General features: G+C 41.9%; 3 protein-coding genes across 3 annotated transcripts; all 3 read left to right on the top strand.

The window, feature by feature from the left end:
• The first annotated feature begins 12,371 nt into the window (after positions 1–12,371).
• LPGAT1 (lysophosphatidylglycerol acyltransferase 1) lies at positions 12,372–72,580 on the top strand. Its single transcript, XM_058800939.1, has 8 exons — positions 12,372–12,539; positions 13,216–13,474; positions 40,815–40,933; positions 46,056–46,151; positions 48,273–48,546; positions 57,045–57,171; positions 64,425–64,531; positions 67,985–72,580. Exons 2-8 carry the CDS (start codon positions 13,237–13,239, stop codon positions 68,134–68,136), a joined length of 1,113 nt encoding a protein of 370 aa, XP_058656922.1. The 5' UTR covers positions 12,372–12,539; positions 13,216–13,236; the 3' UTR covers positions 68,137–72,580.
• A 30,347-nt stretch (positions 72,581–102,927) lies between these two features.
• Positions 102,928–111,132, top strand: NEK2 (NIMA related kinase 2). The gene is made up of 9 exons (XM_058802187.1): positions 102,928–103,075; positions 103,230–103,447; positions 104,470–104,707; positions 105,399–105,481; positions 105,740–105,866; positions 106,652–106,871; positions 107,827–107,881; positions 107,964–108,037; positions 110,476–111,132. The coding sequence occupies exons 1-9, from the start codon at positions 102,980–102,982 to the stop codon at positions 110,697–110,699; spliced, it is 1,335 nt and encodes a 444-aa protein (XP_058658170.1). The 5' UTR covers positions 102,928–102,979; the 3' UTR covers positions 110,700–111,132.
• An 18,019-nt stretch (positions 111,133–129,151) lies between these two features.
• SLC30A1 (solute carrier family 30 member 1) lies at positions 129,152–134,394 on the top strand. The gene is made up of 2 exons (XM_058801919.1): positions 129,152–129,893; positions 133,302–134,394. Exons 1-2 carry the CDS (start codon positions 129,260–129,262, stop codon positions 134,210–134,212), a joined length of 1,545 nt encoding a protein of 514 aa, XP_058657902.1. The 5' UTR covers positions 129,152–129,259; the 3' UTR covers positions 134,213–134,394.
• Positions 134,395–144,179: the final 9,785 nt, after the last annotated feature.

Raw genomic sequence — 144,179 nt, forward strand, 5'->3', positions numbered from 1 at the left:
GTGCACTGAAAAATCTGAGTGTTCCAGCTCATGTTTCCCTGCATAATGAAGTCACTGACTAGCATGATCAGATTATAAAAAGTCATCTTTGGTGTTTATATAATTCCTAGGTTCAGCTGAACTATTTTTAATCAGGAATTCAATTGTTTATCTTGTATGTTCTTTTATATCCTTTCATCCTGCATTTGCATACATTGTGATGACCTTTTGTGGAAACCCTGCAGGATTTTTATAACAGTTCAGCTGAAATTCAATGTGAACTCCATCAGCTGTTCCAGGCCGGGTAGGATCTCAGCAACACAGCTCACAGGGTGAAGAGCTTCTGTGAACAAGGGTACAGAGAGTTTTTCTGTGATACTCATTGCTTTTCTACTGGAACAGAATGTTCATCCATTTCTTTTGGAAGGATATTTCATTTTTCATCTGTTTTTAAAGATGCTGACCAGAGACTGTAGGGTTTTGGCAGCTGCTGATCTCTGAGCTGCAGCATTGCAAAACTAAAATTGCAAGATTTATCTTTCTGTTTTGAACATAAAGTCAAGTAGTGTTTTCTAAGGCCTCTGGCAAGTACTGTTGTGGAATGACTGCTCCTGGGTGTGTTGGTTACAGCAGCGGTTTGCAAATCTTCCTGATGTTCTGCAATGATTGAGGCTTCTGCAGAGTGTATTTGAGCAAGCTTGATCAACTTTTCCCCCTGCAATCTATTGCCTTGATTTTGCAAATTCACCAGTGGATTCTACTCAGTTGTGTCTTCACTCAGCTGCTAGCTTGCACTTTTTCATCCATATCCTCAAGACATAATCCACAGCTAACAGGTCATCCTGCACAGCAGTGCTTGCACCCAGTCCTTCCAAACACACCCTTGGATTCTTTCTTTAACTCCCTGAAGTTACCTTTGCAAAAGCTGTGATGGTTTGAGTTTCTGTCAGAGGAAGAGGAGCAGAATGAGCTGGGCAGTGCTGTTCATATGTCCAGTACAGATCACCCTGGCTGCTTTACACTCAGAGGCAGCCTCAGCCTGACCATGTGTCAGGGCTGTTCCCTTCCCTCCTCACCTCTCACATGGAAAACTTAGTGGCCAGGAGCAAGTGTGAAGGTGTCTGGCAGCATAATGAGTGGCAGAGATTCCTCACCTGCAGTGAGCCTTTCTGCTGTAGATTTGGACACGTGTAATTAATGTTTGCTCACAGCCCCAGCTGCTGCCATCTAGGAGAGGGAGCCCAGGGAATGTTTTTGTGCACTCCTCTAACGACTGATGTTGGTCTAGGTTTGGGATTGGTTGGCTGGGGGTGTTGTTTGTTTGTTTTTTATGTGCACCACATCCTTAGGGGAGAGATGATCAATATTTGAGGAATGTAACAACTCCTATATTACCTCCAGTTGGAGACAGAAGTTACCACAATGAGAGTGTGTGTTGTAGGGAGTGGAATGTGCAATATAATTTACATAGTCCAAATTACTGGCCTCCACCCCAACCTGAGACAGCAATAGCTGCTGTGGAACAAGAAGGTGTCAAGCCTCTGTTTCCATTCCTCCCTGCCTTCAGGAACAGAAAGAGCTTATCACTGGGCATGGTAGATACTCCTGGAATATCGGAGACATTGCCCTGGCCAGGGCTGCTCCCTGCCAAGTTGGCAGCTGGTAATCTCAGGCACCAAGATAGTCTGGAATTCAAGTACCACCCCATGGTATGTCCTGTTTCTTCACCAGTCAGGCCTGAGAACCCTTACTAACAAGCTCTCACAAATGCAACATAATTTGTTCTTCAACTGTTGTTTATTTTTGTGTTCATCTCTGGTAGCTTTGCCTTGAAAGAAAGAATCTAACTCAGTCATCACTAAGTATTAACAGTGAAAAAGACGATGCAAGGCTGGGTTTGGAAGCAAATTCCTTGGAATACACAAGTACAGAGAAGACACCATGAAAGAGTAGGTTAAATACTCAAGCCTACACTCTGCTGTATTGAGCTCTTTCTCCAGCATATCACTGCTTTGATCCACACTTACAGTTTGCCAATCAAGACACATTTTATGACAAGATAACGTTTTGCTTACTTTTGCACATTCTTGTTCTGGCTGGGACTTTCTGCTTCTCTGTAAATGTTTGGCCTAAAAGGTTTGAATTAATGTCTTCACTTTAGACAGATGCTGCCATTTAGAAGTGTTATCTGAAAGACATGCAATTAATTCTTGACCTCAATTAACTCAGTACACCATTCTCAGAGCTGTGTGTGATAAGCAGTTATGGTCCTATGATACTGAATTTGCTGTGATGTATCATTCAGCACTACCACAAGGCACATCTTGTTTGATAATTTTTCACAGCCTCAACACATCAGCCTGTTCTTCATTCTCCTTCCTCCTGCCTTCCAAAACTTGTAGTGGCTTCCACTGATGTCTCAGTCTTGACAATTTGAAGTGGAAGCAAGTGGAAAGATCTGAGTTCTGCCAATAATGAGACTTCATTTATCAATCTCACAGCTGAATTTAATGCCATTTTTCAAGCCCCAAAGCTGGGGATGGATCCCCACCTGAACAACGTGGTGAGTGTCTTGCTCAGGGCCTCCAGTTGCCCTTGGAAACCTTGGGGCTGGAGAGCAGGGAGGTGACAGCTGGGACTTAAGAGAAACTGGCATTTCAGACAGTGTGAGATGAGGCACAAAACATTCAGCCTCAGCCTGGGCCACACTGGATTGACAAGGGGGTGCAGGGCTCCAGAGGAGCTCAGTGGAACTGGGACTACTGATACTTCCATATGGAGAAAAAGGGGTAAGAGTCGAGCAGATAGTTGAAAGGGTTTTTATCTTCCACTTGCATCACTTCTGTTTGACAAAGGGAGTTTCTGTTATGCTTTTACTTTCCTCAATATTTTTTTTTAAATACATAGCCTTACAAAAATAGTATTACAGTTATAGCTATCATTAGGAAACTGTAGGATTTTGAAACCTTACTTTAGTTTCTTTGTTCCTTTTTGTTGACTTAGGCTGAACAAATCAAACTATGTAATCCCTAGTGGATTCATCCATGCCATTAGGATTGCTTTTCTTAGCCACAGTTAAAAATGGTGTAATGGGTTTTACAACATTTTATTAAGTTGAAATGCATCAATAACACTAATGATAAACATTTGTGGTATTTCAGGAAGAACGATTTCCAGCTCTTACTGCACATGCCAACCTATGGAGCTTTTGGGCAGCACATGACTGTGTGGCATGAAAATAGGAAGTAATTGTCCCTTACAAACATGTTAGTGCTGTGGCACAGATTAAGGGAACTGGTCTTGGATGTCTGTGGTAAAAAATACATAACAGCATTTCTATCATCTAGATAAGAGCTCCTCTTTGACTGTTGACTGTTGCCCAAGTCTGTGCTGCTGGCTGGTGTAAATCAGGATAAAGTGGTTTGGATTGGCTGTAGGGAGGACAGGAATGGGCTTTATTGTTGATGCCAGTCATAGGACAGGGTGTGGTGCCTCCTCCCTTCCTCTCCTGCTGAGCACATTGGGCCTGGCCAAGGCTTAGGGTGAAAAACTTAATATGAAACTACAGCCAAGGTGTATAAGGGTTTTCTGGAATCCAGCCTTCTCCTGCATCCATGGAAAAAAGGAGGCTTCAGTTAGGACCTAACTGTGGCCTTGCAGTACCTGAAGGGAGCCTGTGAGAAAGATGGAGAGGGACTCTTCACAAGGGCATGCAGTGACAGGACAAGAGGGAATGGATTCAAACTAAAGACAGCAGGTTTAGATTGGATATTAGGAGGAAATTCTTTCCTGTGAGGGTGCTGAGGCTCTGGCACAGGCTGCCCAGAGAAGCTGGGGATGCCCCATACCTGGGAGTGCTCAAGGCCAGGTTGGATGGGGCTCTGAGCAACCTGGTCTAGTGGGAGGTGTCTCTGCACAGAGCAGAGGGGTTGGACTAAATGGTCTTTAAGGTCCCTTCCAACCCCGGCCATTCTGTGGTTCTGTGATCTTTCCCTGTAGGGAAAAAAAAACACACAAAAACCCCCCAAACAGGATACCTTTTAATGCTTAACTGATAGTGTTGTCTACCTTAATTAATGATTACTCATTAACCAGTGCCAAGAGTATCTTTAACTGAAGTTTTCCCAAAGAAATGATTAATTGCTGTTAACAGTGGACATCAGTATTCTGCATTCAGCAGAGAGTCTGCAACTGTGTTTTTCAGGCAGGTAGCAAGGCTGCAGAGGATGTGGGCAGCTTGGATGCAAATCATGGTGTGACTTCTCCTTTTGGATTTCCTTGAGCTTGTGCAAAAACTGTATAAACAGCTTGCACCATGGAAGTGTTCATGACCTTCTTTGGGTAACCAAGTTAAACATAGTCTTGAGGAAGCTCAGCAAAACAGTTGCAAAGCTGCATATGGCATCATAAGACAAGGAGGTTGCATGCTGTGCTAAACTGGGAGAGGGAAGATGAGGAGTATTTCAATAGATCTCTGTCCTAATCAGATTTCAGAGATGGTATTTATTTTACAATACTGGCTTCCTGTAAATGTACAGTGGACTTTGGATCAGACCTATTAGTTTGTCCCCAGGTCTTCAGTCTGCTCAAATAGGATGGATCTTTGAACTTTGACCAGTGCTGTTTGAAATCACTGGAATTCAGCACTTGGACAAACAGACTCCCCCACAAAGGCAGCTGTTGTTGTTACATTGGACTCCCTACTTTCTTTTTCAACTCAAAAATCACCACTTCCTGAAACATCAATATTAATTTTAGATTGTACTGATATAGAATTCAACAAACACAAGAAGGATAAAGTAGTGTGAATAACTCTTTTATTTTGTAACAAGCTGTTCACTAGGGATTGAAGTGTGATAATCACATTTAATAACAGCGATAAGTATTTATTTAGTTCTCTTGTATTTATGGTTTGATCTACAAACACTGACATTGTATTAAGAGTTTACCAAACCCAAGTAGGTCAGTCTGGTAAATGCTGACTTGAAGTGAACTTGAGTGAAAATAAGAGCTTCATCTGATCTTTATGCAACATATGAACTTCATGATCAGGACCATACAGCATAGTGCTTAATTTGCCAGTACAGATGGAGAGAAATATTAGAGATTAATTCAGGGCTGTCAAATTCCTGTTTTTCCTATATATATTTTTTAAAAATGGCTAATCACAAAACAGTGTGATAACTAGAAAATGTTAGGAGTCCCATCTGCCTAAAACCAGGTTGGCTTCATCTCTGTGTTTGTAGCAGGCTTCCTTATGCAAACTTAATGGGTTTACAAAAAAATCTTGCAAAGTGCAAGCTTATATATAATCAGCATGTTATCATTGCCTGAAGTAGTGAGATTCTGTAGATGGGATTGAATTAAATCCATGTTATGGACAAAAGATTTCATAACCAAGCAAACAAAGAGGTAAAAGATTAATTAGCTGGAGTAACTCTAGAGCTCCTTTCTTTCAAAAATGCCAACAAACCAACACAAAACAAGATGCCACAAAAATCAAAAGCAAACCCTCAGCTCAAACCTACCTTGGTGACAGCAGTGTCAATGGGGTGAAGAAAACACCCATGGAACTGAGATGAGGACCCAGCTTTGTTGTCAAAGCTGCCCACTGACTGACACACACGGAGCAAGGTTAAAAACATTCCACAGAGCAGCAAAGGGAGTGCTGCTTACTGACCACCTGGCTGCATTGTGCTGTATCTGTTACCCATCTTTAATAAGAGGCCTCTGTCAAAGTCTTCAGTTTTGCTTTAATGTGAAATCATACACCTCAAAACACCTGAATTATTCAGCTCACAATTACAGGGGCTGCTATGGAGACTTTATTACAGTATGAAAAGGCATTGCAATAGCAGGAACAGCCTCTCTGGTTTTTAAGATTATATTGATTTGGCCAACTGTGAAATACATTGAGTAACCTTACCAGGTCTGCATATGAGTTACAGAACACGTAGCTGCAATATGAGGCCCTATATTAATCATATGCTGGACCAAGAGTAACCCCAAAAATGATAAATATGATGTGTACATCTTATGTAAAACAGATTGAAATGGAAAATCCAAGAGTAGCATTGTGTGAAGGTTAACAAGCTCTGCCTAAGAGAAAAATTATGAAATTTGCACAGAGCTGGTAGAAGAAAGGGAGCAATGGCTAAATCTGCCTCACCTTCTGCTAGTCTTGACTAGCTGGCAAGTTGTTCCAATGGGATATATTCTGGGTTTTGCTGTCTTACAAATGGTGAAGGTTATGAACAAGATGACTGCACTGTTCTTAACAGCTCCAAAATTCCTTGATTTGCTCCTGTTCTACTGCAGAAAGAATAAGTACATTCAGATATTAATGTGCCCAAATTCTTTTGGGAGATCAAGATAGCCTTCACTGAAACATCATCTGGCTTTGTCCCCCTCAGCAGCTTATCCTTAGAGCATCTTTAGACCCTCTGTGGTGGCAGTAGTACAGATGCTGGTTATCACACACAAAGGAAATAAATGCATCCAAACCCAGTTAAAAACAAACCCTTGACAAACATCCTAAATAACAGAGTACTTTTAAATATTAGAACATAATCTACACCTGAAAAGTTTATGAACTATCACTTTTTTATGTGTCCATACCCAGTAAATCTATTTTGACACTGCCTTGGACTCAGCAAACAATTAGAAAGCACGTGATAAATAAAAGTTAGGTATTAAATGGGACAAAAATACCTTCCCATAGAGAACGCCCAACTATGCTGGCCAATTAAATTGAGCAGCAGTAATCCACCAGATGAGCTCCATCTGAAATGCAGAGCAGGGAGGATGCAGTCCACGTTCTTGACAATCTCACTATATAAAGACCCAGTTTGACGCAGGGCTCAGTAGATGGAGTGATGGGACCACAGCCAGCCCCAGCATTAGACACAGCAGTCTCTTCTCTTCCCCAGCATTTTTGTACACTGGTATTTTTATATCCTGATTTTGTGTAGCTGTGTCTTCCATGTTGCATGGCCTCCTTGGCTTGGTTTGCTCTGAGAACACCCCAGAAGCTGTGTGTCAAACTTTAATTTTTACTTTATGTTGGACAGAGCTTCAAGCATTGCACTGGAGTTGCCTCACTGGAGCCAGAGTTTCTTCTTCTGTCTGTGTCTAACTGTATAAAATTCCCTTGGGCAAAATTACAAATGCAATAATGCCTGGTTATAAAATGTTTACTTGGTCTCATTTAGGCTTACAAAAATTTTGGAATGAAATATTAACTTAAAGAGCTATGTAACAATCCAACTTGCATCATATTTAATGATTCCTGGTTAAAAAAACAAACAGCCAAACAAACAACATCCAAAACCCATTTCAGGTCAAATGCTGCTACTTCAATGCTTCAACTTTTTATTCACTCAGGAAAAAATACATTTTGTTTAGTCTGTCTTACACTAGAGATAAAAAATGGCCTTAAAACAACTCAAGACCTTAACCTGGCATCCTGCAGTCTTGTTAAATGAGCACTGTCTAAGATCTGATGTCAGCTGAAGCTAGTAGAAGGGAGAAGAAAAGTGTGCATTTATCAGGAGCCTGGAAGTTTTGGTCATGTTTGTGATGTTTCCTCTGAGGCCTATAATTTTTTTAACACGAAAAACTTAGCCTTTCATCCAAAGGTTTAAGTATTAGAGAAAATGAGCAAAAATGACAACTCTGTGTGCTAGAGCCAGGGGAACTGGCAAGGCTGCAGCTGGCTCATCTTGGTGCAGGGATCTGGAAGTGCAAGCAAGGGAAGGGAACTTATCAGGGGGCTGAGGTTCAGTTAAAGCCTTTTTGCATAAATTCAGGAATGTGAAATGTGGTAAAGTCAATGCCACAATTTACTTCCTTTTTAACTGCTGCTTCGTGTTACCCTGAAGTGTCCTTAAAAGAATTAGAGTACAAACAAAAGCATCTTTGACCAAAAGGTCAAATACGCTGATAACATTTACTTCCTGGAGAGAAATGACAAAAGGCAAGTGGCCTGGGTTTTATGTTTGTGTGTGATAAATGAAAGTGAGCCTTCAAAGGAACTTGTGTGTCTGAAAGATTGCTGAAAATAGATCTTGTAAGAAGCATGGCTGCTGTTGGGTGACTGCAGGAAAGAACATGGGATTCTCTTGCCACTGAAGTTCAAGGGACTTGGACAAGCAGGGCTCCTCCTGAGGTGCAGCTGGTGGAGATGGAGTAACTGATACTGCCCTTTAAATCTGAGAATCTCCTTGGAGAATGGAAGGATCTTGCCTTTCTCACAGAGGTTGCAGTAGAAACTACTGTTACAGAGTATTTTGGAAGGTTTAACTGTTGTAATGAAAATGTTAAATGTTTTGAAGACAGTAATGCTAAAAATCCTTCACACTGGGGTATTTGACACTGCAAAGCAGCTCAGAATTGAAGGTTAAATGTAATTTTTTTTTTTCCATATCCTAAAACTTCCTCCCTTTTGTGCTTTTGTGTGGCTTTATCTTTTTTCCCCTTTGTTCATTGCAGATTATAGAAAACATAGGTTCTTGATGCTTCTTTAAACCGTGACTTTTCCAAACCTAATGCTAACTACTTATTTCACTTGAGATACTTTCTGTATTTATGTTCCCTTGAGAATATTCCATATTTCATATTATGCATCTTCCAGCAGCCTGTGCCCTGCATGTTCCCATCTCTGTAGTTCCTCATGGCAATTTAGTCTTCTTCCATGTTTTCTATCATGCTCTCTTTTTAAAATAAAATTTTAGCTAATTCCCCAAGTAGCCAGCTGTTTTTTTCTGAGAGGCTGGAAGCAGTAGCTGTTTTCTGCTCTGTAGAATTTCTGAGATTTCTCAGAAAATTTATTTTTTTGTCCTTGCTGTCTGTATGACAGAGATTATGATTTGTAAAAGGCCATTTTGTTTTTACAGTTGTCAGCATGTGAGTGCATGCTCCTAACCCTTTCTGCTCCAACCACATGGCATCTGCAGCTTCAGTTTGCTGCAAGGAGAGCCAGCAGGGAGAGCTGATTGAATTTGGTCGTGACAAATGAGCAGCTTTTGATTTGCTCAGTCACTTCTGGAAGGGCACCCAGACATGAGACATGTTACCTTCTTCAAAGGCCTCTGAGGAGTTTGTGGCTGGCACCTGACTGGAATCAGAGCCAGAGCTCAGGTCCAGCCTGTGCAGTAAGCTGAGTGCTCCTCTGGACAATTGTTAAAGCAGCCAAACACAACAGATGTTTGTTTGTTTGTTACTGTGTCACATCCACACCTCTAACATGTGCTCAAGCCCAGCCTTCTTCTGTGTTTGTGGCCTGTGGGTTTTTTAGAAAGGTAAGTGGGACACAACTCCAATATTTATTTATTTGCTCCAGCAATTGTTGACATTGGTTAATGACCTAGTTTAACCAATGTTCATATCCGTAGCACATTAAAATGTATTTTTACAATGATCAATAGTGACATCCCTGTCAGTATTTCTGTGAGGCTGAAAAGAGACGTTATAGGCAGGGTATTCAGTCAAAAAACATGTAAACTTTAGAGAAATTATTAAAAAGGCCATAAAGTGAGAGCTGCTTATATTAATACTTTGCCCTTTTTTTTGCATTTATAGTAGTAAAAAGACAAACTATATATAATGAAAGCTCAGAGATTGAGGAATGACTTCCAGAAAATAGAATTTATTTTTCTTAAAATCGAAACCAAAAATCACTTGTGATACTTCTGGGCTTCAGAGTTACTGACCAAATAAAAATTTGCTGCTTTTAGTTGTCTCCTTCTTTTTGTTTGCAGTAATGGCACACATGTAACTTGGTAACTGGAGAAAGGATTCTCCAGAGGCTCAGACTGGGTGGCGCAGCTGCTTGTCCAGAGCAGTGGGGTTATTTCACACTTCCTAGGACTGGGCTGTCCATGGGAAGGCCAGGAAATGAGGAATAGGGGTGGGTCTTTGCTAGGAGCTCATTCAGCAGAATGCTAAACCACAGCTTCCTAAGCTCCAAGGCAGTCACTGACAAAGAATGAATGCTTTGTACAGCTGCTTCCCCATGTGCAATTCCTTTCTGCAGGATAAATTGCCTAATTCATTACTTGTCTAACATCATTTCTGCAGTCCCTCATTGGATGCATCAGGCTTCAGAATAGTGTTCCAAACTGTGCAGTGGGAATAAAATTAAGAGACTTTAAATTTTCTAAAAAATTATTATCATAAATATTTTTAATCTTGGAATGATACATAATCTAAGCTTCATTTTGCTGTTTGATGTAAGAAACCTAAAATGTATCCTTAATAAAAGCCTAAAAATTGTCCTTTTTTCTATCTGAGAATTTTGGAGCAAAATTTTGCTGAGAATAACCTCAAGTGTATGCCCAGAGTTGTTTGTATGAGATATATGGAAAAAAAACCCCAAACCAACATAAAACTCAAGTTCTACTGATGCTGGTAGCACTTCAGAACAGCTCAAGCCGACTGCATAATGATTACTGAGCACAACTGTCAGGTTTAACCTAGGAATAAAAATAACACAGGCAAAAAAATGCCCAGACTTGGAAACACTTATGCAAGATGTGTTCTTTTTGTCAAAAAGGTCAGAAGTTTAGTGTTGTTTTGTTTTTCTCAAATAGAATATGATGGTATTATTTGGTTATTTGCATTTTTAAGTTCTCAAATTAAATTTATCTGCAATAACAACTTTGTTTGCTTCCTGGAATAGAGGTTGGGATTTAATTTTGTTGATGGTACAGTCATCTCTGAAGCCTCATTGTCTAGGAAACAGTAGACTAGCTTTACACATAGTATGGGAAACTGATATGTTTTTCAGTCCACATATTACAATTTGAACTTTTTTTTCTTTTTTCAGCACAAGAGACCTTCTAACATATCTCCTTGTTAAGGTGTTTTCAGCTGCTGCTCTTCCTTAGCAACGCAAGCAGAGTTAAAATCACTTGCAAAGCCATTCTGCTCAGTGTTTTAACAGCTCAAGGAAGCAGGGGGAGCAGCCTGGTCAGGCCAGAGAGCTGATGGAAGTCTGTGCTCTTCCATGGCCTCTTCAGGGGTTACAGAGAGGACAGGAGCAGAGCTGTGTCTGACAGGCACAGCGAACAGACAAGAGGCAACAGTCCTGTATCACCACAAGGGAAGATGCAGTTACACAGAAGGCAAAACAGCCTCACCCTGGAGTGGTTTTGTAAAGGTGCAGGTTCTCTGCATGGGGCTGTCAAGTCTCTGCCCTCAGCTGCTTCTGTGCTGGCATCAGGTGTCTCTGTAGGCTGGAGACCATCACAGAGTTGCTTTGGAGGTAGATAATGTTTGTGGCTGCTGGGCAGGGATGAGAGAGAAGGAAGAAGACTGGAGAAGTAGAGCTATAAAAAGCACACACAAGGCACTCAGGACAAGACAAAATGCACTGTTGCTGTCTGGGCCCAAAGGGCTTTTCTGGTGGTGCTGAGGGAACCTGTGGAGCATCCTCTCCTACCTTCCCCGATTGCCCAACTTTAACCAAACATCAAGGGTGGGGGGGAGTGGTGGGGCCCAGCCATGCTGCTGCCTGCTCACAGAACCACAGTTATCCGGGATGCACAGCACTGGTTATCCCATCCAGCTCCCTGCCCTGCCCAGGACACCGCCGGGAGTCACCCCGTGTGCCTGCCTGGGAGTGTGCTCCGAACTCGGCTTGAGCTCTGCCAGGCTGGGTGCGGTGATCACTGCCCTGGGGAGCTGTTCCAGTGCCCAAACACCCTCTGGGTGCAGAGCCTTGTCCTGACATCCATCCTAAACCTGCCCTGACACAGCTTCAGGCCATTCCCCGGCTCGTCCCGGTGTCTCCCCGCCCGGCCCGGGACGGGCGCTGAGGGCAGCCGCTGCCTGTGCCCCCTCCGCGGAGCGCGGGCCGGCCCGGGATGCGCTGCGGCATCCGTCCCGATGTCTGTGTGTCTGTCTGTCTGTGTGTGTGTCTGTGTGCGCGTCGGTGTGTGAGTGAGAGCGGGACGGCGCGGGGGCTGTGCGCTGCCCGGCGGGGGCGGCGCTCGCTGCAGCGCCAGCCCCGCTCCCGGGCGGTCAGGGCGGACGCGGCGGGGGCGGGGAGCGCGGCCCCAGCGCCCGGCATGAGCCCGCGGCGGGGGCTCGGAGGCGGCGGCGGTGCCGAGGTACGAACCCCCGCCCCCGGCAGGTGCAGGGTCCTCCCCCCGCCCGCGGCACCGCCTGCCCTTGCGGGGCCGGGGCTCGGCGCGGTCCCGCCCGCGGAGCGCCGAGCCGGCAGGGAGGGGAAGGGTAAGCGAGGGGAGGGGAAGGGAACGCAAAGCGAAGCAGAGCGAAGCGTGCCAGGCCCGGCCGCGGGCGCGGGAGAACCGAGGTGAACCCGCGGTCTGCGCCTGCCCGCCCGGCCCGGCGCTCCCGCCTCCCCCGCGCTCACGCCGCCCGCCCCCCTCTCCCTCCGCAGGGAGCCGCAGGGCGAGCAGCGCTGCCGCGGCCGGGCCAGCCTCCGCCGGGTCCATGAGCCGCCGCCAGCCGCCGCCGCCAGCCCACACCGCCGCCGCCGCCGGGCCCAGCTCCCCCAGCCCCGCCGCTTCCGCCGCCGCTCCGCCGCCCCGCCGGAGGTGAGTCCCGGGGCCGGGCCGCCGCCTCCCCGCCCCGCGGGCCCGGGCTCCTGTCAGCCGCGCCGGGGCGGGGGAGAGGCCGCCGGAGCGCCCGCCGCCTTTGCGGGGAGGGGGAGCTGGAGGGCGGCCGGGAGCACGCGTGAGTGCCCCGGGCCGGGAGTGCGGGCTGGGCTGCCCCGGAGCCCGGGCACGGAGGCGGCGCCGGCCGGAGGTCGCGCCGGAGCGTCCGTGCCTACCCCCGGGCGGGGGTCGCTGCCTGCCCGGGGACCCACGGCCGGAGCGGGAGCGGGTTAGGGCCGGGGCCGGGCCGGGGACACCCGCGCCTCGCCCCCTCGGGCTCCGCTCCCCTGGCACCCTGTTGTGCTGTCCCCACTCAGAGAGAGCTCCCTGTGCCACCGTGGTTTTGCTGTCCCCTCTCAGGGAGAGCTCCCTGTGCCACCGTGGATTTGCTGTCCTCACTCGGGCAGCCCTCCCTGTGCCACCGTGTTTTTGCTGTCCCCTCTCAGGGAGAGCTCCCTGTGCCACCGTGGATTTGCTGTCCTCACTCGGGCAGCCCTCCCTGTGCCACCGTGTTTTTGCTGTCTCCACTCGAGGAGCGCTCCCCGTGCCACCTTGGTTTTGGTGTCACCACTCGAGGAGCTCTCCTGGTGCCACCTTGCTGTCCCTCTCTCCGCAGGACGGTCCCGCTGTGAAGAGCATGGCCGTGACTGTAGAGAAGGCCCAGAAGTTGGGCTACACCTGCCTGAAAGCACTCCTCAGGTTCGCTTTTATGGTCGCCAATAACCTGGTTGCTATTCCGTCCTACGTCTTGTATTTAATTGTGCTGCAGCCTCTCCGAATATTGGACAGCAAAAGCTTCTGGTATATCGAAGGAGTGTTATTTAAATGGCTTTTAGCTATGGTGGCTTCCTGGGGCTGGTGGGCAGGATACACAGGTAAGAATGTCTTTTTAATTTAAAACATACTAATGTGTTAAAAGACTGTTTTGATAAGGGGATGTATAGGGGAATATCTGAATGTAGTAAATATACAGGATGTTCTTCTTTCAATTGTCTTACAGATGTGTTTCTGGGTTGAGATGCTGTGTACTGAAACATTTTTTAAGTCATAGCTAGAAACTATATATGTTTTAAGAGGTTTGCAGTCAGTATTTTGTGCTAGTGAAATGGGAAATATGCCTTCTCCTTAGTATCTTGATCACATTATTTTAGTGTTTCACGAAAAAGATACATCTCCTCAGAAGAGAGTTGGTTCGTACTATGCATGTAGCTAGTAGAACTAAACTTTTCTTATATTAAGTGGGTGCATCTCTAAATCATCTCCCCTTAGAAGGATCAGGAGCCAAGGCTGAGAAGTTTGACACAAAGCTCGTGTCAGAAGAGTAGGTCTTCTGCTCCTTGCAGCAGCGACTGTCTTTTGTGCCGTCTCAGAAGGGAGGGAAGCAGAGGGAACCTCTTTCATTCGAGTAGTGATACGGAATATTTCCCAACCCTACGACTCTTCATTTACTGTTAGCAGAGCTAATTACAGTATCTGTAGGGGTTTTCCCTCTGCATGCTTGCTTTGTGGTTATTTCTGAACTTGTTTTTGCTCGTTTAGTATTCATAGGCTCATCAAGGTGATGGACTGAACTGAAATATTAAGGAAGGCTCTGGTCTTGTCCTCGAATGCACTGATTTTCATCCTGGCTACTGCACTTCATGAAAAAACCAGCCATCAGTTCTTTGTACGAGCTTTGGAAAGGGAAGAAATTAATCTATTGAGTGCAAAGTGTGAGCAGCCCTCCTAAAATTCTTTCCTTCTCTTCTGCCCAGGCTGCATCTGCAGGTCTTGTGTAAACAAGAAAAACAAGGAATGGCAGCAGCCAGCTCTGGAGTCTGGTCAGACTCCTGATTAGTCAGAAAGTCAGTGCTGGCCCAGACGGAGGCTTGTTAGGCAACGAGAGCTGACGCCTCAGTGCCAGTGTGGCTTTTGGTGCCCTGTCCTGTGCCTTTCCAAGATGCACAGAGGTTCTGTGGATACTCTAGGTGAGCTTTCCATGCTTTTTAAGGACATGGTGGCAGCAGCAGCAAGCTGGACTCTGATCTGTCGGGCCAGAGCTGTTGCAGCATTGCACTGCTTCAAAATGCCTTGCCTGGTACGGCTCAAGCTTATCCAGAGATGCTGTTTAAAGGCCTTTTTATATGTTTGCTCATTAAAAGAAGTCCACATGGTGTTTGCAGTGGCAGGTACACTTGTAAAAGTCTGCTTTATGTCATAAAGCACACAGGCCTTCCAGCAGGAAGGAGTGACTTTCAAGGTGTCTTGTGTACTATTAATTGGAAATGGGAAAGTTTATGGCCATAATGGTGATGTTAAAGTCATGCAGCTCCTGACCTCGAGGATCCACTATGTGTACTGAAGGTGCTGGTTAAAATTCATTGTCCCATGACAATTTTTGAAAGCCATTTCCTCAGGGTAGTTTCACTGCTGACTGCAGAACTGTGTGGTTTCTTTTGCCTTTTGCTTGGAAGGTGGTCTTAGCATGACTTGCATATCCTAGAATCTTCTGAAGCATCTGTTGGTTGGTGTTACGGATTTGAAATCACTTATTTTACGGTCTTGAAATGTCTTAGTATATTTGTTTGAAGTATTTACAGACTGCTATGCAGAAGTGTTTTAAGGGATGGTGTACGGGTAAGGAGGCCCTTCTTTTTGCTTTTCACTATGAAGCATGGCTTTTGGGGAGGATTTTGAGCAAATGCTTGTATGAGAGTTTAGTTTAAATGCATTTTATTTGACATTAAGTCATTAGTGTGTTTTATACTGAAATTATATGAATTAGCAAGAACAGCTTATTTCTTTGTCCTTTCTTTCACCTCATCAGTGCTCTCTACCACTTGCAGAACCGGCCTGGAAAGTGTATCTTTCTGGCTTCAAAATATGCAGACAGAGTAATCTGTGTCTTTTTCCAGATTAATAGTTTCATAAAAACCTGCCACTAGGTCCCCTGTTATTTATACAGTATGACATAACTAACTCAGAACTGAAATACTGTTTTATTGGAGTTGGTGTCCAAGACTTGCAGTGGTGCATCTGAAAGGGATATTGCTCCAGAATTCTTCTGTTCTAAATTCCAAAAAACTAAGTGAAAGGTAGGCTTCAGTATGTCCTATCTTTGCAAAAGTAAATACAAGACAATAGATATGCATGGGTTCATTGAAAAGATTGAAGTTTTTGTCTTTTAGTAGTTGGTGAACATTTTTTGTTGGTTTGTTTGTCTTTAATAGGGTAACCAGATAAATAAGTTTACTTGTCTTTTAGTTGGAGGGCGTAGTCTGCTTCAGTTGTGTTGCAAGTATATTTTAGTTCTTTTGTTTTATTTATTTTTTCCCTTTCCAAGCTTGGGTAATCTCTTGGGTAAGAAGCGACATAAATAATTTGTAATTAAGGACTTAAACTGAGCCTGCAGAATAGATTCAGGGCAGACTTTTTTTGCTCCCGTAATTTGTGTGTAATGTGTAGGAGAAAGCTCGACACCAAATTAAGAGAATATGGTGAGTGCTGCTTACCCTTCTAGGCTTTGCTGCTGTTGCATAATTGTTGGTATATTTTATTGAATATAGCTGGAAGAGCTGAGAAAGAACTCCTGAATCATGTCTGCCCTTCTCTTTCTCTGTCTAAACCTGGGGGTTTCTGTTAGGAACATAGAGGATTTATGATCACAGAAATTACCTGATCTGTGTCTGTATCAGTAGCTCTAATCTGTGCTTTTTGATAAAGGTAGGTGTTTCTGTTTGCAGATGCACTTGGTATTATGTAAAGAAATAGCATATGACTGGACAAGCAAATTAAAGAAGGGACTGGAAAAGAAATTGTAAAGGTCACTGTCATCTCCCTGATCTTTTTCTTCTTAAGATGCAAGTATGAGAGAGAACTTGTGCATAATTGCTTTACTTTGATTTTTAAAGGGCAGAGTATGATAAATATCTCTGTTGTTCTCTTGAGCTCCATAGGGTTTCTTACAAAAATGAGAACTGGATATCTTTTTATGAAGAGTGTACCGACAGTCTAGCAATGTTATTTTATTTTTATATTATTTCATAAGGGCCTTCTTATAACTCTTCTAAATCTCCTTTTTAAAGGCATTTTTAATAAATGTATTGCTCTTGTAGGAGCTGTTCAGCCAGGGCACTTGGAATCTGCATATTAGTGTGATTTGAAAGGCACCTTTGAATAATACTTCTAAATATTTTCCTGCATTTGTTGGAAGATGCATTCTATAAAAAGCAAACTCAAGAGTGCTTGATCCTTTGTTGGCAAGTACCTTTTTCCCCTGTACTATAATTTGTCATTTAATATATGAGTACACCAGATAGCACTAAATAGTGTGGTAGATGGGAGGGAGATGGAGCATATCTGTGGCGGTGAATTCTGGCGATCTCTTGCTCGCCTACAAAACTAGTTTTAAAGCAGTCATCTTAGAGATTTCATCTTCATTGGTCAAGTATTGCAGACTAAGTGTAATATCCATGCACTTAATTGAATCACCAAAAATAGGACTGCCAGAGAGAAGCTTGCTCAATTAATTACACACAGAGGAACTGTGTTGTTGCCTCTGTGCAGTCGGAATGCAGGAGTCGGTCAGAGCCCGTGATGGTGGTGTTGCAGTGTTGCAGTGAGGAGTCTCTGGGACTCAGAGCACTCAGCTGGCAGTGCAGCCCTGGCACTGGGGATGCTGATGTTCTGCTCCAGTGTGCTCCACGCAGCTCATCCCACCGTGGGAGCGGGGCTGCTGCCTCTGGCTGTGGCTGGGGAGGGGCTGCCAGGGTGAGTTGTAGCTATGATATCTTCTGAAAAATCTTTTCTTTAAGATTTTTTTCTCTTGAGAAGCTGAGAAGCCTCAAGAACAAAATGTAAACAATGATTATCTGCTGCTGTGGAATGCAACAGGTGGATCTATGGTTGGTCTCATGTGGTTGTTTCTAACTATTGGCCAGTCACAGTCCAACTGTCCGGACTGTCTCAGTCAGTGACAAGCTTTTGTTATCATTCTTTTTCTATCCTGATGAAATCTTTTCTTCTATTCTTTTAGTATAGTTTGAATATAATATATATCATAAAATAATAAATCAAGCCTTCTGAAGCATAAAATCAACATTCTCGTCTCTTCCCTCACCCTAAGACTCCTGTGAACACCATCACAGTGAGTGTCCTCTGGCTGCAGCAATCATCAGCTCTTCTGTCAGCACCAGGGGAGAGAAGCTGTGGGCTCTGCAGGCTTGTGTGCACCTGGGCAGGGGGTTTCTTCAGAACTGTGCCTGGGGTATTTCATACTCCAGCAGCAAAGAGGAGACCTTGACAAAACCTTGTGTTTCGGCCTCTCAGTGACACACAGAGCAGTATTGGATTGGTCAGTGCTGTGGGCAGGGGGAAGGGAGTAATACACCTGTTAATTCACACTAAAAACTATGAGTGCAGTGACTGTCCTTGCTGGTATAATGATGCAGTGCTTAATTAAAAGTGGACCCATCCTGTGGTGTTACTGTTCTGTGTCAGCCAGGATGGTGACTAATTTTAAAGAGTGTCTGTAAGAATTGCCAGGTTTTGTCAAGTGAGGAGAATTTCTCTTTCTGTCTCTGTTCAGACAAGTAAAGAAAAGCTGAGATTGAGATTTTGTTTTTTAGTTGTCCCCATCTCTTCTCCTCCCAAGAGATTTAGCTTTTATTGGCTGATTTATACATGTGATTAGAATGAGACCACTCTATAATTTTTTCAGCAGTCATACTTTTTTTTTTTCCTTCTAATGCAAAATCTTGTTTCCGTTTTATCAGCCAACAGCCTTAATTCCTCTAATCGTCTAAGAATGCAAATATTTTTGTCTTCCAGAGCTGTAAAAGACACAGGTGGAGTTGCTGTGACAACACTTCCTTGGTGCAGACAACATGTGCTGTCTGTGCTGCTTGTTGTGACAGGTTGGCCCCTCTCCTCGGGCAGGAAGTGCAGCAGAAGCTGAAGGACAGCAGATGAGATAAAGTAAATTTTTTGTCCCATACAAGGCAGGCAGTGTTATTTCAGGAGACCTGCCTCTAACCCTGCCATTGGTTCTGCTCTCCTCAGTTCCTAGGGTGTGATTTTTCACTGGCAGTGTTTTGCTTTTGGGTCTGGTCACTACTCTGAGGACTGGGCAGGGAGAGGCACAGGGGAACAACTTCTGGTTTGAGGTCAGGCAGTGTGAGAAATGGAGAAGGAAAATGGTTCTTGATAACATTTTCATAGAATGTGCAGAAGTACCTGATTTGACTCAGTAGATTTGGGTAGCAGAGTACTGCGCATAAACTTCTGGTTTATGCTGGGGGTGTGTGTTGAGTTTCTAGGCAATCTCTGACTTAAATTAAGCTTTTCCTTGATGTGTAGGTTATGCTGAGATCAAGCAGGAGGTTTTGCATTCATTTTGCTGTTTGTAAGAGGAAGTTTGTGTTTACCTTTGGAGCTGACTGGATAAGAAAAGGTCAGAGTTGGATGAGCTGGGGACATTGGAGCTGTTTCCACTGTGGCCTCGGAGCAAAGGCCCGTCCCAAAGGCGGCTTTGCGTAAGCGGAGGGAAGGTGTGCACTGAGCTTGGTGTCATCTTCTTTGGGCTTGTCATGTGTCTGTGCAGAGTGCTGCACAAAGGCCCTTGTCCTTTTCTAATGGCATGAGAAATCACATCAGAAACTCCCCATATCTCCTTCTGGGGACATGTGTTACAGTTACCATACTTCTTTGTACTTCATCTAATGCCAGCAAATGTAATCTAGTGTGTCAGAAGCAGTAAAGCTTGTAATTCATTTTTCTGTTGTATCATTTCACTGTAAAGGGTCATTCCAAAAGATTAGATAATGAAATATTCTCTGAGTTGATTTTTTTTTTTTCAGGAAGCTGCTGCCTCCTGGCACAAAGCTTAGAGTAAAAGCTCTCACTATTGTTTTTGTAGTTTGTTACTATTTAAGTACTTTTAAAATGTCTTGTTTGTCTGGGGTTTTTTTTCCTTTTTTTCCCCTTTTTTATAGCAGGTTAGTTTCTGTTCCTGTTTCACCTACTGTGGATAATACAAGAACTATTGCAAGCATACCAAAGCATAGTAAAGATGAAATTATTGATGAATACATACACAAAAAGGTATGATTCTATAATTTCAAGTCCAGCAATGGCTGTGGAATGCTTCTAAATTAGCTCATATGCTCACAGCCAAAGGAAAGTGAAGTTTTAGCAATTCTGGCTTCCATTCCTCCTTATAGCTGAGTTTGCTTTTTTTAGCATCTGTTTTTATCCCCCCTAGTTCATCTGGGCCTTTGTTTTTAGCATATCTATTCACATTAGTCTTCTTATTTCTCCCTTCATTACTGAAGGGGTATGACTAAGAATACCTGAGAGATGTGTCTCTGTTCTCTTTACCTTTTGCTGTTCTTTTCCTTGATGGTAGGCTTTTAGGAATCATGTGAAATAATTACAGGAAAGCTTTTGTCCAGCTCTGATTTGGATAATCTTAGAGAGTTAAATATTTTGTCCACAAATTCTTTGCAGTGAATTTTTTTTTTGCACTTGAACAGTGTCATCATGTGTATTGAAACATGTGAGAAATGATGCCTTTATGTCAAAGATGCAATTTCTCACTCTCATTTAATGTAACTAAAGCATGGAAGTTTTGGAGATTTTCAAGAAAGCTGGAGGAAAATAAAATTGAATTTTTCATGTGGAGAAGAAAACTCTTTTTCTCTAAAGTTTTGTTCTGGGAAATTACTTTTTTAGAATGAGTAGCAGAATACATCACTTTCCCTTTTTCTGTCATGTGTGTGAGAGGGACAGAAAAGTCTTGCCAAAGGTTAGTTTGGCAAGGTTTGAAGGTGCTGAAAAATGGAAGAGTTGTGCAACTCTAATTAGACAGGGTAGTTAGTAAATCCTTTATGGGATATAATCATACTGCTGTAACTCCGCAGGGTGAGCTGAGCCCAAGTACAGCTCCAAGATATGCAATCTGCTGTGTGTGTTGGAGTGGGACATCAGCGCTGCTGCTGGGGATGGCACGTCAGATGTGGGCTTGTGTAGGCACAGAACTGCCCTGCTCTTGCAGCCACACAGCTCAGTCCAGCCACTTGTGGGTGCACTCACTGAGATAAATAAAGCTAGTATGTTTGCATTCCCCAAAATGTTCCATGACACCAGTGAGGGGTTCTGTGTATGAGGCTGTTCTGGGTTTTTCCTCTCCCTCCACAAAGCATTTCGAGCAGGGAGTGCCACAGAAGAAGGGCAGTCCCAGCCTTTCAGACTCATCCAACCACTGCTTCAGTTGTATTGGCCAAATATTTAATGATGTGTGGTGGTCTGGATCACAGCCAGCTCTGGCCTGTGCTAACACTACACATCCTCCCCTTTTTTTGCTGGGTGACATAGAAGACACAGGCCCTAACCCAGTTCCTTTTGTGGGTGTGGTGAGAGAAAGTAGGTACAAACAGCAGAGAGAAAGGGGAAGGAAATGCATCTTTTGGTGGCAGCAGCAGCTGTAGTGTATTTTTTAAACTAGTGCTTATGGCCTCAATTCAAGAGAGCAGTCCCATGCAGGTCAGGGCTTTAGTATGTGAATGTCACTGAAGTAGATTTCTTCATATTTTCTTACTCTTTTCTTAACTGGTTGATGTTGTTTAGACTGGAAGAGTGCCTTCTGCCAAATTCTTTTAGAGAAGAAAACTAAGCCTAGGGTGAGAACAAAGGGCTAGGATAAACTGAAAACTAGTTCATAAAGAAATAAGTTCTGGTGGTGGTTCTGGTGCAAACAGCAAGGGGGTTTCTCTAACGTTTTGTATGTGTACTATTTGAATTTGTCAGCTACAGAGACAGTTGTAGAAAACTTTAAAAGTACTTAAGCTGCATGAATAGCCAACACAATGCAGAAGTTGTTTGGTGTTGAACAATATAAAGAAATAAACATTTAAGTAAAGTAGCAGTTTAGGAAATAGATGAGTATCATGGTGGAGAGCTTAGGGAAACTTTTATCCCAGTGAACAACTATACCTTCTGTTACAAAACTTGTACAGAGCAGAATGGAGAATAATACTAAAAAAATATCAGTGGTTCACCTTCACAGTTAAGTAGTTTCATCTCAGTTGTTCTAAAGGTATCGAAGAATTAAGACCTCTGTAAGAGGGTCACCAGCCTCATTAGTGCAGGCTGAAATCAAACCAGAACCATTTCACTCACAGCTGAACTCAAGGCAGAACCAAATTGGACAACTCAGTGATTCTGCTTCCTGGGCAGAATGGAAAAGATTCAGTCTCCTTGACTCTGTGTAAAGGAGAAGGTAATTTTTAGTGTCCTCATTAAAAGGTAGAACATTGCAAGTCTATGAGATTTAATAAGATAGCAGTACCTGGAGCTTATGTTTAATTTTTTCCTTAAATACTTCCATTATACCTTTTCATAAATGCTTTGCCAGGTAATGCCAGTGGTGTTACTTCTTTTGATTTGTACAACATAACCGTAAAACTACTTGTTCAAATGTTACAGTTCTAAAAGTAAGGAATTGTCCTTTTTTAAGGAGTGTAATAGTTCATAGCTTAGAGACTCACCTCAGTTTTGTAATTTAAGTAAAGGAGGAGAGGAAAGATTAATAGCTTTATTACTGCTTCTTACTTGTGTGGAACTAAAAATAGAAGTGGTGTGCTAAGAGCAAGGAGCAGAGCTGCTGCTGTTTGGGAGGACATGGCTTCAGGAAAATTGACTCTTTAGGACAGTGGCATGAGTGCTTGTGGATTTGGGGCTTTTTTGGTGGCAAAAGGGAGGACTTTGTCTGACTTCTCTTAAAATTTAGTTTAATTTGTTTTCTAGCATCCCATAGTTACAAGCATGTGGAGTTTCTGTGGAAGTCCATAGTGTCTATATATGTTTTCCAGAAATGGGGGAGAAAAAACCCCATCAATATTAAGAACACATACTTTTGGTTAATTTAAGCACCAGTTATGTTTGAGTGTGGTGTTTAAGGTGGGCCATCAAACACCATTTTAATGTAATTTTCTGACTTGGGTGTTTATTACCCATGTAGATAAATGTGACCATGTTTAAGTATAGTTTCCTGATGAGATTCAGCTACTTGTTTAACAGCTATCCTTTGTCTCAGCTCTCCCACACTTCTGATTTGCTTCCTTCCAAATCTGTCTGCAATTGACCAGATGGTTCGGATTTCAGGCATAATTGTGTTCGCATGAGTTTTGTGAAAATTGACAGCTGAGCAGAGGAGAGAGACCCAAGTTTGTGCCTCAGCTGAGGGTGCTGCAGGCAGACTCAGCCACTGTATGTCTTGTTTGACATCTGCTGCTTGTTCAAACAGTGCATCAGTGATTCAGGGTCTGCCACAGTGCCAGCATATCTTGTCCACCCTGTTGGGAGAAGCAGGTTAGACAGTGGGTTTTTGGGAAATCAGCATTTGTTACTTCTGCTTCTGGAGCAACACATGAACCTGGCAGTGGCAGATGGTGCTGGGAGCAGCATCCTTTCCTGTGGGACCTTGCTTATCATAGTATTTTAGATCCAAAAGGCATATGCAGAAAACTCTTTACTCCTAATATTAGGAAAAAGGCTAACTGGTAAAAGAACTTAATATATTGAGATTTTAATAGCTTGTACTCTGTATAAAACAGAAGTTCATGTAGCCTCCTAAAAAGAGGACTGGAAGGACATCAACCTCACTGAAACTCCATCCTGATTTTGGCTAGGATGGTGTTAATTTTCCTCTTAAAACCACATCAAGCTCTCAAGAAAGAGCAGTGATGCTCAGATTCCTGTAGGCAGGTCAGAGTCAAAGAGAAAGTCAGTTGTGAATCTGACCCAGGGACATGTAGAAACATGAAGGTCAAGGCATATTTGAGTATATTTGGGAAAACCAGGGAGAGAGCAATGGTGTGGGTTGTAAGGAGCATGAGAGTCTGTCAGGACGGGTTCTGTGCCGCTGTTGCACCACTCTTGAAGGCATCACATTAAAAGTGTGGCCTCTTGAGTTATGTACCTGAGCCTGTCCTATTTTGATATGCATAAATATATATAGATGGCCTGGCAAATCTCCAACTCCAGTAGCTGCCAGTTTGCTTTCCAAATGCATTCTTCTTTCTTACCCATTTTTATTTCCTGTGGTTGTCTCTGGCATGAAATTCAGTTGTTGTTGCTCCTGTCAACAGCATTACTTGGAAATAAATAGAACCATCGTCTGTGTATACATTAATAGAGAATGAAGGACCTGTGAGGTTCAGTTTACATTTGTAAAAATGTTTCCAGATGCAGGCATGGTTAATATAAATGTCTGTTAAACCTCTTGCATGGAGTGGGTGATGTGAAAATGAACAGATGATTTTTTGTGTTTGGAACTCTTCTGTTTGTATTATCAGACCTAATACTTTGCTCTTCTAATGTAGTAACAGAGGAAGGGAATGGGACAGCAGCAAGGCCTTTGCCCAGATAATTCTGTTGTCTTGGTTAACACATCTCAAAACTCTCAAGATCATTTGATGCCTATCTTGGGCTTCTCCAGTTTGGCGAGATTTTTGCAAGCTGGAGGAGCACTTCTGTTCCTCCTCTCCTTCAAAGGGAGCAAATACTGAAACATACCTTTTGTTTTCCTTTGTTGCTCACCTTCTCTGATTTGTTCTAACATCCTACTGAACTTTAAAAGCTAAAATGCACTACTGAGTTCATGTAACCATGAGTGGTGTCACTGTAGGAAGGCAAAGGGTTACCTTGGGTGGCTGCCGTGGGAAGGAACCCCTAGCAGGTGGCCTCCTCCCTTCTTTTCCAGTCCCATTCCCACCCTTTCCTGATACTTTGCAAGAACTGTCTGGTAAATGCAAATCTGGCTGTCTGGTCACTCACTGGGTTTGATCTGAGACATTTTTTTTGAGCAGAGTATGGAGGATTTGGTTGGGTAGGTAGAAATCTGTGTTTGAGTGGTACTGACCAAAGTTCTTACTCTGTGGGAGTGCTAGACTTGTGTAGCCTAATTTTTTTTTTAATTTTTTTTCCTAGCTTTCTTTTTGTTTGAAGAAAAAGTCATTTGTAAGACTTCTGGCAAGAGTTTCAGGAGTAGGATAAGCCAAGGCACTAGTAGCCACATGTCATAAAAAGGTGCATTTAAAGTGCTTACAGTGCCCATTGCTACCCACAGACTTAAAAATATTCACATTAATAATTTAATTGTAAAGCAGAAGTTTGAGAGTCCTCATATCTTCTTTCATTTGTGGCACCCTTCTATATTTGAAATGGAAAAGCTTATTTCCACAGTCTCTTTCACAGCTCTGTTGTTCAACCCCTTTATGGGTGCCCTCCAGAGAAACTGCTCTGCACTAAAGTAGTTTTTAACTGAACTACTCTAAAGTCTGTTCTTTTTCTTTTTTTGTTCCCTAACATTTTTTTCTGCTGTCATTTCCACCATTTGTTCTAAATCTATTGAAACTTTTTTTTTATTTGAGCTGTGAATTCTTCTTTAATGTGAGGAGTGAAAAGAGAGGAGAAGCCTCAATTACTGTCATTGCAGTAGCATATTTCACAATTTGAGCCTGAGTATTTCATTGAAAGGTGCATTCAGTACTGATCTGTGCACCAAGCATGAAGGTTAGGTGTTGGAATCATCCACTCAGAATGTTTCAATAAATTTGTTTCTAGGGATTGACCATTTCATGTTAGTAAAAAGTATTGCTGAAGTACTTCCAAGTAGTGGCCACAAATCCAAGGTACTTCTTGCAGTTGTCAGCAGGTGTAAGAGGATTATTTGTTTTGTAATAGTAACATATGCCAGAGAGCCAAACTTTTTGTAAAATTAGGAGCAGTAAACTTTCTGCTGCTGCTTTGATGTACATCAGCTAGAATAATATAATGAGTGAGGCTGTTTTTTCCTGCTCATTGCTTAATTTGTGATAGCCTGACTATGCCATCAAAGGTATTACTTCTGATGTTATGGTGGGTTTCTGCTTACACTTAATTCTTAAAAGTCACTGAACTGGTATAGGATAACCTGGGGCAAATTTATTAAGAGGTTTTGTTCTCTTGAATCATTTGTTGTGTCATACCAACAAAAGTAATACTTAAGTTCCCAGCTAGAATTGGTATCATACACATTCCAGCATGCTTTTCAAACTTACTGTGGCCTCTTGCTTTAACAATGGGATTTGCATAAACAGAAACATAAAACTAAATATAGGAATTTGCTATTATATTCATTTGCATCATTAGCTTCTAATTGGTTTGTGATCAAATTATTTCATTAAATTTGTGGTAACTGAGCATAATTTACCGCAGCCTTTATAAAATCTATTTTTTGGAAAAAATTACCCTGGTATCTAACAGGTCCAAGGAACAGTGTTTTCACAGTTCATGTTACAACTTCCTGGTTGTATTTTTAGATGAGAAGTTTTTTTAATGTTCTTGAAACATAATGATGGAAACATTTAACACTTCTCTTGAAAGGTTTATCCTTTTTTCTTGCATTTGAATCTAGTTATTTTGTGATTCTTTGCAGGCCTTTCATTTTGAAGTGTGCCCCTCCGTGCTGCAGGCTGAGCATGTCCAGTGCCTGGCTGTGTTCTGTGGCACATGGCCACACTGTCCTGGTGGGGCTGGAGGGTGGCACAGAGGTGTGTGGGTGGAGAGGAGAGTAATGCTGCAGCTGCTGATTAGCAGCCAGTTTTATGGCTTGGGGATATTGATTTTCAGATTATGCTACGTCTGCATTCTCAGTGTTCTTGTGCTCATTCAGGTGCTCAGTAGCCATTTTTATTGTCCAGACAAAGTTGAAAAGATTTAAATGGTCAATGTCCTTCAAGTGGAGACAAGCTCCTCAGTTCTGAGGTCACTGTAAGGAGACAACACATAAATGCAGATAAGGGCCTTTTGCCTTTCACATGTAGGCTGTTTGACCAAAGTAATCTAAAAGTACAGGATTTTCCTGGCACTGCTTTTGTGTGGTGATTATTTGTACTGGACAGTGAGCTGGGCTGAAAAACATTGGCTGTATAACAAGACATCATCATGTCTTGTTGTGGTAACTCAGGCAAGAACTGAAGAATATGAAGAGGTAACTGCAAGGTGTCGGCTTGGTTTAGGCAAACAGAAGGTAATGATCAGAGCTGGGATATAGGGTGGGCTTACCTCAGGTAGAATCTTGACTTCCACTAATAGTATTGTTCTCTTGACTTGAACCTTCAGCCAGTGATTAAAGTCATGCAATTTGCTTCACTGAGGAAATGGTTTCCTTTCTTAGTAGTGTAATTAGATTTTTTTTAATGTAGTTTATATTTTGAAAAGCACAGTCCTTAGCTGTTGTCACTCTGGCAGCTTTTCTTGCTGTAACCCTTGCCTGCCCCTGGTCCCAGTGGTGCAGTTCAGAGCTAAGCAGTTGAATGCTTGGGGCTGATCAGGCCTTTTCACCATGCTGTTAATTAGGGTTTCTATGTAGGGAGAGATTAATGCAAACTCTCACTTGGACTTCAGGCAAGTTGCACATCTTGTATAAAGAAAAAGCAATGTTTGCTCACTTCCAGTCTGATGGCAGTTTTCTGGTTCCTGTGTTTCATAAACCTCAAGGCACTTCAGAGATTTTCATGTCTACCAGAAAACCCTTGATGAGTTACCTCTCTAACTATTATGTAAGTGCTCTAGAATAGCTGTGTTTTATCAGTTTCCTGTGAGAAACTGGGTTGCAAGAAAGGAGAAAGCAATGACAGCTTCCTGCATTCTGCATGCCTTTTACCTCAAAGAGCCTCTTGGGTAGTGCTCTGAAAAGTTTGTAGTCCCACTCATACAGTAACTTAAAACTTCCAGTGAAAAATGTGAATGAGACTTACAACAAGTGTCTTTTCATTGCTGGCCACCCTCTTCAGTCCCCATGCAGGATGGAATAACTAAATTTGGCTGAGTTCTTCTGCTGTCCCCAGAAAGACTTGGTATAGCATGGCCTTGGGATATTTGTTGGAAAATTGCTGCATATGTCATGTCATTTCTACAGCTGTGTTTTTTGGGAAAAACATCTGAAAAGCTTCAAGATGCCCTGGTTTCCTTGTTATTTTATTGGAAGCTTGCAATCTGCAAATCTGAAAAGGAGAGGAAGTGGCCATCTCTTCCTGGGCAGGTTCATTGCTATCTGCCACCAGTTACTTGTTCTTTAAAGCCCTACTTTTAACTGGGCTTACTGGAGGATCTGGACTAAGTGAGAGCAGAGTTTTCTGTATGGCTGGAACTGTGGCTTTCAAAATACCTCAACACTTTTTTTTTTATCCCCCTGAAGAGTAAAACAGCAATTTTTGCAGGACTGTGCAGTGGTAAAGCTTGCTTCTTCTTAAGTAACAATGAAAATCTTGTGCAGTCTTTATCAGGATTTGTTTTGAGCACCTCAGCAGTTATCAGCAGAATATACTTAAATTTCTGTAATAAATTCTTTCAAGTCTTATGTATTGCTCTCAGAATCAACCAGGACTTGAATCTGTCCACTTCAAAAGCAGAAAAATCAAGTGTGGATTGCATCCACCTATTTACCTATCTATGATAATAGATGATTCTTATCTTTATTTCTTTATAGCCATCAGACTTTATAGCCATAAAACAGCTCATGTTTTATTTTCTTCTTGGAACAGCATTACAGATTTTTTTCCCAATTATTTATTTAAAGCCTTGTTTTTGCCTTGCCAAGTGCATTTTATTTCAATGAGTCTTTATCCAGTTTCCCCGTTATTTACATTATTCTGGACTACACAGTGCAGGCCCTGTTCTGTCATATAAAGAAGAGAATTTGATCCCAAACAGCATGCACCTCTGGAGATGCAGCTGAACAGCTGAATGGGAGCAGTGGGAGTGCTGTCTTCCTGTACAGTGACTTGTTGGTTATTAGTTTTGGCCAGCTTGTTCTAGGCTGGCCAGTTTACATCAGGATTCCCAGAGTGAACAGCTGAGGTTGCAAAGCAGGTTTCAGCCTTTCCCCCACTTTGAAAGAGAGAGTTCTCTGTCTGGAGGAGACAGGCCTGCAATTTCACAAATTGTTTGTTGTGCATAGACCATTTTTCACACAGATTTTTTGCACGTTTGGGTTAGATACACTGTTTTTTGGTGTTGATGGCACAATCTGAGGTGTATTCCTTTGCTCTAGGGCCAAAAACCTTGGCTCTCTTTTCTGGGCATTGTCTCCCCAGGCCCTGACTGGGTTTTGTCTGACGGCTTTATCCCTTATCTATTACCTTGTTAAGGCTGTATGATGTGTGGGCTGTGCTTTCTGAGCCACCTCAGCAGCTGAGGCAAGTGCAGTACCTTATGAATGAGTCTTTTTGGCATCAGGGGAGTTTCACATCTGGAAAGACAAGCAGCAGGATCAGATTAGTAATGCATACCATTGCTAGTGACTCAAAAGGAAACCGTAGTAATGGTGCTGTGGTTTTTGGTACTGCCTCTGGGTGATTTCTGCTGCCTAGTCTTTGCTGCTGCAAAGACAGCTCAGGTTATTGCTGGGATGCAGTGCTTTAACTGTGACAGAGGGTGTGCTTTCAGACTGCTCTCTTTGGGAGAAATTTTTTTCTTTGTTTTGCTTTCCCCAAACAAATCCAAAGCCCACTAAAAATTAAGCAGCTATCACCCTGTCCCTGCCTTCTAAGTAGTGGCTCTGTATCTCTGTGACATATGGCTACAAAAATTTTGTGCCAAGGATGTTTAACATTACCTTGTACATCAGCCTACAAAAAAGAGTGGGGAGGATGCAGGTTTTCAGCATGTTCTTTAAAAGAACAAAACTCTACACTTGCTATGCTTTAGAGACCACAACATGCCTAACAAGTTTGTTTCAGAAGGAAATTCACAGCAATTTTGAAGGTAACCTGGGTGACTCGTCCTGATTGTGCTTTTCTTGTTGGGCCAACCAGACTTGCCCAGCAGGTCTTCCAGCGTGGCAAACCACAGTTCTGTAAGGATTCATCCTGGTTCAACAGGTGCTTGCTGCCCCATCATGCCATCTTCTGATAGCCCTGATTGTGCTGGCTTGCCCCTTCTGGTTTTGTTTATTTTTCCACCAGCACAGATTGTCCTGTGATGTTGCAGTGACTCTCTTCTGCTTCTCAAGTATAAGAGCAGCTTAGGTAACTATTTTAGATAAATATCTTGGATAAAGATAATGTGGGAAGTAATTGGGGCCTTTCTCACTTTACATGTCGGGGTTTTTTGTTTACTTTTTATTACTCTTAAGTTTTGTGTTTGAGTAGGTGTCACTAGCTGTATCTGAGTATTAACTAGTAATTTGAGTATCTTTAAGTTCAAGTAACTTAAAGTAGTCCAGTTTCAGTCTCTCTGCTTTCATGTGTAATGTTTGTCGTGCAGACAAAACAGTCTCCATAGAGGAGTTCACTTTTCCATAGTATAGCTAAAGAGAAAAATACCTAAATGAAGATCTTCAGATGAAATTATCAAGACTTCCTAGCAGTGAACACAATAGCTTATTCTGAATGGCTAAAATGCATTGTTGCCTCCAGCTCCTGGGGTTGGTCCCACCTTTTTTCCTGAGTTTGATGATCCCAGATGAATAATATTCTGCTTCTTTCATATTAAGATTTCCACTATCTTTCAGATTTATATTTGCTGCAGTTCTGCAGCAGTAAGACAGAAAAATGCTACTAGTTTTTATTTGCAATATGTGCTTTGTGATTGTAAAGGCTGTTCCTTCTCATGCTGCAGGATGAAGCTGTAGGTTTTGTTGTAGCTGTGCATATCCACTAAGAGAGAGTTCTCTTAACACTGTGTTTTCCTCCTGGTATCAGGCTGTTAGAACTGTTTAGGTTGGAAAGGACTTCTGAGGATCATACAGCTCAAAGCCAGGTTAGTTGCAGAGGTTGCACAGGTTCATGTCCTGTCAGGGTTTGAACAGCTCCAAGGATGGACGTTTCACAACCTCACTGTGCAACCTGGAAATGTACTATAGTAAAGATGCTTTGGTGGTGTGGTTGTTGTGGGGTTTTTTTTTGCTTTGTGTTGAAGTGGGGTATCCTTTATTTTTTTATTTGTCCCTGTTACCTCTCAGCCTGTCACTGGACACTGCAGGGAAGAGTCTGGATAAGCCATCTTTCTTCTCTCTAGGCCTGTGTCAGGTACTGACACATGGGTACAATTTTCCCTCTGAAGCCTTTTCTTCTTCAGGCTGAACAGTCCCAGCTCCCTCAGTCTCTTCTCCTGTGAAGATGCTCTGGTCCCTTCATCATCTCAGTGGCTCTTTGTTGTGGTTTAACCCCAGCCAGCCCCCAGGCCCCACACAGCTGCTGGGTCACTCCCCTGCTAGCAGGATCTGCAGAGAATTGAAAGTAAAAGTGAGAAAACCCATGGGTTGGAACCAAGTTTAATGGGGAAAGCAAAAGCTGGGCACACAAGTGAAGTAAAGCAAGGAAGTCTTTCTGCAGTTCCCATGGCAGGCAGGTGTTCAGCCATCCCTGGGAAAGCAGGGCTCCATCACACAAGTGTTTGCTGGGGAAGACAAGCACCATCCCTGCAAACATCCTGCTTCTTCCCTCTTCCCCCCACTTCATCTACTGAGCACGAAGTCATAGGGTATTTTCTGACTTGAACCCAGGAGGGAACAAGTTCTCCACTCATGCAGCAGATGGGTATTTTTTATAAGATAGCAGTAGTTTTTAAAGGGAAAATAGAGACCAGTGCCATAGCACTTACATTCCTGTCGGTGTTTGCTGAGTCAGAGCCTGTTTGTCAGCTCTGTTCCTGCTTGCTTAGTGGCACAGCAGTGATGGGGCAGATGAGCATGGGTAAAGTACTATGGCAACCTGCTGGGTTCGGGTCATTAAAAATACAGAGCCTCAGCCAACTGCTATTTGCTTGAAAGGGTGATAAGGGTAACAATAATACTTTGTATTTGTAGCATATTTTCCTTACCCAGCAGCACTGGTATGTTGTTTTACCAGAGAAGACCAACACTGTTTTCTTCTCTCTTGCTCCTCTGTAGTACTTAACCTTTTGCAAAAAAGTGTGCTGGGAATGTTGTAGTGGTGTTGTATTCCAGAATTGCTGCTTTCAAGGTAACTTTTTTTCTTAATTCTAGAAAAGCCAGGCTGTTCTTCATAAAGCAGCTTTACAGATAGAGTTTTCTTTGCAATTAGGATATGGTTTGCATTGTAACCATAGTTAAATTACTGTCATTTCAATATACAGTACATTGAAAAGGACTTCTAAGGTATCCACTTAGGGTAGTCCAGCATCAGATTTGCCTCTTGTTAAAAGCAGACATCAGTGTTGCAGGTGAAACCCTGGAATGTTGACTCTTGCATTTTAAAACAATGGATAGTGCCCAGGTGGAAAGGGACCTGGGGGTGCTGGTTGACAGTCGATTGAATATGAGCCAGCAGTGTGCCCAGGTAGCCAAGAGGGCCAATGCCATCCTGGCCAGTATCAGAAATGGTATGGCCAGCAGGAACAGAGAGGTCATTCTTCCCCTGTACTCGGCACTGGTGAGGCCTCACTTGGAGTACTGTATCCAGTTCTGGGCCCACTTTAAGAGGGACGTTGAGTTACTTGAGCGTGTCCAGAGGAGAGCAATGAAACTAATAAGGGGCTTGGAACACAAGCCATATGAAGAGCGACTGAGGGAGCTGGGGTTGTTCAGCCTGGAGAAAAGGAGACTAAGGGGTGACCTCATCGCTCTCTACAACTTCCTGAAGGGTGGCTGTAGTGAGCTGGGGGTCGGCCTCTTTCTCCGGGCGACAACGGATAGAACAAGAGGACACAGTCTCAAGTTGCGTCAAGCTAGATGTAAGTTAGAAGTAAGAAGGAAATACTTCACAGAAAGAGTGGTCAGAAACTGGAATCATTTACCCAGTGAGGTGGTAGAGGCATCATCCCTTGAAGAATTTAAAAAAAGACTGGATGTGGCACTTGCTGCCATGATCTAGCTGAACAGTCAGAACATCGGCTGGACTAGATGATCTTATAGGTCTCTTCCAGTCTTGAAAATTCTGTGATTCTGTGATTCTGTGAAAAGTATTATATGGATTCAGTATTTAAACCCATGTGCTTAATTGGTGAGAATCCTTTTTCACTTGTAAAAATTATTCCTGTGGATAAAGAGACCAACACACAGGACCCACAGCCTTGTCTGACAACCAGGTCTAGTTAAGTAAGTGCTGACCTGTGTGATGGGAGGTAGTCTGTGCTGTTTCCATCATCTTCTCTGACCTTGGACTTGAATCACAAAGTGCTGAGTGGTAAAAAAAATTGTATGTCTTGACTGTCTCTTAAAATTTTCAAATCCATACTCTCTGTTTAAGGAGGAGTAAAACATCTCTGGACCGAAATTCCATGGGACCTTTTTTTCATAAGATAGGTCTTGTGATTAGTGATTGTCAAATGAGGTTACTTCCATTGTGCAGTCTTAGTAAGCTGCAAATCTTATCTTTGCACTGTGTAACAACTTAGCTGAGATCCTTCTATTCAGAACCTCTTGATATTTGTTTTTTTAAATGTGATTCTTTGCTTCCATCACTTACAGCATTACAGCTTTTTGGTCATCCCCAGTATTTAGAGGCTTTTGACCAGGAAAAGGCAAAAGTTATTCTTTAGCTTACATCCTTTTTTTGTTTTATGGTAATCTTAAAGACAGTCCTGTAAATTTAGTCTTTATTTCATGTTGGAAATAGGTTTTGAACATAGGTTGACCTTATTTCTTTCCACACGGTAACTGGGAATGACCAGAATGGTGCAGGATTTCAGCTTTGCACATAAACTGAAGTGGTGGCAGTTAATCTAAACTGTGTTTACTCTTGGCTCAGGTTCGTCTGCCTTTTTAGGGTCTTGGTGACAGCGTGCTTCTAACTAGGTAATTTTTGTATGTGTACTTTAAAACTTGTCAGGATCATTTTCAACTTTAAGGCCTAATCATTTGATTGCAGTATCCCTTAATAACCTTTACTTGTACTGATTTTTTATTTTGAAATATTCTTTAATGGTGAGAAAACTTGCTAGACTACCCCACTGTTTCGCTTCTCCTTCTAGACTTCAAACAAAACTAATTTTTTTCTCCTGGCCATTAAACCATCTGCAGTATGTAAGGTATTAAAGCTTTAGGATATTAGTTCATGAATGCATTGACGTTCTTGTGAGTGGTTAATGTATTTTATCTGTCACTGGGGAGGAATGTGCTGCTCAGCTCGCTCCTTGTGCGAGTGCTGTGACTCATGAGCGCGAGGTGCTTCAAAAGGATTTCAGCACTCCATCTCCTTCTTCAGTCTTGCAGTTGCTTTTCTAAGAATAGAAGCAGCAAAACAGACAGCGGGGTTCCTTCTCAGCTGCTACAGTTCATTACTGCTGTAGTCATGAAAGCTGACATTCCATCTTCACATCTCACAGTTCCTGTTTACCTGAGGGGCTGCAAACACTGTGACTTGTACTGCTCCTTGGGAGCAGACACCACATCTACAGCTGGGCTTCCTGGGCTTCCAGTGTGGATGATCAAAACTATGAGATACAGGAATTGGGTGCCTCTACGTGTCAGGCAGTTTTATGGGAGCAGCGTGAGACCTCCAGAAAATGTGGGGGGTATGTCCAGTGCAAGACGTGTTCTTGTAATACTTAAGATAGATTGGAAATCTTCCTTAGATATCTGCTGTGGTCATAGCTTGTGTATTCTGACAGGATTTTTAATTTTAAAAGTTTTCTCATCATGTAAACTGCTTGTCTAATACAACTGCAAAGTGCTGAAGCTCTTGAAATGGTATTGGCAGAATTTAAGTCAGTGGAAGGTTTGCTTCCTTGAAGGTGAGCTCAGGTTTTGCTGTTTATTGATTCTCATTCACATATGGGTAAAAGGAGCCCTCTCTTCAGCCACAAGCGTCATCTCTTGTGCCAGTGAATTACAGAACTCAAATAAACTGTACCCTTGAGGTCTTGAATGTGCACTCCAGGAAAATTAAGTCAATCTTCAAAAGCAGTCATTGCTAGAGCCTGTTTCCAAAAGGAGCTGCTGTGCTTTAGGAAAAACCTGGTTCTTGGCTTGGTTAGAAAGGTGACAGAGCCAGGGAATCTCTGTTGTAATTGTCTCCTGTTTTTAACCCTTTGGATTGTTGGTTAATTGAAGTAAGAGGGCGGGATGACTTAGGGTGACTACTGAAGTGTTCTTGTCCACAAAGCACATCTGACTTTAAACTGCAGGAGGGGGAGCGGAACAGAAGCTAAGAAGAACTGAGAACAAAAAGAAATTTGTGTTGTTTCATACAATGAAGCATAGAGGTGTGCAAAATGGTTGGTCACAAAAAACCAAAGATGGTGACTGGGACATCTTAAACCCAGCCTTGGCTTATTAACATATATTGTAGGAATAACCTCCCTTTATTTGCAGCCTTCCCTTCCCTATCTTCTGTTCCTACTGTGAATTTTCTATTTCAAGTATTTTTCTTCATTGAAATAAAGGGAAAAATTGTCACTGCAGTCAGTTTATCATCATAAAAATCTGAATCAAGTTATCTGTAAAGGATGCTCTTTTTGTTAGCAAAATCTGGTTTGAAATTGCATGTTTACGACCTAAAGATATGGAAATTGTGGTAGTCTTGAAATAAAAAAAATCTTCTGTTAGGAAGAATATATTCTTTAATAGAAGAAGGACAGTATATGAAGTGAAGATATGTTTAATGAGATATGATATTGTATGTATGTTCTTTTCTTCCTTTCTGTGCTGTATTTTTATTCATGATCTGTACCTCTTATGTGTGCTATTAAAAACATGATATGAAGCCTTCCTTGGCAGTAGGAATTTTGGAAGGAATGGTGGGAAAAGAAGAGCTATTTTTCTCTTTCAAGTAGTATAGGTCTGATTTTATGTAGGTGTTTTAAAATATATTCTGACCCTAAAATACGTGCTTAGTAAGTGTAAAAGACTAACTGTATGATAATTAGCTTAGTCCATTTTTTGTTTTCCTTTTTTTCACTGTAGACAAACAGTTCTCAGAGATAAATACCTTAACCTTTTTGTGAAGGGCAAAAAACCTCTAAGTAGTATTTAACCTTTGGCATCATTTCTGGGATTTCATAATGCCAGCTATCAAAGAATCCCATCTATTAAGGAGAGACAAATGAGTTGAACAACTGTACATGGTTAGTCCAGTTGAAACATGCTTTGAGTTGTTTGTGAATAACAGTAAAGCAGGATTGCAACTTGCCAGACATAAATGCTTGACTAAGAGGGGAAATGTTTAAAACATAGAAACCTGGTTGTCAGGCATTAGTCACTGCTCAATACCTAACAATAGCATTCTTTCTGCTAGATAGCTGTTGAGGAAGGCTGTTCCTCAATAATGCTATTTATTTGTTGCTGAAGGTTTCCAAGTGATTGACTAAAGGTGGTTCTGTTCAGTTCTAACAGTTGCCAGTCTGCACCTTCTTGGAACAAGTTTTCATGAAGTCTTGTGACATGGATGCAAGTGATCAGAAGGGAAAATAAACTATGGATGGGTCTAAAAAGGCAGGGTCCTGTACCTGGGGAGGAGTAACCCTGTGCACCAGCAGCACAGTCTGGGAGCTGGCCTGCTGGAGAGGAGCTCTGTGAGAAGGACCTGAAGTCCTGGTGGACAGCAAGCTGTCCCTGAGCCAGCAGCACCTTATGCCAAGAAAGCCAGTGGCGTCCTGGGGTGCATTGGGGACAGCATTGCCAGCAGGTCAGGGGAGGTGATCCTGCCCCTCAGCTCTGCTCTAGTGAGGCCACATGTGGAGTGCTGTGTCCAGTTCTGGGCTCCTCAGTACCAGAGAGACGTGGAGCTACTGGAGCTGGTCCAGTGGAGGCCTGCAAAGATGATGCAGGGACTGGAGCATCTGTCTTAGGAGGAAAAGATGAGAGAGGTGACTGAGAGGTCACCTCAGAATCTCATCAACCAGATTCTTAGGTGTCTGAAGGGAGATGTCAGAGGATGGACCAGGCTCTGCTCAGTGGTATCAGGCAATAGGACAAGGACAATGTGCAGAAACTGATGCATAGGAATTTCCACCTGAATATGAGGAAGAACTGTACTGTACAGTGACCAAGCACTGGAACAGGTTGTCCAGAGAGGTTGTGGAGAGTCTCTCTCACTGGAGATGTTCAAGAGCTGTGTGGATGCAATCCTGTGCCGTGTGCTCTGGGATGGCCTGCTTGAGCATGCTTGGGCTGCATGATCCACTGTGGTTCCTTCCAGCCTTACCCATTCTGTGATTCTGCGCAAAGTTCTGGAGTGGAAGTTCTTAACTTCTTGCAGTTTCTAGAGAAAGTTGTGAATATTGTGTGGACTCAAGCCTAAGTAGCACATAAAGTGGATATCCAAATCAGTGACATGTTTACGTATATTGTAACATGTAGGTGATTTGTGTTTCAGTAGTGGTGACTAGAATGCTTAAGGTGACTTCCCTGACCTTGCCATAAAATGTCAGTCTTTAAAACTCAGTGCCTTTTGAAATAATAAGTTAGGACTTAAGTTGTTATGAGGCCAAGGAGATCTATGCCAATTCTTAGGGGACACTGTAGTGAAGCTACTGACTATAACAAAGAAGAGATGCTGAAAGTTTCAGAGCATTTTTAAAGTTTTAAAACACGGTTTGCAGAATGAAGTTGTTCATATTAATGTCTGGGAAGTTGCACAAATCAGTAGAGTGCCATTCTTCCAGATATATTCAAAACTATAAAATAAATCTAGTGAATGGTTAGTTAGGTTAGTAGTTCTTTGCTCAGCCTCCTGACATACTGTAATTGAAGTGCTTGAATATTTATTCATAGCATCACTTGCATGCAGACAGTTACATTAAGGACATGATTACAAAGTAGCCAAGTGTTCTGAGAACTTGAAATAACAAGTAATAGTTCAGTAAAAATATGGAAAAATTGTATTACTTTTGTTCTCTTCTTGGAGCTCTATAAGGATTAGGTCATAAAAAGCTAAGTCTGCAGCTCATTAAATGAAATATTTTCTTGATGTTGTACATCTTGCGCTTCTTTTTATGAGAGAAGGATAAATATTTCTGTCATGGGGCTCATGTAATTGCAAGTAGATTTGTCTTCATTTCTGGTGAAGCCTTTTGCTCACAACCTGAAGTCACAAGTGAAGTCTCTCTTTAAGCTAAATCACTTCTGTCTTGCCACATTAAAATGATTTCCTTCTCTTTACTCCCTTTATGTTACAATGTTAAACTGCATTTGCAGAAATCTAACTATTGTCAGGCTGTAGACACAGAACTACTGTCTTTAAAAAATGTGCTCTGGCAGTAGAATGAAGCTGTGGAGGAAAGTTTGCTGGATCTCAGGACCTCAAGTAACAAATATTTGCCTTTGAGCTGTTTTTTGTCTTCTTACAGTGGAGCAAAGCAGTGTTGTTGGTTCTGCTGCCATGCAGCTGAGGTTTTGATTTCAATGTTTTCAGCTGCAGTGGAGGAATGTAATAGTTCAAGTATTTCTTAAAGCAAAATGTTCTCCTTTGTGTGGGGACAAAATTGAAGATGAGCATTTATTCCCCCCCACTGAATTTAAAGGCACACAGTGAACTTTAAACTCTAGAGATCTGAGGGTTTGGTTTTTTCTTCTTTATAAGACTGTAGTAATGACAGTGGTTTTTCTGCACACTTCTGTGGTTTGCTGTTCTCTTTTCAATCCAGTGAAGGACGTGGACAAAGTGATTCTGTTCTCCTCGATAATCAGGTCAATCAATTGACCATAGAGCATGATGAAGCACAAGAGACAGCCTGGTTGCCTGAGGAGGAGTGACAGAGAGGGAAGAAGCAAGAGGGAGGCCAGCTGGAACCCTGGGATTTAATAACCCACTACCTGTCAGCTGAGCTCTTGGCTTGGCTGCTTGATAGGTGCAGTGAGTGGAGTCAATCAGCTTGAAGAATTAAATCAAACTTCATTTTACTTCACCTTGTGTTTGGAGTGGGATCACAGAGCTCACCTTTTTGTTACTTGTTAGTGCATTGTGAGCTGCTTGTTTGTTTTATACCCTCTTGTATTTAACAACAGTAGGTAAAATTGGTAATGAGAGGTTTTTCCCCCTCTATTTCTTTGACTGGGCCTATCTGAAGTTTCAAAGTCAGACATTAGTCTTCACCTAGTATGTTAAAAGTGTACTTTTTTATAGCAAATTGAGCTTCATAATAAGCTTCATAATAATAATAACAGCCTCCTCTTTAGCTGTTTTCAACTGTATGCTGCTTCTCATGGCTTGTATTTTTCAGTCATGACCTTCAGTTTAATCCATTGTGAAGTTAGATTTCTGAATAATTTTTGGAGAGGTTAATTTCAAACTGTTCTACAATTCAAATTATTAGTATTAAATTGCTATGTTCCTGGGAAATACTTATAGTAAAGAAATGCATTTATTTTCTCTGAGTGATCTAGAAATAAAATAGTTTTATTTGGAAACAATTAGCTACTTGTGAGAAATGTGGTTTTGTAGATACTTGATATATTTAGTACTTAATTTTTATTACTTAAAGCGACAGTTCAATAAGACTATTGTATATTAGCTACTTAATAGAAAAACTGAAGTAATAATTTCAAAGTTGGTATGTGGTTGATTCATTTCCCTTTAAAACAATTCTCTTTTATCTTAATTTCTTGCTCTGTGGGGTACTGCCGTGCTGAGATATGTGGAACACTTGATTAGGAAGGAGCACATCGACTCCAGCTGCCATGGCCAGGCATTTTCCAGCGTTCATGGAGTGAGAGAGGGCATTGCAGGGAATGTGCACACAGTGGGGAGGAGGGACAAAGGGGCTCTTCCAAGTTCATGGTGAGACAAACAAGGAAAGATCTGTGCTTAGCTTTCCCAGGGAAGGGAAAGGAGATTGAACATTATGGAATGAGTAGTGCTCTTCACCCTCATGTCTCTACCCTGATTTTATCTATTTGTGACCAAACACAGCATTTTCTTTTTTTATCTTGTGGTCAAGTCTCAATTCAGTACTAATTTTGGAGCTGTAATAAAGTGGCAATTTTCAAAAGTGTGATACTAATTGATCTCTTCAAGGACATGGAAGCTATGCATGGATTATTGCTTCTTGTCTTCAGTGCGTAGCCTATTACCTTTGCATCAGTTAAACCATCTTTTAGAAGACAGTAATTAGCCTGTGCTGAGAGTTTTTCACTGCCTGAAGAACTTTTAACTATACAAAAGAGTCAGTAGTGCAGGTGAAATATTTCCTTTGTTGTCAGAACTGAAAATAATAGCCAGTAGGACCTCTCAAGGTACAGAGCAAACACAGAAGAAGTTATGTCCTACATGCATGGGCAATGCATCTTAGTTTTCTTTTTGAACTTCACAGAGCTCCTCTGCCTGTCTCCATCCTTTCCCTTAACCCTGCACTGCAGTGTCCATTAGTGCAGCGTCCATCCCTCTCACTGAAGAAAGACAAACTGTACTTACTTGTCTCTTTGCCCCAGTAGCAGCATTAGACATATTCTGGTCTTTAGTTTACAGCACACATTTCCTGGTTCCCCATCCTGTTTTCTTTGGGAGGCAGTCTTCTCTTTCTCCACTTACTTCATGATGATGGGACTATCAATTTTAACCCCTCTTCCTTATCTCAGCATGGTTTTGATAGTCAGTTTAAGTGTTGGGTGATAATCAACTGTATCTTCCTTCTGACATCATTCTTGCCACTGGAGCATTTGGTCTATAAAGTATTAACTAATAGATTCTGTCATCTGAGCAGCATTTTCTGAACCGCTTCCTTGCCTTTAGCTAACTTGTTTAGATTTGAATGAATGAGTTTGTTTAACGTAGCATTTTAAACCTAGTGATCCAAATACAGATTTTTTTGTTTTGCTTTTACTGGAGTAGAATAATAACAGTGAGTGTGGAAATGAAAAAAACTTGCTAAATTTAAAAAAAACAAACAAGCCCAGCCAGCAAAACCCACAGCTGACAATATAATTTTCTTTTTAATCTAATGAGGTGAGATAGATGAATATGAAAGCTGGGTCATAAAGCTTATGTAATTTTCAGACCCTAAATATAGAATGGTGTAATGACACAAAAAGATCAATCTCTGTGCACATGTTGTGGTAGAGTATTTTTGTTTTGTTGTTATTCTGCGCATGCAGTTTCAAACGAAGCTGGATACCCCATGCTTGGATAAATACTCTTGCTAATATTCCTGCCCTATGCTATGTGCCAATATAAATTGACATGTAGCATGTAGGTTTCTTTATTATTGTAGTCTGGGTGTGGGGTCGTTTTGTTGATAGAAAAATGTCCATGTTCTCATTGTTAAATTTACCTTTTTTTTTTTTTAATATAGTAGTGGAATGGGGTGATGATGTCAAAGCAGTGTCAGAAGATGAAGCCATGGTGCTGGTGAACCACCAAGCGACGGGTGACGTGTGCACGCTGATGATGTGCCTGCAGGACAAAGGCACGGTAGGCTACAGCCGGGGCAGGGGTGGTGCTGGGTTCCCTGCTCTCATCCCTGTGCAGCCCTGATAACCCACCAGGGCACCTCAGCAGGGAGCTTTTTGTTTGGATTTGGTCCAGTGTGACAGCCAGGAGCTTGGAGCAGGTATAGACCCTGGACATTGTTTGGAGAAGGTGAGCTGTGAGCTGAGTCACTGTGCGTGCAGTCAAGGTTAACACAGAGGGAAGCAGATCTCCTCACAAGCAATCCTGTGCTTGACTTTTCCCTCTCACCTCATGCCTTTGTGCAACTCAAGCCAAATCTGCTCACACCAGCACAGGTCAAGCTTCTTGCTTATGTCTTTTTTGCAGCATGGAATTTTTCTCAAAGTTAGAGCAAGCAGTGTATGGGATTTTGGTAGGATGAGGGCATGCCAAAGCTAAGCTACCTAGCTAAGGTCCAAATTGCTTGAGCTCTTATTTCACGAGCCCTTAAGGATTTCTTGGTGAGAAGTTTTAACTAATGTTAATCGTTCCATGCATTGCTGTTCAGAAAATTCACATCTGAGGAGTGGAAACAGAGTAGAGGATCTAAACAGGAGATCAGATTTCTGTACAAATCAGGAAGAAGGGCATGTGTGCATGATTAGGCTACAAAGAGTAGGAGGCATACCTGTCAAGCTGTAAAAATGCAGCAGCTGTATCTGTCTTAGTGTTATCTTCTTTCTTGAAGTGTCTTAGTGTTGATTCCTTCTTCATACCCTGAAGAAACCAGGAAACAAGAACTGGTTTTTGTTGCATCTGCACAATTTGTACCTGGTACTGTTTTTCTTAGTGCAGATTAATAGAGTTATGGGTACACTTACCTTTATCAATGATGTAACATTATTTTAAAAGTTTTCCAGATCTTGCTTATGACTGCAAAGCTGATGAGAAAAAAAACCAAACCACAACTTTTAAACAACCCCACCTCACAAAGTATGAAAATGGTACTCAAGATGGAGCAGAGACCTTTCTTTCTTTCTACTCTAGGCTAGAGCAGGCTGTTGTAAAAGTACTTTTGATTGCTTTCATTTCTTTTGGAATTGAGGACATTTGGTATAGATGGTATTCTGTGCTGTACCCAGACGAGTAGAATTACAGAATAAACTCTTTAATTTCCCTCATCAAAATCGTACCTAGGACAATCTTGTGGTAAAGATGTGACTGTGAGGGTGTAGTCCTGTGGGTATGTATGGCATATGATCTTAACCACTGGTTTATAGATATAAAATCTAAGTCATGCTTATTCTGTTTGACCCCATAGCTCAAACATTTCAGTCAAGGCAGAGTAAGTTTCAGTGAATGTAGGAGATGCTAAAAATGAAGGAAGGCATTGAGATCACAAATAATCTTCACCATGGAAATTATTATGTTTGCATGTTTTCAGAAAAGCAGAAAATCCCTAAAATCCTTATTTTTTTCCCTGAAGTAGTTGTAGTCATTGCTCTTGGAATGTGCATGTCCCCAGCTTAGTATGGCTTTGATCTTTTTAGCTAATTAAGAAGAAAAACAATATGAGCTTCAATACATGCTTAAAATACAGCATGAGTAATACAAGTGGCTGAAAATAATGAGAAAGATCAGGATAGTTTATGTTTGCTAGAACTTGCTGGATCAGGTGCTTTTAAATAGCATGCTTTGTATTTCTAAAGAGAATTGTCTTTACTTAGTGTGACTTTGGAAGTACTGGAGGAAAATAAAATAAACCTACCTGTCCAGAAATAGTCATTGTACAGTATGTAAATGCCTAAATTAGTCACCTTTCCTTAAAGCCTGTTTAAACTTAACATGGAGTCCTTCACAAGCTTGATACTAATCTATCAGCAAGACTGTAATTTTCAAGAATTTTTGTTTAGGATGGTTAAGCTTGTGCTAGTCCAGAACTTCTTTTACTTGCTTTAACTGCCAGTACAGACCAAAACCAGATGTAATCTGCAAGTACTTAGAGTTGAATGCTGTTTTTAAAAAAATGGTCATGCAAGACATCAGAAGTGTTCAGTTTAAAGTTCTGGATTTTTCTATGTAGTGAGGCAAATGCATGAGACAGTCTTGTAACTTGACAGAATTTCCCAAGGGTGGTGTCAGGTAATTTTTTTTCCAGTATTTTATAAATCCTTATATACCAATCAGAGTGTAGCCTGTCTGTTTTAAGTAAAATTAATCTCACAAAGCAGTAAGATAAAATACATGTGCTGAGATATTTCTGGTTTTTTAGATTCACTTGCATGAATAAGAAAAGAATGATCTTTAATCAGAGAAGTGGAACTTCAGCTAAAAATTAGAATTTTAGTAGAAGGACTGGATTGGCATTATTTGATTAATACATTATACCATAATATAAGCCAAACAGCAAAATTTCAGGTGAACCAGAAGTGACCTAATTACACTTTAATAAAAGTTTGAGAAATTGTTCCAATTTCTTTGTGAAAGTAAGAGTTAAAAAAATTAAGTAAGTTGTGGTCTCATAAATATTGAAGGTTATTTTTTATTACTATTATTATATTTATTTTATATATAATATATTATATTTATTACTATTATTATATATTATTATATTAATTTTATTATAATATTATTTATTATTTTATTGAAGGTTATTTTATTTTTATTTATATTACCCTACAAAGAAGTAGGGTAAAATTCTGCTATTACTGTTTTCTGACAGGATTAGGACTGATAAATATGGGGGTTTTTTCTGATTTGGAACAGAAAGCAGTGCCAGGAAGGGTGTAGTGGGGACAAAAGTACAGCTTGCAGTGGTTTGTGTGCAGATTTCAAGTTGTGCTTTCTCAGGTTTCATTTTTAAGTTACAGGTGCTTGAAAGATGAAAGTCAGTCTGTCCAGGTTGCTTTGTTATGAGATCCGTGTAGGCTGAAGCGGGCCTGTGAATAGAAGGCACATAGATATTTTTTTTATATAGTTGGAAAAAGCTTTTGCTAGCTTCAGGAAGCATTTAAGAAACAGGGCCTGAAGTGGCATCCAAAAGTTCTTTGAAGCCATCAACAACTATTAATTTGTGTTCAGAATACTTCTGAATGTCTTTGTTTAAACCTCCTTGAAATGCAAGTGATAAGAGGCTCATCTCATAAGCGTTGCTTTATTCCTGAGGATGCCAAATAGAGGAGTCACTACATAGAAGAGTTACCAGCAAAATTTTGCAGTGTCCTCTATTCTGTCCTTGCTAGCAGAATAAAAGGAATATCTATTAATCTCATTTGCCTTTTGAATAGCAGACAAGAGAACTGTGTCCTATTATTTGAACTGCTTTTTGATTTGGTATGTTAGTATGTGTATATATATTGCTTCATACATAAAAATACTTTCTCTTTGTACTTCTTACCATTGCCTAGGCTCACAGGCAGACTTATGATCACTGGGCTCTGAAGTTTGTCTCTTTGTAGCCCACACACTGCAGACTGTGAGTGTCTCAGTTGTAATTTGTGTGTCACACTTACCTTTGGCAAAATCTCATCCCTCAGAAAGACTGGGGAAGCTCAGGGATGCTAGTTATAGAAGCCCTGTGGCACCTGAAACAAGGTGAGATGGACTTCAGACTTTGAAAAGCAGTGACCAACTTGCAGGATAAATCTAAATTAAAAGACAGCATCAGATGGTATGGTAGGGGAGAAGCTGTAGCACTGCTGAGCAAGGGTTCCTCATCCAGGATTGCCATGGAACATCTGGGACCAGTGCTGACTCCTCAAAAGACACATTTTCTTTCCAGCAAAGCAGAGTATTAAGCTTGCTTATCTCCTCCAGTAAAATAGATTGTGTTGGTTTAACTTCTGCTTGAGACAATAGAAGGTAGTTGTCAGAATGCCAAAGTAGTAGATGAACACTGGCAGGCCTGAGTACTGCTGCAGGCTAAATCATCATTAGTGAAATTTTGGTGGTGTTTCTATCAAAGGATGTGGTTCCCTACAGCAGCCTGTCCCCTCTGGGTGATGCATGGGCATGAGCTTATTGTGGTGCCTTGATGAGCAGTAACACCTCTGGTGATGCTTTTTTTGACTCTTGTCCTTAGGGCACACCCTTCTTTCTTGGTTTTTTTTGCATAAAGCTTTTTAGTTTACTGAAATGGAAAGAATGTTAATGTCTGCAGAGAAGAATTTTGGCTCACTTTAATTTAACACAGCCCAGAGATCACTGTAGGATAAACGATTTCACCAATATGAGTCTCAAGTAAGGATCTAGGAACTAATTTTTCTTTTGTCACTCACAAATACATAGTGTGCCTTTGGTCCTTTGGATGCATCTAGTAAGGAATACCACTGGCAGACAGGAAGGGATAGTAGCATATTATCTTTATTTCTTAGGCTGCTTTCTTCTGTGTTTTCCTCAAAGTGCATGAGAAAGATGCAAAGCAGAAGGTGCTTGCATGATCCTCTGACCACCAGAAAAATGTCACATTGCTTCATATTCTTTGTTGATAGTGGTAAATGGAAGAGTACAGGCTTACATGACTTCAGGCTCACTGAACTTGTGCCAACTGTGATGTGGGCTCATTACCCAGGGAAGAGAAAAGGCAGCCCATGATTGGGAGCATGTAAGAGACACTGGGTGTTCCAGTTTGGGGAACCACTTCCTACCCCTCTCAAAAACTACGTGTAGGAGAGATTGAGGAAAAAGATCTTGTGAGAAAAGAAGCTTTTCCCTGCTGTTGTTTACTTTGTTGGGAGTAATTCTCCTATTTTAAATCTCAAAGGACTGAACAGGTCAAGTAGCTGCCTTCACTGTCCGGTAAGAAGCGATGGCCAAGTGAATTGATCTGCTCAACCTTGCTGGTTTTGCCTTCCCTGTGCTGCTTGACTGGGACAAGCAGCAGGCTTTGATTAAATCCTCAGGGATACAAGTGGCTGTTCTGCCATGGCTCATGCTGTGCAACTGTGTATTACATAACAAAAAGGCAACTATTTAATCCTACTCTCGAGGGAGAAGCATAGCACCTGTGCTGCTTTATATTTTGGGCATAAAGGACCTTATTCTATTTATTTGCCAGTTTTATTGCTGTTGTAAGAGTGACAAGAATGTGACCAGTATATACATAACTCATCATTCTCTGCACTTGATAATTCACTCATTTTTAAAATTTCTTTTTACTTTTCAGGTTGTCCGTCAGATGATGTGGCTGATGGACCATATTTTTAAGTATACAAACTTTGGCATTGTGTCTCTAATCCATGGAGACTTCTTTATAAGACAGGTAAATGGAAACACACAATACTGCTTTGATTTATCCTTATATTTGGAACATCATGGTGTTATGGGACTTACTTATCACCTTGTGGCTGGTTTGCATGATAAAATAGCTTTGCTGTGATGTGTATATTTGAGGAGGCTTTTGTTCTGAAGCTACTTTATTTTCCAAGCTGTTTTTATTATTTGCATAGACACAAATGATAAGGGAATCCAGTTGTGAAAGGAGCCTATTATGAGAGAGGTGTACAAGCAAAATACATGGGCAGTCCTTTTTATCTCTGTTTCTGAGCACGCCTCTCATCTTTCCTTAGTGACCTTGAAGCCATGCAGGGAGTCTGTCTGGTTAGGTCACTCTTCTGGCTGCAGAGTTTCAAATTAGGACTGTCCCTTTTGATGGTGACATAGTAGTGGATCAATTTAAGGTGGTGATGAACCTGTGTAAATAATAATTAATTGGTTCTTGAAGGGTAATTATTATTTGAGCATTAGGAAAGAATGTCTGTTGAGCTCAACATCTGAAATATTAATGAATGAGACCTTCAGATTATTTCATACAGCTTGGGTAAGGTTTTTTGTTGTGTGGTGGCTGTTGATCAAACTGCACTCTCCAAGTAGTACCTCAGGAGGCCAATGAAAAGCATGAACCTGTTTCCAGTTACATGAACTGCAATATCCATCATACATGTTTCTTTGCTCTCCTTATTCCTTTGTCTGAACATAAAATGTGTAGAGAGCCAGAGAGAATTAATGAATTTTCACATTGCAGAGAAGTTAATTTACCCAAAATGAAATAGAGAGATGCCTAATCGCAGCAGGACACAGCTGAAGTGAGATTCACTAACACTACAGGCATGGTTAGAAAACAAAGGTCTCTAGAGGCACACAGCTGTGTATTGTGAGAGGATGGATGGAAGGAACAGGGTTGGATGCTGTGTAAAATATAAATCTGTTCCAATAGGTAGAATTTACAATATGCACATTTTGAGGTACACAAGTCTGTCACCTTGTTAGTTAAAATTTCTGAGTGTAGGGTTGCAATTCCAGTCATGAAACCAAACCAGTTTTTTGCACTGAGCTGCAAAAACAAAGGCTTTTCCTCATTTTTGTAAAGTGGCTGACATAGACAGCATCACAGATACAATGATGTCATTGTGAGTCTAAAGATAAGCCAATTGAAAATATAATGTTTCTAGGCTGTCAGCCTTTGAGTGTGGCAAAATACTTCATTTGAGTGAGTAATGGTCCTTTGCCTAACTCTAGTAATATTTGGATTATTACTGTTCACTGCTCTTTTCTTAACTACTGTGCTATCCTGGAGTCCTGTGGTCTGATATAAGAAAGTACTGGCTTAACTGAGGACTTTTATGTTGCTTTATAATTGCATTAATATGAGCAGGCAAAGTCTTTTCCTTCCCTCTCGTGCTAAGTTGGAAGTAATTGCAGTGGGGAGACTTAAATGTAGGAGAAGCACTTTCACAAAACTCACTTTCAGTAAAATACTGTCTTTCATTGAACCCCACATGTTCCCTCTTCCTTCCTCTGACCAGAAAACCCAGCTAACCACCAAACAGTATATTTGAGGAGGCTTTTGTTCTGAAGCTACTTTAAAGTTTGTGGCAGTGTAGTTGACATTTCAGAGAGTTGAAATCACCTCTGCTGAGGAGAGCTTTAATTTTTCCCTCCTGTGTCTTTTGAGTGATTTGACAAGGTCACTTTGAAACACTCAAAAATGCTAATTAATGTAAAGAGATTCCTCTGAAAATTTGGATAGCTTGGTGCATGCAGAGATGGAAAGAGGAAGGATTGTTCCTGAAGATATTTGTGCAGTAATTAAGGCTGTATCTTACTGTTCTCGAATGAAGAAGTTGTCCTAATGCACCAAAGAGGAGAAATGAGTGGGTCTTTGGAGCAGGGCAGATCTGAGTGAAGTCTGTGGTTCTGCTGGGCTAACCCAGCTGAGGTCCATAGGCCTCCAGCAGGTACTCCAAGGAGAACATTGCTTTTTATTGTCTCAGGGGCTTAATTTTATCTCTGAAAAGAGAGGAACCTTAGAAGTATAATAAACATGTCTGATGTTACCTCTTTAAAGCAATCATTTTATTTGGATAATGTTTTACCCTTTCAGGGGAGAACACACCGTGACCAGCAGCTCGTGTTACTCAAAGATCATCTAGAAAAATATTACAGGAGCCGCAATAGGAAATGGATTGTTTTATTTCCAGAGGGTGGCTTTCTTAGGAAAAGAAGAGAAACAAGCCAGGCATTTGCCAAGAAAAACAATTTGCCATTTCTTAAGCATGTCACCCTGCCACGTCTTGGGGCAACACAAGTAATTCTGAAGACGCTTGTAGCGCCACAAGAAAATGGAACTCCACCAGCTGGAGATGGTGTGAGAAGAGGTAAAGATCACTTCACTCTGTGGGGATAAAGCAAATTAAATGTCAGACTTGAGTTAAAAAAGCATTGTGTAGAATTGGTCCCTGTAAATATCAAATACATTGTAAAAATATTTTCATAATTAGTTTTAGTTCACTGACTTTAGTTTTGATGTTGAGACAAAGAAACCACCTTAGTTTTAATTTGATTTAGTTTGTGGTATGGCTGCATGACTGCTTGGCTTGGCTCACATGATGAGTGAAGCAGATACTGGAATAAGCACCCAGAGTGAGCAAGAAGGTGATCTACTCCTTTGGGTAAGATTGATGGTTTGCACTGGTTTGTGACAGCGTGGAACTATAGTAAAAGTATTTCTGGAATATGCTAGCTGTGTTCATATTTTTATTCCAGGCTTTAGGGGTTTCTTTGCATCCACTGCTGTATACATTATTCCTCTTCTTGAACTCTTTTCCACTGAGTTCAGGTCCTTCTGTTCTGTACAGATCTTCGTGTTGCCTGTGCCCATTGTTTCTGGAGTTAACTGTCACTGATCCCTAGTCAGAACAGTTACGAGGGAATAAGAATATTCCTGCAACATTATTGTTCTGGGTGCCTGGGCTGTAGGGGCGGGTATAGTTGGGATATAAATAATGCCTGTAGTTAAGGGACATGGTGCTTTTGTCTCTTGGTTTTTAAAATTAACTTCTTGGCATGTTCAAGAGCAGGGTTAGATCTTTCCTAATTTCCTTGTGGATTTCTGTTACTTATTAAAGAAACAATGGATTGAGGGGTTGTGGTAGTTTCTTATTGATGGGTGGGGCTGGTGTTTCACAGCCAAATTCTGATAATCATTTAGCAATTTGAAACAAAGATCATTACTAATGAAGCCACATAGGCAAAAGACTTTGGATTATTTTCTGTCTGAAGTTCAACTCTTAGGGTTAGCAAGAACCCTTGTACAGAAATTGCTTCCATGTTTTTAGTTTTGAAGTTATTGTTGCCAACATAGGAAATAAATTGAGATGATGTTCTTGGAGAAGTGAAGGTAGGATTTAAAATGAGATGAAAAATCAAGCTGTGGAATGCACCAGAGTGTTTCCTGTCAGGCTACATTCAGCAAAGAAAGGCTGAAGAAAGCTCTTGTCATAAAATATCTTAGGTTTAAAAGAGAAACTGAATACCCTGGTCCTTGTTAAAAAGTTTGGGTTTTTCTGAGGAGAAAAGATTGGCCTGTTCCTGTTCTATTTCTTGCTGTCTTAAAAAGATATGGAGAGTAAGAATTTCCTCAAATTAATTATAAGTTGTCTGGTTCTGGAGGGAGGCCAAAAGTGCTTGTTAAATACCAATTTTATATTTCCCTATTCTTAGGTTGCTATCAACTTAGCTGAACATTGAACTTGGCTTCCTTTTTTTTCCCTCTGAGTGGCATCATTCAGACTCTAGAGAAATGAGCATTTGATAGTAGTGGACCTAACTGAGTACTAAAATAAAGGAATTCTCTCAGAAATAAAATGGAACCATATTGTCCATCCTACTCAAGAAAAGATAATTGGACAGAAATAGGAATGAAATGTGTGGGTTTAGCTGTCACTCTTTCATAGTAATGGACTTGAAAATGTACTAAAAGGGATGAAAAAGAAAAGTGAAAGTAAATTTTGTATGCTAGGAAAAAGTAGTATTTGATACATAGTGACACTGAGATTTTTTTTGTCCTCTCCTCTTTTAAGCTCACAAAAATATTTCCAGGATTGTAAAAACTTCCCTTTCAGAGATGTATGAAATATTAGTTCTTGATTGTATCTTGTATAAAAGAGTCTTCCTCTGATCTGTTGCTTTCTGAATGCTTTTATTGGTCTCTTGCCACGTCAGAAAATGTTTGTTCAGTTGAATGAAATATAGTTCTATAAATTGCTATGTTTATGTTATAAAGTTAGAAGTCTGACAAAGTTAGTGAATATCTTTACTTTTAATCTCTTCTGTCTTTTCCCTTTTTTTAATCCCATGAAGCACCCGTGTTAGTGCAGTCAAGCTTCCCTCCTATTCAGGTGGCCCTTGCTGAGCTGTGGGTGCCAGAGCCAGGTGTAGTGCACAGAGTAAAGGCTTTGCCAGGGGCTGCCATAGAGAGACTGCCTGTAAACCTTTTAAAAGTACATGGTAACTCTTCTCCTTTGCTTGGGAAGGGGTTTCTCTATCAGAAGCATCACACTTGAGCTTCATGGTTTGCTGGACACATTTTTCATACGCAACACTTCTTGTGCTCTGTACTATCTTAATAGTGTTCCTGGAGTCCTGGCTTGCCAATTTATTCAGTTTACTATAATAAGCTTTCTACTCCATCTTTTATTATTCTCCCTGTCCTTTTGTTTCCACCAAGCTTTATTGATACTCATGGTAATTCACCTTCCTCTCCCACATGATTTTAGTTCAATTGGTTTATAGATTAAGAGTTTTCCTCACCAAAAATTATGTCCCCTTCCTGTTGAGTTTCCTTGGTAGCTGTTTTAATGTTGAGTCATGATACACAGTTCTGTTCTTGACTGCTAACATTTCATTAGTACTTAATTCATTTTAAATGATCCTTGTAGCTTTTATACTGTTGTAAATTTGATACCATTCTACTTTCTGAGCTGGAGAGATGTGTAAAACTGGGTGAAAGAAGAAAAGATGACAAAAGAAACTAGAATAAAAGGCGGTTTGTCCTTAGTGCCCTGCTATCACAGTTTGACACAAACCAAGTCAGATACAGTTGTTTGATTGTGTCACAGCCCAGCTCCTCAGCCCAGCTGGCTTTTGTATGTCACATGTCACCAAAGCTGTGGCCTTCAAGTTGTAGTTCAAGAATTGAGCTAATTGTAGCTCAGTGCTACATCATCTGTCCTGCTCCAAGGTCTCTAATCTGATTTATGGCATCCCTTTGGTAGAGGTGGGTTCATGTTGAGAAGTGCAAGGTTCAGTAACCTCCCCAAAAATTCATTAGTCTTAATTATGATCTTAATATCTAATCTCCTTTTCAATTTATTTTTATGCTAGTAATGAACTTCTCACAGTTTAGGAGCTGATTCTTCCTCTGTAAAGTGACAGGAAGAAGAAATGTTCCTGAGCTAGACAATTATTGCTGTTTGATAATTTTTGTACTTAAAGTGATCAGTTCTTTATCAGGGACTTTTCCAGAACAAGAAGTCTCTATTGTCTTAATTTTTTCTTCTTAACAGTTTTCTTTCATATTTAAAAGAAGTACCATCTTCATTGGAGTGAATTTTAACTTATTGCTGGTAAATACTAAATTAAGTTACTGAAATGTTTATTGCTTTTGCTACCTTTTGAAACTCTTGTTTAGTTTAACAAAATGCTGTAATTGTATTCCTAAATTAATAGAAGGATGGAAAAACATAGGAAAGGTAGTGCAGTCATTTGATAGCATGAGCACTGTTGAAGCTGAATAATGCAGAGAATGTAGGTAAGTGATGTCTGTCCCTGAAAAGAGAGTTTAAGGTACTCCTGATGTCTGATGAAAGCCTCCAGATGGGACAGATGGGCCAGCCCTGCATCCCAGAAGGTTTTAGTGCAGAATAGAAAATGGGCAGTGTAAAAACACTTAATGAGCAGCCATCATCACCCTTACCCAGTAGTGACCCAGGGGTGTGTTCACAGGGGTATTTTACAGCTTTTTGAATTTTTTTTAGCACAACACTTACTCTTTGACATGGTTGCAAATACATTGTTTCTTCACTTGATAAGAATTGATTTTGTGAGTTTCAGAACTATCAAAATGTTCTAAATGCCAAAAGCTGACAATTCAAAGGAGTATGGAGCTATTGTTCTTCAAAGATGCACATTCCAGAGCTTATTTTTGATCAAACTTGCTCTAGTGTGTTTTTTAAAGTCTGTTTTATTTTACCATGCAGCAATTTTTTGTCTGATAAGAGGTTACTATAGTTAGAGCCATACTGAAATCTTACCTTACTGTTTTCAAATGCAGCAGAGTACATTCAGTTCTGATGCTGATTCTCTTGGAGAAATTAAATTTTCACTTCTGCAGGGTTGTAAATTGAACTACATAATCGATTTTTTTAAAAATCAAACTTTTTCATTCACTGTTACCTGAGGAGCGTGACTTCAATAACATGTGAGAAAGCTTTTGATTGTTGTTTTTCTTCACCCTGGAAAAAAAGGCTTCTTGTTTTGTTCCAGGTGGTTTGTTGCATCAAAATCTTGGAATGATGAGTAATATGTTCAGTCTGAGAGTTAATCTTTGGAGAAAAAAGTTAATTCTGGGGCCAGTGGTCCAGCTGATCACACAAGGACAAGTAGAGAACAAGGGACAAGCTACAAGAACAGATTGCTGTGCAGGGAGAGCCAGCAGCCTCTTGGGCTGCATTCAGAGTGGTGCAAGTGTTCAGGAAACCACACCTGGATACTGGTGAATGCTAACAAATACTTTCTTTTCCAAGTGCAGGCTGCAGTCCTCAGGTGCACACCTGGCTGGTGCATTCCTTCCACTCTGAATCCAGTGTGGCAGTGTGACACCATCCAGAGCTCAGCTGGAGGCAAGCTTTCCTGCTGAAATATGTCTGTGATTTATTCTTTTTCTCAGTGGCAAACACTGACAGCCTGCTGGTGGGTTTGAGGGGCTCTGTGCATTGTCTGATCTGGTGTTTAGCATGAGCTGAGCCCAGGAAACAGCAACCCCAGGAAGGACAAAGAGGGGGAATGTGGAGGACCTCTGAACCCCCATAAATTTGTGATTGTAGACAGTCAAGTTGCGAAAGGATTTCAGAGAATGACAGCTCGAGTGCCTTGAAGACTCTGATGTTGAGTTGCTTCTAAGTAGATAGGGAGCAACTTAATACCTTTGAATCCACAGTGAAGAAAATAGTTGTGAAGATTTGCCTCTGCTGATGATTTGGAAAAAAGCCCAAAACCCCAAACAACAAACAAGTTAGGAAGCTGTTTAAATTTTACTTTTGATTTTTTTTTGTCTAGGCCAGAAAGCTGCTGTTCCATTGATTGTTCAGTTTTGTCTTAGCACTCATAAGACGAGTGTGTACCATTCACACTAAGGTACCTCACTGCTGCAGGGTTTGGGTGCTGCTGTGCAGGCAGGTGCCTGTGGGCATATTCAGAAGATTTATGTGGCATTTAAAAAGAATCAGACTGTTAACATTTTCAAGGAGTTTGAAAAATCTGTATCTTGTGCTGGAAGTGACAAGCAGACTGACACTGCAGCAGAAAATCCAGTGCTTGCAGAGATCAGCTGAAGTATGGTCTGTGCAGCAGCTTCTTCTGCTGGGGCCTCTGACAGCCAGGCTGCTCAGGCTTTCAGCAGGTACTAGAAATGGAAGATAAGAGTGTCTTTCAATGGTAGGCAGAAAGTTGGAAGAGTTTGGCTGTCAGAAGGTGTGGCTGAGTTGGCCAAGGCAAGCTGGCTGAGAGCAGTTTTTTAGCACAGGTATGTGCAGCTCCCTGATTTCTCAGGTGCAAATGCCAGACCTGAGATTCACACCACGTTATAACTAATGCAGCAGGCTTTGGTTTGAGCTCCTGTTAATGTGCTCCATTTAAGAAATAATAGGGTTTATTCTGGCTCAGAGGTCTGCTTACACCTGAAAACAGAATCCTTGGAGATATTTAGGTACCACTCCTTTGTGTTTTGTGTCAGTTTCTTTTCCAGTTTCAGGATCTGTCAGAGCTCCTGGGCTTTAAAATAAACTCGCTTATGAGCAGGTTGCAACACAGTATAACCCCTCCCTCCCCTCAAAAAAAATTACAAGATGTATTTCAAAATTAATTTTCCTAAATCCTTGGTGATGTAGGTTTTTTTGGCAGTCATGTATCTTGGATGATTATGTAAGGCTTATTTTAAAGCAGAGCATGCACCAATACAGTGATTTGAGAGCACGTGGAGGTAGCTGCACTAACACCTGCTTGCTCTAAATGGAGGTCTCTCAGAACTTTTTTTTCCTGGCCTGGGGTTTCTGGGGGGCTGTCTGGTTTTTTCCCTCACCCTGCCCTGACAAGGGTTGGAGGTGAGTTTGGAGCTGGACTGAAGAATCCAGTGCTGCAGCAGCTCTCTCCACAAAAGCAGAAGGTAGGAAATCAGCACAGCAGAGAACTGCAGGAGTCTTCCCTTAATGAAGTGCAAACCATTATCCACTGGAAGAACAGCTTTAAATATAGCTAAATATTGAATAAATTATTTTGAAACACTTTACTGTAAATAATTAGAAAATGTGCCCATATTCATCTGGCAGTTTTTCGAGGCAATTAATGATCTTTGTTGCTTACTCACTTAGGCAATTTAACTTTGGCAATTTACTTGCCTTTATCCATTCTTGCTTTACATCTGGGAAAATAATAACTTGAATGACTTTGTTTCAAAATCTGTTTCTAAATTAATACTTCTGTTGATTTAATATTAATTTCATATTGGCTCTTCTCTGATTCATTGCTACTTTTAAAATGAAGCACTCTGTAGTTAGTGCTTTTCTTAAGAGAGACTTGACAAGCACTCTGTCATGATGCTGGCAAGCCTGCAGCCTCCAGTTCTCATTTCATGTGTCTGTCAGGGCTCTAAAACAGTGTATTTCCAGAAGGTAACGCTGAAACATTCAGTGTTACCTATGCAGCTTGCCCTGGGTCAAGTTTTGGAATAGTATGTTGTGTGCTGCTAAGAACTCATAATCGAAATTTTAGGAAATGCTGTCTAGCCCTGTTGGAGTAGTGCATTTGTAATGAAGCAGTGCAACTGCACTGATGAGCAGACAGCAAGAAAACACTGTCTGCTTGTTAAAATAATTGATAGATAGATGTGACAGCATTGCTGTAATTTTCACACTTAATTAAATTAAATGCAAATGAAATGAAATTAAGTGCAGGTAGAGACTCACAAGCCAGTCCTTGCATGCACATTCCAGCTGGAGTCAGGAACTGTGGCTCAGGGTGCTGCTCAGACCCAGTGCTGCAGATTTCTTCAGGTGTGTGGTAGGTCTGTAAAATCAGAGTGGCCACTCTGGGCAAGGCCACACTCTAGCCCAACATCTTGTCCATGACTCCAGGTGGATTACAGAGTGAGAACACAGCAAGCAGCCCTCACACTTCTCCCACATATTCTCCAAGTTTCTGGCAGTTTCCTGTGTGGTGAGTTTCCCAAGCCAGGTTGGGATTTCTGCCTGGTTAGTTAACCCTCCATGGTTATTTAGTTCCCTCTTGTTCCCAGCTCCTGGCATCCTTGACACCCTTTACAAGAGATTCCCAAAATTTTTTTTCCCCCTCTGCACAGTGAATCATTTTTCTGTTTTCTATGAAAACTTTTCCTCTTGGCTGAATTTTGAGTGTCTGTCCTTGTATAGGGAAGGATGGTGAACAGTCAATCCCCATACATGTTCTTGGTGCTGACAATGTTCTTGTCAACCTCTGTTACATTTCTCTTGTAGCTTTCTCAGCTGCAGGTTTGAAGAGTATTGTGCTTTGTACTAAAAGCTAACACTTCTTACATGCTCTTGCCCATGGGTGGCTGTTTGTGATAGTCAGCTTTTTAAATCCTCAGAGATACTGCCTGGTGTGGTGTGAGCATGTTGTACTGGTGTGTCAAGCAGTAAGTGAGCATTACTCTGCTGGCCTGGGCAGAATGTGACCTCAAACACAGGACAGCTCCAGAACAGAGAGAAAATTCACAGGCTAAACTCCAAGTGCCATCTTGGCAATGTGGCCTTCCTTCTTGGTTTGCTCTGCAGATCTGCTGCTCTCCTCTTAGCAAACCTGGGAATTGAAGACATGCCAGAGAGGGGTTCTTGATTTATGACCTGGACTGTTGGTGGTTGTAACTTATGTTCAGATTTTAATAGAGTAATGGAATATTCTTAGTTGGAAGGGACCCACAGGTTTGATTCTCTTTACTCATCTTAATAGCAAATATTTTCACCTCCTTTGATCTTTTTCCAGTTTCTAAATGAGCTGAGCAGCATATGAGCATATGGGTCAGCCTCTCCTGGAACCTTGTGGGTGCAGTATCTTCCCCACTGTGAAATCTGACCAGCTTCTGTTCCTTGCTTTCTTACCCTGAGCACACCCTGAAAGTGATGCTTTTCCTCTTCATCCTGCAACTCACATTTTTAAGAGCCTTTGAGGGATCTGAATGGCTGCTGTTCCATCAGTGATCTTTTAGAAAGGCCCAGGTGCACATGTGCTTGAAGTGCAGACCAAGAAGCTTGGATGTTTACTTTGGGATTTTTCCTTTTGGTGAATGGGGGGAAGCACCTGACCTTGGGGCCAAGATGTCTGTGACTGTACTCAAACCTGGTGAGTGAACTTGTTCTGTGTACCACAGTATCTAAGAACAACAGAAGTAACCATGAAATAAAATCTAGGTCCAGCTGAAGTTTGTAAGGGTGTTTCTGTGCCCTGTAATGAAATCCGGATTTGATTTTTTGATGGTCTTATTTGTGCCTCATACATCATGAAGTGATACAAAAATTGCATAACTCTCAAATAAGTGATGTGAAATTTTCTTTTTTGTTCCTAGAGAGCAAATCCAAAGGCCTCCAGTGGGTGATAGATACAACCATTGCATATCCCAAAGGTGAACCTATAGACATCCAGACCTGGATTCTTGGCTACCGACAACCAGCAGTGACACACGTACATTACAGGTGGGAAATGAGGCTGCTCCTCCTGCACTGAGCTCAAGGATTCACAAATCCCTTGTGGCATTTCAGGATAGGGGAAATCAGGAGTAGTGGGAGTGGGTGTTTGTGTCTCATACAGGTGGGCAACTCATGTCATTTAAACACAATCAATCTCTTTTTTTTAAGTTTAGTGGCTATTCTGTATCTTAGGACAGACATTTAAGTTTTGAACTAATGTCCTGTGGTTGAATAGAGTTGTGGGAAATATATCTAAAGACTAGGTCATCTTTAGTGTTAAGGTGCTGCTAAACCCAACTTTTTAAAATTTTGTTTTTAGTAATGACAACTAAATAAAAATCACTATTGTTAAGTAAACAGATTTCCTATTAAAATATTCTATTTAACTTTCTGACAAAGAAATGCCAGCTTTTTCACTCAAAGAATAATTTTAGTAGTTGAGAATGATTTTTTCACTCAAATAATGGTTTTAGTAGTTGAGCAAAGCAACTGGAAAAAGCAGCTTGTAAAAGTTACAACTCTCATTGACAGCTGGGATGGGAGACTATTAAAACTTTTCTCCTCAGCAGTTCTTTGTCTCAAGACCTAAACTGATGGAGAGAAGTTGAATTTTGCTTTTAGTTTACAGTGAGTTCCAAGTCACTCCATGAGTATTTTAACACTTTTCCTATACTAAGGTGTTGAATTTTATCCCAAAATCACATTATTTTGTCTTACTCCCTCTTGATGATTTGGAGAGCTTTTTTTACAGAAAGCTTTCAAGTATTCTTGTGTGGATCCCCTGGGTGGCAGTTTAAGTGGGAATGACCTTCTCCATCATCACAGCTGTGGCAGTGTTGTGTGATGCAGAGTACAGGAGCTCTGTTTAAATCTGTCCTTACTTTTTATAGAAAGCTGCCTTCCAAGTTTCCCTGAAGGTGAACATACTTATGCCCTAATTTATGTAAGATAGCATTATATCTGTTGTCCTTTATTCAGGTCACCTTAGTACTCTCTCAGATCTCTGGGATAATTGCAAGTTGAATGTATTTAGAATTCTTCTGAAAAATATTTCCAAAAATACATTCTTTGAAAACAACAGTAAGTTAATGTAAGTTGAATTAATTTCCTGCTTCTAAATGTATATTCAGACCTATCTTTGATCACAAGCATAAATATGATGCAACCTTTTTTGCATTGAACTTGAATGTTCAAATTCTTGTAGTACTGAAATTCTAAGAAAAATATAATTTTTTTTTTGGAGTGTAAGTTTGTTATTTTCTTCCAGAGGGTCTAAGTCACTGGGTTAGGCAGGGGCAAGCCTCTCTGTTTGACTGCTTTCTGTATGTTTTTAATAAGCTCTGTTTGTCATGGCTGACCCTGTAAGAACAGTTGAAGTGTGTCCCAGATGGAAAGCCATGCAGTATCTCTCCCTGGCGAAACACAGGGTGTGACGGCTCTGAAAGGAGCCCAGAATGTCTTGGGTTTGCCTGGAGCTCATTCTGTCCTCCAGTCCTGGTAGTTCTTGGGGCACATGGCCCCTGCACTCTGAGGTGGGTGCAGGTGGGCACATGGATGTCCTCTGAAATTTTCTTTAAATGTACATCTAGTCTGTCTGTACTGGTGTTACACTTTCCTGCATTTAGTGAAATAAAACCTTGCTCATTTTTTGTAATTTGGAATGTCTTGGGAGATAACATTTGAAATAAATTTTAAGGGTAATTTGGAAATAACTGGGAAGAGAGCACAATAGTTTCTCATGTAGTTTCTTGTAACTGAGTTATAGCGGGGAAAAAAGCACCCCTTTGGAAAAAGTGAAGAATAGTTTTGTCCAAATGCCATCTGTGTTGTATGGAAGAAGAATCAGGATTTAAACATGCTTATTCCCTTTTAGAGTAGTCCAGAGTGAGGTATTGATGTCTGACAGCAGTGGGGAAAAAAGGAGCATTTTCTGTGCCACTCCAACTGGAGCAGAAGAGACTGCAGAGCTGCTTTTGTTCTGGTGGCTCAGTCAGTCCCTTCTGCTGTGCCCCTGGATCACCACCTGTCTCTTTCTGCTTTACAGACTGTAAAATCTGGTGGTTGCCTTTTCTCCTAGCCTGGGCCTTTGCTGCAGGATTACTTCTTTTTCATCCTGCTCAGGGAGCAGCAGAAAAGAACACAGCAAGGAGCCTTATGTTATAATTTTTAGGTGCTTTTCTGTCTGGTGGAAAGGGCAGAGAAGGCTTGGTTTAATCCAATAATCTTTTTTTTTTTTTTTTTGAAAGCTCAGTTTTGATAATGAGTTGAACCTTGCTTTTCAAACTTCAATTTTCAGTACAAATGACACAATTTTCAGAAGTTCATAATTAGACTAAGCTGTGGCCTGATTTTCCTCAGAATGTCAAAAGAAACCTCCCTAGAAAAAAGAACAGTTACCATTTTGGATCTAACAACACAAGGTGTGAGAACTTTACCCATCTATTGAATAGCTTTTTGACCCTGACTGACTTTTCTCATAACTTACTGGAAAGTGCTGCAAAACTCAGTTTGCTCTCTAAAATACTCAAGAAAATATCTAATGAACTTCCTCCAGGCCAAATGGCACTGAGATTTTTGTGGGAGATGTCAATGCATGCAAAGCATGTCAAACTAGAGGCATCACTGTAAGACCTGCCTTGTAATGAGTCTGTTGGAAACGTTTGTTTGCTCTTCTCACAGAGTTTAGGTTTATGCTTGGGTCCTTGTGTGCTGTGTGTTGCCTGTAAATCCCGGCTCACTGCAATTGCTCTCAGCAGAAATAAGCTGAGTGCTTTGGTGACCATGTAGCGAGGCCACGGACTGGCTGCCCTTCTCAGCTCCCACCATTTCTGTGCCATGAGTCGAGTTTGGGCTTTATTTCTTTTCATTTCACACCAGGCACTTGTTTAGTTTGATTGGTTTGGTGTTTCTTAGCTGAACACCAGCTTTCTCCAGCAGTGATTTCTTGTGTGCTGCAGTTCTGTTGGCAGAACCTGAGACCTGCAAATATAAACCCCCTGGCTGTGAAGCTGGCTCAGTGCTCAGCGTCCCCTCGGTCAGGGATGGTTTTTTTGCCTTGGTTTCCTGCAGGGTGGTGCCCTTGGCTGCTCCCATGCCACGTCTGGGCTGTGTGACAGTGGCTGTGTGCCGCAGCCCTGACGTCAGAGCCAGCCTGAGTCAGCTGTGACGCAGGGCTGGCCGTGCATGGCAGTCACACACGCTGCTCCACTCTGTCCCCTTTCCTCCCCTGCCAGCCTTTGTGCTGTGCCACTGCTGAAACAAGCTGTCAGCTGCTGAGCAAGTTCTATTTTTGTGTCTGCATTGATACAGAGCTATTGAAATAAGCCAGGCTCCGAGCTATAAATAAGATGAAGTGCATTGTGGTTGCTGAATGAATGTTGCAGAAGGGCATCCCGTTTGGCAGTGTATTTTCATGCACTTTTATACGCAAGTAACTTATTTTTGGTCATGCCTGACATCTACCAACAGCCTCCACTGTCCTGGGTTTATTTAGAGCCATTGAAGCAGCAAATAATATCATACTTGTATGGAGTAGCAAGTAATACAGGACTTCAATTCAGGGTAGGACAGGTGATAAAAGGCAGTTAGTAGTTAAAGTGGTAGCCATGAATTTCAGAATTTAAATACAGAATCAGAGGTTGTTTCTCCGGTAAGAACAACTTAAAAGAGATAAGTTTTATCTTATCTCTTAAGATAGATAAGATAAAACTTATAAATATTTCTAAATATTTCTAAAAATCCTTTGGTGTCTTCTGAGAAACAGCCTATCAGTAGCTAATTCTCCACAATTCTCACATATACCAGCATGTCTTTGGCAGTTAGATCTCCTGGTTTTTAAAATCCTTTTTTTTTCCTGGACTGTCATTTATTGTAATAGAATCTGGTTTGGGACATGGACACAAATGTGTGTAGCAGTTTAAGAAGTGGCCATCCCTCAGTCAGGTACCCACTCTGTCCCTGCAGCTGCTGCCACCTCCAGCTGCCGGGTGATGCTTACTGGAAGAAGATTCTTTGCAGATTCCCATTGAAATGTGTCTTTATTTCCACCACCACTTTTCACTTCCCAGGGTGCAGCCTATGCTGCCACTGCTTTTAGCCCCTTCCCCACTTTTCCTGGGGACAGAAAATCAGCTGTTCCTGTGATGAGGAGCAAAAAAAGGTATTTCCATTCTGCTTGAATTTTCTGGTCAAGTTCTTATCCAGTCCTATTAAATTCCTTGTTTGCCACACCAGGAATAAAGATGCTCTTATTTTAATGAATGTGAAGTTAGTTTTACCCAAAAGCTAGAAAGATCCAAGTGCCCCAGAGACTCCAGGAGCTCCAGATGTTACATGTTGATGTTATTCCTTGCCTTGGCAGTTCTGTGCAATGATATTTTATTCCCCTGAGGAGATAAGCAAGCTGTTTGCTTCCAATGGCATTCCTGATCCTGCATACCCAGAGGTGGGGTGGAGCCAAGCTGATGCTCATGCCTGACCACATGGACACCTGTTTCCCTATCTCACTGAAAATAGGGAACTTTCTTCTGCATCTTTTAACGCTGGACCTGGCAGATGCCAGCTCCTGTCAGAGCAGTGGCTCTCTGCTGTTCTTTTGGATTGCCTGTGTGGGGAGTTCTGTAACAGTAGACTTGCTCACTCACCTTCCTGAACCCAGTCTCCTTCAAGAGAGTGTTCTTGTAAGACACAGATGCCAGCTGAGCCATCTGATGGGCAGAGAACCATGGCATTAGCAGTATGTTTAGGTTAAATATAGGAGGGTTTAACTTTGCCTTATCAAGTACAGAAAGGGCTTCTTTCCAGAGTTTGAGGATTTTTTTTTTAATATTTAATCTCTAATTTAGATCAGTCATTAGTAAGAATGTTCTGCTGGTAAAAATAACTCTGGATAATCTAAAAATACATTTGAAAATGCTTCTAAATACACCAGCACTTACCATTGCTGAGTGTGGCAGCCAGTGTAGCATTACTGGAAAACAAGTTGTTTTTCAGTCTGTTAATGTTTGTTCAGTCTGGGTGTAGCAGTGGCTGCTTCTCAGACTTCAGAGCAGCAGAGTTTATCTCCAGAGATTGAAGCATTCTGGTAGCATTATTGATCCACACAAGAGCCTGGATGGATTCAAGCAGGGAATTGGTGTGCAGTGCTTCCATTAGTCTCTCACAGAGCTGCTATCACCTGTGCTACTGCACTGCTCCATTAAACTGCCAGCTCAGAAATTGTTGTAGCAGGTATCTTGCAAGATCCTGTGATGTTTCCAGATTAGGAGGAGTCTTCTTGACAAAACAGAGTTGTTACCCATTAGGTCAGGGAGAAATGAAGGCAGAGGTGAGGAACATCTTAACAGTCTACAATGGAGACTGCATGTGAAGCCAGGTAACCCTGCACTTCTGTCCTGAGGCAACACACGTTCTCTTAGTTTTGAGCCCTCTTAAAACCTGTGTAAGCAAGCATCTGTCCTTCAGAAATACTCTGTGAAACACAATATTCAGTTGCTGAGCCTTTTATCTCTTCACAGCAGCTTGGCAGAAGAGAGTAAAAATAGTGCTTGGCAGCCCAGTTGTGTTTGGGGACACAGAGTAAGTCTTTCTTAGTGTTCTGCCCTCAGCAAAATAGTTCTTACTCTGTGGGTGTGTTTTTTACTTGCTGCTAGGTGGTTTAATTTTAACCTGCTGTACAGCATCTGGGCTTCAAGATAAAATAGTTCTTTATTGTTTGTCTTTGTTCCTAATATGCAAACTGAATACTTGAGCTGATTACTGAAGCGCCATTTCATAACATTTGTCTTTGGGCAAAGACTTTCCTTCAAACTCTGTTTTATCTGAGATAACAGTTGCTAATTTCTGGTTACCAAGACTGGCTTTACTGGAGCATAGAGAGCTCCACAGTGCCAGGAGGGTGTAGATAGAGTTACTCCAAAGGCTACAGAGATAGCTGAGTTCATGGTGATACCATGGTGTGTAAATAAAGTGGTTCATCTCCTTATATTGAAGTTGTCTTTATATGCCAAAGCACTGTGGTTTGTAATTCACTCCTTAGAGCAAGGCTTGCTGCTTGACTCCCCCACTTCCAGCTTATTCTTCCATGCATCAGACTGAAAGGAGGAATGACAGATGACAAACGAACAAAGCTGGCAAAGATGTTGAAATTATAACAGCAACAAAGCATTCTTCAGAAGTGCCTTATTTTCTTATTCTGAAATTCCCATATCTGTCCAGAGACTTCCCAGATGATTGTGGTGTTACTTCCAATTCTTTGCAGTATGGTCAGTTGAGAAAGACTGTGTTGAAAATGAAATGGAAATTCACTAATGAAAATAGAAGCGTGGTGTAAATGAGAAGCTCAGTGGGAGCTCACCTGGAAAGAGAAACCTACAGTAAAGGCCTTGCATTTCAGAGTGTTAATTTTCCAGGTTAGCCTGGTACACAAATCTCTCCTGCCTTGTCCTGCCAGTACAGCACTGTGGATGTGTAAGTTCTTGTATATATCAAAAGGCACTGAGGGTCTGCTGAGGAGCTTTCACACTTACTGTGAGATTGGAAATTCTATTTTGAAATAATCCAGTGAGGTGTGGTGGGTAATTTGGGAGTTTCAGGGTGTGTGTACCCCAGTGAATTCTGCTCCGGGTGTCTGTTTGTCTAAGCCACCGAAGTACAAAATCACTAGCAATTCTCTCATTGGTGTTTTTAAAACAGAGCAGCAATATTTGAGTACAGGGTCAGTTTTCAGTGTAAAATGTGCCTTGTGAATTTCAGAGAAAGGTGCCAGCATCCTTTGAAAAGCACAGAGAGCTTGTTTTCTGGGATGTGGAAGAGCTGTTGGTACTTAGTGATGTCATTATGTGGCTTCTGCCTGCTCAATTGTTTCTTCAAAGCTGTGAATCAACTTTCTCATTTTTTTATTTCTTTCATTCCCCTTGGTTTGTATTCTTCTTAGGGAATAATAATATAGTGTGGTGGTATTCTGTTAAAAAAATAACAAACCAGTGCCTTAGTAGTTTTTATCAAAAGCTGTAGTGCAGCATTTGGTGGAGACTGATGCCAGTGTCTTCTGTGTGGTTCTGGATGGCAGCCTGGAGTTTCCCACTCTTGTACCCTTCATGCCTCTGTGATCTGTGAGTTGGAGAGAGTGCAAATCATGCAGCTAGATTTATATAAAAGTCTTGTTCTGTCTGGTTTGTGGTGGGCTGGGGCAGAAGAGTTTTGTTCTCCACATGCAGAAAACATTTGCTAGGTTTAATTTGTGTTTGTTTCTTTGATAGGATTTTTCCAGTGAAGGATGTACCTTTAGAGCCTGAAGCTCTCACAAACTGGCTGTATCAACGATTCATTGAAAAGGAGAACCTCTTGACACATTTCTATGAAACAGGTAGGATGCTACCTAGCAGAGAGAACTGTGCTTTGCTAATGGCTTTCCTTACAAGGATCTCAGAATGGTTCAGGAATGTGTAATTCCTTCACATGTGTGATACAATTACTGCTATTACAATTACTGCTATTATTACTGTTTTTTATGTGGCAAAAAGTATGATTAAAGAATTATCTAGGAAAGGTAAATTACCTGGGCAAACACTAGAAGCCGGGTAGCATTTGGGAGCTGTCAAAAAAGTAACACACAGCTCAGCTGTGAAATGTGCTGCTCTGGGACTTCATGGCAAAGCTCCATGATTGAAGTATGATTGGAAGGGCCTGTGAGAATTACATGGCTCACATTCTGGAGCTGTGATCTTGCAGCCCTGTTCATCACAGTTGTTGATGGGAAGTGTTCACTGTCTCAAACCAGCTGAGTTTAGTATTCCTGGGTGACTGTGTTAAATGAAGATACTTCTTCTGTGAGATGATTTATTGCAAAGTCTGCTTTAATTTAGTTTTGAGTACCTAATTTATCAATCCAAGTGCTTAAAGAGATTAATAGAATTCTTTAACAACCCACAGTTGTATTCTGTTTTATGAAATGTTGCTGTCACTCAGCCACCATTGATGGCAGAGTTCAGACTCTGCTATATAAATCACATCCAAATGTATATATTGGACTTTATTACACAAATAACTTTGTGAATATATTTTAAAATACATGTGTAGCAAATACATTATAAAGAATTCTTGGTTTTGTGACATTATTTTATGCTATTGAAATAAGTCATACCCAGAAAATCTAACTAGTCCAGAATTTCTGAGAGTATAATTAATATAATCAGGTTTATTCATTAAAATGCACTTCAAAAATAGCATAATTGGTAATAATTTGCCAGTGCAATCAGTATAAATTAATAAACACGTTTTAAATGTAAATGCTGTGACATAGGACCTTATTAGGCATAAATTAGTATAATTTAGAGTTACTGCCATTTATACTTTTTGAGAACTTGCTTGCATTGCTTTAGTTGGCCTATTGAAAAAGTGCTGCTGCAGTTTTTGGGAACCCCTTGGAAAGGTCCTGAGGTTGACTCTGAGAGGAGTCCCTGAGGCTGCTCAAGAGCCAGCTTTGTACTCACCTGGCACATGGTCACAGGAGGGGGTGGTTTTAAGACTTAGGGCTGTTTCTGTTAGAATCAATCATTATTATTGTTATCATTATATTATTCTACAATACACACTGCTTGGGAACTATTCTCTCTTAATAAAGCTTACTTCAAAAAGCTGGAGTAACATTTTAATGCTCTGTGAAACTTTAAAAGGTTGCATTGACTAAGCCAAGAATTCATTTCTTGGCTTATTTTTATTTGGGAAGAGAAAGAAACAAAACCCAGAGCACCTTTCTCCATTTTGCTGTACTCTTAAGTGTCAAGAACTTAAATCATCTGTAATATTAGACCTCTGGAAATCCAAACCAAAAGAAAAAGTATGCCTACAATTTGACATTAAGCTAATCCCATAATTTTTTACAGGTGCATTTTGCACATTTCATTTATAAAATTAGAACCATTTCAAGTTAATAGCTGCAGTAACAGACTCCTGTTTTAGGCAGTTAGTGGAAAACTTGTATTGGCAAGTTCTTGATTTCTCTGAACTCTTCAGCAAGACAACCTTGAAGCCTGCAGTAACACAAGTGAGATTTCATTTAGCAGGACGAAAACCCTTGGGGACCAATTAAGGAAAAAAACCCAACCATAGGCTAGGAGCAGTTGGAAAAGTGATGGTGTACTGAAATCATTGTGCTCCTCATTCCCTGTGCTCAGAAGCCAAGTGGTGTGAGGTGATGAAAAGAGTAAGGAATGGCTTCCCTAATGCTATGGAAACACTCCTTGTTGTGCCAGATTGGAAACCTCTTCTGGAAATCTGCATGCTGTCCATTCTCCCTGTCAAGGAATATAAATGGAACTGGGAAGAGGGACAGCTAATCAGAGCTGAGATTAAGGGAAGGAGGAGTAGTTTCTGTGAAGGACAGCTAAAAGTACTTGGCTTGTCTCAGCTGGGAAAGGGAAGGGGCAGAGCTGCCTTGGGAGGGAGAGGGGGAGACAGCTCTCTGTACCTACCAGGGAAAAAGAAAAGGTATTTAAAGCAGAGGTCAGTGTTGGTACAGAAAAACAAATGGGCCATGGAAGAACAAATCTAGCCTAGAGTGGACAGATAGAAAGAAGCTTAGCTGTGAGTTACTGGGGAATAATGATGTAGCAAATCTGCCCAAGTGTGAAATACCTGTCAGGGAGAGGTGGATGGGACTCACCAAGGATGTTTTTAGGCTTTTTCCTTGTTTACTTTTTTTTTTTTTTTAATTAAGAGCATTCATGCAGGAAGAAAAGCTTTGTCTCAAATGCTTGATTGCAGTTCCTCCAGTGATTGCAAATGTGAAGCACAGAGATAAGCTGCTGATGGTATCTAATTGCCCAAATTGTGTGGTTCCCAAGATTAAAAATTGACATTGCTGCATCTTTACTCTTTGAATCATTAATTTCATTTTCTTCTTAGGGAAGCTGAGACTCCATAATGCTGCAGCAAGTACATCATCTTCTCTGGTGTAATTCAGAGTTTTCTATCCCCTGTTCGGGATTAACAGCAATAAAAGTACTTTGTGTCATCAAGTCTTTGTGCATCTGAGTACAATGTAACACAGATGATTTAATATGCTGATGTAAATATATGCAGATAGTTTGCTTACAGTCATAAAGCTCTGATGTATTCAGGCACATTTAATTTAGTGTTGCAAGTGAGAAAAAGTCAAAGTATGGAAAAAACAAATTTTATTGTCAGATGAATCTCTTCCAGTCTTTCCCATCTAAGCAAGGATTTCAGTAAAGAATTTCTGGAAAGCTCTATGGCAAATGATAATGTTTCCTTAGTCAGTATGGCTGAGTGTTCAAACAATATATGGGAGCCGTTCTTTAAAGAAGAGGGTGTTGTGTGTGTATTTACATTTTCAAGAGGAACCTCAAGAACATATGTGTGTTGCTTCTTCACAGTATACAGCATCACCACCAAACAGCTGTAGAGTTTAATATGGAATCCATTCAATTTGATCATGGAGGTACTAATAGAACTTCAAAAATAACACAAAACTTAGTTGACAGTTGGATTTCTCTGCAAAGGTTGTAGTACAGTGATAGCAGCTTCTAAGGAATGCTTTCAGGTTTATGCTTACAGTTTATAAGGAAATGAAAATTACTCTTATTAATTAAGGGATTGTGTTTTGGTTTGGGGTTTTTTATTTTCTTGAAGGCTTCTGGAGAATCTTTCATAAATTTGATGGCATTAGAGCATAGAGCAGTACCCAGTTAATTGTGTGTGGGCACCATGGCTGGGACAAGCAGTAGAGAAGCTATAAAGTGCATTAAGGCTGTCATCCCTGGGCAAAGCATTAAATGTGTTTTCTTTTCTCTTGCAGGAGCTTTTCCACCACCCCAGGGTCAGACAAAAGCGATTTCTCGGGAGATGACCCTCAGTAACCTGTGGCTGGTTGCCATACAATCATTTGCATTTTTGTCAGGAGGGATGTGGTACTGCCTCTTTCAGTATTTGTACCATTGCCTATTTTAAAAGTGGAATGGGACCTGAGGACACAATGGGAATCCAGGCTCTTGCAAATGAGTATCATGTTGTATGTGCAAATGTGAATATTCAAGAGTAAAGGAAAATACTGGATGGACTTTTACCTCTCTGGGGGAATTTTAAACTCCACTAAAAGTGAAGATCAGTAACATAGTGACCTGATGATGTATTATTTTAAGAATTGTCTGTATTTTTAAAAATGTATACTCTCACCCACACTTAAGCAAATTCAGCATTTGGACAAAAGGTGCAATCGTACAACCACCGTAGAAGAATGTCTGTGACAAGAAAGCTTTGTCACCACAAGTATTTCTTGGCATTGTAGTTAGAGCTCAGAAAATTCAGCAACTTGTCTCTTCAGTAGTGTGTACAGCATTGGTGTGGTAGAGATTCCTCATTTGCACAACGTGTACTTTACTGCAGCTCATTGTGCTGGAGTCAAAATCCTCAGCAGAGCTGTGGAGGTGTCCTTGTGGCTACGCAGTCAGCAGTTGTTGTAGCAGACACATCGATCTGAGCCCAACACCCAAATAAGATCTGGTGTCAGGTCTGTCCTCTGAGGCCCTGGTCCTCACACAAGCATTGCAGCATCACGGTGTGATTAAAAGCTGTCCACGTGGGATGAATCAGCCCATCCCTGCTGTGGTCTTGCCATCAGCCCTCCGAGTTCCATGTGCTACCAGTGTCTCGTGTTATAGGGAAACTTGGAAAATACAAAGTCACTCAGTTCAATTCCCTTTTTGCTCAGAATGCAGCTAAACCGTCACCACCAGTTTTGAAAATGCACTTTCCAAGGTGAAAAGTCAGTGAAGGAAAGACATAAAACGTAGGGAACAGAGGGAAGCTTTGTTTGTCACACATTGGAAGGCAGAGCAATTCTAGCTGTTTCTGAAGGTCTGCTGGTGCTGCTGGTGATTTTTAGCCACATTTGTATTTTGTATACTGCAGTCCAACCAAGGTGACCTTGGAGTGGTTTATAGAGGCCTTTTTCTCCCCGCTAGTTGCAACAGTGCTAAATATACTTGTGGGAGAGTTTCAATAATTAAATGCCAACCATCTTAATGTTTTGCTAAGGAGAAATAGAAGAAAAACTAGTTTCATAAAAAGAAAAAAATAGGTAAAATTGCTATCATAAATCTGTAGAAAGATACTACTGAAAAAATAAGTATGGTAAATATTCTGAATAACTACATGGAAGGCAGTATTAATTAGCTCACCACTAAAATCTTACTGGAATAAGGAGGGGTTGAACTGAAGGGCAGATGGGAACAGAGGACACTTTCAGATGTGTAGTGCAGGATCCTTTTGAAAGGATGTCAGTGATGTACAGCCTTACTTCTGGCAGGTCTGGTTGGCATTGTGTTTATGTGATTATGCACAGATTTGCGAGAACGGTTCCTAAAATAAAACTAATCTCTCTAAATACAGGCAGGGTAGCCAGAACTTCAGATGTTGGCCTGCTGCCTTCTACAGAGTAATTTTGTTGAGAACAAAGTAAGCCCTCAGTAGTTTTGGCTCTGAGCTAGCAATATTGATTCCCCTTCTGTCTCCCTCTGCTGCTACATGAATCACAGGAGGTGGTGTGCAGAATACAAAACCTTGCCAGTGTTCTCTTTCTGTGGGGGGGGCAAAGAGCATACCAAAACACGAGGCAGTGCCAATTTCCCCTGGCTTTGTGGAAAAATACTTTGTCAGATATGCCGTCCCTGCCCCTCCCCATGCAGCAGTGGTTGATCAGTGGGGATGGATGCAAAATGACACCACAGTGAGGTCCCCTGAAGTGTGTGTTCCCTGCCTGACTCCACAGGAGGCTGGAGGAAAAGTACAGTGGTTACCAATAGCTTCATGTTTGAGGCAGGATGCTGTTTATAAATACCATCTCTGCACCTGAATTCTGGTGTAACCATTAAAAAGAGGTAGCTGTGCCATGATAGGGAAGGGAGTCTGTGGAGTTTTGTTGTTTCATGTTGTTCTTGCTGAAGTTCAGCTGATGGAATGAATGTATTTAATCTGCCATTTGACAGGGGGGTGTTGGGGCAGCCCAGCACTGCTGTGTGTAAGTGGTTATTTCTGCTGCCCATGGGACTGACTCAACTCCAAAAGGCAGGTGGCAAGCTACTCACTAGCTATCCTCCCCCATGTAGTTCGATCAGAGCCACAGAGATGCCCTGAGTACAGCTCATTTTATTTTGAGCTAGGACAGACTGGACTGATGCAAAAAGGGAAGTTTATATAAGCAGAATGCACAGCAGTTACTCCCATCAGGAGATTGTTCCTTATAGACCCTGTGAACTCCATGTAAGAGCATCTTGTTTTGTCAAATGCAGTATTTTTATTTTCCCAGTGGGTTGCAGTCAATAGCAAGTGTTCACGTGCTGCCTCAAGAAATTAGCACTGCGCAGTCATGTTTCAGACAAGCGTTTGATTGATCTGGTCCTGTTCATTTTCACTTTGTTCCTCTGTAGTTCTTACTCTTACAAGAGGTTTGTTTCCAAGCACTGGTTGTTGTTTCAGTAGGATGTGGAAACAGTGTCAGTCCCAGGCTTCTCTCATGCCTGCACTGGGAATTGTGAAGAGCGCCTGACACCACAGCTCTGTACAGCCAAGTTGTGGGTGACACCGGAATGAAACTGTGGGAAAGCAACACCAGAGGAGCCCCCCAGCATGATCCTGGATGCTGCTTCATGAAAGATAATAAATTGGATAAAATAAGTTTTGCTATGAAGGGAAGAATGTAAAATGGATACAATATGTAGGAAATTCAGTGCTAAAAATACCGTGCTGGTCCAGACTGTCTGGAGCTTAGCAGGTGAGTCTGTAAAACACAAATTTCTGTCTGCTGCAGTTTGGGCATTTTGCTGCACCATCCATGGGTTGCCTCCTCTGGAGAGTTCAAAATGTGTTTTGCCACAAACATGAATGAACTGTACAGTTGATCACAAATTAATATCACATTGAATTTATATTAGGGGAAAAATAATGGAAAAATGTGTAAAATTATCAAAAATGAAAAATTCACAGAAAAAATTCCAACTGAAAGCTGTTGCACACAGAAGTGAGAACAGAGCGATTTGAGTGCATTGCAGATAATAAGAATAAAGATGGTTCTCTGCTAGGGTTGCCCACGAAATATCTCCACGTTTCTATGTTTAATTGTTCATAAAGAAGTTGTTAGAGTTGAAGTTGTGTCAGTCCTCATGGTTTAGCTTTGCTGCTCTGTGAATCCCATGATGTGAAGAGCACCTGTCCATCCACACCAAGCAGTTTCCTCAGTGCCCTGGGGTGAGTGCGCCATCATTTCAGTCTCACTTGGGTTCCATGTGTGGTTCTGTTGAATCTTGCCACAGTTGTGTTTCCTTTTTCTTCTTTTTTTTCCTTTTTTAAAGTTGATATCACCAGATGTTGAAAAGTGAAATTTCAGTTTACCTTGATTTCCTGGAAAATGAAAAGCTTCCATCTCCCTCCTCCCCCACGTCGCAAATAAGGTGCATCTTCTTGCAGTAAAAATAAAGCGATCACTGTGTACTGTTCTTGTTCACTTGGCTTGCAGTTGGTAGAACTTTTCTTTGTGTGACACTGCCATAAAGTGCTGTTAACTTTTCTCACCTGTTTGTACAAGATAATAACAGATACCGATCACTGTGTGTGACAGGATTCAACTGCTCCGCTTTGCCTTGACGTAAATTTTGGGACCAAAGGTACCTAAAACTGGGATTTCCAAACCACGAGCCCAGGCTTGGATACATTCTCTTGACAGTCAGCTGAAGATTTTGTGGTGATCTGATACAATCACACAAAATAGTTATACATCTGGGGTTCTGTATTTTTTGGAAATAATGGAGCCATATGAAATAAAGGGTTATTTTGCAAAATTGCATACTTGATAGTTTTTACACTTCTTTTAAAAAATAGATGAAGAGCAAAATGGAAACTATACTCTGGTTCAAAATGTCTGCATACATTAGAAATGCTTCTGAGCAGCTCTGCTTTTTCTGTAAGAGCTGTAGACTGCCTGGCTGTGATAGAAGTCGTCATTGGAAGGACTTTATGCATTTTAAAGTTAGACCTTTTATTTTATCATGAGATAATGAAGTAATTATTCACTGAACAACTGTCCTATTAAAATGAGCTAGTTACTTAAAATTACTCCACCATGATGTTCATACTGTATGATGAAAAGGGGTTTTTTTATAGCAGTTATCTTCACCTCCAGTTTTCTCCTTCCCTTCTCTGTTACCTGCATTTTTGTTTCGTGTGATAAAATGTGGAAACCTGGAGTGACTGTCAATGGTTTTGCAAAGGGCTGGTGATGTTTGGAATTATTTTACTGAATTTATTTCATTGGGTATTTTTTTATAAAATCTTTCCAGTAGCCAAGATGTCTTTCAGAAATGTATAAAGATACCAGAAGCAGCATTTCTCTTTCTTTTCCCTGGGCTGGGGTTTTTTTTTTTTTTTTTTGTTTCATTTTGGTTTGGTTTTTTTCTTGTTTTGGTTTTTTGTTTGTTTGGTTTTTATTTGTTTGTTTTTGGGAGTTTTGGGGTTTTTTGCGGGGGGGGGTTTGGGGGTTTTTTGGCTTTTTGTTTTGGTTTTTTTGAGTTTTGTTGTTGTGGAGAGTTTTTTGTTTGGTTTTTTGGTTTTTTGTTTGTTTTGGGGGTTTTTTTGTTTGTTTTTTGTTTTGGGTTTTTTGCTGTGGCAAAAATACAGTTGATTTTTTTTCAAGACTATTTCATGTGCTTCTGATCCTTAATAGATGAGAAGATTTTCTTTGATGGTTGTATTTATTGTGCTTTTAACTAATGGATACACAATTTTTACTGTGCTTACTATAAACACAACAAATAGTAAAATAACTCTTTGGTTCACTGTACAGCTGCAGTGTTAATTTGGGACTGATAACATTGCTCATTAGGAAGGACACAGAGACAGATGTTTCAGTGCCAGAGGTGGCAAGAGGAGGAGTGGAGCACTAGGGAAGAGAGGGGCCAGCAGCTTCTGCAGCCCTCACTCACTGCAGCACCCGCTAGAAGCTGTGCCAGTGCCCAGCTGCAGAGTTCCTCTGGAAGTCACTGTAGCCATGAGTCTTCTTAAAGTTTCTGAGAGCTGAGGGCATGCCAAGAGCAGAACCTGAGCCCCCTTGAGCCTCGTTTGCCTCCTAGAAGGATGTGACTCCAGCCTTGTTGGGGAGAGGCTGTTGTCATTGTGAGATCCGTAGTTTCAAAGAGGGATCTGATTTTAAGCAACTCCAGCTGGGCAGAGCAATGCCAGGTGGGACAGCCCCACCCATTCTGCAGCCCTGGCACCTCTGGAGTTCAGTGCTGGGGCCCAGTTCTGCAATGTCTGATGAAGGGAAAAGGAGCTCCTTGGAGCACCGTGAGACATCTCGCACAATTTCCAAACAGCGCCATAGTTGTAGTGATGTCTACCTCTTTGTTTCCCATCTGGGTTTTGTCTTGTTTTTCTGTGTGGTGTTTTTCTGTGTGGGGTGGGGGAAACTGGGGAGTGGGAGGGAAAACTTGAAATCTGAATATTAAGACACTGGTGGGGTATCCAGTGCTTACCAGCCGTGTTGTCATATTGAAAAAGCCATTGTTTTTAATTCCTGCCTAGTATGAAATGTTTGTTTTTAAAAAATCCTTCCTGCTGGAAAGAAAAATGTATTTTTAAAAAGAAAAAACATCCCTCTTGGCTATAAGAATGTCAGCTGTATGAGTTGTGACCATATCATGACATGCTGATCAGATAAATAAATTTTTATCTCTCAGGACTCTATTGTCATTTTTGCTGTTGTTGTAACTATCAGCTTTTCTGAAAGGATGCTCTTCATTCTTAAAGACCACTAATTTCAGCAGAAACAGCAAATTTAAAAGGTATGTGAATGTCTTGAGTGCCTACTCTGGTTTACAAAAAAAACATTTTTGTCTTGATTTAACAAAAAAAAAAAAATCATCCTGTGAAAAATAATGAAAGATTACAGGTAACAAAGGTTACAGGCCCCTGAGGTGCTCAGGTGTGACATGCTGCAGTTACTTTGATCTCAAAGGCAAAGAAAAGGTGTCTCCTGGGGGAGAAAAAAGGAGGTTTTCTGGTCAGTACTTTTCTGTAGCCAAAATCTGTTAACTTAAACTTCCCATATGTCCTTGGGCACTCTGTGGAATAAGGAAGAAGTCTTTTGGGTCAATTGTCCTTTCTAATGTCAATCTGGTTTTGTGCCAGGTCTGACTAAGACTTCTCCATGGGCTTGGAGAAGTGGTGCATCAGGAATTTCAGAGCAGCTGGTGCTGGGATCTGGTACAGCTGAATAAAGGCTGCCAATATTTTTGCTTAAAAATAAATCATCAAGTTTGTTGTAAATGGTGTTATTGTGTAAGTATTAAAGGCTGCTAAGAACAGATAAGTACTGTGGCATGCAGATTTTTAAGTTTTTCTTGGGAAACTGGAAGTTCCAAGAAAGTGGATGTTGTGAAAGGGATCAATAAGATCAAACTCTGGGTCTATACAAAGAGTAAATAATAAGGTAACCTCAGTAGAGCTCTTCTGTGTGGCTTTGGGAAAAAGCAACACTGGTCTTGCTCAATAGAACTACAAGACTAAATCATATGGCAAATGTGGCTCATTATTATATGCCACAATAGAGTTGGTGTTTTATAATCTCACTTGAGAACCTGAAGGAAAAAAAATGAAAAGGTTAATTTATACTGAATTACTTTTGAAGAGAAGATTTTTTCATTTGCAGTTAGCTAGTACAATTCTGCAGATCTGTTGAACTATGTACTATATTTTCATAAATTCTATTAAATAAAGCATTTTTTATTACTGATTGTTATTAAGGAGAACATGTTGCTGAATGGTCTGAGTCACTTAGTGCAGTGTATGTTTGATGCTGAGCAAAAGGAAGGTCATCTAGCCACTAGGAACAGATGTCTTCCAGGAAGAGAAATTAACCAGAAACACAAGAGTTGAGAAGTTCTGGCAACTGAGGGCTGCATGGCATTTCCACTATAAATACATGGAAGTAAATAAAAGGGAAGATTTGACCCTTTGAGCAGACAGACCAAGTAGGAGCAGAGGGTAGCAGGATTTCCCTCTGCAACATTAGTGAGACCATGTATTGAATATTGACTCAAAGTGGCAAGACAAGACAGAAAAGAAGAGCCTGTCAGTGTTTTCCCCTTAAGTGAAACTGTTGGGTTTTTTACTCCTTCTGTGCTCTTGGCAACACTGAAGATGCTTCTGATACTGTTCTGCTGTTCCCTTCTCTCTGCATTTCTCTTAGGCAGACACACTGGGTCTTCCTCATCAGCAAGGATTTGAAGGGGAGAAACCCAGAGATGTTAGACAGGGGCTGTCCTGCACTTCTGCCTTGAGTGCACAAGATGTCAGAAAGATGCCTGACAGAAAGAGATGAGAAAAAGCTCCCTTCACTGGATGAGACTGACATTTTCCTGCAATGAAAATGCCAAATTTAGAATCTGTTAGAACAGAACTGATGGTTTGGTTTGCTTTTTGGTTTTGGGTTTGGTTTGGTTTGGTTTGGTTTGGTTTTGTTCTGGATTTTGCCACTGCTCTGACTAAATACTCTCTTGCAGCTGGCAAAACCAGTGGAACATTTTATGTGCAGTGCTCTGCTCTGTTACACCATGGCCAAACAATTTACAGGACCTTGTGGACAAGCAATTTTAAGAGCCTTCAGAGCTGAACCTTGTATCCTGTAAGGTGGGTGGGGTTGCTTTTTCAGGAGATTCCTTATCCAAAGCTGATGACAAAAACAGATGTGAATAATATTTAACATTTAGTAGAGTCCTAAAACTAAGGTCTGTTAATTGCCCACAGGCCTGCAGTAATATTTGCTGAAGCAATGTTGCTTAGGTGGCACTAGATTAATTTCTGTCAAAAAAAATTTTCTCCCACTTCTGTTTATTCCAATATTAAGTCTTGATTGCACTGTCACTTAAGGCAGTAACTGATGGTTTTTCTTACTCCAGCCAAACCTCATGGGAAATACTCACAAGATGCAGTTTGATGTTCCATGTTTGTACCACAGCTGATCCCTAAAGTTCAGAACAGGCAGCTAAGGATTTGCTAAGAGGCAGAAGCACCTGTTGGTGAGAGCAGTCACCAAAGGTTGCCTCTGACACCTGCTCCTGTGAGGCCCTTACCCAAGTGTCTGTTTGCTGAGAGAAGGATCTAGGTCAAGATTGATTTTTAGCATTAATCATTGAGTAAGCCTTACACACATGAAGTGAAGCTGTACCAACACAACCCTTAAAAGACCCCAGGCAGAGGCAATTAAAGCCACAAAGTTAATCTGCAAAATCTTAGAGAAAGAAGGAAGCCTTGTCTGCTTAGCTTATCCAAGGGTTAAGTAAAATACCACTTTGCTATGTACAAGTACTCAGCAGGTGCTGTCGGTCATGGACTCCAGGCTGGAAAAAAAAAACGCTGAGGAGGCAGCACTTCCATGCAGAATATAATGAGCTGAGCTCAGGATGAGGAAGGGAGGGAAAGCCCCAGCTTGGGCATGTTTTTAGTTCTCCATCCTTCAAGTCCTGAAATCAGAACTGTTGCCTTAAATGTTTTATTACAGAGCTGAAATAGAAGTAGGTACTGTTTAGCCTAATTACAGAGGGAGGTTGTGACCTACATTATGCAGGTAACAAGGCTAAATAATTCATGGGCTTTGGCCCAAACGTCTGTGAAGCTTAGAATTTCATTAGCAGCTAGATGGCAAATTCTTTTTTTATGCTTTTATCTTCTCAATGCAACATTTCTGTTTTCTGGTCCAGGCTTACAAACCCCAATTCTGCAAGAAATAGCAATAAATACAATGCTAATTTTTCAGATTAATCATTTGCATCTCTGGAGTAACTATTAAAATATCTTCCTTTCTTACATAAGCACAGATGCATAGAGAGCATAGAGAGCTGCATAGAGAATCAGGCCCCAGATATGTCTGAGCCATTATCCTCACACCAGAATAGTCAGGACAAGTGCCTCAGAGAAAATTGTAAGGATCCCTGGAGTGGACAAGCACCAAATAACCTTGCTATATATAGGAATTTTCTTCCTAATCCTTCCACTAGAAGTTGGTTTATATCCTGGCCCACTGAAATTTACATCCCTCTTTTGTTTTACTTTCTGTTTACCTCCTTCCTGTCAGGTTTTGGTTTTATTTTGTTGACCTGATGATTTTTGAGCTTGGGAAGGTTAATGAGTCCTGCAGGCCACTTGGAAACTCTATCAGAAGTGCACTTTTTTCAGAAAAAGTTTCATTCCTTATAAATCTTCTTGGTTTGCATTGGTTCTTTCTCTCCTCTTGTGTTATGAGAGGTTTAAAAGAAAAAACCAAACCCTGATGCAGCTTTTCCCCTCTGCCTTTCCTGCTTTTGTATCCCCTGTCAGTCCACCACAGCTGAGCATTTCTCTGAACTATTTAAATTTCTGTTCTCATTGTGGTAGATCCATCACCTGCATAGTTAAGTTCCTTCTGCTTTTTATTACAACATTCAGAGAATTGATTGTCCTATCAGTATAATTTATTTAAATACTTATCCATACAGCTTGGTGGCAAGAGGATTAGATTGATTAATGGATTAGTAATTTCCTGACTCCAGTGACACATATAAATCAAACAATACATAAGTCAGCAGCTGCAGAACAAAAATTTGCTGCCAACAGTTTTTAATTTCCTACACAAAAGTATCCATATTTAATTTTATTGCATAGTGAAGGCTAAAAAGATAAAGCTGTTCCCTAAGGTGAAGGGAGAACAGGGAAGTTGCTTCCTTCATACTAATCTGTCCTTCTTTCTAAAATTGAAAAAAAAAAAATAGTCAAATGGGGTCAAGTTTAATAAGCTTGTTCTGCTATTTCCCTGAAATTTTTGAGATCCCAGGAGCTGATACAGAAACCAACAAACTGCTAACCTGAACCAGAGCCGCCCTGTCTCCTAAAGGATCTATGAAAAGTTGGCTCCTGATTTTTATTTGTGAATTTCTAATTTGTTATATGGAAATAAATACAGAAATATTCAATAAAGCCAAAGGATAAGGATGTGGAGAAACTCCATACAGGCTCCTGACCTTTATTTTCTGGTTTGCATTTCTCTCTGCAGCACTTTGTTGTGAAAGGAGGTGTTATATATCCTGGGTATGTTAATGCAGGCAGCACAGCCAACCTGGGTGTATATTAAGGGTAGAAATCACAAGGTCAGAAGTGCCAGTTGCACTAATTAGTGCAATCCTGACTAAGAACAGTTACATGACTTTATTTTTAATGAGCACAAGGATTATGGGAATTTAGATAGAACAATAATCTATTTTTATCTGGTATTTTGTAAGCTCAGAAGATGAAACAGGAATAAGCTGCATAGTAAGACAGGCCAGAGCTGCAGCTAAATTATCAAAACTGCAGGAGCAAAACATTCCTTCCTTACAGCACTGCATGGAAGTCTCCAGGTTAGGGCAATAACCCTTACTTGGTACCAAAAGTATGTGTTACAGTGACAAGGTGAAGTACAAGCATGGCACCCACCTCAGAAGTTAGTATTACAAAAGTTGTCAGTGGTTTTTTTATCTCCTTGGTGTTTGCAAGTCAGGAGGAAGAGAAAATACATTTTGCTAGTGGTTGGTTAATCATACTTATTTCTTCTAATTACTGCATCATCTGCTATTGAAGGCTAAGAAGGCTAAAACTGTTAAAAGGGGGCAAAAATAACAGCAAAAAGGAGCTCTTGGGGAGGGGTTTCCATAAGGAGTAGGACTTGACTTACATGCATATGTAAAATATATGTTCTCTGTATGCAAAGTCTCTGCACTGGGATTTGCTTACTCTCTTTCCTGCCTTGTGCACTGGCTGCTGGTAATTAAACATCAAAGGTGGGGTCTCCTTTTGCCAGGAACACATCTGCATTGCTGCAGAGCTGGAGGCAAACAAAACCAAATCAGTGGGAAAGTCAAACCAACTTTCTACATCTTGGGAGATGGGAAAGGGGACACAGGGCACTTAAAGGATCATTAAATCAGAAAAGGATGGGGATAGAAAGCCAGCTTGTTTCTCCCACTGGGCTCTCTCTAAATGCAGCCTAGCCTGCAGGAACCTGCAACCCACTCAGGTTAAGTGGGTAGGCACTTAAGTGCATTTGCACTTTGGCAGCTTTACACCTGCTCTTGAAAGTGTCCAGGACTGGGGTCAGAAGAGTAAAGTGTGACTCTTTCTCCTGTCCTGCCAAACCATAGTAAAACTCTTCACGCTTTGTGTAACTGCATTTATCTCCACCTGATCAAAGCCACGTGTATTTTTATGATGACCAGATCTCATGAGTGTACCATCTCCCTGGATATGTAATTCAACAAACTCGCACGCTCTGGTAGGGCTTTGTATTCCAGCACATTTTCCAGAGAGCTGAAAAGATAATGAAGTGCACCCCACTATCCTACATGAGCTGTTTGAACAATTTGAAATACAAACATTGCTGTGGACACAATATTTTCTGGTGATTCACCTTATTTGGGAAGGTAGGGTGAGTCACGGTATCCTGTTGGAATTTCTATTAACAGTTGATAATTTATAATTTTTCAGATAGAACATAGAACAGGATTTTTCCTGTAGCAGAATTTAGCAGTAATGTCAGAAAAACTTAACTTGGGTGTCTGATTTAAACTGTGCTGCTCTTAGTTAAGTCCCATGGTACTAAAAATCACTCGGTGATTTAACTTTTGGATTGCTATTTCATGCCCAGGATCCTGTTTTAGGTTGAAACTGAGTTTAAGAACACCTAGAGAAACTAAAGTTTAATGTAAAGGATAAAATGAATGTTTCAGCTTGTACAAGGCTTTGGGCTGCTCACTTTTTTTTGTACTTTGTAGTTTAAGGATTTGCCACAAACAATTGCACAGGCCATCCTATCTTGACCTTGAGCAAAGCCCAGTTTCCTTAAGATGATAAATCTCTGCTGAACACATCCCAAATGCAAAATCCTTCCAGAAATTATCTGCCACAGCTAGAGAGAAATGTGCTGTTCTATCTAACTTCCTCTTGAAGGCTGGAGAACATTTCCCAAAGAACATCCCATAGGCACCAGCTGCACCTGGATTGCTCAGTGCCTTTTTGTCTGGCAGTGCAGCCTGACAGTGTTACCTGTCCTGCTGTGGTTCTCCAGAGGCTCAGCTACTCAGTCCTTCAGGACACTCTCTTTCTTCCAACTTGCACCACCAGGGGAAGTTTCCAGTACTGAAATGTTAAGAGTCCTTCATCCCCTCCAAAAGGAGATATATAAATAAGAAGATTATTATATCTGTGCTGAGATTTTTGGACCCCACTTGTTTGTTATATAAGATCTGTCAAACTGGTTGCTGTCCTCAGTTTTCTCTGATGATGCAGCAGGTTACTAATCATGTTGCATCCCCCTGATCCCTGGCAGATATCAGGTGTTTGATAAACTGACCATCAAAGAGATTAACCAGGAAGGCTTGGGCTTCTGTGGCATTGGCTTAGCATTGGTACCACCTCTTGGGCTGTGCTGGCCCAGGTAGGAATTTCTCAGGCCAAGATCTGTGGAATCATGAGCTTCTGCTCAAGCAGTGACTGAGGTATTTTACAAGAAATGTTTCAGCTAAATAGCCAGTGAGATGCTGCTCTCTTCTCAGTCTTTCTTCCTGCTCACCTGTTGTCCCAGAGCTGGGTAAGAACTCTGCTGACAACATTCCATCTGGATATTTAGCTGAGTAATGGCTCACATTTAAGCCTCAAATGATGAGAAAGCTCGCTTACTTATCTCTCAGGACTGCACCCTAAAACACAGAAAATAAAGAGGCTGGAAGGTGCTTCTATTCAGCTGAGTCACAGACCTACAAAAAAGACTTAGAAAGATATTTTAAAATTGAAATTTGCTTTAACATTCAGACAAAAGTGGAAATAAAAGGCAGTAAGTGCATATGTGTCAAAATGAAAAAGAGAAGTGACATTTATAATGATAAGTAGACAAGATGAGAGGGATGCACTACATTTTTTCACTGTACTAGAAAGTCTTTTCTTCCAGCTGTATAAAACATGAATTCTTATCTTTTTATTGGAGGGAGTGAATTACAAAGTGAATGCCTGAGGCTGCATCTGGACCAGATGATTGGCTCACTGAGGTGAGATACCCTGTGGAAGAGAACTGCTCAAGCACAATCTCTCAAACCCAGTCACATAGACATTGCTGGGTACTGTTCAAAACACAACCTGCAGTCAGTGCTGCATGCAGTCCATGAAAAGCAGCCTCTGGAGCTGCCTCCTCACAGCAGTGTCTCTCCTATCTGCAGCACTGGCTCTCCCAGGCTTCCCAAAGGATGGGAGCACTGGGGGTCTTAATTCATGGTCATTGTCTGATTTATTTGTGGCAGATGCAGAGCTTGCCTCCTACACCTCTCAGTTTCTCTGCCAGTGGTGACCACTACATTAAAAAGTGTAGGTGGCTGTTCTGCCTTCAGATGTTCCATCCAGAGTGTGGCTTATTGGTTTGGGCAGGCTTTGATTCCAGTCTGTGTGAACACACCAGGCCAAGAACCAAGGCAGCAGAGGGCTGGCTAACAGTGCTCATTAGATCTCACGGCACTGCTCCGGGAGGTTTCCAAACAGACACAGAGGAGGGGGAGGAAAGTTCAGTGAAAGAAACAGATTTTAGGATGAGGGTCTGGTGAGCTCACCACTGAAGATGAATTTATGGGACAAGTACTCAGCATTCACCCTGATGGGGGTCGGTGGCACATTTACCAGCAGTTAAATGCCCCACCCTGCCCTCTTTTGAGCAGTTCCTTGTTAGGGGACTCAGTATTTTTATTCAATTACAATCTCTTCCTGCCTTTTATTCTTTTCTGATATAAGCACCTTACTTCTCGGTTCTTCTTTCCAGAAAGCTGAAGAATTACTTGGCTGAAGCAATTTTGAATGTTAGACATAGGAAGCAGCTTTGTAGAGTAATTATCATAGAATCATTAGGGCTGGAAAAGATCTTGTGTACTTACATACAGGCTTGCCATGGTTTAGTTAATTGGCTCAGGCATGTGCAAGCATATTTAGTTAGCTTCCTCCTAGGTCCCCAAGTGCACCAGTTGTAGTGTTGTAAGCACTGCCATGAACTGGAGCTGCTGTGTAGCTCTGTGTGTGGGCCAATTTCTCCCTTTTCTCTCCTAAAGCCATTGCTGCAGGAGCAGCACCCTGAGTTCAGAATTTTTTTAATGGTGAAATAGCCTGTTCTGACAAATTGTGTCAACCTTTGAAAACAGATTAGCATGACCAAGCAGAGATGATTTTGTTCTTACTTTCAGGAAGAATGAGAACAATGTCTTAAGAAACCCAGGCTACCTGCTCCTGGATCCATTTCCATGGGGGTGGCTGCTCATCCCTCTGACGCAATGTGTTAACAGGAACATTGATCCCTCTAAGCATGTGCTCTCGTCCTTGTTGACAAATGCACAGCAATAGATGCTGTGGGTGATGCATCATTATGTAATTGTGCTTGTGGTGCAGACACTGAACCTCCTGTGACATTACAGATCCTGTATTAAAGACAGAAGCAGCTTTATCCTAAGTATTATTGCTGATGGGAACAGACCTAAACACAGACAGATGCACTGCTACTACATGCAATGTTAGGCAACTGTGACATTATTAATTTTAATTTTAAAAACTGTGTCTTGTTTAATTTGTTCACAAAAAGAACCCAAATATTTGGGTTCTGAACATTTTGTAGATTAACATCTGTGGTGTATAGAGTTGGAATTAGAGAACTCTAAGATGTACATTAAGAAACATATTTTGACCTTGACTACTCAGGCTTTGATTATTCAACTCTTCCAGTTATTATAAAAAGGGTCAGGTCCTCTTGTGTCTACTAATTAAAATTAAAAGCTAAAATGTTCCAAACTTGTCTGAAACCTCAAAACAAATTTAGTATACCAGCAGAGAGAAAGAGATTAAAAATATGGGAAGGGGGGAGGGGAAAGAAAATGAATGTCCCAATTCATCAGAATGCTATTGATTTTGACACTGAAATGTTGGAGGCATTTCAGTATTTTAAGCAACACATGAAGCCTTGTGGTCTCTCCACTGGACTGGCCTTGGAAAAGCATTGGAAGTCATTCCCCTCTGGCCTGCCAAGTCACTTTGCCTCCCTGTGCTTTTGTGTTTTGCACTGAATGGCACTGACACAAACTTTAAGCCCACCCAAACCAAAGCTAGCTATTCTCTGTCAGCACAATATGCTAAATTAGCTTGTGCTGGGATCAAAGAGACACCAGATTCTGTGATTGTCTAATGTGAAACTACAGAGGTCAGGTAATGGGTCAGCATTTCCCGCTGGGTGTGACCAGCATGACTTTCACCTCAGAAACAAAGAATTAACAACTCCATTTCAAATGAGGTTTAAATTGGGGTCCTGCACCTTGTGGTATGTCTTCTAAGCTTCCTCTTTTCTTCTGGATGTCTCACAAACCACAAACTGTGTCCTCAGATCATCTAATCACAGAGACCTTATTTGCAGCCAACATTACAATTGATTTTACTTTGATTATCATTCCAGTACACCAGCACTATTCAAACAATGAATATTAGAGGACATTGCTAGTTTTCACAGTCAGTTGAATCACAGACAGCAGCAATCTTCATCTGAATTTTTCATTTAAAAAATGAAACCTTTCATGGAGCTGACTAAGCTGTCTGTGTGAGCCACCAGGAGACAGAATTGATGGGAATCACAGTGCAAAGTCAGTGATCTGAACCACTGAGAAGCACAGAGCACATGGTCACACCCTTACTGAACATACTGAGTTAAAGCTGTCAGTTTAGAACTGTGCAGGCCAGAATATCTTAAACAAGAATTCAGAGCCAGCTCTTGCTAATTAGAAGTCACATAATTATGTAGTATGTTTTTCCATTAAAGAACTTAGGGCCTTTTGGGAAAAGAACTGTATTTTCTGGACTGAATAAGAAAAGTCTCCTCATCCAATCTTGGTAGAGTCATATCCATGTAGCTGCAATATAGTTGGTGTCCTTACAGCTGTGAGCTTTCCTGGGTGCTCCTGCTAGCTTAGGTAAAGCCACACTCAAATAAAAAACTGAGCTTACCAACGACCTTGCTAGTGCTAGTGCTGTAAGCACAAATGCACAATACTGTAACACCCCTAACAGAGTAAGATGTATTAAAATAACTATTTGGACTGTCTGCAGTTAGCCAGGCCAAAGAACAGGCTGCTGCTTCTCCTATTACCTACACATCTTTCTTCAGCCTGTGACTTAATTGAATACTGATCTTAAGGCCAGAAAGCTGAATTCCATTGTAAAAAGGACAGGTTTAGGATTAGGTTCAATACTTTATATTTTCAAGGTATTATAAATGTCTATAATAAACTCTCCATATGTGACATTTTCCCTTATGAAATTTTAGACAAAATTACAGCCTCTATTCACTCCATCATACTAGCAATTTTCAATAAAATATGATATAAGAACTATCCCCAAACCAAGAGCTTTGAAAATCTATAATGATTATATTAAGATGTAATATTGTTAAATGCTTATCTAGAACATTAAAAAGGATTTAACCCTATCATGACAACATATGGAAATTATCTTAAAAACATGAAAATGCCCTAAGCTGATTGTATTGCATCTTATTGCCATAAAACAGAGGGTTGTTGGAGTCTTGATATTGCATTTCCATCCCACACATAAGGGGTGGGAGAAACATCCCCAGTTTCCAAAAAGGAGAAGATTTTGTGGTTGATTAATCTGTTGTTACTCTGCCTCACAGATTTCAGACATACTGGCCATCCTCGGCTTCTTTTAAATCCTGCAAGTGTGATCCTAAGAGGGCTTTTTACTGAAAAAAATAAGAGCTACACAGAGGGCAGACTCCCCAGATGAACAGCTCCCATGTGAGGAAAGAAGTGGGCAGAATGCAGGCATTTTATTTGACCTGGTCAGCTGGCCAATCTGTGATGGCTGTGGTGACTGCAGCATGTGGCTGTTGCAGGGAACATGCAGCAGAGCTGCTATGAAGGGAGGAGGGAGTTCAGGAGACAAAGAACTCAAATCTGCAGGAATCCAGCATTCCCTGGTTCTGTCACTCATAGAACAGCTTGAGAGGATTTATCCTCTACACTTCTTTGAGGAATAATTCTTGTCTTGTGCAATAAATTACTACAGGATAAATGTATGAGAATATTAATAATGAAAGCATCTTGCTCTTCTATGCTGCAGCTTATCAAAAGATCAAAATAATGATCATTATCTGTGAAGGTAGCAGAGCTCATTTCATTCCAGAGAAGTAGAAGTGACACACAGGCCCTGTGCCTGCCCTGCCCATGGCCACAGAGGAAACCAGCAGGGAGGGTTTCAGTAAAAACAAACCACCCCATTTTTATCAGCAGCATGTGGGATAACTCATGTTCCTGTTGTCTGTGTTTAAAGCAAAGGAAGAACTTACTTGACTGTGTTCTGTTTGAGTCTACTTGAGATATTTGCTACCTAGAACTGGCAAACATTATTAGATTAGACCAAGTAGGTGGTGTTGTTATTCTTGTAGAAATTACATTTACAGAGCTCTCCTGCAATCATCTTGTTTCCTGAAGTTTTCCAAGGTTCATACTGATAAAAATCATAAAACCAATTGTTATACGTGATATCTTATGATAGTTGTTGTGGTACAGGGCTAGTCACTAAAATAAACCTACACCAGCTATTCAGAGTGAAGTCAGAGAAGAGGCTCCTATTGACTTGAATGGAGCTGAGACTTTGTGTTAATACATTAGTAGAACATTAAGTTCTGATTTTACAAATTCAGCTGCTGAGACATTAAAAGTTAAGGAAATTTCTTTCATCAGCTGGATAGGAACCTGTCCTTGCTTTCAATGCCTGTCCTCACACATCTTGGCATTTTTGCCATGTTGGGTTTCTTCAGTGACCAGCTCCAGCATCTGTCTTTAGCCTGGCTGTCCCCAAGCAGGGCACAAATTCATTATGTCCAGCAGGTTGGGATCAAGGAGAGGCCATGTCCGAGTCACTGGCAGTGAGCCTGGAGCAGCTCTGTGCCGTGCTTCCTGTGCTAAGTGCTGCAGCCTGGGGGAAATGCAGCCTCTGCTGAGCAGGGATATCCGGCATGGCAGGAGCCAAGCTCCCACAAGGCACCTTGGAATCACATTTCATTTGAGAAATGGAAAGAGAAGTCCAAGGGAAGTGAAGTGCTTTTGAGTGCAGTATAAAGAGTCTGCTGCTCAGATTTTTTCACCCTATGCCATTCATTATTTCAGGACTTTGCCCTCATTCTCAGAGTTGCAAGACCCAAATTACAATGTGGGTGATAATACATCAAATCATTGCAGATAGGGAGAGGAACCACTCTGATATTGTGTAATGATTGTAGCCAGTTGTATCTGTTTTTATAATTATATTGGTCTCAGTGCTATTCATTCTGCACTGATACCTGTGTTAGAAAGAAAGGAACGGCACATATTTTAAATTAAACCTGCATTGTTTTTCTAGTCATGTACCCAGAATGCATCCTCCCATCACCAGTTTCTTTTGGGCATTTTAATTAGAAAGAGAGCCAGAAAGAAAACAATAAGAATTTTTGCCTAAGATATTCTCTGATTTTAGCAAGGTGTTGGACCACACGAGCTCCAAAAATTAATTCCAGCCAAAATTAGTTTATGACTCTAGGCCTGACTCCTGTTTAGAAGGAATTGCCCCTTCCCATGGACCTGTGTGTGACATGTACATTGAAGCCCCTTGCTGATGGGGCTGTTTTGTACCTCCAGCTGCTGTATCCAAAGAAGCCAAGTCCAAAGTTGCTGCTGTGCCTGGACAGCAGGGTGTATGTGTATGCATTAGGGCTGTCTGCTGCTCAGAGATTCCAAAACTTGGTGGGGGGATGTGGGGTATGTGTGAAATGAGGACAGGATGACAATGTTCGTAGCAGAAATACCTCACAGTAATAGTTGTCAACTCCATTACTGTCAAATTAATTCTGAATTGTTGCCCATCATACACTGTTTAGCTTGAAGGCAGTGAAATGGTGGCTTTGCCTCCATGGCAGAAATAACAGTAGCTCAGCCCTCCGAGGAGCCTTGCAAAGTGGCAAAGGAAATGTCAAATATCATTTGGTCAGAGAGCATTTCTAAAGTCCTCCAAGAAAGAGTCCAAGGAGGATACACTTTATCTCCACTAGATATATAAAACAGAGGGAGCTCTTTATTTAGGAAGTATCAGCTTTCAGACAAAGCTGGGGATACTTAGAATTGAGGTTATGTTTGGACTGAGACAATGTAATTTGATTTTACAGGTCAAATCTGCACCTCCAAGCAGCTAAACTTCTGCCTTGAGAGCAGCAAAGAACAGTAGATGGAAAACCAGACTGATATTCAGCCTTAGCAGGCTCAGTCTCTGCATCCACAATTAACTTGGCATGTGACACTGGGCAGGTCCATGGCATTATCAGTACTCCTCCTCTGATCTGGCACAGTGAGAATCAATGCAGCAGACCTTCCAGTCCAAACCAGCTATCTCAATATTTGAACTCTTAGGCAATATCTCCACATGTTTACACACTTTGGTAACTGAGATTGCATTAAGGACCTGAAAAAAATTAAATATTATCTATTTAGATGCCTAGTTAGAATTTAAATCCCCAAAGAATATTGTTTCTACCTTTGTAGTGCATGTACTGTGTCTAGAGAAAGGAAAAGATAAGGACAGGCTGAAACAAGGGAAACTGATCCCTCAGTGCACCTGAATAATTCCCTGGATGCTTTTCTGTTGGGCTGCTGGTTCATTTAAGGTTTTTTCCTTCCCTCGCAAGAAAAGATCTATAGGAGTTTTTCTTGAATCTCCAGGCTTACCAAATTGAAATTTTGTGGAAACACGTTGAGGAAGACACTGGGAAGGTGCAGTGCAAGTCTGTCTCTGAGAGCCAGGTAGAGATCTTGAGAAAGAAGCTGAGGGTGCTGAGGGAGCTGAATGTGATGCTCTTGTCTAGGAAGCACAATGAATCTGAGTGCTACCAGACCTGTACATTAATTCCAGAACTATCCTAGATATATGGAGTGTGAAATAATGACCAGGCCTTTTGATCTGTGGTGTTACTGATGAGAATGCTACTGGTACAGAGAGAATTAGATGTTTAAGAGTCATATACTTGGGGTGATCACACAAAATCTGGATTATTCTCTGGGGTCAAGCAACTGCTGCTGTTACTTAGGGCTTCACAGATTAATGGTCGTTCTCCATCTTGCAAAGTGACCTTAAAATTGCAGTCAAAAATGAACTTGATATTACTACAACAGTCTGCACTAATTACTCTGTTTGTGTGCAAGTATTTTGCTATCCATGCACTCTGTGTGCCAGACTAAGAACAGTGCAAGGTCCCAGCAGGTGCTGGTGAGAAAGCAGGTGTAACTGGTGGGTTAATCTCAAGGAGAGAACAACCCCTGCTGCAAACTCCTCTGGCAGGGACCTTACAGACTCGACATATTTTGCCTTCTCCCTTGCTTTCTTCCCTGGGCTCACAGCGGTGGCCGTGTGGCTCCCTGTGGCCAGAGGGGGAATTGCTTTTCCTGAGCAATCCCAGTGAAGATTTTATTTGTGGGGTCACTTTGACATAATTCTGGGAGGTGGCATTGTAACTTTTGACTTTTAAATGCTTCAGTCTCATCCATATAAAGCTTTGGAGTGTGACTAATTAATACAATAATCACCTCTTGCAGAGAACACATTAACTCCCTGCACTCAGGACTTACAGGATCAGAGAGAATGCTGAAAGTCACTGAGAAATTGAATTAGCAGATTCTCAGGATGGCAGCCAGTGAGGGGCTTCATGCACTCATGTGTGCTGAGGGATGAGCACCGTGCCCCAGGGACCCAGACAAAGCTGCTGTCTTCACTAGGATTACACCATGTGGGTACTTCCCTAAGGACAAAAGGGAATGAGCTCCAGAGAGCTCTGGAGCCCTGTATTTATTCAAACTAATATTCTGTGAATCAAATGATCTAATTAGCTAAACATGCATTTGACCACAAAAATGTTATTTTTAGCTGGCATTGCAAACCTACATCAGGGTTGCATCTTTTTCCCACTGAAACTCTGCATCTATTTTCTACAAAATTCCCCTATTTCTTCTGCTTTAATTCATCAGTGATCTGAGTGACTGCTCTTGAATTTTGATTCTCAGAGCTTGTTATGCCTCTTCATCCTTTTTATTGATGAGATAAGCTTCTAACAGAAAGACAGACAGAAGTAATCAGGGTGTTTGAAATGAGTTTTACACAACAATACAAGTAATGTTTTCTTTCTGTTTTTAAATAGAAAAAGAGAGGGCAATTACAGATCAGTGTGATCCATAAAATTCATTCCAATCTGAATTTTTATTACACATTTCCAGGCTTCAAGGTAAATTCAAGATGATACTGAAATCACCAAGATGGAAGCAAAATAGTCTCAGATCCTGACCTTCAGCCTCTCCGAAACTGAATGAAGTAGCACAGAAATCAGATTTCACATTCTGAAAGAGCAGTTCTCCATGGATTTAAGCATTTGTTTGTCACATACCACAGTAATTGTTATCACCCTAATTGTGCAGACCTGGGGGCTGTGGACTGCCTGAGGTGTCAGCAGCCATTACCCCAAACTGTCTCACGTATACCTTAGCTACTCACAATGTATCACCCTGTTGTAGGTAGCATCACTGTAACATTTTGTCCCTTTCTCTCTTTCCAGAAGCATAGGAGCAATCTGGAAGAAAAAAACCCAAAAAACATAATCAAAAGCTGCACAGATGGTTGTGTAACACAGCTGATAGGTAGCTGCACTTGCTGATGAGTATTTTGGAGGTGGCAGACAGCAAGGGCAATGAAGAATTACTGCTGGCATTTAAAGGGACTCTGCCAGGACATGAAATAATCCTGATAAAAGAAATACATGTCAATTTTTCCAGCAATAAGACTACTTAAATGGGAAGAAATTCCCCCAAGGACAGGGACTTCCTTCCTTCCTTCCTTCCTTCCTTCCTTCCTTCCTTCCTTCCTTCCTTCCTTCCTTCCCTTCCCTTCCCTTCCCTTCCCTTCCCTTCCCTTCCCTTCCCTTCCCTTCCCTTCCCTTCCCTTCCCTTCCCTTCCCTTCCCTTCCCTTCCCTTCCCTTCCCTTCCCTTCCCTTCCCTTCCCTTCCCTTCCCTTCCCTTCCCTTCCCTTCCCTTCCCTTCCCTTCCCTTCCCTTCCCTTCCCTTCCCTTCCCTTCCCTTCCCTTCCCTATCCCTCCATTCTTCCTTCTGTCCTTCCTTCCTTCCTTCCCATCCTCTCCCTCCATTCTTCCTTCTGTCCTTCCTTCCTTCCCATCCTCTCCCTCCATTCTTCCTTCTGTCCTTCCTTCCTTCCTTCCTTCCCACCCTCTCTTTCCCACTTTTTGAAGACCATTTTAAACTGTGCTTTGCAGAAGTTTTCAGAAATTATTATCCTGGAAATAGAAACGTCTTAGGTGTCTTGCAAAAGCATTTTGCAGTGCCCCACTTACTCTTTCTTGTGGGAAAGAGTTTAGATTGTGACAATAACCACAGATCCCATCAAGCCAACTTCTGATGGAGTGCCAGTCATGCAAACTGCAGAAGGGGCCTACAGTGCAGTTTGTCTGACTCAGGAAGGAGATCTGCAGATCTTTTAGGAAAAGCCTTGGCAAGCACCATGAGACCAAAACCATCAGCAAGTGGCTGTTCATGCCCCAGAGTGCTGCTGGCTCAAGGCACAGTCAGCCAGACCAGAACTGCTTTTCATGTTTCCCAGTCATCCTTAGCAGTGGGTTTGGAATGCGTGTAACAATCAGATATGATTCTGACATAATGCTCTCTCAAACATTAAGCCCTGAATGATAAAGACTGGTGTTGGTTTAGGCTGCTGTGTTAGGGGCTCATCCTCACTCAAAATTCAGAGTCATTCCTGATGCATTTAGCCCTTTTAGTCCTGCTCATTTTATAGGTGCCCTTGCTTTGTTTGAGGGTCCACTCTGTGCACAGACAAGTGAAGCACAGCCATAACCTGTAACTGAGTTCTGTCCCTATTGAGCATTTTCCTTAAGCACTCTGAGGTGCTTTTAATTTCTGACAGTGCAGTCCAGCCTTTCCAGGAAAGTCTGACAAAAGATAGCCAGATAAAAATATAGAACTACTCTCTATTGCAGTGACATTTTTTACCCTCTATGAGCTGTCACAGAGGGCAAATAATCCAACTGACAGGTAATTCCCCTGGAAAATCCTGAGTAAAGATCTTCCATGCAGCAAGTTCTCCCTCTGGTCCCAGATATTTCGAGGTAGCTTCTGACATTTTCTGTTGCTGGATTCACTGAGTGCCAGAATAACTCCCCTTTGAACATGACAGGAACAGCTTCAGTGACCTGTAAAATCATGATCTGTTTCTTCTCTTCCACTTGGAAGATCAGCCTTGAACTTCCTGTGCTGCCACCAGCAGCTGAGTCTCAGAGTTTGGCACATTGTGACAGGCACCGTGGCACAGTGCTGTGACCTTAGTGCTGAGCCTGCCTGGTGCCTGTGGCTGCACAGGAACTGCAAAGGTTCCCCTTCTCTATCAGAGGTGTCCTTAGCTCACTCACTGAAGTGTTCTGAGCCTTCTTTCCCAGCTCCAGCCTCACACCCCTCCTCTGCAGTGAGGGTAATGTGTGTCTAGTCAGCACACATCCCCTCCGAATGGGCTCTGAGGGGATAAATCAGGCTGCGCTACAGGACGGCATTCAGGATCATGGGTGAAATACAGAACAGGCAAATACACTGTGACTACTGGAGACTGTGCTAGAGTTAAGAAACAGTCTAAAGGACTCCCACTAAATGTACGTACATACATATGTATGTGTGGAAGTTTGTATGTATGTACTTTTGGTTTTGAAATTCCCTTCTCAAGGTATTTCTATATGAACAAAATGTGAAGCAAAGGACAAGCTTTCACAATCATTGGCTGTACCAGTCCTGCAATTGCTGGCTCCCTGCTTTCTCCTATTAACCTGAATTCCATAATGAGTTCCCCTCAGAAGCTGGTGCTGCCCAGGCAAGAGGTTATATTGATGTCATGAAGTGTCTTCCTGGAAGCCTCTTACAGAAATAAAGCTCAAAAACTGTGAGAAAAAAGAAGTAAGGTGGCCATCTTGCTCTTTAAATACTTATGTCTACCCATAGTGTTTGTTGACAGTTTCAAATCAGGACAGCTGAAAATATCTAAACATATATGAACATGAAAGCAAAATTTGCTAAAATGTATCTGTTAAGTGGAAATGTTCTAGAGGCATAGATGGGTCCTGCCTTACAGAAGGGATGAGATGAGGCAGTGAGTTCCCTAAAGAGTTAAATGCCCTTCCCTTCTATTATTTCCATTGATGACAATGTCCCTACAAGCCTCACTGCCCACCTCTTGCTTGCTCGTAAAGTTTAAACCACACCTGAAACAGGTATTCCACTTGTAATAGATGTGCCATTTTCTCTTCTCCTTTTGCTGCTAAGTAAGCAAAATGTAGGACTGATGAGGACTGAACTTGGACATTGTTCAAACGATAGGAATAGGGGTCACACTGTGTCTCTGCTGGCAGCTGTTTTTTTAAAAAATATATGACCAATCCTTGAGCTCTTCCTGTGTGAAGAGAAATAAGTTTCATTTGATGCTCTCTTCTGGTGTGTGCAGGTAGCACAGGTTGTAAGACATTTTATGTTCTGCTTCACAACATCCTCCCTTGACAGCAGTGCATGTGAAACTTTGAAAGTTAGATTACAGACAGAACGACATGGAATGAGCCAAACCATGGTCTTCATAAGCATCATGTGGTGGCCAGCTATTTCCATCTCTGCTGAAAAATCTTCATGCCTCATTACATATAGAAGGTAGACCTGACCATTAAAGATCATCAGAGCACTTCCCTTAAAGACAAGAATTTCCAGTTGCTCTCCAATAAGACTAAGAGATGAAAGTATTAATATATTCTTATAATCCTTATTTTTGGTATTGGTGAGTGATTTCAAAATCTCTGAAACAACACTGTTAAATGACTACAATAAGAGGAGAGGATCTTGCTGTCTTTATGTCTGTCTCTTCTTGTGCAGCCTCTTTCATTGGGCTTATTTGAGAACATTTCTCATCTTCAGGTACATCAGGACTAGAACAGTGTCTTGTTAAATTTGGGCCACTTTGTATCAAAGATTTTGGAAAATTGTGCCAAATGGAGCTGGAACTCTCTTCCATTGTTAGTTAATGGCCATACATAAATTACAGATTGTGTTTCTGTAGTTTACCTTACTTCAGAGACACTTCTTGCTGTGTCTAACAGTACTTGCTGTCATTTAAATGGGAAAAAGAATAATGGTATTGATGTGATTTGGGCTTGATGTGGTATCTCTAGATAACACTTTAAGAATAATGGTATTGATGTGATTTGGGCTTGATGTGGTATCTCTAGATAACACTTTAAGAATAATGGTATTGATGTGATTTGGGCTTGATGTGGTATCTCTAGATAACACTTTAAGAATAATGGTATTGATGTGATTTGGGCTTGATGTGGTATCTCTAGATAACACTTTAAAATTTGTGTCTGAGGTTCTTCAGTAACTTGAAGAGGATGAGAGATTTCACAAATGGATGCTTTGTCCTCTTGGTTAGCATGAGTTAGTGAGCAGCCTCGTGGCAGAAAGTGCTTTCCAGCTGAAGTATCATTGCTCTGAGCACTAAAGTTTGCTGTGCTAGACAATCATAAGAACACAGCTGAATTTACTGTAGAAAGAAATGTCAAATTCAAATGTGTGTCATGAAGGCAAAGAAAGGCAAAGACTCAGATGGATTAAAAACAAACTAACTTTGAATTAACTGCTGCTTCTCCAATAATTATATTCTCCTAGGAATAACCTACTCATATTAACACTACAGGCTTGATTTTGTATAAAGGAAACACACAATCACATTACTTGCATGTCAATCACTCAACTCTAAGGTGCTTTTTAGCCTTCCTAAATATTAAAAAACCAGTGAATTTTGCCTCCATAACCACAGAGGTTCTACCACTTAACTTACCAAAAGAAATGTAATAAAGATAAGTTCAGTGAACCTCTGTTTAGGATCATGAAAATTAGACTTGGCGAATTTTTTAACTAGTAAAAATGAATAAATTGAAAAATAAAATGACATTTCCTCCTCATCTAGGCTGTACCTTCTGCATTTATAATGCATGCATCTAGATGTAATCACATAATTAGGACTCTAACCAAGAATAATTAGAAATAATTATATCAATTTTCAACAAGTTATTTGAATAATTAATTGCACATATAGGATTAATGAGGCCTTCTGCAGAAGCAGATTGTAAATCAAATTTTTTTCCTTTGCTTTACCTGATGAGTGGGGGTTTTTTGTTTTGTTTTTTTCACTTATGGTTTTAGGGATTTTTACCACACCCAGCATTGCAGTGTGATAAAGCTGGGACTGGTCTTCTAACCCAGAAAGTCTCTAAGTGTCTTCAAATTCAGAAAGTCTTAGAAACTCAGCATCACAAAAAAGGTTTTGAGATAGAGAAATCCTGGTTAACTGTGAAGCCAGCTTAAAAAGCAGCAAATATAGCTGCAGAAGAGAAAGTCTCCTTCATTCTCAGAAGCCACAGCTCTTCTGTGAAGGCTCTGAACTTAATGATGTACTGATGTGGCTCATTTGCCATAGTCTCCAACTTTGCTCCAAGATCCTATGCACCACTTTAAGACTTCCTAGACAGCTGTCATTCTCAAATGACTCTCGCAGAAAGCATAAAAAATTTTTAAAAATATATGTTTTGACAAAGAGACCAGCAAAACAGAATCAGAACTATTATGTCACTGTGGTAGGAAGGTTTCCTGAGATCCCACAGATTGAAGGTGGCTCAGAGAGAGGCAGGCTGCCCCATTCCTCTGGCAGGTGACTGGAAGCCCTGTGAGTATCAGCACTGTTGAAGCACTTCAGTTTTTCTTGCCAGCAGACACAGGGATGCACACTTGGTGCCACTGCCACCAGCTTATGCAGAGGACATACTTTCTGCTCTGTTCATCAGAGGTGCCAAGGTCCCTTTGGGGATTTCCCCTGAGAGATCAGGGAATGTACCTGAGAGCTCTGACCAAACATCCCTGTACTGATGGTGCTGAACTTGTGGCTTGGGAGCTCGGTGTGACTCGCCCAAACAATCCTGTCAGAATTACAGAACAGTTTGAGTTGGAAGGGGGCTTAAAGATCATCCAGTTCCAACTCCCCTGCCATGGGCAGGGACACCTTTCACTAGATCAGGTCACTTAGATCTCCATCCATCCTGGCCTTGAACATTTCCAGGGATGAGGCATCCCCAGCTTTTCTGGGCAACCAGTGCCCCACCACTGCCACAGTACAGAATTTCTTCCCAACAGCTAATCTAAACATGACTTCTTTCAGTTTGAAGCCACTTCCCCTTGTCCTGTCCCTGAGTTTTGAGAGAGTCCCTTGTGTCACGGATCTCGAGGTCCTCAACACAACAGAAAAAAGAATTACTATATTCACATACATTAAAATGTCCTTATTTATACAGTCAAAAAAAAAAATCTGTAAGAAATCCTTCTTTCTTCTCCCACCTCAAAACTCACTGACTGCAAAGCAGGACCAGATTCCCCTGTAACTTTGAGCCCATGGATATAAATCTTTGCCATCTGAAGAGGTCTCAGGATCTGATTGTCATGACTGTGGCTTACCCTTTCCTGAGTGCAAGACAAGGCAAGGCACATCCTTGCAGGGCTCCTCTGCCTCCTTTGTGGACACTGGCCTTCCACAGCACAGTTTTCTGCACACTACTGAGGCACATGACAGATTTTTGATTTAACATAATTTTGGTTTAGGAAACCCACAGAGTTTGTGTGGATTTTATGCAGTGTAAGTCTTCATTTACTATGTACTTTCCCGAAAACATAGGTTGTCAACAAAAAAGTGCTAGAAAGCTTTTTTCATTTTTTGTTCCTCCTACTCTTGTAATTCTCTCTTTTATTGATGCATACAACAGTTTATTTGGAAGCTTAATAACAGAAACAGCACAGTGGAAAAGACTCTAACTAGAGGATTCTGAGAGGGAGAAGTGAGTAACAGAAGGATGAATATCAGTCTTTGTTTACTGGAAACAAAACCCTGATGACAGTCTCCCTGACACTGCTCTGCCACTTATGGAAGCAAGGAGAATAGTCCTTAGCTAAGTACACATTTCTGTAAAAATGTAAAAGACAAAATACTGTGTAGAGTGCATAAAATGTCAGTGATTTTCCCAAGCTGTCAAATTCCTAACATTTCCCTGGCTACAATCTATCTCAGAATTTGGGTGACAGGATAATCAGCACAACATTTCAAACTTTCAAAAAATATTTCACAATCTCAAGCCACTTTTTTTTTTCCAATAATTTTTTTATGTCAGTATTTTCAACTTTATCATCATATGATTGAGAATGAAGGCCTCTTGCCCCCAGGATGGTTGTTAGAGCTCCCAGCAAAGGTAGGTGACTACATTTGCCATCAGCTCCTGTGTGTTACCTGTTCCCAGAGGCTCTGCACACTCCCTCACTGCCTTGGGACCATCCCTTCCAGGTGTACAGAAAGGTGCTGCATTCAGGGAAAGCTGGAGCTGCACCACATTTTGCAGAACCTGGAAGAGATTCTGCCATCACTGCTCATGATGTAACTTTAATGTGAATTCTGTGCATTTTCTCCCGCAGGAGAAACAAGGCAGGGAGGAATCTTATTATTGGGATTATATCATGGGTTTGTAGGCATTGGGAGTTAGAGAAATAGTGACTGACCTCATAATGAAAATATCTGTGACAATAATGGTGCATGGAATTCTGGTGATGGTTGAAAAACTTTCTTGAAATATATTGAAAAACTTTCTCCCAACATATCTGAAGGGACTATAAGTACAAATAAATTCATGGAAAAACATTTGAGACTAGCTGTTCCACAATAAGAAACTCTAATATTGTTGCTTTAAAAGAATTAAGCGGCTTTACTTACTTACTGTATCACTTAATGCAAAATATTTACTTACTGAATCACTTAAAGCCTTTTTTGAGCATGTTGAGAGCTCCTAGATATGAATTTTAATCAGAAAAGTTTCCCTTCCAAAAGAGACTAAATTTAGGCACAGATCCTAAACTTTTCTGCTTTTCTAGGAATGACTTGGTAAGCAAACCAACAGAAATCATGGATGATCACACTGGAATCCTTCCTTAGAGACAATCCCAATACTTTAAATTTTGACTTATTAAGGATTTAAGGAGACTCTGTAATTTCACTTTTGAAGTTCTATACTCATCAAATAATCAGTCTTTTAATCAGTTTAAATTGTGGTCCTAAAGATAATTCAAGTACTCTCTGTTCTGAAGGTTAATGAATACTATTTTGAAAATTAGCATATATATGAAGACATATATAACATATAGGGCTATTAGTTTCATTACAAGAAAGAGAGTAAGTAATTACATACTTTCAAAATGTCCAGCTGAGCACTGTATTTAAATATTACTTTACAGAACATAAGGAATGGATAATAAAAACCTGGAGTTAGTAGAATTCATATGCTCCCCTCTCTGAATGCAAGAATGTGTATTTTCTCCTCAGTCTCCTCCTCATTGCTTCCCATCCTCTCAGCTTGTCAATTTTACAGTCCTTTGTGCAAAAACTTGACCTGCTGCTGAATTTATTTCATGGGGCTTTTCCCCTCTGAAGGGTTTGTAATGCAAAACTTTCAAGGTACAGCAGCTGCAACAAACTCCCTCACTGGAGCCTGCCTTGCTGCACACATTGCTCTTGGAGTCTCAGCTGCCTTTGAATCCAAGCATTTCAGAAGATGAAAAATAGCATGGTCTCAAGTACTAGAATTAATGCTGCTCAATTTTGTTCCTTTGCTGTCCTGTCCACAGCTGTGTTGTGCAGAATTTATTCAATCAACATGTTCTTTGCTTCCCTCATAAATCAATAGAGGGAAATTTTATCCTCTGGTACCTTTTAGAGTGTTTCTCTCTAATATGCCTATATTTTATATGTTTTTGTTGATCCTGTGGATTATTTTTGTTGTGAAAGTCAGTAAACATAACGTTACCAAAAAAAAATTATGTCATCTGTGTACAACAGTCCTGGGTAAATGTAAAATGTCTGGGCATGGACAGAGGTGAGAGAAAGGGAGGGGGAAAAACCCAAGTAAGGACAAAAGCAACTGAATGTGAAAAATCCCAGACTACTTCTGTGGTGAAAATGAACTCAAATAAACCACTCATTGTCTCAGTCACTCCAGTATTTATAAATCCTCTTGCTGTCATGTAAAAATATTTCTAAGACCTCTTACCTATCTAATATTGAATACTCAACTCCTTCTTTTTTGCTAGAAGACTTTGGCACATTTCTGAGATCCTGGACTGTGACTTTACATGTCTTTCACCTCTTTGAAAAGAAAAAAACCAACATTTATCTCAGTTGTTCTTTCTAATTATTTTTATAAAGTGCATTTATTTTTCATTATTAATAATTATTATGGTTTCATTTTCAGTACTTTTCCTATTGAACTTATTTTCACTTTCTGAACCTGTGCAATCTTCTCTGATTGGAAAACAAACAAAAAAAAAAGCTGCCAGAAACATAATTTAATTTCCTTCAGTATTTTACCACACTTTTTTTGCTATCAATCTGTATAATTATATTGTGTTGGACTTTCACAGCAAAGTGTTACACATTTATTTTTACCCATTTCCATGTGCAAAAAAAAATCTTTAGAGAAATATCAAATTGCCTACCATACTATTTATCTTCAACACTTAGTATTTTGTCAGACAACTAGGTCCTGGAAGAAGAGAAAATGTACTCCTTACATCACAAAGGACAGATGTCATCAAAACTGAAAAACTTTGGTGGGCAACTACCAAAGAGTACTTTTATTTTGTTTAAGTTTTGGGAACTAACTTGTGAAATTTGATGTTAAAAAATTAAAAAGCAGAATATAATATTAGAAGCAACATTATAAATATGCTATTGAGAACTATTTGGTGGCTTTTGAGGGCCTGGATTTTTGAACACATGTATTTTCAGGAGTAGAAACCTGAGAGTTGCTCCTGAACTAGAGACCAGAACTGAAAATACATGACAAAAGAGGCCCCCATTTCAAACTTGAGACATAGTTTTGGAATTACTCTGTGTCTGGGCTCACTTGTCCATATATAAAAAGGAAAATAATCTTATTTTTATAAGTGTGAAAATCAGAAAGAAAGAAAATTGAGTGTCTGTCAAAAATTCTAATAACCTTTCAGAAATGCATTTTTCTCAAAATTAGCCAGCCCTTAATAATATAATAAAAAGTAAAATTACTCTGCTGCTGGCTTTTGAAGCATGACATTCTGACATTTCTCTGATTCAAACCAACATTTCTAAAGAAACTTTTAAGATAGTGCCTAGACAAAACACAATATTGAAATCCTGCTCCATTTCTTTTGAAATATAAATAGACAGGCTCCCATTGATACCAGTGGGAATGCACGATGACCTTTTCCTAATTTGAACACACAGAAGTTGGAAATGGAGATATTTGAAACCAGTAATGAAGCTTACAGCCTGAATAATACACCCTGCACTGCTTGTCACTCTTATTGTGCAATGCCATCATTTATTCACTATGCTAATGGTGCAGGTGAGGATTTTCTTTCAAGGCAATTTAAATCAGTAATAAACACGAACCCTTTTGATCACCCTGTTACTCATTAATTACAAAACCAAAATATCTTCACACTGTAGAATTCATTTGCTCATTTTCTCCTGGAATGACCATACATTCTGTACAGATGGAAGTCTATACAATTTTTATAATGGCCAGCAGGAGTTTTTGTGCCTCCTGATGATAAAAGTAAAGGTTTTGATTTTTCTAAAGACTAATAGAAGAATATTTCATAAATATTCAGTCATAGCATGACACCTACTCAAACCTATTTCAAAGCTGAAACAAAATTGGGAATAATTGAGACCACTTGGAGATGCAAAATGAGGAACTACTCTGTCCTGTTGCTGAATTTCTAGGTCAGGACATACAACTGTTCCTTTCACACCTGATTCAGGAAAGGTGTCCCTGCCCATGGCAGGGAGCTGGAACAAGATGATCTTCAGGGTCCCCTCCAGCCCAGGCCACGATGATTCTGTATTGTTACAATGCTTTGCTGAAGGAGTTCTTGTTCCAGTCACAGCTACTGCCACATGGATAGAGATTAAATTGCATCCAGAACTGCACCTTGGTGTCATTCTTATCATAAATGATGCTAGAAAATACACTACATTCTTCTTAATATGTAAATAATGCCATTAGTAGATTGTGGTGTTACTCAGTGCCATTTAATGTAACCACAGTATTTGCTGGCTCAGAGTTTGGATGTGGACCCACAGTTTGCATTTTCCAAATGTTATGTTTTAAGCCATTGCATGCTTTGGTTTGTTTTCAGCAGGTGGTTTGTGTATGATGTAGCATGGCTGTTCATATGTGGTGGGACAGGAGAGCTGCCATGACTTTGGTAGTTATTAATCAGGGAATTTTTGAAGAAAATTTTTTGAGGAAATTTTCCACACTAGTTTTAAAGGATGATTTTTACAGAACATACTGAGTTGGAAGGGACCCACAAGGATCTTCGAGTCCAGCTCCTGGCCCTGCACAGGACAACCCAAAAGTCACACCATGTGCCTGAGAGCTTTGCCCAAACACTTCTTGGGCTCCATCACACTGGTGATGTGACCACTTCCCTTGGGAGCCTATTCCAGTGGCCAGCCACCCTCTGGGTGAGGAGCCTTTCTCTAATGCCCATCCTAAACCTACCCTGACACAGCTTCAAGTCATTCCCTCAGGTCCTGTCACTGGCACAGAGCAGAGATCAGTGCCTGCCCTTCCTCTTCCCCTCAGAAAGAAGTTGTAGACTGCAATAAACTCAGACTAGATTTACATTATTTTAAACCGCCTGAGGTTTTTTTTAAGCATTTCTGAATATTGAAATTATCTATCATTATCTATCCAAGAGATGTAAGCATTTTAGGAAAGGTGATGATTTGCTGTTATTTTTGATGGAAAAAACCCGTCCCTTCCTGAGGAGCTATGAATATGTGACTTATTGATACCTGCAGGCCCGGTGATTTGGAAGAAGGGATAACCAGGAAGGAGAGAAGAAAGGAAAAGGAAGAAAAATGGAAAAGGGAAAAAGTCAGGGAAACGAAAGGGAAGCAGCCGGCAAAGCAGCCCAGGGCATCTCCCTCAGGTCCTGGCACCGTCACCAGAGCAGAGATCAGTGTCTGCCCCCGCTCTTCCCCTCACGAAGAAGCTGTAGACTGCAATAAATCAGTAAATAATGTAAATCAGACTACATTTACATTATTTTAAAAAGCTTGAGGTTCTTTTTAAGCATTTCTGAATATTGAAATTATCTATCATTATCTATCCAAGAGATGTAAGCATTTTAGGAAAGGTGATGATTTGCTGTTATTTTTGATGGAAAAAACCCGTCCCTTCCTGAGGAGCTATGAATATGTGACTTATTGATACCTGCAGGCCCGGTGATTTGGAAGAAGGGATAACCAGGAAGGAGAGAAGAAAGGAAAAGGAAGAAAAATGGAAAAGGGAAAAAGTCAGGGAAACGAAAGGGAAGCAGCCGGCAAAGCAGCCCAGGGCATCTCCCTCAGGTCCTGGCACCGTCACCAGAGCAGAGATCAGTGCCTGCCCCCGCTCTTCCCCTCACGAAGAAGCTGTAGACTGCAATAAATCAGTAAATAATGTAAATCAGACTACATTTACATTATTTTAAAAAGCTTGAGGTTCTTTTTAAGCATTTCTGAATATTGAAATTATCTATCATTATCTATCCAAGAGATGTAAGCATTTTAGGAAAGGTGATGATTTGCTGTTATTTTTGACGGAAAAAACCCGTCCCTTCCTGAGGAGCTATGAATATGTGACTTATTGATACCTGCAGGCCCGGTGATTTGTCTAACCAGGAAGAAGGAAAGGAAAAGAAAGGAAAAGGAAGAAAAATGGAAAAGGGAAAAAGTCGGGGAAAGGAAAGGCAAGCAGCCGGCAAAGCAGCCCAGGGCATCTCCCTCGGGTCCTGGCACTGTCACCAGAGCAGAGATCAGTGCCTGCCCCCGCTCTTCCCCTCACGAAGAAGCTGTAGACTGCAATAAATCAGTAAATAATGTAAATCAGACTACATTTACATTATTTTAAAAAGCTTGAGGTTTTTTTTAAGCATTTCTGAATATTGAAATTATCTATCATTATCTATCCAAGAGATGTAAGCATTTTAGGAAAGGTGATGATTTGCTGTTATTTTTGATGGAAAAAACCGCCCCTTCCTGAGGAGCTAAGAATATGTGACTTATTGATACCTGCCGGCCCGGTGATTTGTCTAACCAGGAAGAAGGAAAGGAAAGGAAAAGAAAGGAAAGGGAAGAAAAGTGGAAAAAGGGGAAAAGTCGGGGAAACGAAAGGGAAGTAGCCGGCAAAGCAGCCGTGGGCGTCTCCCTCAGCCGGGGGGCGGGGCCAGGCGGGGCCAGGGGCGGTACGGCCCCGCCCCAGTCTCGCGATGTGCGCTGGCCCCGCCCCCAGGGGTAACGGCCGTACCCGCCGGGCCTCGCGGGCGCTGTTTACGGCGGCGCAGCCAATGGGCGTGCGCGGCGCGCGGGCGGCGCGGCCAATGGGCCGGCGGGGCGGTGCGTTTGAACGGCGCGGCGCGAGCGCAGGGGCCCGCGCGGCCCGGCGCGGTCCGTGCGCTCCCCGCCATGCCCGGCCGCCCCGACGACTACGAGGTGCTGCTCACCATCGGCGCCGGCTCCTACGGGAAGTGCCGCAAGGTCCGCCGCAAGGCCGACGGCAAGGTGAGCGGCAGGGGAACCGGCGGCAGCGCAGCTTTGCCGCTGCCGTGCGTCCCTGCCCGGTGCTGGCGACTCTCCGCGACACTCGAGCGGCTCTGGCAGCCGCGCGGCCCGGCCGCTGTCCCGGTCACTCCACAGGGTGTTTGTGCCTTCGCAGATCTTGGTATGGAAGGAACTGGACTATGGCGCGATGACGGAGTCGGAGAAGCAGATGCTCGTGTCGGAGGTGAACCTGCTGAGGGAGCTGCGGCACCCGAACATCGTGCGCTACTACGATCGCATCATCGACAGGAGCAGCACCACCCTGTACATCGTCATGGAGTACTGCGACGGGGGAGACCTGGCCAGCCTCATCGCCAAGTGCGCCAAAGAAAGGCATGTGGAGTGTGTTTGGAGTGTCTGGTATGGGACTTGGGCAGCCCGGGGAGAAGGGAAAGTTACTTTGTAACTTCTGAGCAGTTTCGGGTTTAAACCTCTGGGCCCGACAACTCTTCTCAAACGTGAAAGGTTTTGTACGAAGTTACGACAGCGATGGGAACTGTGCTATTGGCTGCATCACCCGATTGGGTGTTGGTGCTGAAGTATAAGAAACCCCGAGCTCTCCTGGGAGGCAGATGCTGTTGACGGGTTTCTGGCTATGAATGGGGTTAGGAACATAAACCAGGAGGTTACAGCTCTTTTTGACAGGCAACATGGTCTTCCCCTTGAGTAAAACTCCCGGGGTTTATGAGGACGCCAAAGTGTGTGGAAGGGAGGAGTGGTTTTGAACGCAATGTGAAAAGCTGTTTTATCTGCCTATATATAAAGCTTGGAGAGACATCAAGTTGATAAGTCTTCATCTTGGTCTAATCTCCTACTGAAGTATAGTGTCAGTTTTCACATTCTTAGGTCAAAACAAGTACATGACTCCACCTCTTTGTGAGGATAGCCTAAAACAGTTGTGCAGCTGCCTGCCAGCATCATTGTTTTCATTTAAGGAAGTTTGTATTAAAAAAATCAGCCCCGTTTTGGCTGTTACTATATGTGTGCTCATTATTAATAAGTGCCAACATATTGTTATCTTAAGTGATCAAAGGGACAGATCTCATCACAAAAACATCAAATTGATGTTTGTAAATAATGAAAATGCTATGTGTTTGTTAGATGGTATGGGAGAGGGAGGAAATACTGCAGTTATTCTGCAATGAAAGCCTCAATGTCATCTAACATATTTGCAGTGATTTTTAAAAACAATTAGTTTTAAAGGTTGAATATGTAGATGCCTGTTGCTGATAGTGCTTATTTGAGTGGTGTTTTATGACATTACCATGAAAAAAGTTATGGAACTAAAACTGGCAGTGACTTATCAAACTGATGTGTGTTCAGAAAATCCATTAAACAATGTGTTTGTTTTGCAGGCATTTCTTGGATGAAAGCTTTGTTCTCCGAGTGCTGACCCAGTTAACGTTGGCCCTGAAGGAGTGTCACAGACGGAGCGATGGTGCAGTTGCTGTGCACCGGGACCTGAAACCAGCAAATGTCTTTCTAGATGGCAAACAGAATGTGAAACTTGGAGACTTTGGGCTGGCCAGGATATTGCGCCATAACACCAGCTTTGCCACAACGTTTGTCGGCACTCCATATTACATGTCTCCAGTAAGACCTCTTTCTATACCTTATCTTCCCTTCTGCCCCTCCAAGGTGTGCTCTGTTGGTCTCAGAGTCCATGAATGTTTGGGAGGTTTTAATGAAGCCTTATTGGTCTTAAATGCAGGTGACTTTTTTCATAAAGTATGTGTGCTCTGGAGACAAGGTTATCCTGCAGTTATTTTCATCTCCTTTCTTCCCCACACAATCAACTTCCTTCTAATAACAGTTGCTCTTTGCTGTATAAGTTTTGTTATATTCTTGGGACACTAGAGGTGTTGGAGTATATTGTTCCTGAAAAGGAATAGGGAAGTTAGAGACCTTTTATGCTTCATACTGTTAAGGTAAAGACCTTATTAAATTACCTTCTAATGGTAGGATTTTAAATTATAGTGGAAATGAGCAGGAATTACTTATTTCCCTGATACAGGGCACTTTGTGTGGGAAAAATTAATGTTGACTGAAATAGAGTTGCATCAATTAAAGATTTGCTGCAACCGCTTCAGTCTTCTACAGTGTAGTACTGCTACAAATAGTTAAAATCCTTCTAGTAAGAGTAGATATGGATATTAGTTAAGATGGAATATTAGAAATTGCTCCAGTATATAATGGTTTATTTCAGGTTTGAATAGTAGCTGATTATCCTGCAATAGTGGAACCATGTCTTTGTAATAAACCTAAGATTGTTCTCTTTCTTTAGGAACAAATGAACTACTTGTCATACAATGAGAAATCTGACATCTGGTCGCTGGGATGTATCGTGTATGAATTATGTGCTCTCTCGTAAGTAGGGTAGTGTGGTAACAAATGTGGAAACATAACTGCTAATGCAGGTGTGCTTGTATTTTGTGTAGATGAAAGCTTAAAAGTTTCAGAGACTAGTCCTAGATTCTTATTTCTCTATTGGTCTTGACATTAGATAGTCAAAACAAACCTTGACTGCAGTTTTTTTTTTTCATAGTCTGATACTTTTTTTTTTTTTTCCTGAAAATAAGTCCTGTAAAACTAGTGAAAGAATCCAAGAAAACTTTTCTTCTTCAGGCCTCCATTTACAGCTTTCAACCAAAAGGAGCTGGCAGAAAAGATAAGGGAAGGGAGGGTCAGGCGAATACCATATCGTTACTCAGATGAGCTGAACAACCTTCTCAGGGACATGCTGAATGTAAAGGTAAGAACCAATTACTAATTTCTCCACCTGTGATTTGAGCTAGTACTGAAATACTGGTTTTTCTTCTCAATTATGAAACATACCTACCTGAAGTAGTGGTTGTTATCACCTTGTCACTGGCAGTGTCACTTGTAGAGGAAGGAGGGAGGAGTTTGCTCTGAGTCCATCAGAGGCAGCAGTTCAAGTGTCATGCCAGGGTCACAGAGTGCCAAAAGGTGGCCTCAATATTGGCTTACATGGGGTTTCCTGATTGCATGCTTATTTGAGGCCTTATAACTTCAGGGTTAAAATGGTTCCAGTGTGTTTAGGAGCTGGAAGGGGCCGTTTTTTCTTCATTTTAGGGTTGGCTTTATATGGCTAATGTATATCTTGTTCCCCTACACCTGGTGAGGAGATATTGAGGAGAATACGGCAGGGGCAATAAAGTTGTAACAAGTGCCAAGCCTTCAGCAGGCATGGACTGTTCAGCAGAGTGTTAGCTGAGCAACGTGCTGGCAGCTGCCTCTACAGGCTCACTCGCCCCCTTCTGACTCTGCAGGGAAGGGGGTCCCTGGGCTGGGAGACACAGTCATGCAGCTCTAGAGCTGAAGGCTGAAAGCTGAACAGCCTTCTCCCTTAGCTTTTATCATCCTGCTGTGCTACAGCTTCCCAACTCCAGTTTTCTCCAATCTCTCCTTTGCTTTGTAACACCTTAGCTGATCTTGCTTGGAAATCTCTGACCTCACTGTTTCTCCTTACAGATGGAACCTGTTGCTAATGCCTTTCCATTTCCTAATTTCCTTTAGGATTACTGCCGACCTTCTGTTGAAGATATTCTGCGGCATCCCTTGATAGAAGATATGGCAACAGAAGAACAAAAGCAGAATTCTGAAAGAAGATGCCTCAAACTGTGGGAGCCAGAAAGGCTGCAGTTCTCAGATGTTGTAGTAAATGAGCTGAAACGAAAGGAGCAACAGTTACAGGAGCGAGAGCAAGCCATTAAAGAGAGAGAACAGCGTCTGGAGCGTATGCTATTCCATTTTGGGAAGGGGGTGGCAATGGGATTCTGATTCAGTCGGAGGAAGAAAAAGTAGACAGTTTTCACAACCCTCATTTTAATGCACTAAGATACTGTAGTACTTCATTCACCACTAGAATTGTGTCTAAAGACCAAACCAAGAATGCTAGGGGCTTACTCTGCTATACTAGCTTCTTTTTTAAGTTACTAAGATAGACTTGGTAGTTTGGATATGGAAATCTGGTTTGTGAAGATTGTTAAACCTGAGTGGCAATTAGGAAAGTATACAGAAATGTAGGGTCTGCACTGTGCAGTGTAAGTTGCTTTTTCACCTACTGTGTAAGTAAACATTGCTTATTCTAACATGTAACCTAAGATGAGCCTCATGCTGGAAAAAAAAAATCTTTGAGTAAACTGTCAATTGCTTTTATAAAAGCTGCTCCCCACAGGTAGCTTACCTGTGAGTCTATAGATGGCTGGTCCTCAAGTGTTGGTATTTCCTCCACATGAAATATCTCTCTGCATATGCAGTAGGCTCTGCAATACAGTTTTTAACCATGTGGATTTTTTTGTCTGAGCCTGAATAACAGCTGCTGCTGTTGTAAGCAGGGTGTTAAATCATAGTTGGATTATAATATCTGATATATAAATATTTAAACCTGGTGTCATGTGTGCCACGAGTTAATGTGCAGAAGAGAAAGTTGCTGTCTCTTTGTTGCATACACATCAGAGTTTGGGACAGAAGCGTGCCTGGCATTTCAGAGTACTTGTCAGTGCTTTATTAGTGCATTGATAAAGGTGTATCTACACAGCAGTAACCTTTGTTTAGAGCCATAGAATCAGAAGTGTGGGTGCACCTGACTGGCTATTACTGCTGTCTTTCCCTGTAAGAGAAGCCCACCATGCACAGTCACTCTAACATTTACATGTTCAAGCTGCATACTGCCGTATTTCTGCTTCCAGAGAGAGAACGGGAGCTCAGTGTTCGGGAGAGACTGGCAGAGGACAAACTTGCTAGGTATCTTACTAACCTATAATAGTCTATATTAGAAGCTCTACAGTCTTACAACAAAAAGCTTAAACTTCTCTTCCCACACCAGAGCTGAAAGCCTGCTGAAGAGGTGCAGTCTCCAGAAGCAGCAGCAGCAGGAGGTAACGTGCGCGGAAGGCCCAGGTATGCAAATACTCCGGCAGGCGCTTGCACGGGTCGATGTAGTCTGGTGTGAGCAGAAGAAAGCCCCTGGTGCTCAGCGTGCTCACCACAGTCCCCTTGGGGAAAGGCAAAGCCCACTTATGGCTGCAAGGTTGAGAAGAGACTTTTGATTTTTCTGCTTTGCAAAAGGACTTAATGAGTGATGCTCAACCATAAGCCTGAGTTAGCACTGTTTGCACTGCAGTTTGGTGCTGTCTGAGAAATGAGGTTGTTGTGGTGACCCAAACCTTTCTCAGAGTTGCACTTATTTTATGTGTGGATGTCTTTTTACAGACCTTTGATTTGGTTAATTTAAATAAAATTGTACATGTCTAATAAATTCAGTTTTCATTAAACTTCCAAAAGCTTCAGCATGGGAAGTACTATTTTTTTGCAAGGGACCCAGCTGTGACTGGTGGATGCATCATATAAACTATGAAGAATACACATTGCTATTATAGAAAGAAAAACTCATATTTGAAAATGTACTAAAACACTTCCTGACTACCTCTAGTCCAATCTGTTTTATGGTAGTATTTTATACTCACTTTGCCCTTGGTTGTTCATTCTTTGCTATTGTAAGGGTATCATCTGTTAATTGCTCCCATCTGTTATTATTAAAAATAATATTCAAGTATCTAAATGCCTTTTTAAATAGTGGTAGGGATAGTGAAGGGCTGGGTCAGAAGTAGTACTCTAGAACAAAGATGTGTGAACACTCTTTAATGTGCAGTAACCCTCTCTTCATTTAGTTTTGGTCTGATAAAGCAAGATAAGCATGTCACTGCCTCCAAAGCAAATAAAACTGAAGTAGCTTTTTCTTTTTTTCCAAGAAATGCCTATCAGAGCAGAAAAGGACACAAGTAAAATGCCCCTAGCAAGGGAGTGCTTGAGCTGTACCTAACATTTCTGTCAACTTTGGGAATTCCACCTGTCTCAACATCTTGTCTGACATCGACACATTAAAGAATTTGAGAACAAACTTGCTTTTGGCTTTCTGATGTTGCATCTAAAACTGGATGACTGAAGGCAAATGAGCTTCAGCTCTTACTTCTGTTCTCTTCTGCATTTCCCACTCCTTTACATGATATTTGACCTTACCAGGCATATTCGTTTTTAAGGATAGGCAAAACCTGTTTGTGTGGTTAATACCTCAAGCTGGATAATGCAGCAAAGTGAACATAGTTATTATAAAACTGACCAAATTTTTCACTATCTGTAGAGCATGTGATTTGCTGCCCTTCTATTTCATTCCATGGTGCTCTTGTAACAGTGTTTCTAAAATTATGCCCATTCTCATACAAATGGACCAAGTGTTTCTCCAATAGTGGTACTAAGATTGCTTGCTTGTGTTTTCAGTTGCTCAAATATTGCTGTATTTTTCACAACTGGGTTGCATCTCACACATCTCTTAGATCCCTAACTTCTCCTAGAAGTCCATTGGGTGGTTCACTTCACAATAATATGGAATACCAAAAATCCAGGGTTTTTAAGACTGTGTCCTAGACACTGCCCTATTTTTACAGGGATGTTCTGATTCTTAGTGAACCATTTAATGTTAAAACAGACCTGACTTACATTGATGAAGCTAAAAAATGCTGAAATATTTACTGGCTTTTAAAATTCATTCTTGCTCTTTTGTGCTTATTGCATGTTTGCTGTAGCCTCATAAATTGACAATTAAGGCTTCAGTGTTGAGATTAGAATAGTGAGACCTCTGATTAAGTAAAAATCACGCTTTAAGTTGGGCCTTGTGAAGTTGGCTCTTATGTGAGGCAACTCAGCTGTTACAGTAGTTTTTGATGGCAGTTTTTCTACTCTTAAATCATTGACTGCCTTTTGATGGTGGCATGCTATAGGATATTCTATGAAAATTCCTGTTCTGAAGGCTGCAGTGAAAGCAGCCTGTTAATTTTCAATTCACCTAAACTCATTACTCACCAAGTCAGAGCCTAATTTGTACCCCAGTGACTTAATACAAGGATGGAGTTGGAATGATGTGGGTGAAGTACAAAAACCACTAGCCAGGTTGAGTCTACCCTTGCTGTGAAGCAAAGACAAGTTTTTTTCAGTAGCTGAAAATTCATTCTGCATTTTCTTTTGGAACTGGCTTATGTTACTGTTTATTTAATTCCTGTCCTTCAGAAGAAACATGTCTTCTTTCCTTAATCAACTAATCTTTCCTTAGGTATTGGGAGGTGCACCCTAAAAACTACTATGGCATATATCTTTTTACCATGATCATTTAAAAGGCTTGTTTTCAATTTTTTTCTCAAAAAATAGAAAATAATTGTTGCTATTAACAGAGATGCATTTAATTAGATGACTTAAAGCCATAGGTAGATGACAAATTGGGCATCAGGGTTAAAAGCAATAAATGCTGGAAGATGCACTAATGCAGTACTTTTTGATTTCTTAAGATAACACACTCCTGCTTCCCCTTTCTACAACCAAGAAGAATTCACACTATGATGGAACTGAAGAGAAAGCTGTACCTCATAATATGGAAAACTATTTCCTTTCCAAAGGAAAAAGCTCTGATCTCAAAAGGCGTCTCTATGCTGCAAATCTACGGGCTCAAGCACTGGCTGAACTGGAAAAAAACTATCAACTAAAGAGCAGACAAATCTTGGGCATGCGTTGAAACTGTAACAGATACATTTATCTTTGAAAAGAAGATTAAATGTATAGGCAGATACTTGTGCCTCCCTCTCTTAAGCTAGAACCTACTGAGAAATTATTTTAGCAGTTATACAAACTCTTCGTTTATGACAGGTAGTTTATGATAAATGGATAAGATGCTATATGATGAAAATAGGTACTTTTGATACCAAATAAAACAAACTGAATTAATTGTACTATTAAAGAAAAATATTTTGGTCCTCCTGTTTACCATACTTTACTCTTCTGAAAATATAAAGAATGAATATATGTAAATTATTTGTTTAAAATCTGATGTGAAAAACTTTTCAGGTGAAAAATGTACAGAGAGTTTCAGTCTGTAGGTTAAAATGTTGTATGTAATGCACAGTTGTTGATAAAGGAAGTGTTTATATTCTGTATATGTGGGAAAACAATGCCTTCTTTTCTGCACTTGTAAATATTTTTTAACCAAAGAGCCCAAAGATTTTATCCATCTCTTCCTGCTAAGTAAGTGCTCTATCAAAGTAGGCTGCTTTTAACTTTATGTTTTGACTAATGTGTGGGATGGGTCAGAATAACGTAACTTCTGAGTTTATATTCCTTTCTGCCTGAGCAGCTGAATGTCTTGTCCATCCTCCTACAAGGCCTGTGCCAGGGCAGGGCATTTGAAATAGCACCTTCTTTGCCTTGCCTTGAAGCTGTGCTATAAACTGATCCCCTGAGACTGCTGTCCAGGATGGGACACCATCCAGTGTATTAGCATCTGGGTTTTGGGGTGGGGCAGTTGTCCTTTAAACAGCAAATCCTTATGTTCTTGAATAACTTGTGGAACCCAACAACAGATCTGCTCTAGCAGATTCTTAACAACCCAGCAGAACTTAACATTTGCTTGTGGAATGGTTGCTGTTTTCACCACAACCTTTGCTTAAAAGAATTAGACATGACTATTTTGTTTGCTGATCTAAAACTACCAATATTTTGGTGGTCATTCCCTAGCAGTAGGTGTGATGGGAATGTGCCAATGTGTCTCAGTGCAGCTTTCCTCTGCACTCATTTGTATTTCTGAGGCTGCTCACACGTATGTGGAGGATAAATCCGCCCGGTCACCATGTTTGCACACTCAGGTTTTTCTGTTCTGTGCCTGAATTACTGCATTGCACTGCAATACAGTTCTGGCCTTCATGTGGATCTTTATGGCTTAACCCATAAAACATTAAAGGGTAGGATACAGTGGTGTCAGTACAATTGATAAAAAAAAGGATTCAAGAATGTTTTGTCTATAAAATGCAGCTATCAGTGAAAGGAAAACAGGCAGCTAAGAAAATGAATACTGATTTATGAGAGACTATATTCAGAGTCACAGAATGGTTTGAGTTGAAAGGGACCCTACAGAACATCTCATTCCAGCCTCACAGCCATGGACAGAGACACTTCACTAGACCAGGTTGCTCAGAACTCCATCCAGCCTGGCCTTGAACACTGCCAGGGACCATTCAAGAAACATCCATAATTTCTCTGAGCAATCTGTTCCAGTGCCTCACCCACCCTCACAGCAAGAACTTCTTCCTAGGATCTAGTCTAAACCTACTCTCGGTTAAAAGCCATTCCCCCTTGTCACAACGTGCTCTAGTGAACAGACTATCATCTTTCTTGTGGGCTCTGTCCAGGTATGGGAGGGCCACAGTTAGGTCACCCCAGAGCCTTCTCCTGGCTGAACAATCCCAATACTCTTACTCTTTCCTCACAGGGGAGGAGCTCCATCCCTCTAACCCTCTTGTGAAAGGGCTGGCGTTTGCAAATGTTTTTTCCTTTAACACAACCAAGGTAAGAAAATGGCTTGAGAGCATTTTTTTTTTTTTCTCTTGGGACACACGTTTCTCTATTTAAAAGTAAAATGCCTTAAGAGAGCACTGCCTTTGGCATTCCTCTTCCTTTAATACTCTAGTAACCTCAAGATGGCACTGTTGCCTTGTCATTCATAAGAACATCCTCTCTTATACATACATTCAAAATCTAATATCTTATTTACATTTATTTTTACCTGGTTTGTTTTAAGAACTTTGTTGCAAGATGCTGACTTTCTTTGGCTACGGATGCTTTAGTACTTGCTGGTGCAATTAATTATAATTATCTCTGATTTGCCATTTTGCATCTTATATGCATGCATTATAAAAAGAGCTGAATCAAAGTCCTGCTTAACAACTATACTGTTATGAATCCGAAATGCTACAGAGTGTGCAACTGTATCAATCACAGTGGCAGTAATAAATGAGAACAGCTTAGGTTACAACTGTAGCATTTAGCTGCTTAACTGTATTCCTTACAGCATCTTCTTGAAGTATTATCAGTCTAATATGATAAATGCAGTATTTCTTGATGTTTTTGAAATAAGAACTTCCTACCAGTAAGTGTCAAACATAGTAAAAGGCATCCTGGAGATGGTCTTCATTCTCTCTCAGGATTTCTGCTTTGGAATACTGAAATTCACGTTTTCCTACAAGGGCATTATTGTTTTTCCAACAGAACGTGTGCAGCATTGGAATCACACTCAGGATGCAATTTTCAAATATATTCAGGAAATAGAACATTCACAAATAGAACATTTATAGGAATGGTGACTGCTTATGGAGTGCTTCCAAAACATTGCCATCATGCTGATGGATATACTAATGTCTTAGGGAAGTGTGTACATATGGATATGGTACAGTTTAAGCCTTACAGAATGATAATAATGGTGTACACTGTGGAATGTTGTGAGAGAAATTAATTACTGTTTAATACAGGAATTTTAATAATATGATTAGTTGTGAGCACCTCTGAAATTGCAGAAGTTTTATATGCATAGAAACATCAAGGATAGCCAGGAGGGGAAGTTGCATCATCTTTGAAAAATACAGTCCAGTCTCCTGGTTTTCAACAGTTATGCCCTGTCCCCTCTGCTGCCAGCTGAACAGCACTTAAACAGTGGGAAAGTGCTGGCCACCTGGGCACATAAGAAACTTAATGAAAATCAAACATAAATACAGAGGCCCATCAAACTTCTTTGTAAAAGCGGGAGGTGCCACTTCTGAGTCTCCATCTCTTTGGTCCCTGTGGCAAATGTGGACCCTGTACTCTAGAAGTGTCTTCTCTACAGCGGTAAATCTGCATTTCTCCACCTGTGGCAGACCTTTGCCTGTTGTTCATCACCCATTTCAACAAAGGAATGAGGAAAATATGTGGGGGGACCATGATGCCATCAGTGGAGCTGATGCTGTGCCAGAGATCCAGTATCCCCTGCACAGGGTGTTAATAGAGTCTAGGTGTAATAGCATATAAAACTAATCAAAACCACTTCTGACAGCCAGAACACACCATTCTCTGTTGTGTTCTCACCTCCAAAGAAAGTTGTAAAACACCAGTAGCAGCATTTCCAGGTTTTCACCCAGCTTTAGTGGTTATTGCTTAGGGTTGATGGTTTAGCCTTCAGTGTTTGCCACAGATTGCCAGAAGTTTATGGCTTATCCCTGTGGTCCAGGGCCTATGGTTTATTGATCCCTGTGCTCTCACACCTCCTGCTTTTTTTGGTTTAAGATTCATAGCCTATGTTTAGTGTTTTGTGGTTTATTGGGTAAATTATAAACTCCTGAAAGATACAATTCTCAAATTCTACCCCTGAAGCAAGATTTGTAATCTTCCTTCTTCACTGTACAGGGTTCATCTCTCTGTAGTCTGTGTTGATTAATTCTGGGACTGCTCTTAGCTTAGCTAATGAAGTCCTCAGAATGGATCAGACACAGGTGAAGGAAGGGGTGGATGGGTGGGTGGTGTCAGGTGTCATGCCAGGGTAGGCATTTCTCTTCATGAGGAGCTCCTGGGGACAGAAAGGGGAGGCAAGAAGAGACTTCCATATCTGCCACAATCCCCTTCTTCCTCTAGTATCCATTTTCCTATCAATGCACACTGTAGTTTATTTGATCACTGTCATGCCAGGGGTCACTAAGCATTCTAAACTGAACCTTACCAGCTCCGCCTGGCCATTTTGCAGGGGCCTACAGGTGGAAGATGAACAATTTGGGCAGGGGTTGAGCTGAAATGGCATTTTGCCACTTCTGATTTCCTCCCAGCTTTCACAGGGGGCGAGACCCCTGTCCCTGCAACCCACTTGCTTTTCACATTCACACATGTGTGCCTGGGTGGCAGTTCAGGGTCACTGAAGTGGCTGCTGCAGTTTGAAATAGGGGCTCTTGTTTCCTTCTTTGGGTTTCCTAACCCCCTCCTAAAAGCTGGTGAGAAAGGACACAAAAATATTGCCTTGGAGGAAGGGGACCAAAAGCATAAAGTTTATTTTTAACAATGAATAAAGTGTTTCATCCTCACAAAAAGTGTTTTCTCCTGACCCCCTTCCTTCAAACTCACAGGCTGAGTGATGATGTTTTGATGTGGTGAGGTTCTGGCACTCTGGGGAGAAGAAAAGACAGAAACTACTGGTCAGTGGAAGAAAACTCCTGTCCAGCCTCTCCCAGTGTCTCCAGTGCCCCCAGTGCTCAGGCCACACTGGGGCTGCTCAGAGTTGCACCCAAGCATCCTAATGGATTCTACATTTTGGAGAAGAGCAGGATGGAGGGATATATGCCACCTTCTCCATAGATGCAAGAGTGGGGTGCTTGTGTGCCACCTTGCACCCTCCCAGCACTGGTATTTGCACTGTGCCATGGAGCCGGGTACCCACCTGAGACTCCTGTGGCATGAGGAACAGCCAGGCCTGCCCTCTTTGTTGTGATAGGAAGGTCCCCACAGACCATGGCATGGAGCAGGATGTCCAGGGACTGGATCACCCCAAATGGCCATGGTAGCAGTGGAAGCAGATCCGCTTTGGGGGGCTGTACTTTGGCATTCCTGTGGGACACAGGCAGAGATCATCCAGGGGATGCTGCTCCCTCCCAGCCCCTCCTTTGCTCGCGCATCCCTGGGGATGTGAGGGCACATCCACTGCCTTCTCACCAGCACCTGGGCACCCCTGGGGATGTGAGGGCACATCCACTGCCTTCTCACCAGCACCTGGGCACCCCTGGGGATGTGAGGGCACATCCACTGCCTTCTCACCAGCACCTGGGCATCCCTGGGGATGTGAGGGCACACCCACTGCCTTCTCACCAGCACCTGGGCACCCCTGGGGATGTGAGGGTACACCCACTGCCTTCTCACCAGCACCTGGGCACCCCTGGGGATGTAAGGGTACACCCACTGCCTTCTCACCAGCACCTGCTCTTGTTCACAAACTCTGGGTTGTGAAAGAAAGTGTGTGGTGCTGCAAGAGGACAGCTGAGTAGGGAAAACCCTCCCCTTACCCCCTACACCTGAGTTGGCCAAGAAAAATATCATAGGCCAAAGCTGTAAATGGGAGTAGAACAGCCCAAATCCTTGTGCGACTGAAAACAAAGCCGGGATCCCTGCTCCTCCAGAAGTCCCGAGTGCACTCTGGATGCTCCATCACAAGCACAGAGCCCTCGGGGAGCTCGAACCTGTCCAGCAGCCTCACGGCGGCCGCGGAAGCCACAGACGGACACCTTGAGGAGCAGCACCGGTTCCAGGTGAGGGGGAATGCGACGCCGTCAGCGGGGCTGATGCTGCTCGGGGGTCCGGATCCATCCCCCACCCTCCAGAGGGGATGTCCCGGTGTTCCCCTGCCCGGCCCCGCAGCGCTCGGCATTGCCCGGGCCCGGACGCTCCCCGGTGACCCCGCAGCGTCCCGGGCAGACCCGGCGGAGGGAGGGCATGGGAGGGATGGGCGGGATAACGAGAGGAGAGCCGGCAGAAAACCGCTCGGGAGAGTCACTGCTCCTGCTGCTGATGCTGCAGATGCTTTATTGGTCACTTGCTTTTCTAAAATTTCTTGTTTTTTCAGTTTGTATTCTGCTTTCGTGGAAGTGAAGTAGCACTTGCTGCCGAGGTCAGTCTAAGCTCAGCGTTATTGCCGTGATTTGCAGCGTTTGCTCGTGGCTTGCCATGTTTGCATTGCCTCAATGGCACGCGAGACTCCCTGTCAGGGAGATTGATTCTAAAGCCTTTCTGTGGGTCCTGCCCCAGCATCCCTTACCGAGCTGGTTCTCCACATCTTCAGCCTGGGAAAACTAACAACTTTCTCAAAAAACCCCCAACACATACCAAACAAAAACCCCAAAACCAACCAACCAAACAAAACCAACCCAAACCCAAAATAAAAACCCCAACCAACAAAAAAAGAGCCACCTCTCTCCCACCTCAAACCCCTCACCTTTAGAAAGTGGGATTGAAGAAATTACTATGCTGTAGTGAAGTGCTTTGAGATCTGTACATACTGAATAATACTATTTAACTCCTCCTAGTTAGTAGTAGATGATGCCCTGTATGTAAATAATTGGTACAAAGTTGGAGAAATGCTGTGCATGTTTTGCATGGATTTATTGTTGTTATTATTATAAAAACATGCACTACCAAATATGCTGCCAACTTCAGTCCTAATCCAGTATCCCACAATATCGAGCTGTGAATTAATATTTTTTTGTGATCTTACAGTAAAATCACCAATTATTATTTAACAGAAAATCAGAAGCATAGACAAGGAAAGCACTGAATAATAACGAGTGTTTGCAGTGGTGAGGACAGTTTTCAGTATATGCAAACACAGAATTGTCTCCTACTCTCCTTGTTAGTAACCAAACACAGAACAATGATCCTCTTCCCCCATTTACAGGCTCATTCTCCCTGGTGACTCAGCCTGGAAGAATAGGAGCTGCTCACTTCTTTAATGCCAGGAGGACTCCTTCCAATGCTGCAAATCCTCGTGTGCTGTGCCAGCTCCAGCAGTGCTGAGGAACAGGACATGAGCCCAGCCTCACACCTCATGTCCCCAAATGCATTAACACCCACGAAGTGGGGTCCCTTCCTGTTCTTGGCAGGTAATAAGTAATAATAAATGCATGAAATAAGCATGAACATCATATATAATACATAATACATAATACAATATTTTGTGTATAAATATATAACATTTACATGCAAATATTAAAATACAAAATATAGCATCTAATAAATATGTGTATGTAATGTAAATATATAATATAACAAAGAATTAAATAAATGCATGTATTAGACATTTCTCAACCTGGGAGTTATTATAAGGAAATCCCCAAATTCCCATTGAGGCCTTGCATTACCTGGCAGTGAGTTTTTGGTCTGTTTTAAGCATGTAGCTAGAAGAAATAACCCCATGCTGATAAGTTGTCTTTGCACAGCTACTGGGTCCCTCTCAACACATCAACACAGGCCACAACGTAACCTGAAAATGTCTCTCTGGCAACATCCAACCTTCTAATTTTGTTACTTAGATTAAGCCCAGTAGCTGATGAGAGGCAATTCACCCTGAATTAACAGGATGAGCCTGTCTGGATGTGCTCTCAGAGCTCTGCTTCCTCACCTAGTTTGCTCAGAGTAGTGTTGCTCTTGCTTATGTGTTTCATGAAGTGGTTACTTCTTCAAGAGGAAGGATAATTTGAGGTAATTTTACATAGATTACTGAGGAGGTATCAAAAGGCTATATTTGATATGTTTTCTATTTTTAAAATCTTGTCTAAGCTAATTGTCCCTTGGTATGGGAGGGAGAGTGGTTGTTGAAACAATGGTAGTTTATTTACAGGTACTTGGGGTTTCACTGTAATTTCCTTGTGATGGTGAAAACATTAACCCTAATTCAGCATAATTGGAAGCAAAGGATTTCCATGGAACTGCCTTTTCAAGCATGTGTTATAATTGGGACTTCTATTTAGTACCCATTTCACTATTACATCTTCCTCTGTGAGTTACAGAGAAACTTTTTTATTTTTTATAAAATTTGGGCTTAACATCATAATAAAAAATCCATTGACCCCTCCAGTTGTTTATTAGGTCATCTCTTTGCAGTGTATTATTTCTGGATTTTCTCTTATATGGATCCTCATTAATGTTTTATTTATGTACTTCTGAAACATTTCCAGTGTGTGGACCTGAGTGATTGGGGCTGCTCTTGCCAGAAGACACCAGCAGCCAGGGGATAGCCAGACTGCAGGGCTGAGATACTGAGGGATGAGATGGCTTCCCCTCAACCTGAAACCTTTCCATCACTGCTGGATGGATTTCAAGAAGACAGTACACAATTTAAGCAGGAGTTCCTGATGTGAGAATCTCTGAGTCAAGGTTTAAAGTTATGTCAAAGCCACAGCTCCTAATGATCAGCCTTTGAGCAGTAATTTCAGGGCCAGCCTTTGAGATTTTCTGTAAATTTTCTTTCATCTCCCTTAGAGCATCTGCAAAGGATAGAGAATTCCTAAGAAAACCTGTCCTTTTTCACAAAATATAAATCCTACTAAGAACTATTGTAGTAAAAGCTGTTGACAAATGCATTTCCCCCATCCCCTGCTGGTAAGTCCTTTAAGTTTGAGGCGTGAGTGACATCAGAAGAATGACAGTGTGGGGGCTGCACACTCTGGGAGACATCTGCCATGCGTCAGACACCGATGAACTGGGATTTGCAAACTACCAAGGAAAGTTGCTGCACAGGAAAATGAGGGCAGGATTATTGGGTTTTGTCCTTGGCTGGAAAATGCAGGAGGAGTTCTGGCCCTGTGGGAGCCATTGATGCCATTGTGGCCTGGGCTGTGCACAAAGTCCTGCCCTTTTGATTTAGAGTGTTTATTTGTTTCCAAATCTCTTTCCCCACCATCCCTCATTTCTACTCTCTCTGGGGATGATTCAGGGGAGTAAAACCACATGAGTATAACACCCATCCAGCAAAAACACTTGAGGACACACTTTAAACTGAGCAAGTGTTTTATTACTTCCTGAAGAAGAATGTTTTTACAAAGTGATACCTGTATGTTTACTACAAATAATACATCTTATAAACAAATCATTTTAACTAAAGGGAAACCTGTAGCAACTGCCCCTGTTGCCCAGCAATCAAATGAGGCTGGCAGAAGGAAGCAAGAACTTTGGAATTAATAGAAATAACTAATTCTGACTCTGCCAATTACTTGCTTTTGATTTTCTTTCCCCTCTTGCTGTCTTTGTTCCTTCTTGACTGTCTGCTCCATTTCCTTTGTATTTTTCAGTCACACTGTTGCTTTTTTTTTTACTGAAACAAACAAAACCCAGAAAATTACATTGTTTGTTTGACCACTGTGAGAACTCTTTAGAGGGCTGAGGAACTCTGTTCACTGAAACCATCAGGGTAAATAGATAGCAGCACAGAAATAAGTGTGCTCAATGCAGGCCAGTATTTACCTTGGGTGTCTGCATATTCTTTTGATGTGAAAGGAGTATTGTGCTGTCCTCGTGCTTTGCCACAGAAGCCTTTCTCCAGCAGAAAAACTGAGAAAGCAGGTTTAATCATTAGCTGCTTTGCACCTTGGTGGCTTCAGAAGGCTGTGTGGAGATCTTGCAGATCACGGCCCTCAGGCACACCCAAAGGTTGTGCAGGCAGTCTGGAAAGGAAGAGCTGGACGTGACCATTCCCCTTGCAAGGCTCCAGCTGTCCCAGATAAACACTCGTGCAGGAGTGAGGAGGGGGAGCTGCAATGGGAGGGTCCCCAGGCAGATGTGCTATCCTGCTGCCCCAGAGCGCTCCCTCGCTGCCTGGAGCAGATAAAACAGAAACATGGAACTGGGCTGCCTCCAAGTGTGGGTTACACTGGGGCCCGGCAGTCACAGGGCACAGCACAGCTCCTGTAACTGGCTGTTCAAACATGGAACTGGGCTGCCTCCAGGTTTGGGTTACACTGGGGCCCGGCAGTCACAGGGCACAGCACAGCTCCTGTAACTGGCTGTTCAAACATGGAACTGGGCTGCCTCCAGGTTTGGGTTACACTGGGGCCCGGCAGTCACAGGGCACAGCACAGCTCCTGTAACTGGCTGTTCAAACATGGAACTGGGCTGCCTCCAAGTGTGGGTTACACTGGGGCCTGGCAGTCATTGGGCACAGCACAGCTCCTGTAACTGGCTGTTCCCTGCCATGGGAGGCTGAGCACTGGGATTTGGTTGCCAGAGATCCATACCCATACGCTGGGATCTGTGTCACCACCCCAAGCAGCACAGCCAGGCTGTGTGACACACTTCCAGCAGGTCAGAGAGGCACCAAGGAGGCCAGGAGGACTGAGACGGTCAGGAGGATGCTGTGGTATCTGGGACTGGGATGAATCACCTGAGCAGAGGGAAGGCTCACTCGTGCTACACGCCCTGGTAGGAAGTGCTGGGCTCTTGCTGCCCTGACTGCTGGATCAGGCCAGAGCCATCACGTAGGATGATGGCAAATGATAATGATGGCTAAATTAAATTACAGCGATCAAGCAGCTCCTCCTGTCCCTCCTGAAACACCTGCAGCCCACACAGTGCCTGCACGTTGCCATACAGAAGATCTCAGGAGCGGCCACTGGTGCACACCCAAATCCTTGTTCACCCACACAGTGTCCTAGAGGGCAATCCACTGGGATGGCTGTCTCCCATGGAAGACTGTGTCAGCCCAGCCTGTTACAACTCCTTGGGGATATGTGAACACACAAACACTATTGGCTGACTTTCTGTGTGCTCATAGGCTGTAACCGTCTCCAGGAAACATTTTTTCCCACTTAGGATTAGATACAAAGGTGTTGGATATAATTATCAACAATAGAGAAGCTTTGAAGACCAATTTCAAAAATAGCTCCTAATTTATTGATTTTTAACAGTTAGTGTCTGTGTTTTGATAATGCCTATAGTGATTTTATATCACTACCGTGCTATAAAATGCATGCACTGAGCTTTAACAACAGGGGCATGCCATGCTACTGCTCCTCAAATATATATTTTGCTTATTTATACATTTCATTTTTTACAAGAAGAATATCCTTCTGAAGCAGAATTCCCAAGAAAAAGATAGGTCCTGGTTTATTTAACTGGCAAAAGCACAAAGTTTGTCTATTTTATGTGGCTAATAAAAAACTGAATAAGCATATTCCTAGTACTTTACTTGGCAGTGTTCAGGATCCTAAGGTTATACACAGTTTAACTGCAGCTTTTTACACAAGAGCTTGACAAATGACAGGAAAAAAGACCTTTAGCCCCACAGTTAACTAACTAACAGATAATATACATTGTTAGTCAATAAGGGAGATGGAACACATATTTCACAAACAGATTACTTGGAAACTTGACTGACAAGTCCTTCCTGGGACAGCCACTGTAACTGCTGGATTTAATAACTGCTTTGTCATCTTAGCAGTGATGGAAATGGGTTCCCTCCATTGGCTCTGCAGCTACTGTAGAACATCATTTAATCCACCCATGCCAATCTGAAACCTTATTTGCCCAAACATTAAGGCAGAAACATCTAGTTAGGTATAAAGCAGGTTAACACAAATAAAGCTTGGAAGAAGCAATGCTCACAGTCACTATTTTGCTATGCAAATAGCCATTGATAATGAACTCTATAGAATTAGCTTGTAAGATCTGGATGAAGGTGTTTTCAAAACTCATGCCCCAAGTGAGGCTCCTCCATGTTTAATCACCTACATAAATGACCTGCTTTCCAAAAGCATCCACCCCTTATGTTTGCTTCTGAGCAAACTGTCACCTGCCCAGGACTGATTAAATCAAAACACCTCCGCTGTGCCTGTGAGTTTTAATTTGGAGACCCAGCCTTGAGCATCACATTTCTGGCATATTGCTATAGCCATTGGTATTGGCAGGACAGGCCACTGGGTTCCACTCTTCCTGCTGGCATTACTCAGTTTGTGTCATTAAAGAACTCACTTAACTCATGATCTTTAATGTAAGAATAAGAGCAAAATCCTTGTTTTAAGGTGGGCAAAACTAATGGTGGGGGCAGGAGTCACTTCATTAACCATTGACCTAATCTCCAAGCAATTCACACCAGGCTGTCTCTATAACCCAGGGCAGAAATGCGCACTCTAAGGATGGAATTCATCTGATCAAGTACACAGCCCCGTTGTAGGAGGAGATAAACCATGTTGCAGACTCCACTGACAAAGCTGATTAGATCTCTGCTGACTCTAAAGGGAGACTTGTGATCACAAGATGTTTGTGTATCAGCTACCCATTCCCAAACATGAATCCCTCCCTTCTTGTCCAGTTGAGGCTGCGGTTTCATGACCAGCATCAGTGGATGCAAGTACATGGTCACACACTTTTCCCTGCCCCAATCACATGGTCCTGTGTGTCAGCTCTAGCAATCCTGCTGCCCTAGGTAAATAGGATTAGCTTGCTGGACTGATGAAAAGCAATGAAGATGAAAAGGAATTTGGTTTTTGGTTGCACTGGCAGGCAAAGCTGATGGCCCTTATGGCATCACGTACCCTAACTGCTAGATCTGAGGCCTGGTTGGGAGCAGGAATATAGTTTCTGAAAGGGACTTGCGATGGCCCCTTTTGGCACCACCTTTTAGTCAAACCAGCTTAAGTTGAGAACAAAATGGCCTCTGTAGAAGACAGTCTGGAAAATTAATAGATGCAGTTATAGAACATAAACTTAACATGTCTATGTTTACTGCCCTGGGATATGATTTGACAAACATCAAATATAATTGATCCTTAAAAAGAGGCCTTTATGTCTCCATCCTTATGTGAAGGGCATGTAGTGTCTGGGAAAAGCAGCAGTGTCCAGCAGGTTTCAGAGCTGGGATTGCAGCACATTCCAATTCAAAGCATCAGTATTTATTGTGTAATAAAGGCAAATCCACCCACCTAAATCTGACCCAGTAAATATCTAATCCATCAATGGTAAAATGATGAGTATGCTATAGTTCAGCCACTTGAATGGCTTTCCAGCCTTTGTGTCAGGACAGAGGGCTGCAGCTCTTGCCTGGTGTGTGCTGTGGCAGCAGGAGCAGAGTGTGGCTAGGTGAGCTGGCTGGGAGCACCAGCAGCACCTGGGCTGCCCTCCAGGTGAGACCTGGTGGCGCCAGGTCAGAGCAGGAGCCTGCCAGGGGTGCTGCCCAGGGCCCCGAGCCCGAGCATGCCCTGCACATCCTGTGCCACAGGCTCTGTGCCACGCTGCAGGCACTGCACAAATGAGAGGATGTGCTGTATCCTGTGCTCATGGCTGTTCCAGGAAGCAGCCTGTAAACTCTGCATGTACACAGCCAGGGGGATGGCTTCCTTTCCAACCTGCCTGGGGATCTTCCTCTTCTGGAACCATGCTCTTACACAGCCTAGCTCAATCGCTGGGACTGAGGTCTTTGCACAGTGTGCCCTTGATGCCACTGAGCTCCCAGGAGACAGGGAGATAAACCAGCACAGCTCCATTCCTCAGGGCAAAATGTGCCACCAAAGGGCATTGCTTCTTTGCAGCACTACATGGAGGTGCTCTGCAGCCTCCCACAACTCAGAGCTGCACTTGTTGAACTAGTTTTGAACTGCCTTTTCCAATGCCAGTACATGCATGTTTATAAGTTCCTACAGTATTAACTGTTCCTGCAGGGACTTACCTCAAAGGACCTGAGTGATCTTCTTCCAACAAGAGACCATCCAGAGATCCTTCACCAATGAAATCCAGCATGCTACTGTGAAAAAGGAAATTCCTGCCCCCTATTAAGCAGCTCAGGCCCCAGAAAGTACTGTGAGCTCTGAGAGGACCTGATACTGTAAATAGGTGTATCAGGCACCACTGTGATTAGCACACATCTCTCTCAGAGCCTGTCCTCAGCAATTACCTGTTGATTCCTTGATACTCATTATCATGGCTCCAACAGAACTGGCTTGTTCTCATGTTCTTCCTAAAGATAATAAAAGGCAGAGCTTAGCAGTATGATTTATTAAAAATGCCATAAGAAGGATAGTAATTTATTTCAGTAATAATTAAAAATGTTATGAACCAATCAGATGCAAAGACATATTTTCATTCCAGAATTCCATATTTACAGAATTTTCCGATCCCTCTTGAGTCATTGTTACTCTTTCCACCAGAGAGCCACACTGTGTGCAAAAGTGAGTAACACCACAAGTTCTCCTGCCTTTTTTCCTTTAATGATTAATATGGTGGTGATTTTTCTACTTGGATCCACTCAAGCACTGGCTAAATAAGGCATTAGCTCTAACTAATGCCTTATCAGTATTAATTTCACAGCTGATTTGAGCAACTCTTTTGCCTGCCTACTTGTGGATTTTAGGAAAATACTATTTGTATCATAAGCAGAAAAATTGGTAATCAAAGCAGCCAGGGAATGCTGTTTAGTCCACCAAAAAAGGCATGCCTGTTCATTAGAAATAATTACAGATTGGCCATACAGTTAATTGTGCCCAAAGCTCTGGAGCATTTACAGGAAACTGAATGCCATTGAATCAAGTGAGCAGCTTGAAAGTAAAAATGCAAAATAAAGGAAAGATCAAAACTGGACATAAGAGAGGCATATTTTAAAAATGAGCTGTTTTTTCATTAGGGAGAAAATGTTTCAGAACGGAAAAAAAGGGTTTTTAATCTGCTTTGCAAGGTTCAGAAGAAGTATAGTGGATGACACACTGATCACCTCAACTTGCCTGGAGTTCTGCCACCAACTTCCAAAGAGCCCAGATTTCACAGACACGGTAATCAGGCAGAAGAAGAAGAAGAAGAAGAAGAAATCACTTTGTAGAGCAAGGTATCCTTCATTTCCTATCTCAGTGCCAATTACAGCTATAGCCTTTCTTCACAGGTCACAAACAAAAGCATGTAAGCACACGCTTAACTTGCCTCTGTTCAAAGAAGGCCTTTTAATTAACTGCAAACACATGTCTAAGTCCTTTCCTTGATAAAGCTGCTTTCCTGAATCAGGCATAACAGTGAATCCAACCTGCAGCTACATGAACAGAAACACTCACTTTTCATTTGTGTTGTTTTTTGTTACAAGGAACAACGTTTTTTATGCAGGTCTCTGGACAGTGAGTGCTTCTGTTGGCTTTGGTGATGCCGACTGCATCTAATTTGAAGAAACCTTGTAAGGACAGCTACCAGAGAGAGAGACACTCACTGCCTGTGAGAAACACAGCCTAAAATGAAAGCTGACAGCCTTGAAGTGGAACAGACAGATGGAGACATGTTTGCCACAGTCCCACAAAGCCCTCATTAAAAGCCGGCAGGTCTGATGACTGCACAGAAAGGGGAAGAGTTAGGTGTTAAAAGGAGGCAGTGTGCTCTGTAATATGTGCCTGCATCCATGGTTTCTAGGCAGGGTTTCACCTTTTCCAAGTGGAAAGGCACAGAGTGATGCAGAGCCCTCCGTGGTGGAGACCTCTCCACTTGCAACCCTGCGCAGAAATTCAAAGGGAAAAAGCAGTGGCTTTATTTGCTCAGCAAACACGCTGAGTAACAGCAGAACTGCCAGCCAAAGTCCTGCTCCTCACACAGGGCTCAGCCAGCTCGGGAGAGCCCAGCAGGACTCGTACAAAACGTTTTGCTGCAGGACAGGTGACAAGCAGCAGCTCTCTGTTCAGACTTGTCACCTGGCTCTGGGGGGGAGAAGCTGTGTGCCAGACATCCACAGCTAGAGCTTTTATGGTAAGTAAACAGATTTTAGATGGGTCCTTCCACATCTGTGGACCGGAAAGTGAGCTGAGAAAGAATTCTTTGAGTCATGAACAATGCCTGGAAGCCTAAAAAAAAAAAAAAAAAAAAAAAAACCAACAAAAAATTCAGAGTCCTCCCTACTCTGAAGACAAAGTATTCTCCCTAAAAGCATAAGCAGGAACATTGTGTCTCCTGTGAAACACCATTTATGGTCTCATTAGGTACCTGTATCAGTCACTTTCCCATTAATCTTAAAATTGATGATGCTGCCAGATGGAGAGCCCTAAGTTTAGGAACTATCCTTGTTTCTCTTGGCTGCTGGTGCATGGTAATACAATAGAAAAGCCTGGAAACTGCAGCATACAGCCCACTGGTTTACAAGAAAGAGTGGGGGGAAGAGGTAGCAGTGTGAACTCCTGTGTGGTCCAGCTGCCAGTCCATGCCTGGCACGTCCAGCAAGGGGACTGGGCTGCCACAGGGGATCATTCATCAAAGTCCCTGTGTTTGAAGCCCACAGAGACAGCAGTGGCTGGGTCAAAACTGTACGCCCAGCCCTATTCATCAGGGAGCAGTGGAAGGCCTCAGGAACCATTTTTCTTCCCTGCCTGGGAAGAAACCACGCCCTCCCATTCTCCTGGGGTATATTGTCCATGTCTTGTGGCTTTTGGCCCCAAGTAGAATTAAGCATTCAGTGTGGTAAAACAGGACAAAAAGCTATCCCTGGACATGGCCAAGGATCAACAGGATGCCATCCTCTAAGGGGAAGGCTGCAGTACACTGACCAGTGGTGTGGAGCAGATCAGGAGGTCTCATGGTGGAGAGATGTTGAAAGGATCACAACTGGATCTGGACATCATTTGCATACTAACAAAGGAGTCCAAAAAGCCCTAACTCCCCTCCTTAAATCAGTCAAAGCTCTTGACAAGTTTTTAATGAAATTTTATTCATCAGGGTTCTACTGTTATTGATATCCTGTTTATTTCTCTCAGGAGGGGACTGAGTACTTTTAATCAAGAAAATTATGACACCCCAGTGGCAACCAACTAAAACCCAGTTTCACAAATTCCTGGAGCTGAGCCAATGAGAGACACCAAACTTGCTGTCCTCCCTTCCTTCCTACCTAAATTCCATTGGATTAATAGCAATCCCTGTAAAATGATGACCCACTTCACCTGCAGGAATTAAAAGAGGCTTGAGCTGTACCAGTTTCTTTGACCCATATATCCTAAATTTGGGCAATTCTTCCTTGTTAACTAATGGCCTTGTGTGGGAGTGAGGACGACACAACACGGGCATGTTGCGTTTCCATGTAATCACCGTCCAGCTTCCCGGTTATTTACTCCTCAGCGAGTGACGTTAGGGCATACGGGAAGCCAGGCAGCTGAGGAGAATGTCACAGCAATCTAATTGCTGACTCTCTTTACAATGGCCATTAAAGAGTTCTGGGCGCATTGCTACCGCTACATCCAGCGTGTAGCATACCTAGATTCTGACACAAGAAGCAGAAAACAGGATTCAGGGTCACAGGTCAGCACAGCAGTGCCCAAGCCAGCTGTGCCATGTGAGGAAGGTTGCACAAAGTTGAGGGAATGGCATACATGGATAACAGTGTGGTATCCAGGTGTGGACTCATGGGGATGCTGCCGAGCACAGGGGAATCACTGCTCTCAGTAATTCTCATTGATAATGCTTTCCTTGTGGACATGTGAGCACCTTCTGTCATTTCACTGCCCAAACAAAGCCAGGAACTTTTGCTTGGACCCTGAATCACAATCCCTTTGAAATCTCCAAGTACAGGAAGGACATTTTGCATTCTGGCTGGCAAAATGCCCTTCCATCTCAGAGCACCAGCTCTCCTCCTGCCCCTCTGGGCCCACACACAGCTACACCCACAGCTGCAGAGCCAGGGCTGCTCTCTCCCCTCACGTTCTGCTCATGGAATATTCTTTCACCCTCTTTCTCTTGCTGCCATGTTAGTTGCAAAGTAAGAGGTCAGCTCTGCCTTTTCGTAACTTTGTGATTTATTTTTTTTTTTAATTTTGTGGTTATGCTTCTGTGATTTTTCTGGATGTCTCCAAATACTTGCTTTCCCTTTCCTGACTACAAGCCTAACAAACAGTGTTAGCATTTACCTTTTAGCATTTACATATTTTTCCCTATATTATTACAGGAAAATAATTATAAAATTTATTAATTAGTATTTAACGTTTTAGCAATTATATATTTATTTTATTAATATGTTATTATTTTATACAACCTTTCAAAACTTCAAGCAAAACTTCTCTTCCAATTGTTTTAGCGGCCCATCAGTTATTAGTGATCGCGTCCGCACTTATCTTCCTGCCCTCAGCGGCACGAAAAGAATGAAACAGAGCCGACCCCCCGCAAAAAGTCACCGAAAAGCGCAAATCCCACCCGCAATCCCGGCTCCGGACGCGTGACGTCACAGCGCCCCTCACGCCGGGCCCCGCCCCCGCGGCCCGCAGGGGAAGCCCCGCCCCCAGGCGCGCGCCGGGCAGGGGCCGTGTGAAGCGCACCTTTTGCACGAGTCCCGCTCGCCGCGGGCGGGGCATGCGGGGGCGGGGCGGGAGGGCAAAGCCGGCGGCGTCAGCCAATGGGGATCCGTAGTTCCCCAACGCGTCACGCGTGGCCCCGCCCACACCCCGTTTCGGGCGCGGGCGGGCGGAACGGGGAGGCCGCGGCTCGCTGGGCGTTACCGGGCGGGGGCGGGGCCCCGCTGTCGCGAGGGCGCGCGGGCCAATGGCAAGCGGTGCCGGGCGCGGGGGCGGGAGGGCACGGCCGGGCGGGCGGGGCGCGTCGGCCAATGGGGCGCGGGCGGGGGCGTGGCCGAGGCGGCGCTCGGGTTCCGTGTGAAAAGAGTGAGGGGGCTCGGGTGCAAAGTTTGCTCGCCCGGCGCCTGCGGAGGGAGCGGCGGCGGCGGCGGCGCGGGGGGAGCGGAGCGGAGCGGCCGCCCGAGCGCTCGGGGCTCCGACCGCCCGCCACGCTCCTCGCGCCTCCGCCGGGGTAGCCGCGATGTGCGGGGGGATGGCGGCGCACGGTCCGGGCGGGCCGCGGTGCTGGCAGAACCGGCGGGCGCGGCTGCTGTGCATGCTGGCGCTCACCTTCCTGTTCTTCGTGGTGGAGGTGGCGGTGAGCCGCGTCACCTCGTCGTTGGCCATGCTCTCCGACTCCTTCCACATGCTCTCCGACGTGATGGCCTTGGTCGTGGCGCTGGTGGCCGTGCGCTTCGCCCAGCGCACCCGCGCCACCAAGAAGAACACGTTCGGGTGGGTGCGGGCCGAGGTGATGGGCGCCCTCGTCAACGCCGTGTTCCTCACCGCCCTCTGCTTCACCATCCTGCTGGAGGCCATCGAGCGCTTCACGGAGCCCCACGAGATCCAGCAGCCGCTGGTGGTCATCGCCGTGGGGGTGGCGGGGCTCATCATCAACCTGCTGGGGCTCTGCCTCTTCAACCACCACGGCGTCGGGGGCCACGGGCACGCCCACGGCCACGGGCACTCGCACGGCGGCCGGCAGCAGCACCCCCGCGGCGGCCCCAAGCCCGAGCAGCCGCCCGGCGACGGCGAGGCTGCGCTCAACCGCGACGAGACCAGCACCTTGGTGGAGAACTCCAGCAGCTCCAACGGAGTCAGCCAGGAGAAGCTGGGTAAGCCCCGCGGGCAAGCGCCGCTGCCCCGTCCTCGCGTAGGAAAGCGGGAGAGGGCCATTCCCCGAGTGGGGCGGTGGCCGTCCTGGTCCCACCTGGTGCGGGCTCTGTCAGGGCTCTGTGTGGGACCATCTGTCCCCACTCCTGGGAAAGAGGCGAGAAACTTTCTCGGCAGCTCTTGGCGCACATGGCTGTCGCACCTCTTCCTCGCGCCTTTCCTTCGGATGCCCTAAGCTGCATGTTTGTCTTGCAGACTGGTCAGAGTGTAGAAGAGTCTTAGGATAAAGCAGTTTGCCCTGGGAAAAAAGTTGGTTCTGCAAGGGAAGGCACATGACAAGCGTTCCTTGCCTAGCGACACGAGCTGTCACAAGACGCTCTCCTAATGCCGTCCCAACTGGCTACACATCAAATGGAGCGCGGCTCAGTGCCTCGGTCCCAGCAGCTGGATTGCTCCATTGGGTCGGTTATCAGCTACCTGGAAGCTACTCTCCATTAAACCAAAGATACCGATGTGTATTCCACTGCAGTAACGTTGTGCTTCTTCATAGCATCGGTATTTATAGGAAAAAGTCTTGGAGATTGCCAGTCAGAACTGTGGAAGCCGGAATGTGGAGCATGCTGGTGTCAGGACACACGTGTGGTGTTCTGGAATAATTTTTGTTTAGCTTTCTAAAGCATGCACCTTCCCACTGACCTGCATACAGGCATACGTTTAAAATCTTCCCTTCCCAACTGTGGTTAAGCAGTTTCATGGGTAGGAATTTCTAGGGTTATTTTTTAGTGGATCCACAAGCCTGGATAGCTGATAATGAAGCTGCTTGGTCGAAGCCAAGTATTGCATGCTAGCGGAGTGAAAGGTGTGTGTGATTGCCACCTCTCTGTTCCTAGGGCATCCTTGTCACCAGAAAAAATGGACTTCAGGCTTTGGAACCAATTTCTCTCCTCCTGCTTCAGGGTGACATCAGCAGACCGTTTTTTTTAGCTTAAAGGGAGCTTTAATTGATCAGAGTGAACTTTGCTACAGTTTCAGGTTTTCTGTGATCAGAGGTTCCAATACACATTTGAGAAACTTAGTTTCTGTTTCTCTGACTCCATGTTGGTCTTGGAAAGACAGGTTTTTCAAGAGGATAGGAAAGTTCCTCTGAAAACACTACACCATCTTCTTGATCACATAATAAGCTCTTAATGTTGGTTTAGTTCCAGCAAGGTATCCTAATAATTAGTTTCAGACAATGTAAAATTACCTTTACCCTTAGTCTCATACATATCTTGGCTTGGGAATGATTCTTTAATGGTGAAAAGTTGTGCTTTTAACCAAGTTTTGGACTAGTTAGAGAAAAAAGTTATAGCATGGATTAAAATGCATATTGTTGTGAGCTAACTTGTCTGGAATGTCTCATGGATGTGCTTCTGGCAATAACAAATAATTTGTTGTGGGTGTTTAGGTGGTAATAGGTCATAATTTTGGTCACAGTGAAACTTTGAAATAAGTTTGTATTTCCTTCAGTGCCCTGTCATGATTATGTAATGCTTGGAGCTACTCATAGTTTGCCTATGAAAAGTTGCAGGTAGAGGTGATTGGAGGCTTAGGAGAAGATAAAAGATGTAGAGATGATGACAAAGGTGGTCCTGTGCCTTCACTTGAAATCACAGAGTGGGGTAGTCCTGATTTCCTAAGGTGGAAGTGAAAAATAGGCATAGCCTTAAGGTCTAGTCCTGCACAGATATTTCTATGGATGCACTTTATGCAAAATAATCTGGTTTTTGTTTCATTTCAATGAACATATTTCAAATCGGCGTGTTTTAACCATTTGCCATTTAAAAAAGGTTCCAAGTTAGTTCAAGAGCTTTCTGCAACTATGTGTCCTGTTACCCACTCATAGATAGCTGTACTTTTTAGATTTCCATTATTCCAAGTACTTGGTACAAAGTAGAGCGTTCCTCTTTCCTTGCTCTCATTGTGGACCTTGAGGTCTGAACTCTGTAACCTGAGATATTTCCCTCTAATGTATTTACTTCTCTGGAAAGTTACAGGTCCCATGTTCCATAACTCCTAGGGGTAGTGTGGAAAATGTAGCTGGAGCTTCAGGGTAGAAATGTACTGGGTGAGGTAAAGAGCTGGGGCTTGGAACTGAGCCTTGGTGGGAGCCCACTCCCTCTTCAGAGAAGAAAGGACTTGAGCGCACTCTGCAACTGCAGAATGGCAGCCACAAGGACAGAACAGCAGAAGCTGCACGTCTTGTTAATGTTTACAAAGCTCTGAACTCAATAACCTCAGAGGCAGTAAGAGCTCCTTGTTTCAGTTTGTCAGGCCAGGGACCAGTGCCTGTTGCTTTTCTTTACCACTGGAAATAGCCAAAGAAGAGCTGCTGAAGAAAAACAGGAGGTTAATCATGTACAGTTCCCTCCAATTTGAACATTGGAAGATTGTTTTCTTTCTGAAAGGATTCTTCTTTGTAGTGATGTGTATGTTTATTCCCATGTAGCTGGTTAGCTGTGTGTTGGAGTGATAAATACTGCAGACAGTTGTGGCAAAGGAGGGCATTGAAATGTTAATTTATGTACAGTCCATGGCATATGACTTTGGACATCAGAAGCTGTATGTCACTCAACAGCTATATGTCACTTGCATAAAAATATAATTTTACTATTTATTTATTTATTCTGAAATATAAATAACAGTAATTCATGTCCTCAGAGTTTCAGTGATAATTTACGCTGTCCTAGAGTAAATTCTGCTGGTAAATTCTGTGTTTTAGACCTAAAATTTCAGCTGATTGTATCTCATAGTCCTGCTAACTCCATGCACCATCTTGGAAGATCTTCCTTTTCCTTGAATTCAGAAGCCTCTTGAAAAGGCATTGGTAAACCTGAAAAGAAGCTACTACACAGCTGTATCACACAGCTTTTGAGCTTCTAGCTTCAGATTTTAATATGAAATAGCAATCCTATGGGTAAAGATGGATTTTAGCAATGTGATCAGTCTATTGGTGTTTCAAAAGAAGGAACAAATGTACCTAACTAAGCTACTTAAACCAGCTTTTTCTCATATGCTCTGTAACTCTTCATTTTGTTTAGGAAACAAGCAGTGAATAGGCAAATGGTTATATGGCTGGAAAGGTGAAAGTAGTTTTTCAGTACAGTAATTAAAATGTGTTCATCTTCATTCTGTGCCACTCTACGTCTTTAATCTCCATGTAGAAACAGTAGCCTTCTAGGTTATTTAGATCACTTATTGGAAAAACTGAGTTTTCCTCAGCCAAAGATGTTGCTAAGTGTGTGGGTTGAGCTGCTTTTCGGCTTCATACTAAGTGTGCCATGCTTACTGCTGGATATGATTTTATAAGGAATTACAGTACCATGTTGTATTATAGCTCGTGACTAACTGTTTTATTGTTTTCTTGTCAGGTGATATGAAGGATGACCTGAGTGACGTACAAGTGAATGGGAATGCTGGCCATTATCCTCTGGATGAAGAGGAAGTTGAAGAAGACTCTAGTGCACAACTTAACATGCGTGGAGTTTTTCTGCATGTTTTTGGAGATGCCTTAGGTTCAGTAATTGTGGTAGTGAATGCCTTGCTCTTCTATGGCTTGTGGAATCCATGCCCTGAAGATGGGCCTTGCTATAATCCATGTGTCAATGATCATTGCATGGAAAACGTTACTTTATTCCGAGCACTTGGCAGCACTAACAAGTCAGAGCAAGATGGCATTACGGTGGCTGGTCCTTGCTGGTTGCTATATTTAGATCCTGTCCTCTGTTTGATTATGGTCTGTATACTCCTTTACACAACTTACCCGTTGCTTAGGGAGTCAGCCCTCATCCTTCTACAGACTGTTCCCAAACAAATAGACGTCCATTCTTTGAACTCAAAGCTACGTACCCTCGAAGGAGTCGAAGCGATCCACGAATTACACATTTGGCAGCTAGCAGGCAGCAGGATCATTGGCACCGCTCACATCAAGTGTCCTGACCCTTCCACGTACATGATGGTGGCCAAGCGCATCAAAGAGATCTTTCACGACGAAGGCATTCACGCAACGACCATTCAGCCCGAGTTTGCCAGCGTTGGCTCTGAGTCAGGGAGAGGGAAATGCGAGTTTCCTTGCAGGACTCAGTGTGCTTTGAAGCAGTGTTGTGGAGCAGGAGAAGCTAGTACTGCAAAGAAGACAGAAAAGTCATCATCACTTAGTATTTCTTGTTCAGAAGTTGTCATTGAATTTCCGAAAACGAGGAGGACTAAGTCGGAGAGCATCCCTTCAGTGAAGCTGGAGGCGAACGCCGATCAAAATGAGCAGTTTGAGTCATCTTTGTAACTCCCTGAAGGGTGCTACCTGAGCTGTGGAGACTTTGTCAACAGCTGTGTTGCAAGAGGAAGAGACAGACGTTCGAGATGCAATTTTGCCAAATAGTGTAATTGCTGAAGTCCTTGTTCTTGTCATATTGCTAAATATAGAATGCTTGTTTTAAAGAATATAATGTCACTGTCATGATACAATGCGTTTGTGTTGACTTTGTTTGACTGGGACAGACAGAAAGTGCATCCATGCTGTAACACTTCAGAAAACCAGTTTCAGCATTTCAGCAGAGACACTTTTTGCTGTGCTTCAAATTAAGATACTTTTTTCCAGTGAAAAGGTATTTGAGGGATAAGCATGTAGGAACTCAATTTGTGTTACAGATTTCTTGGACCTACTTTTTCCTTTAATATTTGATTTGTAGATACCTTAATATATTGTTTATTTAGAAGCCCTAAGAAAACCAAAGTTCATAGAACATTTTTAAAGATATAACTACTAAAAACTGGAAACCACTTTGCAGTTTCACATATTTTTCTTAAAGCTATGTAATAATAATAAAAATTGTGAAGGCTTTTCTAGTGAATTTATCGCACAGCATATTTTACAGACAACATCATGTGATTGTCAGAAATTGTCCCCTCTTCTTCTGGTAAGGTAGCTAGGTAATTGAAAACAACAGAAGTGAAAGGGTTTCTTCTGTCAGAATGGCAGTTCAAGCTACTGTATACTGCTCTGTGATCCAGACATGAGACTAGTTGATAAAGTAACACAGCCTTCTCTGTTTTATGGATTTTCTGCTGTTTTCTCTTACTTTCAAGTTGTGTCTGGTCATGAAAGTCTTTGAGGTTTAAGGAACCCTTGACTCAACAGTGCTATGAATAAATACTCAGCTGATGCCGAGTTTACTAAGATAAAATAATAAGTTCTGTCAGTAAGTGCTCTGTTGGGGAAGGTCTGCCAAGCACTGACAGTGTAGCTCCTGCTTTCAAGCACAGACAGCAGCTCCCCCAAAATAATGGTGCATTTTGCTTCTAGCTGAGTGTGTCTGTGAACACTTGCAGTGACTTCAGTCCTGGTCCCCCACCATGTCCTCAGGAGCCCTCCACTGACTTTTGAGGAAGTGGTGCAGGGATCACTGTATTTCACACTTCGAGATGCTTATGGATCACATTTCACTTACTCAGTATCTGCATCTATGGTTTAAAATCTTGACTCAGTTAATTGACAACTGTCTCTAAAGAAGCTGTTACAGTGTGCTGCCAACTTACACCTTAGGAAAGGAGAAACTTGCTCTGTGGACTCCGTGAATTTGGCAGAGATGAGGTGAGAGTTGAAAGACAGAACATACGAGAAATCTATTCTAAAAGCCTGGCCCTTTTGATCCACTCTCATGTCATGTATGGGAACTAATGTCTTGTGATTAACAGATTGCTCCTGTGTGCAAAACTGGAAAACAACTCAGATCTTCCTTTCTTTGCTTTATGACTCTGGACACGATAAACACTTTGCCTCAGTTTCCCTGTCTTCAAATGGGGATAATACCTACCTCACAGGGGTGTTGTGAGGCTTAACTATTGTGTGAAGAGCTCTGAGATCTGTTACTGGAAGGCACTGGAAAGAGGATAAGATACTAGATTACCTGGCCTTTACTACTTCTACAAATGCATTGCAATACCTAGGCACAACCAGAGGGAACTGAGGATAGTTTTGGCCTTATGAAATTCTTTGATGCTGTGGTTTTCAGGTTTTTAACAGTATTTAAATATAGATTTTTTTAAAAAAGAATGTTTTGTTAGTGAAGAGAATGTAGCTTTGCCTCCAGATACAGAACACCTCCCTAGTTTGCATTTCTAATTTGTGTCTTGCATCATAATTGCTCCTAAACAGTACAAAAAATAGTCCTGCTGCTCATCGGACCTGGATTGGCCAAGTCAGTCAGTGGTCTCACCCAAGCTCTCAGCAGAGCATTGCAGTCAACTCTCGATTATCCAGGGGTGGGTTACAGTGTTGTGCATTACCTGTGCAGTGATCAGGGCCAGCACCAGCCCCGTGTGCCAAAGCACAGGAAAGCTGGAGGTGCTGCCTCTGCTGCCAGGGAGCCCCATCACAGGCTGCATTGCTGGGGTGCAGCACAGCACTGCCCAGGGTTCTGCCTCTTGGCTGCTCAGATGCATCTGCAGGAAGCTGTGGATGGGTGGGCTTGGCTTTGTCCTGGCTTGGGATGTTGGTGCCTCGGAGCCACCAGCATTGCTCACCTTCCTCTGTGTTTATGCTTGTTGTATAGTCTCATAAACTAACTTAAATGTGTTAATATAGTATTTATATATGTTTTTGTTTTTTCTGAATTATCTTAACTCTTTTTTCTGTTACCTGTATATGATCTAGAGTTGACTGTTAAAGGAGATCTTGTATGAGACTACATTTGCTGAGTATGCTACCACTGCTACTATACTACAGAGTATTAACCTAGTAAATTTTGAAATGAACAAAGTACTATTTTTTTAAATGTGTATCCTTGCTTTCTATGGTAAACTTTCACTAATTATTTTCATCACTAGCTTAAAATTTGTCTCAGTCGTTAGTACGAATTCTTGAGGTTTTGCCATATATCACTAACACACCATAGAACTACTGTTCTTTAGTTTATTTTTAAAAGTACCAACAAATCTAACCATGGTAGCACTGAGAAGTCTGATTAACTTCTTTCCTGTTGCTCTTATAAAAAGAGGGCAACTGGTAAGTCATAACAGTTATCATCATTGGTTAATAGTCTCAGTAAATGCATCTGAATAGAGGGAGTTGTAGTCACTAACTCCATTTTAAACTATTTAATCTTTTTTTTTTTTTTTTTTTGGTGCCAGAAGTCATATTTTTCTATTTCTGTGTCCATTGCAGGCAATGGCTAACTAAAAAGACAAAAAGCTCTCCCCCTGGTTATTTTAAGTATCAGGACAGGATGGAGAGGTGACAGTGATGATGGTGATGATGATGTGGGCAGGGGGGGAGTTGTGTGGCCTCTGTCATGTGCCTGTTGCACGTGCAGCACCGGCTGGTGTTATCAGGGCCCTTTAGTCTCCTTAGCCCTTGATGATAAACTCCCTGAAAGTAGAGTGAGGTCAGCATGGTGGCTATGCAGCAGCAGGAACACAATTTCTCCGTTCTGGCTGTAGGAGACCTGACTGTAGCCCACTAGCTTGTGAAATAGCTCGATTTTTTTTTAACTTGCTCTGTCTGGGGTTATACAGACTTGATTTGTTCTGAAGACCACAGTTTAAGAATACTGAGAGCATTCAAAAGCACTGCACAGTCTCTCTTTATTTTTTTTTCCACAAAGCATGAAACTAGTGAATCTCATGTAAGTGAACACTGCAGTGGTGGGGAGCTAATTGTATTGTGTATCACATTCCTGAATTTTTAAAATAAAAGCAATTATGGAACACTGATTTTAAGGAAAAATAAGTTTGTATTTCAGTGTCTAGATTGTTTAGACTTCTGATTAAATGTGTCAGAGATACACCAAACATCACCAGATGAAATATTTTACTCCATGCCTCATCCAGGAACATGCCATTTTAGAATCACTTCCTAGATTATATCTGCACCTAAGGTGAGATGCAGAACGAATTCAGACACTAAGTGGGCTAGCCACAGTACCATCAGTCTTCCTTTTTAGCAGAGTAAATTGTTTCTGTGCAACCCCTAGTAATTGTAGCTCATTTGCTTTCAACAGCCAGCGTGGGCTTTGTTAATGTCTGCAGTTGCCACATCGCAGTGTGCGGTATGGATGTACACGGAGTTATGTAAGAGAACCAGCCCCAGCTTGTGACTCCCCAAAAGTCATGGCAAGGGCTCACTCCTGAAAATTTCTCTATTCTTAAATAGTTTCGTCAGCCTGACGAGTGCTTACTTGCACACCAGGTATTACTTGTGGGAGGGAGTCCAAAGCTTCTGCCAGTGTAGCCTAGCTTTAAAGAAAAAAGTACCTAGATTTTATGGATGTATTAAAATCAGGACTGCTATGGTGTTTCTAAATTTGCTGTAGAAATACTGTCAGTTTGGTGTAATTCCAGAATTTATTCCTTTTCCCCATTCTCTAAAAAGAAAGGGAAAAAAGCCCACTGAGTGTCCTAAGACTTGTTAGCAAGTTTAGCTAAATGGACACTGTTAGCTTCTGAAATCGGGCCATCTGAATTTATTAAACACTGCCTGGTGGAGTTTGGGGAGGAGGGATAAAGATTCCTGCCATTCCCCTTCCCCTGCCCCCTGCTTTGACTGCACTTTCTAATCTCTTCAGCTATGGAGAGACTGGGAGGGATGGAGGGGGTGAATTTTGTAACTAGATGTTCTGAGTTCCACGTGGAGGGAATGGGAAATACTGCTAACTATATTTAAAAGCATATAAATATGCTCTGACTATTTTAGCTCCATAGCATAGCATCAGTTACACCCTTTTTAGGTATGCATTTAAGTGGTTCAGGTCCACAGTATCTTTGGCTTTTCCTTTCTCTGCTAGGCAGAAAGAGGTGGATGCTCCATTTGCCTGAGCTAAAGCCAGAGTTGACAATTTTCCAAATCAAACGTAGCTTTGCTGATGACAGAAGGTCTGATTATTCCTTGTGACCTTTGCTTTGTGTGGTTAGCTGCCTGTGAGGTACAGCACCATGTTTTAGCAGGCTCACATTTATATTTTTTGCACTCACTGTGTTGTCTAACTAGTTGAAAAGCAAAACCACAAAGCTGAAAAATATCTTTCATCTGTATGTCTCCAAAAAGCACATGGGATTAATTTGGCTTCTTTTTTTTTTCATGTCCTGGATCCTGTTTCTGAACAATGTTAAAATATAATTGGCATAGCTTGTTCATTAATGATATTTCTTTTTGCCTTCTTTTAAAATAAAGAATAATGTTATTTTTTTCTTTTTTTTTTCCTTTTTTTTTGTTTTTGTTTTTAAGTATTAAAGTGCTGAGAAAATAAATGGAGCTCTTGACTATCAAATCCATTTTAGTTGGGATTTCTTTCTCAGATCAGCTCCCAGGAAGGAATCTAACTAGTAGAAATATACATTCACTATCTCCCAGAACATCAAAAAGAGATGAAAAGAGCACAAATAGAGGAGGTGGAGGTTAGTAAATGGGTTGTAAAGTCCTGGCCTCCAACTGTCTGGGTTCCAGGTGCAATTAAAAGAATAGCTGCTCAGTTCTAGTATGGTAAAGAGTTAATTATGCAAAAGGCATTTTTTTTATCTCAAATGAAAACAGCTTTTGAAAATAATAAAAAAATCATCTTGACCTCTTAATTTGCCATGGTTAAATATCTGCCATAAGGGTCAATAAGGTAGGCTTCCTAACAGGACTCTATACTGTTCTTTCAATGTGTTTGGAAGAAATCTGCTTTAGAGCAGATGCTTTGGTGCTTTTCAGTTTCATTTGTTTCAACTCAGAAAAACTGCAGTTTGCACAGTTTTTTGGGAGAAAAGGACTGACTGCAGATGCCAGCACTAGTACTGAGGAGGGCAGGATGGTGACCAATACCTGCTTTGAGCTGTTAATAAGCTTGCAGTGATGAGTTCATTTTGGAGCCCTTCAGCAGCATCATTTTTCTGCTTCAAGAGGGAAAAGCGATTCCACATTATTAGTTATATGTGCAGGAGGGTATGTTTGGTTGTGCTGTAAACACTGCATGTGAGCTTCAGTTTTGCCATTTCCCAAAGCTGCTTCTACCTCTCCATGAAATGATGTGATTTGAACTTATTATGAACATCCTTTAAGAGACATGCTGGTGTGGGAATTTTAAATTAGCAGGAAGGGAAGCTTCACGTCTGTAGCTTACTTTTGCCATGTCATTCATGCAGATAGTTGCCTGACTGCAGATAGTTGCTTGACCTCAGGGACCACCAGATCCAGCCCCCAGAATAACTCCTTGCTTCTTTTCCATTGGAGGAGCTAGTGCCACAGAAGAGGGGTGGGATGGGAGCGTCTGACTCCACAGGCACCTTCCCAGGCTGATCTGTGCTAGCATCCCAAACCTGGCATGAAAGCCTTGCCACTGAGACTTTGGCTAGCATTTATATATATTTGTGCTTTGCTTTATCCTTTTTTTTTTTTTTTAATTTTCTTGACAATCAACACAAGTCTTAAAGTGTTGCTGAGACCAAATGGCAATCCCCACCCCCCATCACCCAAGCTCTGTTTCTAGTCACAGCATTGGTTGGCTTCCCAGCATTTTCCTCCTGCACCAGCTCCTGCAGCTAAGAATAGCCCTGGTGATGCTGTGGAACAGGATGTGCAACCTGCTGGGCTTCCTGCATTTGTACTCGTGTTGCTGGCCTGTGCTGAAGCCTGTCCTCATCTTCCCCTGGACTCACTGGGTGGATTTGTTAGATTTAATTTCTTGGATTAGGTTTGCTGTGGGTTGGCCCACAGGTGTTCCAGTTGCCTATATTCTGTGCTGTAGGCAAGTGCATTCTGCAGTATAGGTAAGGCCTCAGCCAAGGGAGATACTCACTTGCTGCCAGTCTTCTGTGCTGCACAGTGTGTCTGCTGAGTGTAAGAGGATGCTGCTGGCCTGCTGCAGACCTGGATTCAAGCTTCACCGCTTGGTTTGATGTTACTGTGTGATCCCTGTAGCTGAGGGTGCAGAGTACAGCACAGGTAGTCTGCAGGTAACTGGGTCACTGCTGCTCATCTGAGCTAGGTGCTCATACCTTAGTTCAGGAGTGAACAACACTCCCACAGATAAATGCTGCACATATTGCTATACCCTCAAGATTTTTTCATTAGGCAGCACTGACTGGAGACTCAGTCCATTGTTTTATCCTGTGCTGCCGTGGGCTCTCTCCCAGTCAATTGCAGACAAGCACATTTTTCCTTGAAAAACAGATTATGTGAATTAGCAAAATTGGGATGATGATTTTCACTTGTATTTGGGCATGTGGGAAGGTTCTGACCCAGATGGATGGGGCTGATTCTGCATGCTTCCAGCTGAGCTTTAGGATGGGTTGGGCTTAAGTACTAGGTAAAATCTAGGCTCAAGTAATTCATCCTAAATATCCATACTGGCAGAGGTCTTAGGTTTCTCTGTCATCACAGTTTGAAGTGATTTTCTCTTTATATTGCTGTTTGAAAAGAAAAAAGGAAAGAACTATGTTTAATTATCACAAGAATTATTACCCAGCCTTGGTAGGTGTGTTTCCAGTTTGCTAAAAACCTCCCTGCATGCAGCAGCAGCACAGTAGAGACACTGACAAGTTAGTTGGCAAGTTACTGCTAAAAAGGAGGTGTTTGGTACATATGCTTGAGCTTGGGAGTGGAATGACACTTGGCACCATAATGTCCCAGTTATCTTTTTCTGAAGGAGCAGGAAAACTGCAGAACTAAATATTGAGTCAAGCTGCGTGGGCAGAGCTCCTGTGTCAGAGCTGTGCTGATGTCACAGCTGCAGCGTGACATCACAGGCTGCATGTGAACAGCCCAGAGCCTCACCCAAGCTCTGTGTGCTACTGAAAACCTCAGTAACATTTATTGAAAACTTACATGGGGGTTTTATCCCTTTTCCCATTCCCTTAATCCTGAGAAGTTTATCCACACAGCCAAGGGGAGAGTGTGCAGCTCAACTGCCTTGTAACACTGTGTGCTGTTCTGAAAAAAGGTGCCATTGAACCAGGGTTTGGACTCTACTGCACTTGGTGTGCCCTTCCTAAAAGTATCTACAAAAACAGTGATGTCAAAACAATGTTTTGAGGTGATGTCAAAACAATGTTTCTCTACTGAAAGCTTGGGAGATACTCAAGTCTACAACTTCTGCAGCAGCTTTCTGTGATGCTCTTATTTGCTGTCCTCTGCCCAGAGATTAATCAGAGTTACTATTACTGCATGTGTGCACAATAATTAATGTGGCATGGAAAAACAGTAGGGCAGACACTGGAGTTCTTTAGATTTATTCTTTAATAATAGAAATTGTGATCTATGAGATTTTTGCCAAAACTTCTTTCATCTTTGATAGTATCAAAAAGGCAGGTCACTTCTCCCATAGTGGTCTCTCTGGTTAGTAGGAAGCAAATGAAATTATGGCACCAATGGAGTGTGTGTGGGTTTTGATTTTGGAGTGGTTATATTTTCCCCCTCCTGCAGCTGCTTTAATGAGGGTAATGACTTTATTTGGTTTTCCTCTATAGCTCTGCAGTGCTTAACAGCTTGTTACCGAGGGACCTACACTTGGAGTGCATGGAAATCCAAGTTAGTGAAAGACATGGAAAAACATGTTCAAACAGATCACAGCTGAAGCTGAGACCTTAATCTTCCTGAGACAGAAGGTAGCCAGCACAGGCTCAGCTGTTCCATCAGGAAAGGTTAGTGTGAAGTACCAAGCCTAGTTCACTGCTAGAGAAATGGTGCAGAAAATCAGGTAACAGCAGTTTAGTTTCACACCCGAGCATATGAGGAGTGGCCTCTCTCTGCAAGAGACTGCAGCTTGGCAGAAATAATGTCTGTGCATGGGGGTTTGTTGCTGGCAGTGGCTGAAATCCTGAAAGTGCAGTATTTCTCCAAATGACTTAAGGTAAAGTCAGATATGGAGGGTTCTTATGCAACATGAGAGTTCCCCTTTCGAAACAGTGGTTTGGAGAGAAAAAGTCATTGGTCTGGGCTAGGACAAAAATTAAACAAGATAAACAAGGATGGACTGCTGCCATCTTCCCCTTCCCCTTTATCTCTAAACCTTAACCTTAAACTGCAAATTTGAGGTTAATGCAGTGCAGTGTGTCTGCAACTGCTGAAAGCAGCTATGTTTTAATAGATCTAACTTATTTCAATGATGATGAAGGTTTTAAAGTTCCTCCAGGTAACAGAAATATTTCTAGACTTTTAAAGTTCAAATGCAATTATTTTTTATATTACTAAGAATATTTTAAAATTAAATAATTAATTCTCCTGATAAAACATTTAATGAATTATTTACTTATTCTGTGTCCTTGTTTCTAATCCACAGAACATAGAAATAAAATTTATTTTCAAAAACCTGTCCAATTTTTGCTAACATATTATTTTTCTTTAATATCAGCTTAAAAAGAGGAAGTGTCAGTTCATAAAAAGTGGAGCTAACCACACAATTTTGGTAGCAGGTCACTTGCCACTAACAAGTACTTCAGCCCTCTGCAGAGCTCTGAGTAGCTGTAGAATGTGCTGTGGAAACAGGGACCACAGCAATAAATTGGGATGGAAAAATATTTGCTTGAACTTCATGAAGAAGAAGCTGCTTTAGTGATACAGAAGAAAATGTGTCTGTTCCTGAGTTGCATTTTGGCCTATACATATGCATAAAATGCTATGTATAGTACAAATGTATATGTATATACGTATACATTTGTACTATACATAGCATTCTGAAAAACTAATCCTTCAATGATGTGATGGGGACTTTATTCCATAAATACCAGATTAGATCCTGTCCTATGCACTGATTTATCCAGCCACTTAAAGTATGGCAGGGGAGGAGTGGAGAGCATGATAGATACATTTCTGGACTGTACATCATTCAGCTACTCCTTCCAGTACACGTCATCCTTCTTTTAAATAAAGTGAGAGTTTGTTTGGGGTTTCACCCAAATATGACCATCCTACTTTTCAAATAACTTGGTTCTGACAGGAACATTGTTCTGACAGATTCTTTTTGAAGGGAGATGTCTTAACTCAATTGGCTTCAGGGTATCTTCCTGTGATAATGCCTTCAGGGGCCACATGCTGGCTGGCTGAGTCAGTGACACTGTGTTTTCCTGTGCACAGTAGGAGTGCAAGACTCTGAACCAAGTTGTGCTGGATGGAGGATATCAAAGACCTGGAAATGTGGAAGAATGTGTTGAAGATAAGGCTAGATTAATTCTCAACACTTTAAGCCTTTGTTAAGAAAAGCTGAGCTCTTGGATTTTGATTTTTTTTTTTTTTTTGTTTTTTTTTTTTTTTTACTTTCTGTATCTGTGACTAACCC

The sequence above is a fragment of the Ammospiza caudacuta genome, chromosome 3 (genome assembly GCF_027887145.1).
Source record: "Ammospiza caudacuta isolate bAmmCau1 chromosome 3, bAmmCau1.pri, whole genome shotgun sequence".
Classification (NCBI taxonomy): domain Eukaryota; kingdom Metazoa; phylum Chordata; class Aves; order Passeriformes; family Passerellidae; genus Ammospiza; species Ammospiza caudacuta.

Coding starts and splice junctions, on each gene's coding strand:
- LPGAT1 (XM_058800939.1), top strand. CDS start 13,237: ATGGCCGTGACTGTAGAGAAGGCCCAGAAGTTGGGCTACACCTGCCTG. Junction 40,934..46,055: donor GCCTGCAGGACAAAGGCACG/GTAGGCTACAGC, acceptor TTTACTTTTCAG/GTTGTCCGTCAGATGATGTG. Junction 57,172..64,424: donor GTGACACACGTACATTACAG/GTGGGAAATGAG, acceptor TTTCTTTGATAG/GATTTTTCCAGTGAAGGATG.
- NEK2 (XM_058802187.1), top strand. CDS start 102,980: ATGCCCGGCCGCCCCGACGACTACGAGGTGCTGCTCACCATCGGCGCC. Junction 105,867..106,651: donor GGGACATGCTGAATGTAAAG/GTAAGAACCAAT, acceptor AATTTCCTTTAG/GATTACTGCCGACCTTCTGT. Junction 107,882..107,963: donor GCAGAGGACAAACTTGCTAG/GTATCTTACTAA, acceptor TTCCCACACCAG/AGCTGAAAGCCTGCTGAAGA.
- SLC30A1 (XM_058801919.1), top strand. CDS start 129,260: ATGTGCGGGGGGATGGCGGCGCACGGTCCGGGCGGGCCGCGGTGCTGG. Junction 129,894..133,301: donor AGTCAGCCAGGAGAAGCTGG/GTAAGCCCCGCG, acceptor TTTTCTTGTCAG/GTGATATGAAGGATGACCTG.